This window comes from Schistocerca serialis, chromosome 5, assembly GCF_023864345.2.
Source record: "Schistocerca serialis cubense isolate TAMUIC-IGC-003099 chromosome 5, iqSchSeri2.2, whole genome shotgun sequence".
Classification (NCBI taxonomy): domain Eukaryota; kingdom Metazoa; phylum Arthropoda; class Insecta; order Orthoptera; family Acrididae; genus Schistocerca; species Schistocerca serialis.
The window spans coordinates 651060023-651204201 of NC_064642.1; the positions used below are offsets into that span (position 1 = coordinate 651060023).

The following is a 144179-nucleotide window of genomic DNA, read 5'->3' on the forward strand; positions in this document are numbered from 1 at the left end:
CCATATTTCTTTTATAATTTTTAGAAAAAAGTTCAATAATTTCCATTTTACGGAAGAATAGTATACTTTTTGAGATTTTATTAGTCTGTCTCAAAAAAAAGAGAAAAAAGTTTACGAAGGGTGATATATATTCGGTACATTCAGGTTAAAACTACTTTTATCGGAAACGCAGTGATAACAGGATGCTAATTTACACTTACATTCCTTCGTTCACATGCCTCTTCACAACGTGTCCCTCCTCCCCCTACTTCCTCACGAACTCCGCGTCTTCCAACTCACACTGTCTCCCTCTTCTACCTGCCTTTCACGTCCCCTTCCATTTTCATCTACTCTTTTCTATTCATTTACTTATCCCTTCTCTGTCCATCTTCTCTTCATCACTGTCTCTATCCATCGCCTCCTCATCCTCTCTATCAATGTCCTTCACCACCCACTCTCTGTTCATTTCCTTTAACCCATGTCATCCTCCTGTCGATCTCCTCTACTCCTTCTCTCTGTCCAAATCTTCGTTCCCCCCTTTCTGACCATCTCGTAACTTATCCCAATCTAACTCCTCCTCCCCTAACTTTGTCCAATTTCTTCTCCCTCTGTCCAAATGGTCTCACCCCTCTCTAACTCCTTCCACCCATCTCTTTCTGTCCATCTCCTCTTACTCAGTCTCAGTCTGTCCATCTCCTACTCCCCTCTCTCTGTAGATCTCATCTTCTTCCTATGTCCACCTACTCCTATGGCAGCCACGCCGAATGGGTGTTAGGTGGTTTTTATCTCCCCCCCCCCCACTTCCCCCCAGCTGTATTTCTTTCCAGACTATGCACCAAATTTGGTTGAAATGCATCCAGTGCTTTAGGAGGAGGAGTGGAGCATACATAAATACATGTGTCCTCTGGTTCTTTCGCGGCAGCATGCTGAACACACACACACACACACACACACACACACACACACACATCCATTTTACATACGTATGCAGGGTGTCCAACCAAAGAGTCGTTAGGTATCTCAGCAGATGTCTCTGATGTCTCGAAAGATATTTGTAATTTCGTGTTCGTACTGTGTAGCTGGAATGAGTGCAAAAAAATATTGCTCAGCATGTCTTTACATGCAACGCCCAGTGGGGACGGAAAGCGTCTGATTGTTTCTCATTATGAAAAAAAAAGTTTTTTCAGATCCTTTTGCCTCCCTATTCGAAAGAGCTATTCCAAATAAGTCATGTGCGTCATTCGTTTTATTTACATGTAAGGAAAGTAAAACGCGAAGAACATCCAGAACTCCAGCAACGACTGAGGAGACTGCTGCCATGCAGCAGCGCTGCTCATTAGCTTTTGGAATACTGGATATTCTTCATATTTTAATACCCCTGTTAATAAATGTCGGTAAAATGAATATCGCACTACTCTAATTTGGAACCGCTCTATCAAATAGGCAGTCATACTTCCGCTTTAAGAAAACATTTTGTTCCTAACAGGAAGGAAACCAACGCTTTCGGTCAACGTTGGGCGTCGCATGAAAGATGTGATGGGCAGTATATGTCTGTGGTGACTAAAGCTGCAAATTGCAAACACTCTTAGAAGGGATACCCCTTACAAATATAGACAAATGCTTTTATACATATCATCAAGGAAACATCATTCGTCTAATGTTAGGTCTACAATGCTAATTTAGGTGTACGATACTAAATAGGTAAATAATGTACCATGGCTACACAATTATTTATGCACATAATGATATCAGTTATTTATTGCTAGTAATATCATATATATATAAAATACTTTATTCAGCTTTTTGTTTTATCAGTTTTTTTTTAATTTCAGTTTAAATTTTTTTATCTCATATCGTGCTTTTATCGTATAATTTAAATTATCTGAGTGATCTTGTTCAACGTTGTAGGAGACATGTTCAAAGACGTATTATGTTTAATATTATTGCCTCAACTATTAAATTCAAATTTTTTCATGTTCCTTTCATGATGCAATAAGACTTTATCATGTAATAAATCCTTTTCAGGCAGACTAACAGACAAAAAAAAAAAAAAAAAAAAAAACACACCGAAATAGTACCTAAAATGCTGAAACGTGTATAGATGTAAGATAAATAAATTATTGTATCTTGATATAGGATGCTAGTCTCAACTTTTCTTTGCAGATGCAGAAGGAAGACTAAGTCCAAGAGATGATTATTAAACTCAAATGCAGTAGCTGTGGAAGGTAGCTACTACATTTATCATATACCGTGATGATGTTTGCAGGTATCTACTACAAGCTCCAGACGTCTCTGACAGCAATATGACATTCAACGCAAGTGTGGACTCGCAGTTGACGCAACACATGCTGTTCGGATGGGTGGACCACCTGTCGGTCGCACTCATGCTGGACCTTTCCGCAGCCATCGGTATTTATTTTGGCGTGTTTGGTCGCGCCAAGAATACTGCCCAAGTGGACTACCTGCACGGCGGCAAACGCATGAGAGCATTTCCTGTCGCAGTGTCACAAGTATCTAGGTGAGATACGTTACTATGTATGAGAAATTTATCCCATCCTTTCATATCCCGTCCTCCTGTTGGCAACTGCTGTCGTCACCGTTGAAGTCTTCCGCAACTTTCGCAGTATCGTCTTCGGATCCAGACCAGCAAATTATTGCAGTCAGCTGTGTGACAACGAAGAAGAGCGACAACAGAAGATGGTTCCTTATTATCTGTTTACCACTAATCCTCAGATAAGTTTCCATTGTTCATGTTAGTGGAACAAAACACAGGATGTTCAGAATATCTCGATACAAACTTCTGGGACTTGTAGAGGGAGTGAGTAGATAATATGAAACTTCCTGGCACGTTAAAACTGTGTGCCGGACCAGAACTCGAACTCGAGACCTTTTCCCGCCGCGGGCAAGTACTCTACCGAATGAGCTACCCAAGGACGATTCACGACTCCTCCTCACAGCTTTAGTTCCGCCAGTACCTCGTCTCCTATCTTCCGAACTGCACAGCAGCTCTTCTGCGAAACTTGTAGAACTTGCACTCCTGCAAGAAAGGATATTGCTGAGACATGGCTTATGCTGGATGTTGGAGGAGGGCGTAGGTTACCGTCAATCAGAAAGATTTCCAACAGTTAGTAATAAAATATTTATTACACATAAAGAAACACTCAAATGATGTTTCTTCTAGTGAAATGTCCTACATAATTAGACGTTGAAATTATCACAAGTCCTCTAAAATACTGAAGTCCTGTCGTTGTTCCTCTCAGTGATGCCTAAATAGGGTCCAGAAATGGCCTACGATGTGTAAGGAGCCTAAGTCCCTGAGGCGACCGACGAACACTGCAGCTTGGAGACTCGGGACACTGAAGAGATCTGTCCGCCGTAGTTCAGGGCTACGGTGTTTAACGGGGCATCGACCAATCGATATCCACACATGTGATGGGCATAGGTTGGCAGCTGCGTCTTCTGACGTACCTCGATATAATTCGTACTCACAATCCTTACATCTGCTGAGCTACGAGTGTTTCGGGCGCGTCTTATCGAAAAAAAAGTTCAAATGTGTGAAGTCCTAAGGGACCAAACTGCTGAGGTCATCGGTCCCTAGACTTAAACTCTACTAAAACTAATTTATGCTAAGAACAACACATATTCACCTGTGCCCGAGGGAGAACTCGAACCTCCGGCGGTAGTGGCCGTGCAATTCGTAACATGGCGCCTTTTTCGGAGCGGACACTCCGTGCGGCGGCTTATCGACTGTGGTGCGGTACTCTCTGGAGACGTCAGTACCGTCACCACTGATTAGCCATAGACTGGGGGATGTTTCCAGAATGCAGCCCGGTATATGCACATATTAAACATCCTGGTAGATTAAAACTGTGTGCTGGGCCGAGACTCGAACTCGAGTGCTTTGCCTTTCGCGGGCATATCCTCTACCGACTGAGCTACCCAAGCACGACTCAAGACAATCATCGCAGCTTTAGTTCCAGTACCTCGCCTCCTACCCTCCAAACTTCGTAGAAGCTCTCCTGCGAAACTTGCAAAACCGGTCCTCCTGGAAGAAAGGATACTGCCGAGACATTGCTTAGCAATAGCATGAGGAATGTTTCCAGAACGAAACTTCCACTCTGCAGCGGTGTGTGCGCTGATAAGAACTTATCATATCAGCACACACTCCGCTGCAGAGTGAAAATTTCATTAATGAGTAAATAATATTCTCAGCAGGCAATCATGTCCGGAAACTTACCGTTTCCCTTCTACGACGATTTCATTTTGGGTGTTTAAATCGCACACTTCTACTTGAGGAATTGAATTAGGTGTGATGCTGTATAGTTATTAGGCAACAATTCGAAAGAAAACATGGCGGGAAGTCCATTTAACACTGAAGCACATTTGTATGTGTTAACACTTAAACATTTCGTCTTTACTTTATCCCAAAACAGAAAATAATCCAGAATATTGTATGTACGTAACAGTACTGATGCATAACAACATCAGGTGACCGTCTGACGTAGTAATTGTCATTCTACCTACCCTATAGCATACCAGGACAAGCAACTCTTCCCTCAGCAGAAGTGGATGCATTACACATCTGAATTAAAACTGTCGTAATACGTAAACAGTACGTTTCCCGACATGACTTCATACTCAAAATATTATGTACTCAGTCTCCCCTAAAGGTCCTAGAAGTTTGTAACGGGAACTTCGGAACAGCATCTACTACACAGGCTAGAAAATAAAACACTTTACTGGCATTATTCGTGATTCAGTGAGTACTTCCTCTTATTTTCAGTATTTGGATTATGCGGTTTCATTCTATTTATATGAAGCCATTGCTTCAAGATGACCTATTCAATATCCACGAACAGCACCTCACTTGGGATCATCGGAAGTGGAAGTATTATATACATTTCTTTTAATATGTGTTACGTATTTTTATTTTATGACACGTTTTACATCCTTGAGTATTTCTTCACTACACATGTATGTCTCACCTAATCTTTTCACTCATTATTAGTTTATGGGCCAGTAAATTTTGAAACTAAGGTTCATATTTGTGTACATAACAGACCGATACGTTGAACATCACTCACATATTTATGATATTTTTTCTTTCATGCATGTAAACCTGCGATTCACAGTCATACCTCTGGAACCACGCTGATGGGAGTGCCTGCAGAAGTATACCTATACGGGAGCGTCTACGGATGGGTTTGCATATCAGTCATCATTTTCGCACTCATCACCAACTACGTGTTTCTTCCTGTTTTCTTCGATTTGCAGCTCACATCAACTTATGAGGTGAATTCCAAAACAACTGTAGTCGTATCAGGATTTAATTTATCATTAGACAAAATGAATATAGCTATAAATAATGCGATCATACCGTCTGTTGTCTTTACCGTCAGTAAATTACGACTATGTTGTTTTTTAAAGAAACTACCGTAAGCAACATACTTCCTCATTTCCTTTAGAATTCCATAGTACCCATACCAATCACAACGAGAACGATATAAAACTATGATGCATTTACTTTTTGACAGTGCCTTGGTAAAAATAATAGCTTTTGTACTAGTTTTCTATAGTATCCATACCACTCACAACAAGAACGATGTAAGACTATGATGCATGTACTTTTTGACAGTGCCTTGGTTAAAAATAATCGGTTTTGTACTAGTCTGTGGCGGCAAAGATTAACGTAGAGTGTTGTCTTAAGCTATTTAATTAATTCATTTATTAATGTATTTAATGATGCAATCAGGTGCATCTTTTGAAAAGAATGGGACTGTTTTACGTCAGATTCTGTTTTTATTGTCCGCTGAATATATGTATTTGGTGAAAAGATTTTTAAAGTGTTAATATTTTTATTACGATTATCACAGGTACCAGTATATAGCATTTATGAAAGCAGCTACAGGCCATTTACAGTAGAAACTGAGAAGTAAAAGATTTCTTTATGTTCTAAACATAACCTTACAAAATTTAGTAGGTTTCCCAGAAAAAGTATATTGCATTTCGATTTAAATTGCCTACATCACTAAAACTTCTCAGGACCGCTTTGCCTAGATACACTACTGGCCATTAAAATTGCTACACCAAGAAGAAATGCAGATGATAAACGGGTATTCAGTGGACAAATATATTATACTACAACTGACATGTGATTACATGCCGGCCGGAGTGGCCGAGCGGTTCTAGGCGCTACAGTCTGAAACCGCGCGACCTCTATGGTCGCAGGTTCGAATCCTGCCTCGGGCATGGATGGGTGTGATGTCCTTAGGTTACTTAGGTTTAAGTGGTTCTAAGTTCTAGGGGACTGATGACCTCAGAAGTTAAGTCCCCTAGTGCTCAGAGCCATTTTTTTGTGATTACATTTTCCCGCATGCCAATGCAGATTCAACACGATACTACAGTTCATCAAGAGTAGTGACTGGCGTATTGTGACGAGCCAGTTGCTCGCCCACCGTTGACCAGACGTTTCCAGTTGGAGAGAGATCTGGAGAATGTGCTGGCCAGGGCAAAAGTCGAACGTTTTCTGTATCCATAAAGGCCTGTACAAGACCTGCAACCAGCGGTCGTGCGTTATCCTGACGAAATGTAGGGTTTCGCAGGGATCGAATGAAGGGTAGAGCCATGGGTCGTAACACATCTGAAATGTAACGTCCACTGTTCAAAGTACCGTCAATGCGAACAAGAGGGTGACAGAGACGTGTAACCAATGGCAATCCATATCATCACGCCGGGTGATACGCCAGTATGGCGATGACGAATACACGCTTCCAATGTGTGTTCACCGCGACGTCGCCAAACACGGATGCGACCATCGTGATGCTGTAAACAGAACCTGGACCCATCCGAAAAAAAATGACGTTTTGCCATACGTGCAGCCAGGTTCGTCGTTGAGTACACCATCACGGGCGTTCCTGTCTGAGCACGTCATCTTCGTGGTGTAGCAATTTTAATGGCCAGTAGTATATACTGAATTTCGATTTAAATCGCCTATATCACTAGACCCTCTCAGGACCGCTTTGCCTAGATATGTTCTTACTCCCTTTGGACGTTCACTAAGTAATGCAACAATTAAATTTTCTCCGCTAACACCGTGGAATATTCCCGCTTCATGCCCTACATTTCCATGAAGTTGCGAAAGGTGGTGTCGCTATAAGTAGCCCTTAAAATGGCGTCTATAAAGGAGGTACGTTCCAAGGAGTGAGCTGTCATTGAGTTTCCTTTGGCGGAAAAACAGAATGTCGCAGATATTCATGGGCACTTGTTGCCAGTGACCTATAGACCTGTGAGTCTTTGGGCGAGGCGTCTGCTATCATCGCAAGGTGGCTCAAACCTGTGCGATCCCCCGCGTGCCGGCACGTCGCACACAGCTGTGAACCTTGAATTATTTTAAAGTGCGGACACTTTCATTCGAAGCGATCGACGGCTCGGAATGAAAGACGTCACTGCTGATCTGGACGTCTCCGTCGCTAGTGCTGACACTCGTCCACCACTTAGGGACACAAAAGGGTGTGTCCACTGGTCTGCTCGACGCCTAACAGAAGAACATAAAGAGCAACGAAGGGCCATCTGTGCGGAATTGCTTGTGTGGTTCGAGGCTGATAATGGAAATTTTGTGTCGAAATCTTCACAACCGACGAAACATGGGTTCATCACTTGTAACTGGAAACAAAAGGCAGTGGATGAAGTGACGCAACACCACCTCTCTTCTGAAGGACGAAAAAGCACCCTCAGCCATTAAAGTCGTGGTTATGGTCGTCTAGGACTCTGAAGGCGCTATTCTGTTTGATGTGCTCCCTCATGGTGCAACGAACGAGTCTGAAGTGTATTGTGTTATCATCAGGAAATTAAAGAAACGGCTTCAGCGTGTCCTTCGCCTCAAAAATTTAGACGAACTTCTCCTTTTCCGTGAGAACGCAAGACCTTACACAACTCCGCTCACCCGACAGGAGCTCACATAACTTATTTTGGCCTTTGTGCCTTAACCACCCTACAGCCAGGAGCTCGCAGCTTCCGTTTGTTTGGCTCAATCAAGGCTACACCCTCACGTGAAGCAGTACGTGAATGATGGGGAAGTCATGGAAGGAGCAAGAACCTAGCTGCGATGTCGACCAATGCAGAGGTGCCATTGCGAACATACCAACTCTCCCAGTATGATGACGTAGAGGCCATTACACTGAACATAGAGTACGTTAAAAAATATGGTTTTGTAGCAAAAATTGGTGTGTAGAATATATGAGTCTGGCGACATACCATCTGACTTTCGGAAAAGCATCATCCACACAATTCCGAAGACGGAAAGAGCTGACAAGTGCGAGAATTATCGCACAATCATCTTAACAGCTCATGCATCGAAGCTGCTTACAAGAATAATATACAGAAGAATGGAAAAGAAAATTGAGAATGCGCTAGGTGACGATCAGTTGGGCCTTAGGAAAAGTAAAGGGACGAGAGAGGCAATTCTGACGTTACGGCTAATAATGGAAGCAAGGCTAAAGAAAAATCAAGACACTTTCATAGGTTTTATCGACCTGGAAAAAGCGTTCGACAATATAAAATGGTGCAAGCTGTTCGAGATTCTGAAAAAAGTAGGGGGTAAGCTATAGGGAGAGACGGGTCATATACAATATGTACAACAACCAAGAGGGAATAATAAGAGTGAACGATCAAGAACGAAGTGCTCGTATTAAGAAGGGTGTAAGACAAGGCTGTAGCCTTTCGCCCCTACTCTTCAATCTGTACATCGAGGATGTACAGATTGAAATAAAAGAAAGGTTCAGGATGGAATTAAAATACAAGGTGAAAGGATATCAATGATACGATTCGCTGATGACATTGCTATACTGAGTGAAAGTGAAGAAGAATTAAATGATCTGCTGAACGGAATGAACAGTCTAATGAGTACACAGTATGGTTTGAGAGTAAATCGGAGAAAGACGAAGGTAATGAGAAGTAGTAGAAATGAGAACAGCGAGAAACTTAACATCAGGATTGATGGTCACGAAGTCAATGAAGTTAAGGAATTCTGCTACCTAGGCAGTAAAATAACCAATGACGGACGGAGCAAGGAGGACATCAAAAGCCGACTCGCTATGGCAAAAAAGGCATTTCTGGCCAAGAGAAGTCTACTAATATCAAATACCGGCCTTAATTTGAGGAAGAAATTTCTGAGGATGTACGTCTGCAATACAGCATTGTATGGTAGTGAAACATGGACTGTGGGAAAACCGGAACAGAAGAGAATCGAAGCATTTGAGATGTGGTGCTATAGACGAATGTTGAAAATTAGGTGGACTGATAAGGTAAGGAATGAGGAGGTTCTACGCAGAATCGGAGAGGAAATAAATATGTGGAAAACACTGATAAGGAGAAGGGACAGGATGATAGGACATCTGCTAAGACATGAGGGAATGACTTCCATGGTACTAGAGGGAGCTGTGGAGGGCAAATACTGTAGAGGAAGACAGAGATTGGAATACGTCGTCAAGCAAATGATTGAGGACGTAGGTTGCAAGTGCTACTCGGAGATGATGAGGTTAGCACAGGAAAGGAATTCGTGGCGGGCCGCATCAAACCAGTCAGTAGACTGATGACCCAAAAAAATGGTGCCCTCTGAGGCCTTTAATATCGCTTGTCATATGCCAGTTCCCTAAGCAGTGCCAGACTGATGTCATAACTCTAACCCAGAAATGCAACAAATAATCAGTTACACACCAGTATACGTAAAATATGTGGGTACAGTTTCCAGACACATGGCATTACTTTCCGTTTTTGGAATTGACTCTTTCCCGGAACAAACTAAAAAAAAAAAAAAAATTAGAAGGTTGCAACACGTGAATCAGCAGTAACCCCCGACACAGGTGGGACAAATGTTGAAAGAAAAGAAATTGATAGTAGAAGAATAATAACAGCAAACGTTCGCAAGAGCAAGGCCCGACTTACAGAGGAACGTGTGCTTGTGTTGCAGTACTTGGAGCGCCGCTTCAGCCGTACTATTCGCTTATTTGCATCTGGATTCTTCACACTCAATCTGGTGCTTCACATGCCTTTGTACGTGTACATGGCTGCTATCGCACTAAGCCAAGGTTGGTTTTAACACTGAAACTAACGACAACCTTTAGTAGTAAAACATCGAACTACGTTGGCAAAAACACATACAGCTACAGTTTCTTTTAGAAAATGTAGTATTTCCTCAGCATAAAGCAGGTACATAAAGCATGCTGTAACGTGTGAGATATGTTTTGTTGCTCGGCAGCCTAGATTTTTGTTGTATGAATAAAATAGCGTATTAAACGGCACAGTGAAATCCCTTGTTAGTATTGTACGCATACTAGACAGTAGTAGAACTATACGCCGCCACAACCATATTAATCGAATCTTTTTTTTTTTCACAGTGTCTGGAATCAGCGTCCACTGGATCACTCCTCTGGTTTGCACCGTCTGCGTTTTCTACACTATGCTGGTAAGTCAGCAGTAGTGCAAGGTGATCTTAAGCCGTATAGATTAGTAGAAAGACCTGATAATGCGATGGAGAAGTCGGCAGTCTTAGTGTAATTTATTAAAAAAATTAATGTACAAACTTTTTATGTATAGACCGCAATTTTTAGTAAATAATTACAGCACGTTGACAAGTTTCGGTTGTTTTTTACAACCATCTTGAGGTCGTTCAAATTGTAAAAAGCGATGCACAAGAAATGGCAAAAGTCACCAGTAACTGTAGTCAAACAGTGAAATGCATTTGCATTTTACGTGCTGAAGATTATGGCAATATGTAGTGGAAAATGTCATCATGAGCGAGTCAGTTTGTATACCGTAAACTCCCAAGATGACGGGAATAAAGAAGGAACAAAAATCGGTTTAGGTGGCCCCGAGCACTATGGGACTTAACATGTGAGGTCATCAGTCGCCTAGAACTTAGGACTACGTAAACCTGACTAACCTAAGAACATCACAAACAACCATGCCCGAGGCAGGATTCGAACCTGTGACCGTAGTGGTCACGCGGTTCCGGACTGAAGCGCCTAGAACCGCTCGGCCACAACGGCCGGCTAAAGAAGGAACATTTCCAGTTAAATTACTAAAACTTGCATCACATGCCAGCGATTTTCAAATAGTCAGCTTTTTAAAATGTGCAGAAGTCGAAGGTTAAAAGTAAAATGCCACCTGTCCAACCTGACTGACAAGTCACGGGAAAAGTCAGTTTCTTGCCTGTGTACCGCTTTTTTTACGATTTGAACAATCTGAAGATTGTTGTGGAAAGGAACCGAAACAAATCATTGTACTGTGCCCGCACACTGATAAATAAGGGTCAATAATGAATCACCAGTTATCATGTTTCAATTATTTTCAAAATGAATTTCGGGGATCGTGGAACTTCGTTGAAGAGTGTGAATTAGTAGGATCTACACTCTGATGTATATTTGTTTGCAACCTGTACAAATTTAATACCTAAACGCAGAATTTTAAAAATAATCCAGTAATGCCTGTCATTAATCTTTCGAGAACTAGAAACAAATTATTGGAAGAGCAACAAGTAATTTCTGATCTGAGCATTGCAATGCAGTACTGGATGGTAAGTACAAAACGAAAACTGGTTATGTACACCTATGACATATTAATTTTCTGCAAATGTTTTGAGAAATGAGGGCCGCAGATGAAATGGACTTCGGATTAGAAACCGTGTCGAACATCACTACAATGAATTGGAAACACTATAGAGTTACCGCTATTGGTATCTTGAGAGTCATGGATGAATAGCTCTTATAGCGTGTAAGTAATCATCTTGTTAAATTGGGGAATCTGCTTAAGAATAACCGATTGTAATTCTAGGCGCTTCAGTCCGGAACCGCGCTGCTGCTACGGTCACAGGTTCGAATCCTGCCTCTGGCATGGATATGTGTGTGATGTCCTTAGGTTAGTTAGGTTTAAGTAATTCAAAGTCTAGGGGACATACGTCCTCAGATGTGAAGTCCCATAGTGCTTAGAGCCATTTGAACCATTTGAACAACCAAACAGCTAGTGCACTACCTCAATTTCGTAAAGACAGATTCAAATGGCAACATTCTACTATCCTCAACGAATCTTGCCTTCACCGTACGACATTTTCACGCTACAGATAATATACGGCATTGTAGAACGGTTATGTTATGCACGTTACGGCTTTAGTATATTTTACATAATTTTTTACATTTCTGTCGCCAGTACTGAACTACATTCCAAGTGGAACACATTTAGTAAGAATTTAGAAGGTAAGATTAGTCCCTTAGTACTAGAAGCTTGGAATTTTATGTGCGAAACAACTCTGAAAAATGAGCTAAAAGCGTTGTTTACAAACAGCAAGTTTTATCGTGTTGTGACAACTTTGCTACAATTTTAGTATTATCACAATTTCAATTAATATATCCACCATATACGAGTAGCAATGGTTGCTGTATAGTATCTGAAAGTGTTCGAATGTCTGAGAAAGATCTGTGATTCAGAACTTAGTAACTTATTTTTCTTCCCTTGCTTACTTAGTAACTTATTTTTCTTCCCTTGCTTAAACCTTTTTTTGGGTCATCAGTCCTCTGACTGCCTTGTATCCCCCACTAATCCCTTTCTTGCCTCAAGCTCTTCATCTCGGAGTAACACTTACAACCTACGTCCTCAGTTATTTGTCAGTTGTTTTCGAATTTCTCTCTTCATCTACAATTTTGTACTCTTGTACCATGAAAGCTATTCCCTGATTTCTTAATAGATGTCGAATCATCCTGTCCCTTTTTATTGTCAGTGTTTCCCACACGTTCCTTTGCTCACCCATCCTGCGGAGAACCTCCACACTTCTTACCTTTCTTGGTCCAAATAATTTTCAACATTCTTCTCTAACACCACATTTCAATCACTTCTATTCTCTTCTCTTCCTGTTTTCCCACAGTTCACGTTTCACTACCATACAATGCTGAGCCCCAAACACACACAGCCAGAAATGCAGTCGCACAACTAAGGAATATGTTTGGTATTAGCAGACTTCTCTTGTCCAGTAATGCCCCTTTCACCAGAGTTTGCTTGTTATGTCCGCCACGCTCCTTCCATCATGTTCTGTTTTCCTACCTGGGTAGCAGAATTCCTTAATTTCGTCTATCTCGTGTTGCCCAGTTAGGATGTTAACTTTCTCACAGTTCTCAACTGTGTACTTCTCAGTAACGTAAAGTACTCTAAAAACATAAATACCAGTGAAAAGTTCAAACAATGGGAAGGTAGGAACCATTTGGCATTAGGCGTGCAGATCTTGAGAGTTGGAACGCTTGCTCGGATGGAATAAGCGTAGCGTTCGTTAACAGACTTTATAATACCACGGAAAACATAGATCTGGGTAACGAGCTGGGTACTTAATCCACTCTAGTCGCGAAAGTGAATCCAGTGCTTTAAAGATTGTGCTGTGTCGCTGGTTAATAAAACTTTAAGTGTTGGAACTATTCCGTTATTTAATCAAAGGGCATACTTATTTTGGAATGAATGAATATGTACGTATGTCAGAAAGAATATGAACACATAAAGCGTACGAAAAACTGAAAGAAACTCACTGAACTTGCCCACACCTTTTGATGTTTCGATATCAAGAATAATTAAGTAGCCATCTAGTAGGAAATTACTTTTTGATACGCGCATTGCGCTAAAAAGTTGAACAAAAGGTTCTAATTGACATTGCCAAATTATTAAATACGAAATCGTAGCCTTTCAAGGCCCAAAATTGCCATACAAAAAAGTACCTGTCCTTCAAACTGAAGATTATTTGACATATTCTATTAAAAGTATGATTTCGTATGTCACTTTACAAATACTGTGGTATACGTAGTTGGTTGTATTAATTTGCTGTTAACGTTTTGTTATAGTGGTATCTGTTTTACCCCCTGTTTTAATCTTTGCCATCATCATTTAAAATGTTTTACTACTGTTACTTTCTGGATATGTTTGACACTGTAACATTTTTAAAAAGACGGAAAAATATCCATATATAGGGCGCAGTATTATAACTTTTTTTCATAGCTTGCATCTATTTAAAGTACAACATTGACCTTTACTTTTAATACATGACACACCTATTTGGGAAGCGAGTTTGACAACTGTGCTCCAGGGATAAGGATCTGTGTGTATGTTAAGGTTGCACTTTATACGAAGCTTTTATAACATAGAGAAAAATAAATTTGTAAATGCTCAATCTGTAAATGATTCTTAAGGAATTACATTAACAATTTAGTGTGATATTTTGTTCGAAAGGGGGCCTGATGATAACACTTGGAAACAAAACCGGTATCCGGTAGGCAAAATGAAAGTGCTGCTATAGACTACGACAATTTTTTCTTTTTGAAAGTCCTTTTATCACTAAAGACTTTTCCTTGGCAACTAGAAATCACCGCTAAGTCAGAGAAGTGTTCTCACAAGTAGATCTAGTTCATGCAAAGGGAACAAAACAAAAAATATATTAAACCTGAAAACTGCGGTGCAATGAAAAATTACCAATAATTTTAGTGTCCCCGAGACAAAATAATATCGAAGTCACAGCCTCCTATATTTTTCAGGTCCGTCTTGTTCACATAAACTTTTACACTTCACTATTTGGTTTCGGCTACCGCCATCTTCAGATAATAAAATACGCTGATGTAGTATCAATGTCAGACTTATAATGTAGGTACATAGTATGTGCTCAGACTTTATGTGTTCAGTCCACAACCTTCTACACAATTATAGTTTCAGAGGATATCAATCTACTCCATGACCCTTGTGCAGCAAGGGTAATTAATCATTCCAAAAAGAAAAAAAAAATTGTTGTCAAAGGCTTTATTGCCAACGATGCGTTTCGTATGGCGGGCGCATCTTCTGATTATCTGCAAGTAATCACTATATATACTGCACTAACAGGGTGTTTCAAAAATGACTGGTATATTTGAAACGGCAATAAAATCTAAACGAGCAGCGATAGAAATACACCGTTTGTTGCAATATGCTTGGGACAACAGTATATTTTCAGGCGGACAAACTTTCTAAATTACAGTAGTTACAATTTTCAACAACAGATGGCGCTGCAAGTGATGTGAAAGATATAGAAGACAACGCAGTCTGTGGGTGCGTCATTCTGTACGTCGTCTTTCTGCTGTAAGCATGTGCTGTTCACAACGTGCAAGTGTGCTGTAGACAACATGGTTTATTCCTTAGAACAGAGGATTTTTCTGGTGTTGGAATTCCACCGCCTAGAACACAGTGTTGTTGCAACAAGACGAAGTTTTCAACGGAGGTTTAATGTAACGAAAGGACCGAAAAGCGATACAATAAAGGATCTGTTTGAAAAATTTCAACGGACTGGGAACGTGACGGATGAACATGCTGGAAAGGTAGGGCGACCACGTACGGCAACCACAGAGGGCAATGCGCAGCTAGTGCAGCAGGTGATCCAACAGCGGCCTCGGGTTTCCGTTCGCCGTGTTGCAGCTGCGGTTCAAATGACGCCAACGTCCACGTATCGTCTCATGCGCCAGAGTTTACACCTCTATCCATACAAAATTCAAACGCGGCAACCCCTCAGCGCCGCTACCATTTCTGCACGAGAGACATCCGCTAACGATATAGTGCACAGGATTGATGACGGCGATATGCATGTGGGCAGCATTTGGTTTACTGACGAAGCTTATTTTTACCTGGACGGCTTCGTCAATAAACAGAACTGGCGCATATGGGGAACCGAAAAGCGCCATGTTGCAGTCCCATCGTCCCTGCATCCTCAAAAAGTACTGGTCTGGGCCGCCATTTCTTCCAAAGGAATCATTGGCCCATTTTTCAGATCCGAAACGATTACTGCATCACGCTATCTGGACATTCTTCGTGAATTTGTGGCGGTACAAACTGCCTTAGACGACACTGCGAACACCTCGTGGTTTATGCAAGATGGTGGCCGGCCACATCGCATGGCCGACGTCTTTAATTTCCTGAATGAATATTTCGATGATCGTGTGATTGCTTTGGGCTATCCGAAACATACAGGAGGCGGCGTGGATTGGCCTCCCTATTCGCCAGACATGAACCCCTGTGACTTCTTTCTGTGGGGACACTTGAAAGACCAGGTGTACCGCCAGAATCCAGAAACAATTGAACAGCTGAAGCAGTACATCTCATCTGCATGTGAAGCCATTTCGCCAGACACGTTGTCAAAGGTTTCGGGTAATTTCATTCAGAGACTACGCCATATTATTGCTACGCATGGTGGATATGTGGAAAATATCGTACTATAGAGTTTCCCAGACCTCAGCGCCATCTGTTGTTGAAAATTGTAACTACTGTAATATCGAAAGTTTGTCTGCCTGAAAATGTACTGTTGTCCCAAGCATATTGCAACAAACGGTGTATTTCTATCGCTGCTCGTTTAGTTTTTATTGCCGTTTCAAATATGCCGGTCATTTTTGAAACACCTTGTAAATGTTTTTTCTTGGTTGACGCGCAAACTATGTTTAACGTTATCCGGAAACGAACTACAAGCGATGATGTTATACATGCCCTGTCATGTCATCCCATCTAATGGAAACTTAGTTTCTTTTCTTCCCCTCAATGAATGACGAGACCCAAATTCAGTAGAAAGTGAATTAAGTAATTTGAAACTTATCTCTGAAGACAATGGCTATAATACCAACCTAGCACAAAAACTATTTCGTCAAAAATCAGCAAATTTTGAATAATACAATGTCTTTATAGAACAGTTTCAGAATTCAACAACTTCACTCCATCATTCCTGGGTGATATATCGTATAGACTAGTTAACCTCCTCAAAGTGCATCATGTTAGAGCTTCGTGATACGATCCACTGCCTGTTCGTCCATAATGAACAACTAACTAAAAATTTCTTGTATAACTCAGATGTGTATCAGCTCACCTGGGCCCTATTGTCCCGGAACATACATCGGACAAACTGTTGGTTGAGTCTCCATCATGGACTCGGGACATCAGCTGGTCAAGTAACTATCAATGAAATTCGCTAACAGCCTTGCAATTGAAATGTTATTTTATTTTATTTTGGCTACCAGCTCCGGCATTCCACTATGATATCTTCAGGCCCCATGTGCATCTTCCAAAAATAAAAGATATTGTCATACAGTGTCATATATTTCTGGATGTTGTGAACTCAAAACCGTACCCGATGTACTTCATTCGAATACTTGATTGCATAGCAGAATGCCGGAAATGGTAGTCAAAAAAAAATAAAAAATCACCTCAGTACACGGCTTTTGGATAATTTCATTGGTAACTGGTGTTTCTGATAAAGTAAGATTGTAAGAGCAACTTCATACCAAAAAGAGCGCTATAAAAAAGAAATGATCCTTCCTAGCGGCCATTGTGAATCTAGCTTTGAAGCTTTACGCTGTGTCTCTAAAAGTAAAATACCAACTATTCTGGACAATTCTTTTGAATGAAGCTCCCACCATTTGACTGTAACAATTATTTTTTTTATTATTATGCAATCGATATTTCGGCCTTAGGCCATTATCAAGTAGAAAAATGGAATAAACGAAGTATAAATCACAAAGCAAGAGATTGGGCAACCATGAAAATGGTGGATAAATAATGTGATTCTTTACATTTATATGTTAGAGGACATCAGACTGGTATGAAATACAAGCACTTGGCAGAAAAGCATATCTGGTTGTACAGTCCAGATCTGTCATTAGCAGAACTGAGAACATCTCTAAAACACGTAAACAATTTACAGACTTTCATTTGTGCAGTCTAGAGCACAGCTGTTGTATGAAATACTAACTATTAAATAAATATGGACCACACTTATGTCTGAAGAGCAGCCGGAATGGACACATATGAAACGATCTTAGAAAGATCGCCTGAGAGATATCACAGTTTGCAGAACGTAACCTGTGTTGTGTTAGGGCGCAAGGTAGCTGAAATGTTTATTGCACGATAAATACATTATCTTTGCATACATTAGTACATATCAGTGTTCACAGTATATGACTCGGAAGCCCACTATTAAAGTTTACATGTAAATATTGTCAAACGTCTAATCGTAATATATTTGTAATGTAGTAAATTGTGTAAGGCATGGTTTCCTATATACGTGAGTAGTAATATGTGCTGTTACAAATTGCAGTAGCATTAGTGTCGCATATTTGAAAAGTGCAACACCGGATAGGCAACAGAACAGCAGCCAGAACGAATAAGTTTTCTAAAACGTACTCTGAATACAAAGGAGACGCAAGAGAAAGGGCGCTGGTTTTTGGGGATTAGCCGGAAATGTTATGTAGACATATGAGGTATGATGTGAGCTCGCGTGGACAGCCTCGAGGCGTTGCAGTGCGTTGGCGGTGACCGTATGTAGTCACACGAGACTCAGCAGAGCGGAGGCGGGAAGCGCCAATGGGGATGGGGGTCGTGGCCTACTGTACAGTGTGAAGGCGGAGGCGGTGTCGACCAAAGCTCAGGAGGGACGTCTGTGTGGGACACGCCTGCGGCCTTGTAGGATGTGCTCTGGCTTGTTCACATTCATACATAGCCAGTAACTCCCTCCATGGGATTTTGGAACCCGGATAGTGTACTTTCATTCAAATCGTTATCCATGTGTTACTTAGACGAGCAATTAAAGGCTGTGGTTATTCAAGTCTTGTCTTTGTTCGGCTATTTCTCGACCAAGTTCTATAACCCTTTCAATCTTCTAGTTAGTCATCTCCACGTTCGCTGATTGGACGGATCTTCTCCAGTCTCTACATCTACATCTACATACATACTCCGCTATCCACCATACGGTGCGTGGCGGAGGGTACCTCGTACCACAATTAGCATCTTCTCTCCGTGTTCCACTCCCAAACAGAACGAGGAAAAAATGACTGCCTATATGCCTCTGTACGAGCCCTAATCTCTCTTACGTTATCTTTGTGGTCATTCCGCGAAACGTAAGTTGGCGGCAGTAAAATTGTACTGCAGTCAGCCTCAAATGCTGGTTCTCTAAATTTCCTCAGTAGCGATTCACGAAAAGAACGCCTCCTTTCCTCTAGACTTCCACTCGAGTTCCTGAAGCATTTCCGCAACACTCGCGTGATCATCAAACCTACCAGTAACAACACTAGCAGCCGCCTCTGAATTGCTTCTATGTCCTCCCTCAATGCGACCTGATAGGGATCCCAAACGCTCGAGCAGTACTCAACAATAGGTCGTATTAGTGTTTTATAAGCGGTCTCCTTTACAGATGAACCCAAAATTCTACCAATGAACTGAAGACTACTATCCGCCTTCCCCACAGCTGCCATTACATGCTTGTCCCACTTAATATCGCTCTACAATGTTACGCCCAAATATTTAATCGACGTGACTGTGTCAAGCGCTACACTACTAATTCAAACATTACAGGATTCTTTTTCCTATTCATCTGCATTAATTTACATTTATCTATATTCAGAGTTAGCTGCCTTTCTGTACACCAATCACAAATCCTGTCCAAGTCATCTTGTATCCTCCTACAGTCACTCAACGACGACACCTTCCCGTACACTACAGCAACATCAGCAAACAGCCGCACATTGCTATCCACCCTATCCAAAAGATCATTTATGTAGATATATAACAACAGTGGACCTACCACACTTCCCTGGGGCACTCCAGCTGATACCCTCACCTCCGATGAACACTCACCATCGAGGAAAACATACTGGGTTCTATTACTTAAAAAGTCTTCGAGCCACTCACATACATGGGAACCAATCCCACATGCTCGTACCTTATTTAGGAGTCTGTAGTGGGACACCGAGTCAAACGCTTTCCGGAAGTCAAGGATCATGGCATCCCTCTGATACCCTTCATCCACGGTTCGCAAGATATGTCAAAAAAGGGCGAGTTGCGTTTCGCAGGAGCGATGCTTTCTAAATCCGTATTGATGCATGGACAGCAACTTCTCTGTCTCAAGGAAATTCATTATATTCGAACTGAGAATGTGTTCGAGAATCCTGCAACAAACCGATGTCAACGATATTGGTCTGTAATTTTGAGGATCCGTCCTTCTACCCTTCTTATATACAGGCGTCACCTGCGCCATTGTCCAGTCGCTCGGGACTTTACGTTGGGCAAGGGATCGCGATAAATGCAAGCTAAGTGCTTGTCATTGTGGTCTAGACCACTTGCTGGACGCGATATGAAGACATTTTTTCTGGTATCAGATACGGCCTTAGGTCGTAGAATCAGAATGCAGTCATCACGCCACGAGTTAGAAATAGGCCACCTCTCTTTGGAATATGGATCGTAACCAGCACGACATCACATGTAACGACAGAATGGCTTTGGGAACCCCTTTTAGATTACTTGAAAACCTGTGCACTGCAGAGCCAGAAGCCAGGACAGAAGAGAAAGAGGTCTCCCGCTTTTGAGAAAGAAGGCGCCTGAAGAAAGAAATACAGGCTGGGACTAGCCCAGTATCAAACGGCGCCTGGGGCAAGGAGGACACCCTGGAAGGCTGCCAGAGGCGGTGCAGCCTCTATAGCAGCGGACGAATGGCGCCCGGAGTCGAGGAGGACATCCCGGGAAGCGGCCAGGGTCGCCCGAGAGCAATGCGAGGACGCGGACGACGCTGAGAGGACAGCCGGCAGCCATGGCGGGCAGCGCAGGGTCGCAGATGCCACAGACTAGATGCATCAGCACCGGCAACGACAGAAAGACGTGTGGGTAACATACGGCACGAGGGCAGACAGCAGGCATGTCGGGACACGGAGATATTGTTTCCAGTGCAGGCTCTTATGTGCCTGAATAGCAACGTGGGCAGTTCGTTAGTTTACCGGGTGTGCTAATATCATTACTGCAAACATTTGAAGGCAATAAGAACACTCTAAGAGAGTTGCTTGACAATTGTGATCTTGCATTTTATAACGCCTCTTCTTCTTGATGATTTGGTTTGATTTGTACTTGGCCTCGGCTAAAACTCGGCGACAGTCGGTAGAGTGTTGAGATCGTTATCAAGTTACGAATACGACGCAACACAAAACTGCTGAGCCGAAATGTCGACGTGCGTGAGATATTTACTTCACCAAGAATCGCAATTAATCGTTCGCAATCGATGTTTAACTGATTAATGATGAAATATTAATAATAAAACCAATACAGTCACATCCACAACACATTCACTACAAGGCGGTCGTAATTTCAAGTATCTAAGAAATCGTAACAGTGGGCTTGTTATTTGAGTCAAAGATTCTACACAACAGCCGAGCGCTACAGTCAAATACTATCGTTGAGCGTATTTATTACTCGGGAGTTTCATGTCAATAATTTGATAGAATTTTAAATCACAAATGCACGACTTGGCACGAGAGGGTGTTTTATTGCACAATATCAGTCACTTCCTAACCGAGCCTTGAGAAGAAAACTTTCCCAGGTGTTGACGGGATTTAAATTATATGCTTCGGACCTATTACTGAAGTTCCATAAACCACTGGCTATTATGAATGAAAATTGTCTATCAGTGTTCGTTGCCTAAATATCTGTCTAAGTAATGTTTAGTTCAACTATCTAGATTATCTAGTTAAAAGTTCACTTTATTCTAGTAGGTAAAAGTTCTCCGTTCGAATTCTAATGCCGTGATATTTGAAGACAGAAGACCGTATCACTGCATCATAATAGATCGCAATTATTCAATATCAAAAAAACAATCTAAGCGCTCCTACGTGTACGAGCATTCAAATATATGACTTGCTCCGGCTAACTCTTGTAACGTAGTGACAATTCATTGAATTATACTTAGTCATTACTCACGATTCCCAAAGAGTACTCACACGGAGTATTCTTTGGGATCGTTGGTTCTACTTTGCGAATGTTAATTTATGCTAATTTTGCGATTTATTATGATTCTGATATTTATTTTAATGAAATTTAATCTTTCGTTCGTAGATTGCTAAATTGTCAAGTCTTAGATTAATTACTTGTTATTGTCCTAATAATAGTGATAAATGGAACTTCGTTCGCTTATTCTCTTGTCTGGGAATTTGGAACTTGGGGGGAAATCTTTGGGGTATTGGGAGCTAATTTTTTATTTTTATTTCTCGTCCGAGGAAGTGGCATTACAATTTGAACTTGCAGAACCAGAGTAGCACGATAACTTCTGAAATTGGTTAAAACTAAAATAGTGGGCTCAGCACGTCGCAAGTTTTTAATCAAAGATCTAAGCGCCACTTGGTGAGAAGTGCATGCTATATTAGGTAGTAAAATGACACTTACTTCTACACATTGTGGGGCGGCGAATAAGTTGGAACATTTACTGTTGTATCCTTGTTTGAATGTTGTAACATTCCCAGCCGATGCACCATATGTGGGGCGGCGAATAAGTTGTAAAAAATCTAATCTATTGCTGTATAAATGCTTGCATGTTGAATCAGTTTCTGGCTTTTAGAGTGTTGTTAATGCTGTCTTTCGCCGTTCTCAACACTGGCTCTCTATTTACTTTTTAGCACCCAGAAAGTGATTTAACAAAACGTGAAGCCCGTAAGTAGAGTTCCTAGTGCCCACTTCATCTGAGAATACCATTATAGCTGCAGCTTATAGCTCTGAGGAATTAGGAGATTGTCCGGGATTTCTAATCAAAAACGGTTTTCCAAAATAGTTGAGTATATTCTTAAATTCACTGATAAAAAACACAAGTATCCCTACAACCTAACTAACAGAGCAGTTTAGAGTCTAATGCGCTGATGCAACTATAAATGTCCAAATTAAATGTTAAAAAGAATGCTCGCCATAATTTGATGAAAATATTTCATCAAACGCCACGCAAAATATTTGGTAGAATGTCTGTCCCGCGACGGCACGTGGAAATACGACAATACGCAAACTGAAGCTAGATAATGAAAATCATCCCAGAATTAACACTTCACTTGAAATGTTTTCATGGTTCCGCGTATCTCTAGTAACTTAATACGGCACCCGAGGCTGTATGTAGCAGTGATACCGACGCGACGCGACTCCCGACACAGATGGCGTGTCATTCAGCGTCTGGAGAGAACTGGGGCCTTTCTTCCTCACGCAGCGTTCTTATATATAAAGCCGCGGTGCGGACGGCTAAGGGAACGCCTGATCAAATCGGCTCTCCCGACTAGCCGCTGGGCTAGTAATGCACCACTTCAAGTTACATAATAATTTATAGCTTCTTTTGCTGATGGCCGATGAAGCTCTTAATTTAAACGTGCATTCAGCACGCAGGTAAGTATTGATAATAAAATTTTGACGTGGCTAAGTTAAATATTTTGGGCGAGAGAATTAATTAAATTACACTGCACGCAGTAGATGAACTCTGAACTGGCCCTTTTGAGATCCACTACCGCTATAATTTTATCGGTATTCAAAAGAAACTTTTCACATCTTCATAGTCATAGCGGACCTCCAACCTATTTAAATCTAAACATCCTAGCCTTATTTATTAGCCTACTTAACATATCTTGCTTCCTTCAGTTTTGAGATGAAAACCAGAAAATCATGAATTTCCACTAAAATCTTAATTTGTGAAATCCAAAATACTGTTTTTATTAAATCATTATGAAAGATGAATCTAAATATAAATTTTGAAGTCTCTCGCTCTTTTTTGTTGCGCCAATGATTTTTTCAGAAAAACGTCCAAATTTCGAAAATGGCTGAAGTTATCGAACTGATATTTAACACACATTAATTTAGTATTATTCCTGACATGCTAGAAAAGTTTTAGGTCATTTGCTTGATTTTTAAGGTATCGCACAACATTTATGACGTCAGAGCTAGTTACAGCAGACTGGCTGGCACACAGTGGAAACTGATGTGAATTTTTTTGTTTATGAATGTTAATGAATGAAAAAAATTTTAATTACAAAAAGGGAAGCAAGAGTACAGTTTAACTCCCTATGAAAGATCAAAATTGAAATATTAACCTGTAGAAACATTAAAGAAAACTGATTACCTACATTAATTATTTAAATTGTAGGCAAGTTCACTGCCTTTTAAACAATGTCATTACTCAAAATTTTAAGCAAAGTCAATGAAATATTTTGGCATACATATTGCCTTAGACAAACAAACACATACAAATTGAAAAATTATTAAAATCTTAGATCCATTAAATAGATTAAATACATTTTTACATACACAAGTTCAAAGAAAACAACATGATACATAAACAGATGATTATCTCTTAGCAGTCTTTTCTAAACCTGAAAGAAAATTTCACAAATAATTTTTACACACGTGGTTGTAGCCGCTTTGGCTGGCGTCCTACACTTCCATTCACAAGGGTAGAGGAGGGGAAGTTGCTATGGTGTGCGTCCTTCACGTAGGGGAAGTTGCTATGGGGTGAGTCCTTCACGTTCTCTCTAAATTACATGGGGGAAAGGGGAGGGGTCAGTGTGAGTTGTGTCCAAGTCACTCCATGCTTTCACGCAGCTACCAGGCTGCCATTATCTGGTTTGTCCTGTAGAACAAACAAAAAGAGTGCCTCAGACTCTGTTCACTTAATATCTATGGGTGGGTCACAATGAAATGGGGATATATACATTTTATCCTTCAATATTTTGCTGGAACAAAGTTAACAGAACTTTTTCAATTTTACTCTCGTGGTTACTTAATTGTCATAAAATCGGTAAACAAATGGCTTAAAAGGCCGTTAGTGATGTACTAGAGAAAATTTATGCTCAAGGCATACAATCATAAATCATATTTAATCTGAATTTATTATTTCTGGGCCGGAACACTGAACCAATGCTCGGTACATTCCTGATACATTTGTATTTTATTCACTTAGCTAACTAATCTTCGATTACCTTATTCTTAGAGATAGTATGAGTATGATTAGTGGTTGTTTTCTCAGCTTCTTTGTACATGTGAGTAACCTTTGGTAATAGTACAGTTGTGAGTGTTCAACACACACTACGTTTAGTTGACTACTAAATCCACTTATTGGTCCTCTGCTGTTGTCAGTTCCACATCTGCAATTAGGTACTCACTTACTTTGAAGTGTATTTATGCTGAGCTAAAATAATGTTTCACGTCTGTCAGTATGTTATTTATTTATTTTGCTAGTGTATGTACTTATTCAACACTCACTCTATTAATATTTAAAGCATAGGATAGCACATTTATTTCATATTCATAGTGTACTGCAGCTGATTAGTTTGCTCACGTGGCAATCCATTTCCACTCGATCGGACGCTGAAACCTCAGGTAGTCTCTCTCAGACCTACCACTAAAGTGCATCAAGTAATTATGGACGAGCGTAATGCTAAATTCCTTAAACCTATAGGACACCATGAGCTGCTCTGTCTCATCTAACATAAGGGTACCTATGGTCGCATTCACGCCTCCAACTCATAACCTCAATACGTGTAGGTGTATCCTGTCACACACTACACTAAAATAATGGCCAGCTCCAACCTTATAAATACTTCAGGGACGTGTCCTTCACGTCTCAACCACAAACACTGCTCATTTCTATTACACTGCCTTTCCTTGCTACACAAGGTGAGTTCATCCTTACAACTTAGCTGCATATTTTTCATAACACTAAGTAATCTCTTTCTTACTATTTATTAGTTAGCTCTAATGCATACACTAGGTTTCACTACCACTTCAGATCCTGCTTGTACACGAATTCATATATCTTTATAAATTACTGTTGGTGGACCATTTCCAATAAAACAACACTTTGTAGTTACTATATTACCTGGGTTCTATACATACTTGTTACTCAAATACATTTTATATCTTAATTACGTCATACTTCTCTATTGTTTGTCACTATTAGGTTTGTCACATTAGGTATTTTTCTTCACTAATCGGTAGATAGAATGGTTCCAGAACTCATGACTTGATAGCAATGACAGAAAATTTTTATGTCTGGAAAGAAGAGGTCGAAATTTTTGAGGACAGGAAAGAGGAAGAATGAGTGAGACCTGAAAGGGAAAGAAGATCTGACACAGCTGGGACTGCACAGCTGCCACTCTGTGTAGAGGTTACAGAACAACCTCCTCCCTACAGCATTCATTAGCTTCAGACAATTTTCATATTGGAAAGAAAGGGTCAAAATTATTGTGGATAGGAAAGATGAAGAGTGAGTGAGACCTGAAAAGGAAAGAAGATCTCACACAGCTGGGACTGCACAGCTGCCACACTGTGTAGAGGTTACAGAACAACCTCCTCCCTACAGCATTCATTGGTTTAATGCTGTATTGATAGCCATACCGGAAAATTTAATGTATGAAAGAAGAGGTCGAAATTTTTGAGGACAGGAAAGAGGAAGAATGAATGAGACCTGAAAGGGAAAGAAGATCTCACACAGCTGGGACTGCACAGCTGCCACACTGTGTAGAGGTTACAGAACAACCTCCTCCCTACAGCATTCATTGGTTTAATGCTGTATTGATAGCCATACCGGAAAATTTAATGTATGAAAGAAGAGGTCGAAATTTTTGAGGACAGGAAAGAGGAAGAATGAATGAGACCTGAAAGGGAAAGAAGATCTCACACAGCTGGGACTGCACAGCTGCCACACTGTGTAGAGGTTACAGAACAACCTCCTCCCTACAGCATTCATTCATAACCTATGCCCACGCCACGTCGATCTGAAAATACTTTATGATGCCTTTTTAGAACCTGTCTCAGTTCTTCCTTCTGATTGGCGGAAATTTTATCGATTTCCTGCAATTTAGCTTCTATCTTGTCTAAAATAATTGCTTCTTCTTCTTCTGTGTTTAGCTTACTTGTACCAAGATTAACATCCTCGTCCCAATACCTCCTATTTTTCAGAACTCGTATAGGCAGCTCCCAAGTTTCATGATCAGTTACTACATGTTTATCACGAAAAGGGACTGTAATTACTCCGGTTATTGGCAAGATCATTTTTAACTGGCTTCTTTCAAAGTCAACAACACTCTGATATTTCGACAAGAAATCTATGCCAATTAAAACCTCAATACTGAGATTATTTACAATTAAACATGGATGATCAATTAAATTACCACTTATGTTAAAGGGCAGCAAAGCTTCTTGCTTTACTGTTTTTGACACCATGCCAGTAGCACCAATTATTCTTGGTCCTGATACCCTCATTACTGTAAGCTTGTCCTTACCAGGTAATGCGTCAAAGAAGGACTGAAATATTGCACTCACCTCACTTTCACTGTCTAAGAGACAACGTACATTGATACCCAACAAATTCACTATTGTTATAGGGTGGCTTATTCTAGGTTGTACAGGTGGTTCCTCAAATTCATCTAATAGTTCCTTTTGGATTTGTCTCCAACTAAAGTGATCAACATCTGTCTTCATTACATTTAGGTCACAGTGTGTAGGGGTTTCCTGAATTACATTTTCAGCTGCCTTTTCCAGTCGGTCTATTAATTTTAAATCGAAACACCGCACGACTTCATTACATTTAGTTTGCTGAACATGACCCAAATTACTGTAGTCTGAGCGATTCTGCGCCTCCAGATCGAGCATAACATTAGTTACAGCTAAACCACTTTCACCATTATCGTCGGTTTCCTTCTCAAGTGACAACTGGTCACAGCTACTGGGTTCATTGACCCCCAACAGCCTACCCTCTACATTCTCACTTATCTCCTGTCCTAAATCTATTAGTACATTATCAACATCCTGCACAGGCACTTTAGATAAGAGCACATCATCTTCATCGTAAATATAAGCATGAATTTCTTCTGCTTCTTCACCTGTCAATTCAGTATTTTGTAGCTCGTCCCTATCGTTACACTGCTGCGCCTTCTCTTTCTCTTCCCACTTAGAAAGCGTCTCTAACACGGTATCTATCAAATACTGTGAGTGATCTAATATTTCTGCTGTATTCTTAGGTGCTACCGACTCTTCATCCACATGTTCAGTTTGAGTATTCTGATCTGTCTTACCAATTCCCTTAACTACTGGCATAGGAAAAGTAACCGCCTGGTGAGCGCCAGTGTCCTCGTAGACGGGAACTAGTTTTCCTGCCTCGGCCCACTACTGTTTATTTTCATTATAGTTGACTGGCACAGCATTACTTTCCGTACTGTTGTTTACATGCATATTTCTGTTTGGAACAAAATTATTATCCCTTGGACGCCATTGTTGGTTCTGATAATTATTTCCCCAATTCCTACCTCTCTTAGGATGGCGAACACCTACTGTTCTGATGTTTACATTGCCATTTTGCTCGTTCCTAAAATTACTATTATTGTTATTGGCATTTCGGTTATTACGTGCTTGCTCCTCATTGGCAGCAACACGTTCTACACGTTCCAAATACTCAATGAAACGATCCAGATTGTCTCTAGGGGCTGATATAATTCAAGTTTGCCAATACCATGGCAGTTTGGCTTCAAGACCTAGTATAATCATTTCTGGTTTTAGCTTTTCCGCCAAATGTGACAAACGTGAGATCCATGACCTAGCAAACTCTTTAATTGATTCCTTGCCTGCATTGAAGCGTTTTCCACTACAAAATTCTCTCAACACTTCATTTTGCTTATTGCTAGACCAATACTCATTAATAAAAGCTGTTTTAAATTCCGCTAATGTTTTACACTTTAACATAACATCAGCTGACCAACGCATGGCGTCACTTGCTAAATGGCTTTTAATAAATGAGATTTTCTCTCGTTCAGACCAAGTCGGTGGAATCACATCTTCAAAATCGTTCCAGAAATCTAGCGGGTGGATATTTTTATCTGGATCGAACCGCAAGAACTACCGACACCCGATAAAAGCGGCGTTTGCAGCTACAACTTGTTGTATACTACCATTACCAGAAGTTACTGAAGCTACTTTACTCTCAATGTTAGCAATGTTAGTACTGACATTTTCTACTTTCATTTCAACATTATCTACTCTTTGTACAATATGAGTAGTATCAGTTTTGATTGCATCTACTTCTGCTTGACATATGTTTACTTTTATATTAACATCTTTAAATCTATCTGAGCACAGTTCAGATTCCGCCTCGATCTTTTCTGTTAACTTGTGCTCCAGCTTCGCATCTTCCATTTGGAAGTCTTTGCGAACTTCAGCAACTTCGGATTTTACTGTTTTATACATTTCTGAAAATTGTTGAGCAACCTTCTTCTTAATATCCTCATGATAGTAATCAATTTTATAATTCCAACTGTCTAGATCCTCTTTCAACTTATTGCAACCAGCCTTGAAGGTATCGTCCATTACCTCCAATCGTTTATTAAAACTAGTTTGACTGGCCACAATCCTGTTATTTACCTCAATTATATTAGATTTTAATTCAGCATTACTGGCTGACACTTTTGCATTACTGGCAGCTATTGCTTGTAATATAACATTTAAATCAACAGCCCCAGTATCTTTGGGTTGCTCACTAGCTGGCTTTTTATCACACTCAGGTGACGAAAAACTAGCTCCAATACCAGAATCATCAAAACTAAATGAAACTTCTGATTGATTAGTTATATCTAACTTCTCCTTCTTAAACTCTACCATCTCTGATGACTGTTTCATTATTAATTCATCAGAGAAACTATCATCCAATAAATTTACAATTTCTGCTTTCTGCTTTACTACAGGGGTCTCTATTATTGAATCATTGCCCCTTCCCACACTACTGTCAGGAGACAATACTTCATATTTCACTTTAACATTACTACTTTCATGCATATTTACACTTGAACAGTTGTCTGGATTTACAGTTCCCTCAACAGACATAGGTTCTGATCTAAGCTTAACCTCAGTTTCTTTTGGTGGTTCCATCGCCGACAGTCTTCTAGTGCACGTTAGTAAAATTTTTAACAGCTTTTCACTTAACTTAGTTCCTTCTGCACGACATATGGCGTTGCCAGCGCGGCGTACCAGGATTCCTGATGCGACGTGGTACGTTGATCTGCAGATGGCTCTCCGACGGCTGTTGTGTGTTTGCGTGGCCCTCAATTGCAGGCGCTGCGCCGGCTGCTCCAGCGGACGACTGCGGTGCGGCGAGACTGGCTTCTCGCGATGCCGGCAGCACCGCTAGACTCAGTGCCAGCTCCGTCAATCCAGATGTGTTGTTAATCCAATTGCGTCGTCCACATGCACACGTAACACTTTCACTGTTCTATTACTCAGCTGCGTGTCGCACTCCACTCGCGAATCCGAATAGTTAAAAATCACTTTCACTTAGTTGATTTCCCAGCTGATGCACCACATGTGGGGCGGCGAATAAGTTGGAACATTTACTGTTGTATCCTTGTTTGAATGTTGTAACATTTCCGGCCGATGCACCATATGTGGGGCGGCGAATAAGTTGTAAAAAATCTAATCTATTGCTGTATAAATGCTTGCATGTTGAATCAGTTTCTGGCTTTTAGAGTGTTGTTAATGCTGTCTTTCGCCATTCTCAACACTGGCCCTCTATTTACTTTTTAGCACCCAGAAAGTGATTTAACAAAACGTGAAGCCCGAAAGTAGAGTTCCTAGTGCCCACTTCATCTGAGAATACCATTATAGCTGCAGCTTATAGCTCTGAGGAATTAGGAGATTGTCCAGGATTTCTAATCAAAAACGGTTTTCCAAAATAGTTGAGTATATTCTGAAATTCACTGATAAAAAACTCAAGTATCCCTACAACCTAACTAACAGAGCAGTTCAGAGTCTAATGCGCTGATGCAACTATAAATGTCCGAATTAAATGTTAAAAAGAATGCTCGCCATAATTTGATGAAAATATTTCATCAAACGCCACGCTAAATATTTGGTAGAATGTCTGTCCCACGACGGCACGTGAAAATACGACAATACACAAACTGAAGCTAGATAATGAAAATCATCCCAGAATTAACACTTCACTTGAAATGTTTTCATGGTTCCGCGTATCTCTAGTAACTTAATACGGCACCCGAGGCTGTATGTAGCAGTGATACCGACGCGACGCGACTCCCGACACAAATGGCGTATCATTCAGCGTCTGGAGAGAACTGGGGCCTTTCTTCCTCGCGCAGCGTTCTTATATATAAAGCCGCGGTGCGGACGGCTAAGGGAACGCCTGATCAAATCGGCTCTCCCGACTAGCCGCTGGGCTAGTAACGCACCACTTCAAGTTACATAATAATTTATAGCTTCTTTTGCTGATGGCCGATGAAGCTCTTAATTTAAACGTGCATTCAGCACGCAGGTAAGTATTGATAATAAAATTTTGACGTGGCTAAGTTAAATATTTTGGGCGAGAGAATTAATTAAATTACACTGCATGCAGTAGATGAGCTCTGAACTGGCCCTTTTGAGATCCGCTATCGCTATAATTTTATAGGTATTCAAAAGAAACTTTTCACATCTTCATAGCCATAGCGGACCTCCAACCTATTTAAATCTAAACATCCTAGCCTTATTTATTAGCCTACTTAATCTATCTTGCTTCCTTCAGTTTTGAGATGGAAACCAGAAAATCATGAATTTCCACTAAAATCTTAATTTGTGAAATCCAAAATACTGTTTTTATTAAATCATTATGAAAGATGAATCTAAATATAAATTTTGAAGTCTCTAGCTCTTTTTTGTTGCGCCAATGATTTTTTTCAGAAAAACGTCCAAATTTCGAAAATGGCTGAAGTTATCGAACTGATATTTAACACACATTAATTTAGTATTATTCCTGACATGCTACAAAAGTTTTAGGTCATTTGCTTGATTTTTAAGGTATTGCGCAACATTTATGACGTCAGAGCTAGTTACAGCAGACTGGCTGGCACACAATGGAAACTGATGTGAATTTACTACAGCGTGAGTAGGCTGCTTCCCTACAACATGTCAAATGTATGCAGTTCGGCAGGGACGAGGAGAAAGTATGCATATAGCTCAGTGGGGCTCGAGGTTGGATATCATGCACCACCATTCCAGGGAAGGAATCAGAGGTACCAAGCAAGAATCGGATGTAGGAGGCAGTTTTGCTTTCATTTGGAAATCATGCAGAACAGTGTTTATCAAAGCAATTTACGATGACAGGAAGAAGAAAATAGCACATATGCGAGGTAAGCAGTTAACGTTACGAGAGGCTCTGACAGAGGAGAGCGTGATAGCCTCGACCGAGAAAAGGTGATCACCCGATGTGGTGGTGCAGTGCCATGACCGAGAAGAATGCCACCAAGGTTCTCATGTGTGGGAAGCAAGGCCATATGGCGCATAAAGGAATAAGAGACCTGGGGACAACTGTATCAAGAAAATGCAGGGAAATGGACCAATCATGAGAAGTGAGGCGCTCATAATGTCATTCATCAAGTCATAGAGGCCCATGTGTGTCGGTAACGTGTTTTGCGAGTAAACTAACTGGTCATTATGCGAGAGATGGTCAGAAAGCGTTTGTCGTGCATATAGGAGTATGACAGGCAGGTGGCCCAGACTTCTTCAAAGAACATGGAGTCATAAACAGTTATACTATCGGCAGACAGTTGATCCATGGGAGCGGATCAGAATGAAGACGGAGCAAGAGTTTGAGCTCTGAGTGGTGCAGATGATATTAGAAGTCCGAAAATTGCTAATACGGTTGTCCACATACTGAAAAGAGAAGACTCTTCAGAGAAACCTCAGACACGGAGTGAAAAGCCTAGAAGTAAATGAAGACGGAGTCACAGCGTGAGCTCTGCATAGTAAATTCGAAGCAAACAGAAGGATCTTTTGAGAGATGCTTAATCGTGAAGCAAGAAATTCGTCGGAAGGCGAGAGCGAATTTTGACAGGAACTCAACTGTCGGAACTCAACAGAGGCAGACAACAGGTAACGCCGGAGAGAATCAAAAAGAACAAACAAATTCTTTCAGCGTCAACAACAGGACCCGGTGAGGCACAGCTGTGTCGAATAAAAATATAGGCGAATGGAATGAAACAAGCTATAATTCTGAAACAGGAAATCACCAAGGGCGTGTATTTACCTGAGGCATAAGTAAGAGTAGAATCAGGACAATTCCTGACGAGTGAACTGAACACTACAGATGAGAGTGTGTTAATAGGTGGTAGCGGAAGCAGATCTGGAGCGTTCAATGTGAAATGTGTCAGTAAAAATAAGCCACAGCTGAAATCAAGAGTAAGTGCACTAAAGGAGAACATCCGCACTAGTTATTTGACTGTGGAAGAAGAGGCAGCAATCACAGAATTATGCAACATGTGTAGCAATGTTTTCCATTTGGCTGGAGACATTTTATCTTACAAAGATAATATTTGGTACGAAATTAAACTGCTACCAGAGGCAGGAGTTGGTGATACGTTCGCGACACTACAGAATACCGCAATCACAAAAGGAGGTGCCCCAGCAGCGAATCGAAAAGATGTTAGGGGAGTATCAAGTAAAAGTGGTTGGAATTTTCCCTTGGTTTTAATTCCAAAGAGGATGGATGCCAGTGGAAAGCAAAAGTGGTGAATAGTCGCGAATTATAGGTGACTTAATGAGACCTCCGTAAATTCAATGTCTTCCTTGCCAAAAGTAGCCGAAGATCTTGATGATCTAGGACAGGCAAAGTTCTTATACACCTTCGACTTAGCAAATGGCTATTATCAAGTCTTATTAGACGTACAGGATCGAGAATAGACGGGTTGCAGTACGCCGTATGGGCATTACGAGTAAAACAGATACCCAAGGATCTTAAAATATCTCCTAGCAGAATTTAGAAGTTAATAAATTCCATTTTGACAGGGCTACAAGGTGACACATTCTTTATCTATTTGAATGATGTGGTAATATTTGTCTGCTCATTAGAGGAACATAACATGTGGCTAAAGGAGGTATCCGAGAGGCTTAGACAACACAATTTAAAGCTATTGGACGAGTGTGAGTTGTTGCAAAAGCAAGTATGTTATTTGAGTCATATTTTATAGGCCCGGGCCATGAGGTCAGATTCACAGAAGGTCAGTGTAATGAAAGAGTATCCACAACCCAAAACAACGAAGCAATTAGAGGCGTATTTAGGGCTTGTGAGATCGTACTGGCGTTTTATGAGCAACCTCACCAAAATCGTGAAGTCGCTACATGAATTATTAAAGAAGTACCTTATACCTCGGGTGTCGAGCAAGGAAACGCTTTTCAGTATTTGAAATAGAAGCTGATGAGTCCACCTGTGAGACAGTACCTGGACTTCGTAATTATCACAGACGCTACCCAGTCACGTATTGGAGCAGTTTCAACCCAAGGAAAAATTGGAAGCGACTTATCTGTAGGGAGGATGCTGAACAAGGCAGAAAGAAGATACAGTACGACTCAAAGGGAGATGTTGGCCATTTGTTGGGCAATGAAATATTTTAGACAATACGTATTTGGAAGACAGTTCCTGATAGGTACTGACCACAAACCCCTAACATTGTTAGCATGTCAAATCTGCCATACAGATTGATGAAATTAAGCTTAATGTGGAGGACCACGACTATCATATCCTGTACAAGAGTGAAAAATGAAATCAAGTCACCAATGCACTCTCACGAGTGAGAGACGGCAGGGCAGTTGGTGAGTGACAAGACGGAAATGGAAACCTTAGTGCAGGCCATGGGTGCCTATTCTGTATCTTTCCGCCATTGTGCCGATCGTTTCGGTACTCAAGAGCACCGAACGGTCTAGTACTCGAATTAGAGCCCCTGCATTATTCAGTATGCATTTCGGTAGCGATACCATTCGGGTCTAGAGAACCGAAGCGCTGTTGTCGGTTCGCGTTGCGCAAGCCAGTCAAAAGCAAGCGGCCGCAGATTCGTGCATGCTCACTGCTGCGAGAACAGCGCTACGAACACAAAGTGGCTAGCAGACGACACAGGCGCGCTATTCTTACGAGTACCGAAAATTGCGTTTACGTTGCCATATCGCAAGCCGCCGCATTCAATCGAGTTGACGTGCCTGCCTACATCGCTGTTTCCTCCTCCTTAACAGTATCAGGCGCAGTATATCCATTTCCATGATTCTCAGCTGAAATTCAAAGAGGTTTTACAGTTTCCCTGACCGCATGTTTCCATACATGTATAATAACAATAGCGTATTTGACTGTATTCTGCAGATTGTCATAAAAGCCGCATTATGTCACCATAATCTCATTTACACTGACATAGTGTTTTGGATTATACGTTTTGGAAAATGAGTTAGGAATCGTGTATAGCACCACATTGTACTAATACATCTCTAAAAGCACCTGTAAAACTAATTCTGAGAGTTCCAAAGAATATGAAGAGAAACAGAATGTGGTTATAACTCGCTCCAAGAGATCCAAATGATTAAGTAGCCCACTTCCTTACATGATACGTCACCGATTTGGGTCTTACAAACGAAATTGAAAAAACGGATTTTCGAGAGCTCCTGCAGCTCGTCGAAGTTTATAACACGCATCTAATGAATGAAAACGTTTCGTATATGGTGCTACAGTCTAAAAATATTAGGGTGGAGATCTTTCATCTCTATCTACTGTTGTTGAGGATTCGATCGCACGTAAACAATTATGACAAGCGAGATTGTGAAGATGACCGCTGTTAGTTACACTCCCACTAATTTAAATTGTGCTCTTAGATTCCTGTCTAACCGCAACTCGAAAGTCGCTACATATTCGGAAAAAATGGTGAATTATTTCTGACAAGAAAAAATATAAACGTCACTGTCGGTTGTTTCACTCGCAAGCAATTTCATCTCCAGTAATTTCATATTTCGTTTTTTAAACACACAGAAATCACGAAATCATTACTGAGGAAGTGCGCTCTTACATGTAAGTAATAACGAATATTGCAGAAAAATCTTAACTTACACGAATAACAATGTCTCAGAACGTGTTGCATATAGGAAGAGGGAAAAAAATTCTTTCACCCATCTGTGAGCGAACCCATGTCCTTTGGTATGGCATTCCCGCGTGTTAACCACTTTTTTTTTTAATTCCACAAAAACAGTAACAAAAATGGCTACAATGAAATGACATAAATAAGGTGACTGATAATTGCAGTCATAAATTACAGCATTCAAAGTTTGAGGAATCATATTCAGTCTTTAGCAGTAGCACAATTTAGCACCTTCACTGTCACCTTCAACTGGTGGCAGTTCAGCATGCACATTTTTTTCTTCAGCAGACTGAGGTCCCTCATCATCATTTCCCAGACCCAAATTAATCATTCAGTAAATCCTTGATGTGTGTTCCATCCAGGGTAAATTACGTGGACAGAAGAGCAGTCCCGAACAGCGACATCTTAAAATCCTTCACTGCCTTGTTATTTTTGTCAGTTCCAGCCTTCTAAACGCATCCTTAGGGAGCTCAAGATCATCCTTTATATCAGACATCAGATGTTTGCCGTCATATTCTTGTATCTGCTGTACTACTGATTCATTTCTCATGTGTGACTTGCAGGTGAGGTTAGGTTCGGGAACGTGACCCAACCCATTGCCTCTCTACTAGGAATCCAGTTCCTAACCTATTCCCATTCTGTTCAAGACAATTCGGAGCATGGTAACATATTTGTTATTGTGATTCTGATATTTAAGTATTTTATCGAATTCATTTCCATATACATCTTGTATTCAATATGTTCATCGCTCCCAATACTGTTAAAAACGTAACTTGTATATTTGCCCTTTAACCAAATCACTGCGTTATTTTTTGCCTGAGGGTAGCAACTTTCTTCTGGTCTGAAGAAAATGTTAGTCGGTACATTGATTGCTGAAGTTGGAACACTGGTCACAAGAAACGTACATTTGCTGCCAACACAGTAGCCTAGCAGTAGGCCTTAGGTTTGTAGGGTCGCTGGGTATCGTCTTCTTGAGATGGGTTCATGTCCTGCATGTAATTCTCAAAACGCCTCGGCTCACAAGCCGTCGGTATCGTTTCTCTAGGTTACTCATGCGCCAATAGAAGCTTGCGATATCAGTAACTCACTGTAACCGCCAGTTACTTATTTTACAAGTAGCGAGCTAGGCGGTAATGGAACACAGTGTTTCAGAACCATCCATCACGACGGTTACAAATTCAGGACCGTATCAATAGTGACCACGAACTCAGTGAAGCTGCCGAAACCGCATTTCTATAATGACATTTTCACTCTGCAGCGGAGTGTTTGCTGATATGAAATTTCCTGGCAGATTAAAGCTGTGTGCCGGAACGAGACTCGAACTCGTGACGTTTGTCTTTCGCGGGCAGGTGGTCTACCAACTAAACTACCCAAGCACAACTCACACCCCGTCTTCACAGCTTTACTTCTGCCAGTACCTCGTCTCCTGCCTTCCAAACTTCACAGAAGCTCTCCTGCGAACCTTGCAGAACTAGCACTCCTGAAAGAAAGGATATTGCGGAGACATGGGTTAGCCACGGCCTGGGGGATGTTTCCAGAATGAGATTTTCACTCTGCAGCGGAGTGTGTGATGATGTGAAACTTCCTGGCAGATTAAAACTGTGTGCTGGACCGAGACTCGAACTCGGGAACTTTGCCATTCGCGGGGCAGGTGCTCTACCAACTGAGATTCGCAGGAGAGCTTCTGTAAAGTTTGGAAGGTAAGAGACGAGGCGCGGGCAGAAGTAAAGCTGTGAGGAAGGGGGGTGAATCGTGCGTGGGTAGCTCAGTTGGTAGAGCACCTGCCCGCGAAAGGCAAAGGTCCCGAGTTCGAGTATCGGTCCGGCACACAGTTTTAATCTGCCAGGAAGTTGCATTTCTATAGCTTCTTCAGTAAATTTGTTTCACCAGTCTCAATCAAGCCACACAGCTCCCATTGCAATACCCGATTTTTTGCAAAACAGTAAACGATTCTTTTACTAAATTTGTGTTTTTCCATGCACGTCGCAAAATAGATGCATGTACGCTAAATAAAAACTTTGCAGATGGCCGTAAGTGCCCTCAAACGGGATCCAGCAAGCTGTTAAAAAGCGTTTCAGGATGGGTTCTTACGGTGTGATCATATAAACCTAATGCTAAAATGGTTTAAGACCACATAAACTATCTAATTATTAATTTTAATCGTTCAGTCGCCCAAACCAGTGGAGTAAGCTGCAATGAACGACATGGAACTTCCTATGTATGCTGTCAGCAATCACGCTTTGCCTAAATTTAGGAACCTCGGCAACAACAACCTTGTATCTTCATAAAGGAAAAACGCAGCCGTTTCTTCGATATATGCAATTCAACAAGTTCTATGACACACTCGCTCTATATATATCAGACTATTGGGATGCAACTGGTTAAATGTAAAGCTAGTGACTACTTTAAATGACAGTAAAACACTGAAACTTGTTTCTGCGTCCTATCTGTTGTAAATAAATATTTACCGCTTTCGAAGATCTGGCACTCGTATGTTAGGAGTTAAAAATAATGAATGGCATGGAATTCAGCAACAAACGGCTGTGATTTCTTTTGTGTGTCTGCTCGCTGATGTGAAGTACTTGGTGAAGGAGGGTAGACTACTGAATTTATTTGCGGTGCAGGGCGGCCTGAAGACGGTGGTGTGGACGGACTTCCTGCAGAGCGGAGTCACGCTGGCAGCCTTCATCGCGGTGCTTATCCTTGGGGTGGTGAGCGCCGGCGGCTTCGCAGAGGTGTGGCGGGCCGCCGACGAGGGCGGCAGGGTCGCCTTCTTCGTGTGAGTAAGCAAAGTGCGATTCTGTACAATACCATAGCAGATAGGTGACTGGGAAATATACTTTGCAACAAGTCTATTTTTAATGGGATGACATTCTCAGAGGGTAAAATTACATCTGGCGAAACCGGAAATTTGTTTCTCACAGATCTCGAGCTGATTAGCCATAGAGTTGACGCTCGGTCCTGTGGAGAGTTGTATTAAGAAATATCTGCTACTGGCCATGCGCTCCTGACGCTTAGTCCGGTTAAATGAGAAAGAAAGAAAACATAACACACTTGTTAGTAACACGTATGGGAATTCGATTGCTACCTACCCGCCTTTTCCCTACTATCTCTATCTTATCCTCCGTCTCTCTTTGTTCGTCTCTACCTCCTTCCCCCTCTCTCTTTCTCCCTCCCACTCAATCTCCTCCTGTTCTCTCTCTCTCCCCCATCTCTCTGTCCAACACCTCCTTTCCCCTTGCTATGTCGATTTTCCCCCTCTTCCTCTCTCTTCATCTTCCCCCTTATGCCACTCTCTTTCTGTCCATTACCTCCTCCACCATTTTTATGTCCATCTTTTCCTGCTCCACTCTCTCCATCACCTCCCAGCCCTTTATCTGTCCATCTCCTCCTTTCCGATTCTTTTCTCCATTTTCTCCCCTTGCCCCCTCTCTGGCCTTATTTACTTTTCTTGCACATTCAGATTACGTGATACTATTCTAGTCATAAACTGATAAGGCATATACAGAACTTGCGTGTTTGCCAATAAAAATTTAATGTAAATCGGTAAAGAACGTTTCGAGATTTTTGGTGAAGACGTTTCCGCCTTAAACTTTTCATATTTAATTACATATTCTACATATTTAGGATATAGGTATATAAAAACACACATTTACATCAATACAACGTCGAGTCACCATTTCGAAACAAGCGGTGAAGAATTTTCGGAGACTTACGATGTTGTAAAAAAAGACAGTCAGGTTTTTATTTATATAGATGTAAATGCTGGTGTTTTTATACACTCACTGTAGTAATACATAAAAGTACAGGTGTAGTCGAATGCTATATTGTCTCAGAATTTCAAAAGAATATGTTTAAAACTTTCAGAGGTTCAAGATTTTGAACAAATGAACATGAAATGTTTGCTAACTTCTTTATTAATATATATGTATTTAGATATTACATGGCGCTCCAGTAGGTCCACAAAAAATGCACGTATTCGAATGCAACGTTGTATCAAAATTTCAAAGAAATCAGGAAAGAATTTTCTGAGGTTTACTATTTTGTACAAACGAACATCTATATTTTTATTTATATACATAGTTATCTTATTATTTTTATTATTACGGTATTAATTAATACAAGTATCAGTTAATAACTTTTTACTGTACTATTTTATGACAACTTCTCTACTTAGTGCATCCTCTTTGAGTGTACCGTCATGCTCCATTATTTCGTTGACGCGGTTATTCCAGGAGCACCTGCATGGTGGTTTAAAGTCAAAACTTTTCCTAGACCACAGATGAGTTGGCATTCTCAAGAAGTGTCTATAGCACTATAACAATTTTCTTTCAGTTCTGCCTACCAGAGTTTTTTACTACAGTTTCACTTGCCATCACTCTAGTTCTTACGTCATCATTAGCTTTTTCCTCCAGTCTTGAAAGCCTGGCACTCCTTTGTAAACGATGCGTTTCGACAACTATCAGCCTTCTTTGGACGTCAGCATCTAACATTCGTAGTTCTCATCCACAACTTAGGACCGATTCAACCACTAGCCCACCCGCTATTTTCTTATTGTTATTAGAAATATTCTTATCCTATAAAAAGGAATTCATGCACCCTATTACTTTTCTGTTTCGCTGTATTCTATAATATACCTCCGTATTACCCAATCCACTTTTGTCAATTTATGCCCATAAATATCTAATTTTCTACCATTACTGCACCGTCATTGACGTGAAATTTAAAATTTCTAATGTGTCTAGCCTCTTCAGAAAAATAACTTAATATTTTACTGTTAATTTGTTTTTATTCCCTTTTTTAGATATAACTAATAATTTATATATTCTTTTTGGGGTAAGCTTTAAAGTTATTAACCTACAATTACCAGTTATTCCGTTTTTATTAGTCCTTAGTTGTCATATTTCTGACATAAACGTATCATGAACTCAACATCGTATTCACCTCGTCATAGAATGGCTTGATCGTCAGAACAACCTTACGAAAACAACTGCACATCGTCCTAATGTTTTTCCAGTTTGCGAGGCTTCGCTTTACGTTTTCGAACCTCAGGAAGTTTTTACAGACCACCGATCCAACCCGCAAATAGGAGAACCAGGATTTGACATGAGGGTTTACTACCCTAGGACGGTTGACTACACTACGTCTAAAGAGACCACCTCCTACGATAAGACTTTGTTAAGAATTAGCAATAAACTAACCACCAGCCATTAAGGAAACACTGTAAACGCTATTGAAGGAGAATTTGGTTTAAGAGCAATTCGATTTTAGGCGGAATACTCGTGCTACCATTGCAAAAAGACTCTTGCTAATTGTGAGCGAGATGTTTGTAGAAAATGGAAGAGATCGATGTATGTGTAATTTACATACCTGCTTAAAGCATTTAATGATGTGGCTTGGGATAATCTTGCATTTAAAACTCGGGAAAAGAGAGTGGACCACTTACGAAATTATATTATTTAAATCTCGTCGATGAAAATGATTATTGCCTATACAAACCGAAACATACTTCATAGGCATTTAATTGAAACCATCTGAACAGCATTACCAGCAATTCCCCAAATTTTTATTGCACTCCCGAGGAGAAAGTGTCAGCTGCACAGAACCAGGAAAGAAGTAACACAAGGCTTCTGACTGTGTCCTACCCTTCGTCAGTCTGTACTTGGAAAATAGGATTGACCTCTGCCCTCTTGATGACAAGGGGGTAAAAGCTGAAGGTTTTTAGATGAGGTGGTAGGAGAGGAAGGAAGAAGTTTCAGAACCTTGACAATGTGCTGGAAAGCAACAGGTGCGGTAACTGGAGACGCAGGAACTGGAGGGGCAGTAAGACTTGGCATCACAGCAGATGTCAGGGAAGACAGTGGCCAACACGTGAGGTGGCTGCGTCCGCTGACACGATACACCTATCAAATACAGCGGATAGCCGCTTGTCAGTCGCTCTCGCGTTTGGTCTATGAAACCTTTCTCTACGCACCATTCTAAGTTCGACTTTACTTTTGTGCTTAATGGATTTTGCCCACACTCTGGACCGATTTATAAAGCTTGTCGACCATATTTGCCTTTGGATTCAAAAACTTCCATGAAGATATAATTCAACATGTCGCCCGTAACCAGACAAAATCGACAGATAAAGGTAATTTACACCAAGGAAGTGTGGCAGGACCGTTACTATCTACAATGTGTGTAAATGAAATAGTAGTAGCTCTTTAAGGCTGCTAGCAGATGGTGCGGTTGCATATAGGAAAGTACAGTGCTAGAAGACTGTGCCGATTTGCTGAATTTCCCGCAGAAAATTGATGAATGGTGCAGTTTCTCGCAGTTGACCCTGAATATGAATAAATGTACGACTTTCGCAAACATAGAAAATAAATCCACCGATGTGGATGTATACTTCCGTATAATGACCGACTGAGCGAATAGTGTCTACCGTAAAATATCTAGGAATACCTATTCAAATCGACCTTAAGTGGTACGACCACATAAAACAAGATGGCTATTTATACCCGAAAACCGAGCGAGATGGCGCAGTGGTTAGACACTGGACTCGCATTCGGGAGAACGACGGTTCAATCCCGCGTCCGGCCATCCTGATTTAGGTTTTCCGTGATTTCCCTAAATCGCTCCAGGCAAATACCGGGATGATTCCTTTCAAAGGGCACGGCCGACTTCCTTCCCCGTCCTTCCCTAATCCGATGAGAGCGACGACCTCGGTGTCTGGCCTCCTTCCCCAAACAACCCAACCCCAATACAAAACAAACAACAACACATACCCGAAATCTATATATGCTAGAGCAATAAAAACCAATTGGAGTGCGAGTGACTGCTGTGTGCCGCTGTTTCCTTATATTCTACGGTCGCTGTGCACAACAGTTCCTTATGGAATCAGAGTTGGTACAAAGCAGGAAAAGCAGACGCCAGACTGAGATTCATAGGAAGAATTTTCAGAAAATGAAACTTATCCACGATGAAAGTGGCTTATAAGGTGATAGTTCGACCAATTCTTGAGTGTTGTTCAACAATATGCTATCCCTGCCAGGTACGTCATGGGATCGTTTTGTCAGTGCGAGACAGTTACAGAGACATTAAACAAACTTCAGTGGCAGACGCTACAAAAGGGGTGTTGCGCATCACTAAGAAGTTTTCTAGTGAAAATCCGATAGAAAACTTTCCGGAAAAAGCCGGAACACACATTATCTCCTGCAAAATACATATCCTGAAATAACCACAACACGAGAATTCGAGATATTAGAGATAATACAGAACTTACCGACAGTCATTCTTTCCATGCGCCATTGGCAAGTGAAACAGAATATGAGGGATCAGTTAATGGAACCAGAAGCCACACACCGTTAGGTGGCTTGCGGGGCATGATGTAGATGTACACTATGTGATCAAAAGTAGTCGAACACCTGGCTGAATATTACTTACAAGTTCGTGAAGCCCTCCGTCGGCAATGCTGGAATTTAATATGGTGTTGGCCCACTCTTACCCTTGATGACAGCTTCCACTCCCACAGGCATACGTTCAATCAATTGCTCGAAGGCTTCTTGGAGAATGGCAGCCCACTCTTCACGGAGTGCTGCCCTGAGGAGAGGTATCGATGTTGATCGGTGAGCCCTTGCACGAAGTCGGCGTTTCAAAACATCCCACAGGTGTTCCATAGGGTTCAGGACAGGATTCCGTGCAGGCCAGCCCATTACAGGGATTTTATTGTAGCGTAACCACTCCGCCACAGGCCGTGCATTAAGAACTGGTGCTCGATCGTGTTGAAAGATGCAGTCGCCATCTCCGAATTGCTCTTCAACAGTGGGAAACCAGAAGGTGTTTAAAACATCAATGTAGGAATGTGCTGTGATAACGCCAAGCAAAACCACAAGGGATGCAAGACCCCTCCATGAAAAATACGACCACATCATAACAACACCACATCCGACTTTTACTGTAGGCAGATGACGTTCACCGGGCATTCGCCATGTCCACATCCTGCCATCGGATCGCCACATTGTGCACCGTGATTCGCCACTCCACACAACATTTTCCCACTGTTCAGTCGTCCAATGTTTACGATCCTTACACAAAGAGAGGCGTCATTTGGCATTTACCGGCGTGATGTGTGGATTATGAGCAGCCGCTCGACCACGAAATCCAAGTTTTCTCACCTCCCGCCTAACTGTCGTAGTACTTGGACTGGATCCTGATGCAGTTTGGAAATTCTTTGTGATGGTCTGGATAGATAGCTGCCTATTACACATTACCACCCTCATCAACTGTCGGTGACCTCTGTCAGTCAAACAGCAGAGGTCGACCTGCACGCTTTTGTGGTGTACGTGTCCCTTCACGTTTCCACTTCACTATCACATCGGAAACAGTGTACCTAGGGATGTTTAGGAGAGTGGAAATCTCGCGTACAGACGTATAACACAAGTGGCACCCAATCACCTGATCACTTTCGAAGTCCGTGAGTTCCGCAGAGCTCTCCATTTTGCTCTAAATGGTTCAAATGGCTCTGAGCACTATGGGACTCAACTGCTGAGGTCATTAGTCCCCTAGAACTTAGAACTAGTTAAACCTAACTAACCTAAGGACATCACAAACATCCATGCCCGAGGCAGGATTCGAACCTGCGACCGTAGCGGTCTTGCGGTTCCAGACTGCAGCGCCTTTAACCGCACGGCCAATTCGGCCGGCCATTTTGCTCTCCCACGATCTCTAATGACTACTGAGGTCACTGATCTGGAATACCTGGCAGTAGGTGGCAGTACAATGCACCTAATATAAAAAACGTATGTTTGTGGGGGTGTCCGATTACTTGCGTTGTTGTTGCGCCCGTTTTCAATTTTATATCACTTTACGACGGTTGGGTTACATATCCATCCACTTTTACACATCGAATGATGTTCCAAAAGGGTACAACGCGCCACTGATATAAACCATGACTGTTTTTGTTTTGAAATTATGTAGATGAACGTCGCTTCAAGTCAGTTATTCACCGTGTGAATGTTATGGCGTTAGTGTGGTACTGAGTCAACTACTTATCGGAATTCAAGAACTACTGTACCCACCCAAATTTCGAAAAATGTGAGAATTATCGCACAATCAGCTTAACAACCCATGCATCGAAGTTACTGAAAATAATAATACCGGGTGATCAAAAAGTCAGTATAAATTTGAAAACTGAATAAATCATGTAATAATGTAGATAGAGAGGTACAAATTGATAAACATGCTTGCAATGACATGGGGTTTTATTACAACCAAAAAAATACAAACGTTAAAAAAATTTCCGCCAGATGGCGCTTCATTTGATCAGAATAGCAATAATTAGTATAACAAAGTAAGACAAAGCGAAGATGGTGTCCTTTACTGGAAATGCTCGTTATGTCCACCATCACTCCTCAACAATTGCTGTAATCGAGGAATAATGTTGTGAACTGCACTGTAAAGCATGTCCGGAGTTATGGCGAGGCATTGGCGTCGGATGTTGCTTTCAGCATCCCTAGAGATGTCGATCGATCACGATACACTTGCGACTTCACGTAACCCCAAAGCCAATAATCGCACGGACTGATGTCAGGGGACCTGGGAGGCCAAGCATGACGAAAGTGGCGGCTGCGCACACAATCATCACCAAACGACGCGCGCAAGAGATCTTTCACGCGTCTAGCAATACCTTGCGTCTAGCAATACCATGTCATTCCAAGCATGTGTGACAATTTTTACTTCTCTATCTACATTAATCCGTGGTTTATTAAGTTTACAAATTTATACTGACTTTTTGATCACCCGGTATAAGAAGAATGGAAAAGAAAGCTAAATATTTGCTAGACGACGATCAGTTTGGCTTTACGAAAGACGATGTCACCAGAGAGACAGTTCTGACGGTGCGGTTGACAATGGAAGCAAGATTGAAGAAAAATCGAGGCACTTTCATAGGATTTGTCGACGTGAGAAAGGCGTTAGATAGTATCAAATGGTGCAAGGTGTTCGAACTCCTGAAAAGTTGGGGTAAGCTATACGAGAAGACGGAATGACGGAAATAAAAGACACGTTCAAGAGGGGGATTAATATTCAAGTTGAATGATATCAGTGATACGATTCGTGATGACAGTGCTATCCTCAGTAAAAATGGGGAAGAATTACAGGATGTATTGAATGGAATGAACAGCTAGTAAGTACAGAATTTGAATTGAGAGTGAATCGAAGAAAGAAGTAATGCGAAGTAGCACTAACGAGAACAGCGAGGAACTTAATATCAGAGTTTGGGATAAGAAATAGGCAAACGAGTTGTGCTATCTAGTCTGCAAAATAATTCATGACGGACGGAGCAAGGAGGACATAAGAAGCTCATTAGCACTAACAAAAAGGTCATTCTTGGCCAAGAGAAGTCTACCAGTATCAAACGTAGGTCTTAATTTGAAGAAGAAATTTCCGAGAATGTGCTTTTGGGGCACACCATTGTATAGTAGTGAGACACGAAGTGAGAAAAATAGAAGAGAATCGAAGCCTTCCTGATGTGTTGCGAGGGAGGAATGTTGAAATTTAGGTAGACTGGTAAGGTCAGGAATGAGGAAGCACTCCGCAGAATCCTCGAGGAAAGAAGCATATAGAGATCAATGAGTAGAAGAAGGGCCAGGATGGCTGAACATCTATTAGGATATTAGAAAGTTACTTTAGTGGTCCAAGAGGGAGCTAGAGAGAGAAAAAACTGCAGATGAAAACAAATTGGAACACAGAAGCGCTAAAGAAACTGGTATATGCATGCATATTCAAATACAGAATACGGCGCTGCGGTCGCCGACGCCTATGTAAGACAAGTGTCCGGCGCAGTTGTTAGAACGGTTACTGCTGCTACAATGATAGGTTACGAAGATTTAAATGAGTCTGAACGTAGAATTGTAGGCTAGTTTGTGTACCCTTCATGATTGCACGACACAAAGCTTTACGCCTCACCTGGGCCCGTCAACACTGACATCGTGCTGGTGATTACTGGGAAGTTGTTGCCTGGTTGGACGAATCTCGTTTCAGGTTGTATCGAGCGGATGGAATTGTACAGGTTTGGAGACAACCTCAAGAATCCATGGACCCTGCATGTCAGCAGGGGATTGTTCGCTGGTGGATGCTCTGTGCTGGTGTGGGGCGTTTGCAATTGGAGTGATATGGGACACCTGATACATCTAGATACGACTCTGACAGGTGACACGTACGTAAACATATTGTCTGATCAGTTGCACCCATTCATGTCTACTCTGCATTCCGACGGACTTGGGAAATTTCAGCCGCTCAATGTGACACCCCACACGTCCAGAATTGCTTCAGAGTGGCTCCAGAAACAATATTGTGAGTTTAAACACTTCTGCTGCCCACCAAACTCCCCGGACATGAACATTAATGAGCATGACTGGGATGCCTTGCAGTGTGCTATTCAGAAGAGATCTCCGGCCGCTCGTACTCTTACGGATTTATGGACAGCTCTTCAGGATTCATGGTTTCAATTTCCTCCAGTTCTACTTCAGACATTTCATATTGCGGCACTTCTGCGTGCTCGCGGGGTACCTATACGATGTTACGCAGGTGCACCAGTTTCTTTGGCTGTTCAGTGTATAACCGTCATGTAACTGAGGACGCCGTTTTCCATGTGCTACCAGTCGGAAGAACTAGAAAAAATACTTGATCAAAAAGGTGAGGAAAGCCCTAGATGGGGATTCTGACTGCATTGAGCTCACTGGACGGCATAATTCTGTACCCTGCTAAAGGACGCGCGTGATAATAGCTTTCTTTTGGACACTGGGTAGTGTTTTGTACAAGTGATCTGCGGTATGATATCATTAAAATGGAAGCTAACGCAGCTTCATGTTCTGCATAGAATGCAATAGGGACACTATCGGTCAACGTAGAAATATTTAATTTCAGTGATTTTATCTGTTTCTCACTCATTTTCTGTGCTTGTTGGAGAAGTGAAATGGGGGAGTACTTTTGTGTCTTCCATTGTAAAGGAACATTTGATAATGTACCGGGTGATCAAAAAATCAGTATAAGTTTGAAAACTGAATAAATCACGGAATAATGTAGACAGAGAGATACAAATTGACACCCATGCTTGGAATGACATTGGGTTTTATTAGAACCAAAAAAATTCACAAGTTCAAAAAAGTCCGACAGATGGCGCTTCATCTGATCAGAATAGCGATAATTAGCATAACCAAGTAGGACAAGGCAAGGATGATGTACTTTACAGGAAATGCTCAATATTTCCACCATCATTCCTCAACAATAGCTGTAGTCGAGGAAAAATGTTGTGAACAGCACTGTAAAGTATGTCTGGAGTTATGGTGAGGCATTGGCGTCGGATGTTGTCTTTGAGCATCCCTAGAGATGTCGATCGATCACGATACACTTGCGCCTTCAGGTAACCCCAAAGCCAATAATCGCACGGACTGAGGTCTGGGGACCTGGGAGGCCAAGCATGACGAAAATGGCGGCTGAGCACACGATCATCACCAAACGACGCGCGCAAGAGATCTGTCGGACAATTTGTGACTTTAGTTTTTTTGGTTCTAATAAAACCCCATTTCATTCCAGGCACGTGTCAATTTTTACCTTTCTATCTACATTATTCCGTGGTTTATTAAGTTTTCGAATTTATACTGACTTTTTGATCACCCGGTATATCAGCATTTTTGTTATTTCTTTGCACCACTCAGACGAATTCTGCTTGAAGATAACTAACGACGAATTTTTCCCCCTTAAAGATAACGACTCTAACGCTTAGCGGCGTATTATGTAAGTGATTATTTTTGTTTACTTACTAGTTTTAAACTTCAAAACGCCAGTCCTTTTTGGACGTAAGAATTAGTCGTTGCATTTTGAATACTTTTCCTGCATATTTTGGATTTGCCACGACATGACTGGATACTAAATGTCTTTTCGCACTTCCTATGCGCAAAATGACCCCAGACCCCTTCGTTCGGAGCTCCTTCTGGGCAGTGGTGATCGGCGCGACGGGGTCTTTCGTAGGAGGCTGCGCTGTCCACCAGGGCATGGTACAGAAGTTCATGTCGCTGCCGGACCTGGTGGCTTCTCGAAAGTGAGTTCTCCCAGAGGACGAGAGGTACCCACATCCGTAGCCAATATCAGTAGCGCAGTCCTGTTCATTGGCACTAGACTCAAGAGGTGGTTTGTTCATATCTCCATTGCTGAATGTACATAGAAATTTTGCCGCTAGTATCTAGCTGGGAATGGAGAGGAGACAGCAGCGTGAAGTTTCAGATCGCCAGACTTCGCACATTTGTCCTGAATCAACTCCACATCCCTCCGCTCTGTCTCATAGAGGCACCTGACACTGTTGATGGTAATCGGTCCGTCATATTGGATGTTCAGCCTGCCCATCCCTTTGAAGGTATTCTGTAGGAGTTGGATATGTGCCAGCACCAGATTTCGTTCTGTCCCTAACGTACCTAACAATATACACTTGACACTACACTTTCAACCAATAATCAAAGACTTGAGTTGGGGGAGCGCAACATCGAACTACCTTCAAAAATGTCTAGCTTAGAACGACAGTGCGGCATACTCTCGATGATAACTTCCCTAAATTTATGGGAATTTAGCAGTAAGATATATGAAAATGGGTGAAAGTTCTGTATACGAAAATGGAACACTATAGTAAAGGACATGGATTTTTCCAAAACGTTAGTTTTGTGTTAGTGAATCCCATAGGAGAAATGATCTTAGAATTCCGTGATAAGTTTCAACGACTTACACACAGTACTATGACACAAATCATTTATCACTTGGGGTAAATCAAAAAAATATCACAAATTATTTCTTAGATTTAGGAAACAGATAAAAGACATAGTGACCTAGTTCTAAAACTGTACCTGAGGAAGGGTAGATGGGAAGCAATATTGTAAAGAAGACATCCCATACTATCAAAAGGGGCTATGCTTAAGAGATCACGAGCTCGTGAGACGTTATTACTATGGTGGACATAATGGCCAAGACATTCTGCTAGAAATTGTGGGAAATAAAGATGTCTTGAATTCGTTATGAGAATTACTTCAAGTAAATTTATTCATGTAAAATTTAATTTAAGCAAAGCAGACAACATGAATTTCTAAAATATTCCAGTACACTGGAAAACAAGGAGAAATAAAGATTGACATGTTTTCGTAAGCATGGAAGGCAGGTTGCATTGCACAATATTTGTGAGATGTTAAATTATTCAAAAGGAGAGTGGCCAGTTGAAAACAGAATTAAAACGAAAAAGTAACTACCTAAAAGTAAACTTAATCACTGAAATCTTCAGTAATCTTGGAGTAACATAGCCAACACTAACAAAAATGTGCATAAAAAGTCACAGTAAACTCTACATGAAAGAGTTCACAAGTGGCATCGAAACATTAAAATGTTGCATAAAGTGGAAAAAATGAACGTTTAAATGAAGAGCGAGATATATGGCAGTGTGTGACTTTCATAGAACACTACGGTTTATGACTCAGTCAATATAGTAGAAGTCAGTGAGTCATCTTGAAACCAGGGCATAATTTGGTAGTAAAGCGTTTAATACGCAATTCAAACTCAGCATCGTATGTTCATGGAAACGTCACCAAGCTTACATTTATGAGTGAAAAATAAAAATGAAAACTGCACGATGATATTCATTTGATAAAAAGGTGTCAAAAGTAAACATAATCAAATTTTAGTTGAGGATATGGCGAAAAACGTAGAGAAAATTGTGTTATACTGCAGAAATGCACGTTCATTGAAATAAAAAGAGATCTTTGATAAGGATACATTATTTTTCAGTAAAGGCTATCTTGATAACTCTATGGGGTGATTCTTATTACCCTTCAAAAACCTCCGAAGTGACTTAGATGACAATGAGACAAGTAAGTGTTTTATTATAAGGCACGTGGGGTCGAAAGTGCTGGGAAATACCCCAAGAGTCACATGTTCAACAGCTCTCATCATTTTTGAGGTATTTCCTTACATTTGCGACCTCATGTGACTTGCCTAAGCATCATCTATGTCGCTTTGATGGTTTTGACCTTTAATAAGAATCACCCTTTAGAGTTATCAGGATAGGTTTTAGTGAACAATAGTGTATGCCTTGTCGAAGATCTCTCTTTAGTTCAGGAACGTAATATTACTACCCTACAAATTTTTCTCAGTGCCATCTACGTCGTTTAGGGGTTTTTTAAACGTTAATAACAATCACTGTGTATGCTATGTACACAGGTTGAAGAAAGGGAAGTAATACTTATCGTGTTCGGTTTCACAGCTAATGGCATACTAAGACTGTTAATTTCTCACTCTGGCTATTCAGAATAGTTTGTGGTTCCAGTGGACGCATACCCTCTGGGCGTCAGAAATGCGTTACAACCACATAAGCGTTCAATCGTCAACAGATGAGGTGTCCTCAGGTTTCGGGCACCCATCTACCAGGCCAGCACTGTGCTCTCGGGCTCTTCCAGGCTAGGACTATGCTGCCGGGCATCATTATTCATCAGATAAAATTGAGATCCATACATCTGCATCCCTGCAGGTATGCCAAAACACTGTGGCTAGCGAACAGTCACGGGAGGGCAGCTGGGCTGCAACCAAGTCGTGATCTCGATCTCTGCTACGGTGTTCATGCGGTAGAATAAACTATCCAAAAATATATAATGCAAGCCCACACTCGCAAGTAGGATCATCATCAGACGGGTATGGTGAAGGCTATTAAACTTCAAAAATGGCAGGGACCTGGTGCGACCGGAGTGGTTCTGATGTCTCTGAGCATTATGGGACAACTTCTGAGGTCTTCAGTCCGTTAGAACTTCTTAAACCTAACTAACCTATGGACATCACACACATCCATGCCCGAGGCAGGATTCGAACCTGCGACCGTAGCGGTCGCGCGGTCCCAGACTGTAGCGCCTAGAACCGCTCGGCTACTCCGGCCGGCGCGACCGGAGTGGTGCTTGGGTATTTTAAGAAGATTCTCCCCGCCCTATTTATGTACCAGGTGCGGTTCCAGCGGCCGGAACGGGTGCAGTTCGCTCGAGGTGAGATACATGGTACAGTCGCACTGTCGTGACCGCCACCTCGCATTGTTGTGGCCAACAGTTATTTTCGACGTCAACGAGCAATAACCAGTCACAGACATGAGGTGGCAGCATTAGCAGAAGAGGGTGTCAGGGGTGCGGGGTGGGAAAACATTGCAGCCGTTGTCGTAATGCGGAAACCGAGCGAATTATCTGACGTCCAAAAGCACATGATCATTGGAAAATTGGCCAAGGGTGGAAGGATTTCCGAAGCGATTAACTTTGCAATCTGTTCGCATGCCGCCGTGCACGACAAAATGGCGTTGTCCCAAACTGGCGCCATGGCTTCTGTAGTAAACTGCGGGCCGTAAACGACAGGCATGAACGACAGCTGTGGAGATGTGCACTGGCGAATAGACCTGTTGATGACGAGCACCTGACAACCCAGATGACCCATGGCGGTACCATGGTGTGTCCTCAACGACCGTTCAGTCACCGTTGCCATTTGCCTCCGTGGCAAGTGCCTGGTTCGTGCACTTATTTATACTGTTGTTCATGGGCAACGAAGGCTGGAATCTGTAAGTCTCTACCGCAGCTGGACGACCAATGTGTGGAGACAGGCTGGCCTTTTCAGATGAATGATGATTTATACTGCATCAAACAAATGACCAATAGCACATACAGCATGCAATGTCTTAAAGCAAAAACCGTGCATGCTTTATGGGATGGGGAATGTTTTCGAGGCATTCCCTGGCTAATATCTTCATTTGGAAAGGCACAATGGATCAGCACATGTATGTATCTATCCACATGTACCCCTATATGCAGTTTGTTTTTCCTAGTCACAGTAGTATCTGCTAGCAAGACAGTCTAACTTGTCATACAGCTCATAGTGTATACACGTAGTTCGAAGATAACGACCATGAATTTACCGTACAGCCATGGCAATTTAAGCCCAAACGAGACTCAATGGGACCACCTCGATCGGGATGTTCGGGCCTAGGATCCTCAACCGAGGAACCTTGCCCAGCTGGCAACAACATTGGAGTCTGCATGGCTTCACATCTCAGTCGGTCACCTCCAGAACTTCATTAGCTCTCTTCCTGTACAAACCGCAGCGGTCCGCACTGCAAAAGATTGTTACGCAGGCTTTTGACAAATGGCTGTACTAATGTGACTGGACACTGTATGTAATGATAGTCATTATCCATATTAAAATACTATAACAGGATACTATTCGTCTGCTCCACTCATGTTACAGTTGTCGCCACGAGTTTCATTTGTGAAGGGACTAGTGGGTTGCCCAGCTCACAGATCAGCGCCTCTCGAAGGCGGTGACAGGCTCCTTAAGGCAGACGTACTACCAGCTGCCGTCAGTTTTCTACTTAGAACACGTAGGATGGCTGACTGCATCCATTCTTTAATTTTCCAACGATTTGACTATGCGTAATATCATCCAAATGTTTTGCGTAATACCATCCAAATGTGTCTGAATATCTATCTTCCTTTCGTGTGACAGGGTGAACAAAATGCAAACAACTCGTGGTTAGAGTCACTGCCAAAGTTCTCTGCTTCACTATCTGTTACAGGTGAGCAAACAGTCATGTAGTACCATAAAATGCATGTAATATGTTCAGAGTTATTCTACCACTCTTTAGTTTGTACAGTGCTCTCGTGACGTAATACGTGTAGATAGATCTTGAGGATACATTAAGTAATGGATGTTAGTGTAGCTAAGTAGGAATAAAGATGAATACCTTTTTCAAAGATGAGCAAAAAGTTGGTGATCATAATTAATCTTAATATGATGTAAAAAAATTTTGTAATGTATCTCTTGGATGTGGAACAGCCGACCACTTCAGTGGAAAATATTTTCCAGAATCGTAAGAAAGCTACAGTGGACCATAAACAATTCTCACAACTTTCAACGGACATTATAACTCTCACCAGTGGTATAAGAAAGATTTTGCCAGACCAGTTAAATTCAAGTTGAGTTGCAAATACACTAGCAGAAAAAAGTCGCAACAACAAGATGGAGTTGTTCGAAGTAAACAGAAGTTAATAAACGTGTTTCTAGATCTGAAAGATTTCTCCATTCAGTTTAAGCGTCAGTCGTGTAAGAATGCGTTAGTAGCTCCACTTCCAGGATGCAAATCACGTTTGCTTTAAATACACGCTGTAAAGCTCATGAGCGTTGGTTACCTTTGTGACTAGACTTCGTAAGCTGATGGTGGTCAATAACGCCTTTAAGGCAACAAAGACGCCAGTATCAACACCTCACAGAGTTTCAAAGACGTAAAGTAATAGGGCTGCGAGAAGCTGGATGTTCCTTCTGCGATACAGAAGAAAGGCCTGGCAGAAATGTAGCCATTATATATGACTGCTGGCATCGGTGGTCACGAAAACGTATGGTCTCAAGAGGACCGAGTGTGGACGTCTACGTGGCACTACCAAGAAGGAAGAATATCGCGTTCGGCCCATGGCTCCGGCACATTTTACTGTATGTGCAGCAGTTGGCACCACAGTGACACAATGAACTGTTACAAGTCGGTTACTTCAGAACAGCTCCAAGTAAGACGCACTACGAGGGCTGTCCAGAAAGTAAGTTACGATCGGTCGCGAAATGGAAACGACTATGAAAATCCGATAAAGCTTTGCAAAGATGTGTTGGGCAGTGTCTCTAGTATGACTCTAGGTAGAATTACGTCGCTCTTTTCATTCCTGAGCTCTTAGTGAGCGCGTGAAGATATTATAGAAAATAGTGTCTCCCGCCAAGTACGAGGGCCTGGTGAGAATTTTCCCCTGAAGCTATGCAACCAACATTACATGACTGTCGTGCGGTTTCTTCTTCAAGACAATTCTCAGCCTCATTCTGCAGGGGCAATGAAGATGTTCCTGCATCGTTTCAATTGGAAATGTTTGGTTACCCACAATACAGCCCGTAATTGTCTCCCACTGAGTTTCATCTCTGCTCAAACGAACCGCTGGCTATGAAGACAACATTTTGTCACAGACAATGAGCTTTAGGCCAGCGTAGAGAATTGGCAGAAAGCACTGGTGGCTGCCTTCTAAGATGAGGGTATTGGAAAGTTGGTACAACGCTACGACGAATGTCTGAGTCAGAACGGCGACTACGTAGAGAAGTAGCTGAAAGGTGTAGGTAACTGTTACAAATGAAACATTTCTGATTTTCACTGTGATTTTCATTTCTCGATCAATCGTAACTTACTTTCTGAACAGCCCTCGTATATCGTACCTTTCGCTCAGACCAAAACACCGCTATTTGCAACTTCAATGGTATCAAGCGAGAGCTCGATGGAGGTCAGGGTGGAAGTCTGCTGTTTTTTCTGATGAAAGCTGGTTCTGCTTCGACGCCAGTGATGGCCGTGTGTCCGTTAGAAGAAGGCCAGAGGAGTGCCTGCAGCCAACTTGGTGATAGACACACTGGATCTACACCTGGCGTTATGGTCTGTGGTGCAATTTCGTATGACAGCAGGAGAACTCTCGTAGTTGTCCCAAGCACCTTGACTGCATATCTGAAAGTCAATCTGATGATTCGACATGTGCTGCCATTCACGAACAGCATTCCTGGGGGTGTTTTCCAAAAGGACAACGTTAGCCTGCATGTCGCTGTTGTGACACAACATGCTCCACACAGAGTCGATAAGTGGCCTTGGTATGTTCGATCATCATATCTGGCTCAGATCGATCACATATCGGACGTCGTCGTACGACAGCTCCAGCGTCATCCACAACCAGCATTATCAGTCCCTGTATTGAGCGACCAATTGCAAAAACATGGAACTCCCTTGCACAATCAGACATCCCGCACCTCTAAAACACAGTTATCTGCATTTAACTTTTGCAGTAACTTATCTCGCACTTACGTTAACATTCCATGGAATGTTTATCACTTAAATATGTTACCTAGACAAAAGTATTGCCGAAATTTCGTGATCCTACATTAATTAGTTTTTCGTGTTGCTATTTCTTTTCGATGTCCACGTATTTTGTATTGGTAGAGCATTTGCCCGCAAAAGGCAAAAGTCCCGAGTTCGAGTCTCGGTCCAGCACACAGTTTTAATCTGCCAGGAAGTTTCATACCAGCGGACACTCTGCTGCAGAGTGAAAATCTCATTCTGCATGTATTTTGTGTTTTGCGCAAAGGAAAGGAGCATGAAAACAAAAATCTTAGCAGGCATTACGATAATAGCCTAAATTTTATACATCTGGAAAGTAGCTGAAATGGCTTGCGAATGTGCTACCATCAAAGGCGCACAGGTTGTACAATACTGGTACAAAATTAATAGGCAAGATGCTGAAACTGAAGGTTTGTTTGCCGTACTACACAAAAGAAAAAGCTAGAGGCTTCCGAAATCTACTGCATGTGAGCATTGCTAAAAATTAACGATTCATATCGTATAAAGTGAAGCGGTATCACAAAGAAGGAGTAAAGGCATATGATAGGCATAGGAACTACAGTTGCTAGGATTCCTAGGATACGCGAACCGATGTAGTAGTTTACTAGAAAAATGGAGAGAACAACGAAGAGTGTCAAACAGAAAATCGAGGATGGGGTCAGAATTGCAAATACTTGTTTTGCTTGGATAGGAAAACTTGGGTGACCACTGCAAAGCAAACAACAAATTCAAATGTGTGTGATTTCCTAAGGGATCAAACAGCTGAGATCATCGGCTTACACACTACTTAAACTAACTTATGCTAAAAGCAACACACGCAGCCATGCCCGAGGGAGGACTCGAACTACCGACGGGGGGGGGGGGGGGGCGGGGGCACGCATTCCGTTACATGGTGCCTCAAACCGCGCAGCCACTTCGCGCTGCTACAACACTTTGACAGTAAGTTGGAAAATTCTTGGAAGGTAATAGCTCTACTGCTTAAAATTTATGACGACGCTTTCTACTTATAAATCTTCCGTTAGTGCAGCTGTAGTTTCTAAAGCCACCTCAGAAATTGATTTCATTCATCTTCCACGTAACGTGATTTACATTAGAACTACATGTATGGTATGGGAATTTCGTGCGAGATGCATTCTGTCTACTATCCCCGAAAGAGAGCGAGAGCACAGGAGTTTGAATATCTGCAGAGGAATGGGATATTGTTTCTGGGCTTCTTATTTTAAAGGTGAATACTACCTACAGTTAAAAATGGAGGGGATTTAAGCCCTAACGTCCCGTCAACATGAAAGTCTTTTCAGTCGGAGCAACCGTTCGACAAGTTAATGACAGTAAGAAAATTCGAAGTGTCGATGGGAACCACTCTTATTTTGACTAGAGAAATCACCGGAATCTTACTTGAGCATTGTTATCAAGGACGACTTGTGGGAGTCGGGAATATTAACCAGGCCCCCAACAGGTTCCGTTCTGTAGTTTGTTTCTGACTAATTGATTACACGTGTTAGTGAAGCAGTAAACACCTGCTTACTAGAATTTTTTTACAAAAGTACAGGAAACGTCGCAGTCGAGACGATATCAGTTTGTTTCCTTGGACCACTATCGATTTCCTTCTGTCCTTACCTTACAGAACGGGCAATGTTACTAGCAGTCGCATGAAGTTCATTTGTATCTAAGAGAACGGATAACTGTGCAAATAATAGCTGTAGTATTTGCTGCGTGCTGCATCCATACAAGTTTATCTTAGAGACAACTTATCACCGTTAGCAGGCGACTCGTCTACATTCGGGAAGCAATGAAAAATGTTGAACAGTATTTAATCTGTTTGTATAGAAATTAATTAATTACTAATTTAAGCTTCATTTCGCAGGACCCTGGCTGGCTTCACCTTTGGCATAATCCTCATGAAGGTCATCAGCGTCTTTACTGGGTTTCTGCTCTATGCCACCTACCGCGACTGTGATCCTGTTAAAACCCATGTAAGTGCTATGCAGTATTTAGAAATCTTCTGCCTCAAATACTTTAGTTGAATATTGTTAGCTTCGTGTGTCAGTGCATTATCTCATGATTTTAGATATATGAAATATTTGAGCTTGAATTTCTTGCGTAAGTAAATATATCTTCTGCTCCTTTCGGTAATGGATTACTGTCTGATATTCTTCTATACTGATCGGTTTACGGCATCATGACAAAAATAACAATTAAAAACTATTCATTAAGTAGCAGATGATGCTCTTACGTTACATCTACATCTACATACTTACTCCGAAATCCACCATACGGCGCGTGGCGGAGGGTACCTCGTACCACAACTAGCATCTTCTCTCCCTGTTCCACTTCCAAACAGAACGAGGGAAAAATGACTGCCTATATGCCACTGTACGAGCCCTAATCTCTCTTATGTTATCTTTGTGGTCATTCCGCGAAATGTAAGTTGGCGGCAGTAAAATTGGTATTGCAGTCAGCCTCAAATGCTGGTTCTCTAAATTTCCTCAGTGGCGATTCACGAAAAGAACGCCTCCTTTCCTCTAGAGTCTCCCACCCGATTTCCTGAAGCATTTCCTTAACACTCGCGTGATGATCATACCTACCAGTAACAAATCTAGCAGCTCGCCTCTGAATTGCTTCTATGTCCTCCCTCAATCCGACCTGATAGGGATCCCAAACGCTCTAGCAGTACTCAACAATAGGTCGTATTAGTGTTTTATAAGCGGTCTCCTTTACAGATGAACCACATATTCCCAAAATTCTACCAATGAACCGAAGACGACTATCCGCTTTCCCCACAACTGCCATTACATGCTTGTCCCACTTAATATCGCTCTACAATGTTACGCCCAAATATTTAAGCGACGTGACTGTGTCAAGCGCTACACTACTAATGTAGTATTCAAACATTACGGGATTCTTTTTTCTATTAATCTGCATTAATTTACATTTATCTATATTTAGAGTTAGCTGTCATTCTTTGCACCAATCACAAATCCTGTCCAAATCATCTTGTATCCTTCTACAGTCGCTCAACGTCGACACCTTCCCGTACACCACAGCATCATCAGCAAAGAGTCGCACATTGCTATCCACCCTATCCAAAAGATCATTTATGTAGACATAAAACAACAGCGGACCTACCACACTTCCCTGGGGCACTCCAGATGATACCCTCACCTCCGATGAACACTCAACATCGAGGAAAACGTACTGGGTTCTATTACTTAAGAAGTCCTTATAGACTAACTGAATATCCGTCGCTACTAGAGTATTACTTTGTTCCCATCTTCTGTTATTATATCTCCTCCTTCCCCATCTGCCTGTCCCTGCTTCAAAAAAAATATTCAAATGTGTGTGAAACCTTATGGGACTTAACTGCGAAGGTCATCAGTCACTAAGCTTACACGCAACTTAACCTAAATTATCCTAAGGACAAACACACACACCCATGCCCGAGGGAGGACTCGAACCTCCGCCGGGACCAGCCGCACAGGCCACGATTGCAGCGCCCAGACCGCTCGGCTAATCCCGCGCGGCGTCCCTGCTTCATTCCGTCTGTGTCGATCTCCTCCTGCCCCCTCACTGTCTCTCTCCTCCACCCTTCTTTCTGTCCATTTCCTCCTCCGACAAGCATCGATGTTTTTCTTCCCTCAAAGTTCGTCTCCTCTCACACTTCTAATTCCAACTCCTCCCCCTTCCATGTCCGGTCTTCTCATCCTGTGCCTCATCCTGTCCATTTCCTCCTCCCTCCTCTTTCCTTCATCCACCTATCACCACCTCTACTCTCTCTCTCTCTCTCTCTCTCTCTCTGTTAAACTCCTCTTTCCTCTCTGTGGCAGTTTCCTCCTCCCCCTCTCTCTTCATCCGCTCCTACATCCTCTATGTGCTTATCTCTTCCATCCGCCTTCTCCCCCTCTTTCTTTTCCTTGTCTGCCTTCTCCTCTCCCTTCTTTTTGTCCATTTCCCACTCCTATCTCTGTATCTATTCCTACCACCTGTCTATTTCCTCCTCGCCCAACCCCCCCTCGCACTAGCTGTCCATCCCCTCATACCCCCTTCTCTCTCGGCGTTATCAGGATTACCCCAGTACTAGCCTTGTAATTCTTCCTCCCACAGTAATTGATTTCAGATACCAACTAATATGTGGACGGAATTCGATGAAATCGTTCCAGGGATTTAGGTGACCTTTTTACGTGAGGAAAATGTGATGAAGACTGTGGAAGGCGACTGCCATGTCAGTACCAGACAGTTGGCCCACCAGTACAGGGTAAGCCAAATGACCGGGTGGAACATTCTCCATGACAACTGTTAAAACCATTATCACTTACAGCGTGTGCAGGGCTTACTAACGACAGATTTTGCACATCGGCAGCAGTTCTGTCACTGGTTTCTTCTCCAGGCAACCACGATTCCGAGATTTGCGTCATACGTCCTTTTGACAGACGAGGCCATCTTCAAAGAGTGACATTTCAACTTTCTTAACAGTCATCTGTGGGACAGTATGCGAAATCCCCATGGTATGGTGACAACGAATCATCAGCATCGGTGCAGCTGGAATGTGTGGGTCGGGATAGTTGGCGACCGTAATTTGAGACCAGTTTTCCTTCCACGTCGCCGGAACTATCGACGTTCCTTGCGGTTGACTTTGCCTCCCCTGCTGGAAGAGATGTCATTGATGATTCGAAGGGTTGGGTGGCTGCCACATGACGGTGCTCCAGCCGACATCGCCGTTAACGTCCGGACGCACGTCAATCGTTTCTTCCCTGGTCGATGGATCGGACGAGGGGGTCCAGTTTCATGGCCTGATCGTTCACCGGATGAATACCTGTGCGATTTCTGGTTACGGAGCCTTCTCAGGAGTATGATGTTTGCAGAATCAAATCCAGGTATGGAGACACTGGAGCAGCGTATTCATACTGCCTTTGATACTGTTCAGATGCAGCCTGGACAATGCGAAGGAATGAGGCAGAACTCGCTACGACGAGGACACTCATGCATTGAGGTACATGGACACCGTTTGCAACTCATACTGTGACTGCGGCTACCTGGTACAGCGCGTGTTAGACCGCGGTCTCTATAACGAAGTATGACTGAATAAATGGTCTCTATCTTGGAAAACCATGCATTTCTGGACATACGTTCATTAGATCTTTTTTGTTCCTTATCCTCTCATCGATCAATCCCTAGGGTTTGTACACGGTGGAAAAAATCACCCTGTATTAATCTGCTAGCCATTGTTTAACTTAACGTCGTCGTGATTGTAGAAATATATGGGTCAAAGTCTTAAAGAAAAGAACATTTGTAGCACTCACACATCATAATTTTATGTTAACATCAAGCACATCACTCAAATTTACCACATCCGATACCACCCAAACTGTTCCAACGTAATAATTGCTTAAGTTATTGGGAAATAGAGGGATATACCGTCAAAACGCACTGTATTGTTGGAGAGAGTGTGTTCTCGACGCTCACAGAGCACGGATGTCGTCATGTACGGGTCGGTAATGTGGCAGTAGTGCGCAGAACTAATTACACAGACAGTATCACGGCATCTGACTACGACGAGTTCGTGTGCAATGGACGATGTGAAAACACTGAGAATTTTCATGTTCTGGACTTTTCACTTCTCTCATCTATGAGAATCCTCCACCACCAGTGAAAACTCCGTTGATTAGGATCAACAGTGAGTCTGCGGGCTCTAACTGACCGATGGACCACATGCGTAACAAATCACTACCAGGGTCAATGTTGGACCATCCAGACCGAAGCCGAGATCACTCAGAATAATTTCCTTGTTAGTGGCTATAGGTTTCACCGTCCCAGTAATGTAATTCTGTTCACCATACGCGAGAACACCGTCATAGGACAACCAGATTACGTAACAAAAGGAAGGTGCTGGGTTTGATGAGCCATGATTAAACGTTGGTACACGAACAGTGACGAAATGCCACGGTTGGTTCTCTGAGTTTCCTCCTTGTGTGTAGCGCGTTCGTTTTGAAACTCCCGCTTCGCGCTCTGCTGTTTCCTTATCTTAGTCAGCGGGTGCTGTGGCGTTGCTGCGGCCGGCTGCCTGCCGTGTTTTCGAGAGAGTCTCGTTTTGGAGGAGGGACTGTAATTGCTAACGTCTGAAAGCGATCAAAGGGGATGAGGCCTGGTTGTCCATTGGAACTCCTATCGTACGGATATCGTTGGACTTAAAGTAGGACATTTTGACCATTATTTTGCGTTATTTTAAGCGACTGGGCATTCCGGCGTCTGCAGTAATTCGGTGAAGATTATTTGTTTCATCGGTGTGTAAATGAATGAACAAGGAGCAGTTTATTTAATGTTCACCTTATGCTCGTGTTTGCGTATGCTGGTTTCGAGTGTAAATTTGACTCTCACCTTTGTCCGTTGATTTTGGGCGCATCGTCAAATACTGAATCCAAGTAGTGACTTTCAATTAATTAGCTGGGTTCTTCCTTTTCCTCGTCACGACGCGTGTTAAATGACAATGTAGAATTGTAGACGATAACTTGCTACCTCATTTGCCTGGCTTCAGTAACAGAGCCTAACATGCTAACTAATTAAGGCTTGTGGTAAACAAAGGTATTTCAGTATGTTGTAAATATTATCTGAAATGTAACTGATTTATAGTGCGGTAGTTGATTCTGGAGTATGAACGGACGGGCTGTAACGTCTACCGTGTAAGGAAATCCTGATAGTTTTGATTACCTTCTGACCAGGGTCCTTGCTCGACGCATGCCTTTAAATACGCCGCTAACCTGGGTAGCGTATGTTGTGACTATTTTAAATTAATCACTGCTCAATAGCCCAACACAGTTTGTCGGCAGTCAGAAGCCGTGCATGTGTTATTTATTCCTTTATTCTAGTCAATCTATAACCATGCTATTCTTAATTTGTTACTCTAGGTAGCCATTAAGTTGCCTTTTTGGGGGTGTTCAGATTGAGTGCGGGTCCTTTGAGTATAGATTTGTCAATTTCCAATTCGTTTTGTAAAGAAAGGAACTTATTGGAGGTTAACTGTCGCCGTAAGGTGTTGCGGACGGTGCTCTTTCCTGATATTCATCTTCGTGTTCTAGTCAGTGTGTAAATTTGCTAATTATTTTATCTTTACATGGAGTGTGCTTGCCTTGATATAAGTGACTGTTTCTTAACCAGTTTTTTAACTCGTCTACGCTCATATTTATATTTATGGGAGAACTTAAAATTTGTTCCCCTGTTGAACGTTAACTAGAGTGCAGAAAACTGAATGAGGTGTTTATTATTGTTATAGTGCTATTATCTACAAAGTGTAACACGCGACATTTTCTTAGTCTGATATCAAGTGTTAAAATAGTGCAAATCGTAGTGAAGCGATGAGCTTTTTAAGTTGTTCTCGTGATTTACTATCTCCGTATTTGTTAATCTAAACTCATATTTGTTTAAATATTGGAAGGAGATGCATGTGTCCCAGCACACGCAGATGGTAGGGTGAGAATGCATCTAACGGCTACATGCAATACGTCAACATTTCCCCACGCAGGCAGAAAAGTAGTGGTAGATCTTCACGATTCATCAGCCAAGCACTAATGCGTCTGCCATCGTTTCTCGCCAGCGAACAATAAAAGAAAATACTTCCCGGTCATGTACAAGCTCCTGCTAGCCTTCAGCCTCCATGAAGGCCCATGTACCTGCACCATAAAGTGCACCAACATAATTTGAGGAACATTCCATGGACAAGAGAATGCTTCTACGCTCCCATCCTCCTTGTCCCCAGAACTCAGTACTACCGCTTCTGTGATGCTATCGAGTTACTCCCATGTCCGACCAAATTTGGACATAGTGTTGAGCGGTCATCAATTAGAATAGCACTCCGGTTTTATTGGTCAATAGCATGTCTCCGTATGTGGAAAATAATTAATCTGATTAAACTTAAAATGTTTGAGACCCGGTTTCCACATACTAGGAATTCGGAAATGGGTCCATACATCTTATATAAATGGATGTTTGTTTCCACATGTCTTCCGAAACCATTGGACCTATTTCCCTCAAACTTTTTACACATATTACTTGCTGCTTAGAAAGAATCTGTGGGGGTAGGACAACCTACTTACCAAAAGCTTAGGGGTGGGGGTGAAAGAACAGTGTCGCTCACGACGCTTTAATACCCACACTTTAGAGAAACAGTATTTGAGAATGAGAAGACTGATTGATTTTCAACAAATTTTACATATTCTTTCAAGCCTTCATGCACCTTTTTTCGCGACAACGTCATAGAACGATGAAAGGAAAAAGATTATCGCTTACTGCATTTTGGATGTTCGTGCAGCAAAACTGTAGGATGAAGCATAACGTCTTGATATATTGCTTCTATCCTATTAACTGTATTCTCGACACGTTTTCTGACAGTATTCGCATATTCTAATGAATGAAATTGGAAAGTTATACCATTGTTCAACACATTATTCAGGAGATGTCGTAAATACTTGAATGCGTGCAAAGCTGCAACATCAAAGTAGTAGTTTTAGTTTACTACTTCGATGCTAGTAACTCTACTCGGCACACTTTTCAGACAGTATCCACACAGACCGTTGAATATAGCGACCAAAATATCATTCTACGACACACAGTTCAGGAGACATGACATGAAACGCGGAGACGCGTGGGAAACTACCGTATCATGCGTGCCATTGTAATTTATTCCTTCTTTACTCCCAATTCTGTTCACAGCTCATTTCGCAGACAGTAGTCACATGTCACTGGATGTACCCGATCCGCAATATTCTATTATCGTACAGGACATGTCATAAATATCGGACAGTGTGAAAATGAAACTGCAGGAAGAAATTCGCTAGAGATACAGTGGGATGTGTGCAAATAGGTGTGAAATATGTTAAATATATGCGAAATATACTTGACAAGTGCATACGCAACCAAGTCCGGGGTCCGAACGTTTCTGGTACGTCTTTCATGATTTCCTTCTTCCTGAAACGACCGTGTCTCAGACAAACGTAGAAACACTGCATGCTGTGGTTGTTGTCAGCGGGCGTTAGGCGTCCTCATACTACCTCGCTGTCGGCCGCCCGCTGCAATTTGACTTTTCGTACGTAAACATCACGTCGGCAAGCTCTCGTTTTGAATACAGAACCATTGTATACAACGCTGTGTCACATCCACTACAAGGTGAGTCAGCAAGAGAAGTGAATCGCTTTCACTTTTGCCAGCATACTTAAAAAATTTAGAAAAAGTAATGTACAGGCAGCTTCTCAACCATCTGATCACAAATAACATATTATCAAGAACACAGTTTGGATTTATGAAGGGTTCTGATAACGAGAATGCTGTTTACACCTACAGTGAAAATGTACTTAATTCATTATATAAGTATTTTCTGTGATTTGTCAAAGGCATTTGATTGTGTGAACCACAACATCCTTTTAGCCCTAGAATGCATATACAGGGCCTCCGAGGCCCTTGTATGTCTTCATTTTTAAAAAAAATTCTATAATTTTTTGTTTGATTTCAAACTGCTTTCCAGTACTCTTTCACTAACACTGTGACATTCCTCCTATCAAGTCTGAACGAGATACCCTTTTAAGTTTTTTGTATAATTCAATACGTTTACCCGTACACCGTGAATGCATAAGCAGGCCTTCAGAAACCCCACACATTCATAAATGTTCTTTAGCCGATATTGTCTTCAACATTTGTTTGGGAGCAGTTATTAATTCAACAATAACTGTAGTGGTATTTCCAGCAACAGGAGTGCCAACAGCAGCAGCAGCTGTAATAGTAATAGTATAACTAAAAAATAATACACATACTTTCACTTTAATCTGTTAGAGTTAAATTAAAATCTAACACGGGGAAACTGGTTTTCGATGGAGGGTGCTGCTTTAACCGTGGAAGAGGAAGCAAGAGGCACTCTATCGAAGACTTACACCGCATTCAGAGCAAGTGGAAAAACCATCTTCCTCTAAAACACCGCGGAGTCATCGTGACAAGCGGCCATTAAAGAGTTCCTCAAAAGCCACTGCAGAATTGAATGTCGCACTCACGCCGGCCGCTGTGGACGAGCGGTTCTAGGCGCTTCAGTCTGGAACCACGCTGCTGCTACGGTCGCAGGTTCGAATCCTGCCTCGAGCATGGATGTGAGTGCTGTTCTTAGGTTAGTTAGGTGTAAGTAGTTCTAAGTCTAGGGGACTGATGACGGATGTTAAGTCCCATAGTGCTTAGAGACATTTGAACCATTTTTGTCGTACTCAAGAACCTGTCAGCGCGAAAACAACACGAAATGAACTCCATAAGCAGAGGATTGCGGGGCGAGCGGGATTAATAAAACTCACAATTGGCTCAAATGCCCGTAAAAGGAAAACATGGCGCGAAACCAGAAAACCTGTACTATGGGGCTACGGAAGAAAGCAATTTGATCGAGTGAGTCTTCATATAGTTTCCAACTTCCGGCTGAGTTTACGTCCCAAGAGTGAATGATGGCGAGGGGTTGGATGATGATTTGGGCAGCCATACCGTGGTCTTCTAAGGGCGCCATCGGTACTCTGCAAATTCGTATTTACTGCCAAGGATTATGTAACGATATTTGCTGGTCATGTTCATCCCGTGGTCCATTGTTCATTCCAGAGTGGTTATTCTGTCTTGCAAGACAACAGTCTCCTATTCACACAATTCGCATGGTCCTGTATTGTTTTTCTGGGCACGAGAGTGAATTGTCGCACCTAACCTTGCCATTAGTTACCAAATCTCACTATTATTAAACATTTGCGGTCTACTTTGGAGAGGTGGTCACGGGATTGCTATCCATCTTTTTAAGCTGAACTTGCTACAATTAACCAGCCAGTGTTTTGCGAGAAGAATGGCATACGATTCTTTTGAAAACCACCCACAAACTATATTCGTGCAATGTGAAACAACTGGAAGCTGTTTTGGATTGCCATCTGGTTTATTACACCGTATTAGGCACGGTAATCTTTTGTTTGTCCATCACCTGGATATCGTCAGCTGTGAGCGACAGGAATGAGTCTCTCTACATCAAAAAATGCGTTTTGAGTGTATATTATTGAATAAGTGTTACACTTATTACCTTGGAACTGCTTGAGTGATATAAATCGTGATCATCTTGCTACAAGTTTTTGGTTTTTTGCTTAAAATAATTTATAAAATGTTTTTTCCTTATTTTCCAAAACAGCCTGGCTATTCGCGCCATTTTCCTGACTACTTGGCCAACCTGTTCCTACAGTTAGGACGTTAAGTAAAGGAGTGAGCGCCGGCGCGGTGGCCGTGCGGTTCTAGGCACTCCAGTCAGGAGCCGCGCTGCTGCTACGGTCGCAGGTTCGAATCTTGCCTCGGGCATGGGTGTGTGTGAGGTCCTTAGGATAATTAGGTTTACGTAGTTCTAAGTTCTAGGGGACTAATGACCACAGCATTTGAGTCCTATAGTGCTCAGAGCCATTTTTAAAGGAGTGAGCAGCATATTAATACGTTCGCTGAAGCTCTAGTGTATGGATACTTATTGTTTCTTTCACCTTTTAACAGAGGAAACACTTCTACACAGACTTTTCAATATGAATCCCAACTAGAGCAGGTATTTACAATTAAGGTATGCTGAATATTATCTCACTGGTTTCTCGTTGCTACGTGATACAAAAATTTTCTGCAATTACATTGGTGTATAAAATTTGTGGCCGAATCTAACTTTCGCATGGTATGTCACTCCAGATAACATAGATCGATAAAAATTGGGCCCTACGTAGAATGAAATGCTATAATCTGTATGTATTGAACTGGAGACCTAGAAATGACGGACAGGCTTAGACCCGCCGCAGCTCTCAGTGGTTCACAACAACCCACAACCACCCACAACAGACCCCAGCAGTCCACCCACCCCACCGACGCCTCACACCGAACCTAGAGCTATTGTGTGGTTCGGCCCCCAGTGGACACCCCTCCCCCCTTCCTCACCATCGGGAACCGCATCATATGAGACGAGTGTAACCCTAAATGTTTGCGTGGTAGTATAATCATGGTGTATGGTATGTGGAAACGGTTTTTGCGCAGAAATCGCAGACACGGTGTAAATAAGGCGAAATAAGGGGAAAAAGCTCACATTCGCAAAGATAGAGGGAAAACCGCCCTAAAAATCATCCACAGGCTGACTGGCACATCGGACCTCGACAAAAACGCCGGGCGGATTCGTGCCGAGGACTGGCAAGTCTTCACGCTCGAGAGGCAGCGCGGTAGACCCACACATAGCCGGGCCGGCTGTCATAGTATATTACACGAGGTAACCGTAAGAAATAGGCAATGAGGCGAACTTTTACTCAGTCAATAATTACGCTGATGGCATCGCGATTCAAGATGTACCCAAGGACGTTACAAATGGCGCGACACGGTTCTTAATGTGTTCAATCACCGCAGATGTTGTGCAGCATGCTCCCACGCTAGGGCGTTCCACCGCTCCATCAGCGCTGCCGACAGCTGCTGGGTGGTATTTAAGTCGAGACGACGGGCAGGTCAGTCAATTCGCTTAATATCCTTTCGCTCTAAGACCTCCCTGCACACTTCGATGCGGTCGCGCATTTTCATCCGTAAAAATAGTTAGGGCCGAATGAATTCCTGAGAAGGCTTACATGGTGAAGGAGTATAGACACAAAGCTGACTAGTGAGTATACTCTGTACAATGACTTAGATCTTGATGCCCCTGGAACATTATGTATCTCCACACCACAACAGCTGGTCGGAACACACAATGCACTCCACACAATGCACTCAAATGTTGAGCTACACGTCTCGGCTCTAACTATGTTAAACTAGTCCCTTTTTGCTTACATCGTCATCCTCTCACCGATGGTAAGGAGTGAGGTCGCTTATAGGGCGACAACGGAAGTAATCGGTTCTATACAGGGTGAGCAAAATACACTCCTGGAAATTGAAATAAGAACACCGTGAATTCATTGTCCCAGGAAGGGGAAACTTTATTGACACATTCCTAGGGTCTGATACATCACATGATCACACTGACAGAACAACAGGCACATAGACACAGGCAACAGAGCATGCACAATGTCGGCACTAGTACAGTGTATATCCACCTTTCGCAGCAATGCAGTCTGCTATTCTCCCATGGAGACGATCGTAGAGATGCTGGATGTAGTCCTGTGGAACGGCTTGCCATGCCATTTCCACCTGGCGCCTCAGTTGGACCAGCGTTCGTGCTGGACGTGCAGACCGCTTGAGACGACGCTTCATCCAGTCCCAAACATGCTCAATGGGGGACAGATCCGGAGATCTTGCTGGCCAGGGTAGTTGACTTACACCTTCTAGAGCACGTTGGGTGGCACGGGATACATGCGGACGTGCATTGTCCTGTTGGAACAGCAAGTTCCCTTGCCGGTCTAGGAATGGTAGAACGATGGGTTCGATGACGGTTTGGATATACCGTGCACTATTCAGTGTCCCCTCGACGATCACCAGTGGTGTACGGCCAGTGTAGGAGATCGCTCCCCACACCATGATGACGGGTGTTGGCCCTGTGTGCCTCGGTCGTATGCAGTCCTGATTGTGGCGCTCACCTGCACGGCGCCAAACACGCATACGACCATCACTGGCACCAAGGCAGAAGCGACTCTCATCGCTGAAGACGACACGTCTCCATTCGTCCCTCCATTCACGCCTGTCGCGACACCACTGGAGGCGGGCTGCACGATGTTGGGGCGTGAGCGGAAGACGGCCTAACGGTGTGCGGGATCGTAGCCCAGCTTCATGGAGACGGTTGCGAATGGTCCTCGCCGATACCCCAGGAGCAACAGTGTCCCTAATTTGCTGGGAAGTGGCGGTGCGGTCCCCTACGACAGTGCGTAGGATCCTACGGTCTTGGCGTGCATCCGTGCGTCGCTGCGGTCCGGTGCCAGGTCGACGGGCACGTGCACCTTCCGCCGACCACTGGCGACAACATCGATGTACTGTGGAGACCTCACGCCCCCCGTGTTGAGCAATTCGGCGGTACGTCCACCCGGCCTCCCGCATGCCCACTATACGCCCTCGCCCAAAGTCCGTCAACTGCACATACGGTTCACGTCCACGCTGTCGCGGCATGCTACCAGTGTTAAAGACTGCGATGGAGCTCCGTATGCCACGGCAAACTGGCTGACACTGACGGCGGCGGTGCACAAATGCTGCGCAGCTAGAGCCATTCGACGGCCAACACCGCGGTTCCTGGTGTGTCCGCTGTGCCGTGCGTGTGATCATTGCTTGTACAGACCTCTCGCAGTGTCCGGAGCAAGTATGGTGGGTCTGACACACCGGTGTCAATGTGTTCTTTTTTCCATTTCCAGGAGTGTACATTGAAATTACAAGTCATGGGATACATCCTTATATTGTCTCGGCCCTACTTCCCCCGGACTAGTGCGGCAGCTCGATGAGGAATGGACACAACGATTCGGACATCCCCTGTAGGAATATTGACCCATTCTACAGCTATAGCCATTCATAATTGCCAGTGCAGGATTGTGTGCAGCTCTCGATTATGTCCCATAAGTGTTCGATGGGATTCATGTCTAGCGATCAGGGAGGCCAAATCGTTTCTATGTTCTTCAAGCCAATCTCGAACAACTGTGGCCGAGTGTCATGACACGTTGTCATCCATGGAAATTTCACAGTTGTTTGGGAACATGAAATCTATGTTTGGCTACAGATGGTCCAGAGTACACGTTAATAACTGTTTCCAGCCAATGATAGAGTCAGCTAGGTAAAAGGAGCCATTCTATTCCACGTAAAGAGACACCATTATTGAGCCACCACCAGCTTGCACAGTTTGTTGTTAAGTTCTCCACCACACCTAAAACCCATCATCAGCTCATGTTAACTGAAATGCGGACTGATCTCACCAGGCCACGGTTTTACAATCATCTAGGTCCAACTGGCGCCACAAGCACAAGAGAGGCGTTGCAGGTGACGTCATGCTGTTAGCAAAGGAACTTGGGTCGGTTGTCTGCTGATATAGCCCAGTAACGCCATGTTTCGCCACGCTTTGCTAAAGGATACGTTCTTCGTACGTCCCATATTGACTTCTGCGGTTATTTCACGCAGTGTTGCTTGTCTGTTAGCACTGACAATCCACGCAAACGGAGCTGCTCTGTCGTTAATGGAAGGACGTCGGTCAATGCGCTGTTCATCGTAAGAGGTAATGCCAGAAATTTAGTATAGTCGGCATACTCTTGGCACTCTGGGTCTCGGAATACTGAATTCCCTAACGATTTCCGAAACTGAATTTCCAGTTCGTCCAGTTTCAACTACCATTCCACGTTGAAAGTCTTAAATCCAGTCGTGTTGCCACAATCGCGTCGGAAACCTTTTCACGCGAGGTGCTTGTATATAAATGACGGCTACGCCAACGCACTGCTCTTTTATACCATGTGTGCACGACACTGTGATCAGCTGTACATGAGCATAACGCTGTCCCACATCTTTTGTCAGCTCACTGTGGAAGTGGCTCGGAAAAGAAATCATTCTTCTCAAGATAGGGAATCCATTGTACGTCATCGGCAAGCATAATATGCACTTGTGGCCATTAAAATTGCTACACCACGAAGATGACGTGCTACAGCCGCGAAAGCTAATGGACAGGAAGAACATGCATGATATGCGAATGATAAGCTTTTCAGAGCATTCACACAAGGTTGGCGCCGGTGTCGACCTACAATGCGGTGACATGAGGAAAGTTTCCAACCGATTTCTCATACACAAACAGCAGTTGACCTGCGTTGCCTGGTGAAACGTTGTTGTGATGCCTCGTGTAAGGAGGAGAAATGGGTACCATCAAGTTTCTGACTGATAAAGGTCGGATTGTAGCCTATCGCGATTGCGGTTTATCGTATCGCGACATTGCTGATCGCGTTGGTCGAGATCCAGTGACTGTTAGCAGAACATGGAATCGGTGGGTTCAGGAGGGTAATACGGAACGCCGTGCTGGATCCCAACGGCCTCGTATCACTAGGAGCCGAGATGACAGGCATCTTATCCGCATGGCCGTAACGGATCGTGAATCCACGTCTCGTTCCCTGAGTCAAGAAATGGGGACGTTTGCAGGAGAAATATCTGCACTAACAGTTCGACGACATTTGCAGCAGCATGGACTATCGGAGACCATGGCTGCGGTTACACTTGACGCTGCATCACAGACAGGAGCGCCTGCGATGGTGTACTCAACGATGAACCTGTGTGCACGAATGGCAAAACCTTAGTTTTTCGGATGAATCGAGGTTCTGTTTACAGCATGATGGTCGCATCCGTGTTTGGCGACATCGTGGTGAATGCACATTGGAAGCGTGTATTCGTCATCGCCATACTGGCGTATCACCCGCGCGTGATGGTAGGGGTGTCAATGGTTACACGTCTCAGTCACCTCTAGTTCGCACTGACGGCACTTTGAACAGTGGTCACAACATTTCAGATGTGTTACGACCCGTGGCTCTACCCTTCATTCGATCCCTATGAAACCCTACATTTCAGCAATATAACGCACGACCCCCCATGTTGCAGGTGCTGTACGGGCCTTTCTGGATACAGAAAATGTTCGACTGCTGCCCTGGCCAGCACATTCTCCAGATCTCTCACCAATTGAAAACGTCTGACCAATGGTGGCCGAGCAACTGGCTCGTCACAATACGCCAGTCACTACTCTTCATGAACAGTGGTATCGTGTTGAAGCTGCATGGGCAGCTGTACCTGTACACGCCATCCAAGCTCTGTTTGACTCAATGTCCAGGCGTATCAGGTCCGTTATTACGGCCAGGGGTGGTTGTACTGGGTACTGAATTGTCACGATCTATGCAGCCAAATTGCATGAAATTTTAATCACATGTCAGTTCTAGTATAATATACAGGGTGTTACAAAAAGGTACGGCCAAACTTTCAGGAAACATTCCTCACATACAAAGAAAGAAAGTATGTTATGTGGACATGTGTCCGGAAACGCTTACTTTCCATGTTAGAGCTCATTTTATTACTTCTCTTCAAATCACATTAACAGAACGTACCAGCGTGACCTCAAACACTTTGTTACAGGAAATGTTCAACATGTCCTCCGTTAGCGACATTACATGCATCCACCCTCCGTCGCATGGAATCCCTGATGCGCTGATGCAGCCCTGGAGAATGGCGTATTGTATCACAGCCGTGCACAGTACCAGCACGAAGAGTCTCTACATTTGGTACCGGGGTTGCGTACACAAGAGCTTTCAAAGTGGAGGCCATTGAATTGGTCCGCCTCTACTAATCCATCGGTCACCGAATCTGTTGTTGAGAAGCGTATGAACACTTCGACAGAAATGTGCTGGAGCTCCATCGAGCATGAACCACATGTTGTGTCGTACGTGTAAAGGCACATGTTCTAGCAGCACAGGTAGATTATCCCATATGAAATCATGGCGGTGAATCGAGGAAGTACAGTACATACTGACGAAACTAAAATGAGCCCTAACATGGAAATTAAGCGTTTCCGGACACATGTCCACATAACACCTTTTCTTTATTTGTGTGTGAGGAATGTTTCCTGAATGTTTGGCCATAGCTTTTTGCAACACCCTGTATATGTCCAATGAATACCCGTTTATCATCTGCCTTCTTCTTGGCGTAGCAATTTTAATAGTCAGTAGTGTATGTTGTTAGCTGGACTGCCCACCTAAAGGTGCATGAAGTATTTCCCGGGTCATGTCAGTTTTGTCCACACTGCACTGACAAGCTACAAAATGGATGTCCAAAATCCAACTGCTGTGAGTGAAATAAAAATATCCGTTTTTTTACTTATTCCTGATAAATGTGCCATAGATGTGTCGCAGTTTATTGCATATCTTGTTGCTGAAAGAATTTATTAATATAGTGAGCTGAAATACGTCTGCGATGTGATGTTTACAATGTCTTCGGCTGCCACGGCGGTGCAGGAGGTGTCTCGTCCCGACCAGCTGCTGCCCTTCTACGTGATGCGGGTGGCCGGCCACGTCCCCGGACTGCCGGGCCTCTTCGTCGCCGGCATATTCGGCGCTGCCCTCAGGTGCGTACAGGCTCTGCAGCAGGGGAGTCTTGGAGAACACGTACGATCGACCTCGGTGTTGCTTATGGTCGATGAATACCAGCATGCAGTACTGACGGCGCAGTTATAGTCCAGATTTCACTACAACTGAGACCTTGCCGTTCATGCTAAGAGCCAAACCGACAATGGGACAAAATAACTTCAACAAGCAATAGTACGACAGTATGACAAAGAATATCTCTTTCCAAATGATCCGCAATTAAACTATGTTTTAGGATGTGACCACCTAGATGCATAATTTCATTCTGGACTTCTTTAACCGAAGAAGGGAACTGGAACCGTTGCCAGTTTAATTCGACACATTTCATTTGACATAGATTAATCAAGTTGAGTAAAAAATTATCACTTGTGCCCGTTTATCAGCTGCGAGACTGCGTTCCATATTGAACCGGAAACAATAGTGTCACAAACTGTCGTACCTACTGGTTCTAAGATACTGTCATGATTACACATCTTTGCAATGTATTCATGGGAGTGTAAACACTTCATTTAACTGTAGGAGAAATTGGAACGTATCTTCCGAAACATGTAGTGTGAGGAATAAGTAAATTCAATAGAGTTTGTCGATTTTATTACTGTACACTTGTTACTACAGTCATCACCATTGTATCTATGGAGATGTACACGTCTCCAAGGAAAATTTAATTGCGTTGAACCACTGTGATGAAGAAGTGCTCATGTTTACTGGACTTTTTTTTCCAGGTTTGGTCTATACTCCCACCTCTGAAAGTTGCCTGCCATATAATCTTAACAGCAGCATCGATACTTGTACTCCACTGTCAGACATCAGAAAGTTTTTCGGTCATATATTTCGGATAGCTTGTTTCCGGACTAGGATCCCTACCTCAAACTGACATATTAAGCTTTGTTTCACTATTCCTGAAAGTTTGTAACATCACGAAATCATCCTGAACTTACTACATTAATATCAGTGTTCAGATGTGAAAATTTGCTTGGTGTTTGAGTATATTTATTCTGTACCACTAATAATTCGTCTTACACATCTTAGCAATGCCGGCCGCAGTGGCCGAGAGGTTCTAGGCGCTACAGTCTGGAACCGCGCGATCGCTACGGTCGCAGGTTCGAATCCTGCCTCGGGCTTGGATGTGTGTGATGTCCTTAGGTTAGTTAGGTTTAAGTAGTTCTAAGTTCTAGGGGACTAATGACCTCAGACGTTAAGTCCCATAGTGCTCAGAGCCATTTGAACTATCTTAGCAATGAGCGCTTGATTTCAGTTCCATGTCTGGAACTCTCAACGCTCTTTCTGGTACTATCTACGAGGACTTCCTGCTGCCCCTGATGCCCAAACGGAAGACATATCTGCTGGTGAACTTAATAATGCAGGCCATCGTGCTGGTTGTGCGCATCATCACCGTAGGAATGGTCTACATTGTCGAGAGGCTGGGAACAATTCTGGAGGTAAGCATCCATCTCTAAGTCAGCGTATACGCAAGAGTTCTGAAGGACTCCGGACGTTTGTTGTAGGGTACTAACGGCAACAATCGGACAATACGAGAAATGAGATTAAAATTAGTTACCAAGTTAAAACGATAATTCTGATACCAAATACCTTTCAGCAGAAAAAAATCTGAAAGGTTTATGTAATCAACTGGATCTTTAGTCTGATACAGTCTTTGAGCTTCTGTTCGTTTCATCCTCTAACAAATTTTATGTAAACAGACTAAAGTGGCAATTGAAAATTCATGTAAGTACCTACACGTGGGATTCAGGCTGGATCCGTCATTTATGTTCAATGGTGAGGAGCTATTCCAGAACATGTAGAGGTTCGGTAGTTCTGTTCGTGTGTGAAGGGGAAATTAGAGTACACTGAGGCGGCAGTGAGAATATGGATAGAGGAGGGAAGCGTGCAAGTGTAGTCTCTGCAGTTGTGCGAACCACTTTGACAACGTGGCTTAGAGGCTAGCGCCCCTGTCTAGTAAGCTGGTTCGATTCCCGGTCTTCGTACAAATTTTCACTCGCTGCTTCAGTCTGTATACGTAAAATCGTATCTTTACGAAATGAGGAGGTACCGTCGTTTCATTTTTCTAACAAATTTATTCTGGTAGTGTATGCTTTTTTAATAGAGTATACTTTTACAGTACATTCGGTACTTTTTACCTGAAAGCTACTGTACAATATTATTCTTCACACTAGCCCTCTCCATATTTTTCACCTCGGTGTGAAATATTAATCGCAGACATTTTCAAGAGTGTAGTAGACATACCTGTGATAAACAGGAAAAAAACTGGTGAACGCAGCTTTATAATGAGTTTGGCGAATTGAAGCTTGCATTAGGGAACGCAAAGCATTTTCTTTCCTGATTATGTAAGATGCCACAATCATTCAAAATGTAGAATAATTTCACTCCATACAAAAGTGTCCACATCAGTAGTTAGATTTTAAAAACATCCTTGTTTACTAAGTTTATTAGCTCAAGTAAATAATTTTTACATTTTTGTATTCTATTTGTTTTAAATCAGTTGTTTGTAAATATACTTGCTTGAAAAACTTCATACGATGAATTGATAATAATGTTGTCATATTTTTCATAACATTCAGTTGTTGTTTCAGTTCAGATAACGTATTCACTCTCCAGTGAAAGTATACATTTAAATTATTTCTAAATTTGCGTCTCTGATAGCCCTAAGAATATTCAATTATATGTGAACGATGGTGTAAGCGCAGATTCAATACAGGCTCAAATGTAGTGGTTCAATTTGTGCACTTGAAATTGTGAACGCAATGGTGCTTTCCATCTTGTCAGTAGCACATTTTATCACGAAAAATAATACAAATTATGATCACACTAAATAGGTAAATTTTCGCGTAAAGATTTCTCTCTTACAAAACATCAGAACATCTTATTAAAATTCATGGTTTCTCATCTTGAGAACTTCTCAGTTCATTTCTTCATGTATATCAGAACCGCCGGAGCAGTAACAGCCACCTAGTATTTCAGTTACGTCAGAACACGTGTTTGAAATAGAACTTCAGAAACATCTGACGCAAGAATGTAGCCACAGGACGGTTTGCATCAAGTGAAGTGCAGGACAGATTGGATGTAGTATGTGACGTGCATTTTTTTTGTAAAAAATGTAATTCTACCAATTAAATGTAGTGCAATGTTAAATTCAGAATTCCTGAAAATCAGTGAAGAGGCAGCATCTACGAAAGACTGATATATCTTCAATATGAGTACAGTTCCTGTTCTAAATGTAACGTTTAAAGTTGGGTCTTTTATTAATATTATTCATTACTGCAATTGACAGGACCTAAAGTGATGAAAATGTCTGTCATTATTGTAATTGTAAAATAAAACGTGAAAACGAACATAATTTAATATTAAAATATTGTGCAGATTTTCACTGTTGAAATCAATTGTTCATTAGGCTAGGAGCTATAGAAAATGTCAATGAATTTAACAAGATATACAAGATTAATTTGTGTTTATAGTCATTTAATTCTTTCAGTATGGGATAATCAAACATTACTTGTTCCATTTGAACATTGGTTTGAAGCCCATCCAAGGTATTTCATTGGTTGTTTCCCTGATTTTTAGCTCTGCGTTGCCAACCCGATGCAGCCGACAAACATTAGTTAAGGAAACATTTTCTTACATCTGTTCATGTATCAAAAAGTTGCTATAATACGAAATAAATAATTCGATAGATAATTTTAGTTAAATGTTCCTGGAGAACTATGTTATGATAAAATTTACGGAATGTTTGAACTGATAAAATCGAGTAAATCGTCTATACAGATAAATGACATGAAATTTCTTATAAATGTTCTGAAGTGTTAGAGATCATCCGTCCAGCAGAGCACTTTCTGAGGCAAATTCCTTACCCTCACATCTGTTTCTCTTGAAATAATCATAGCTCAGTAGCACAATTTTCCCCTGATTAAATCGTATGAAATGGGTGTGGAATGCATTGAGGTGCCATATTGCAGCATGTCCACATGCAACAAAGACCCTCCATCAGCTGTCAGCCTCGCTGGTGGAAGAATGGAAAGCCCTACCACAAGAACATACCAATCTTATGTACAGCATGGAAGCACATTTTAGAGCATACATCGCCGTCCGTAGTGGTCACACTCTTAACCAAGAAATGAAAACATATATTTGTTTCAGTTACTTCTGAGCTACGCTGCAGCAGCTCGTTCAACGTGTGATCCAAGTTTCGTTGAGTTACGTCACTCGGAAGTGACATGTCACATGTGAAAGTTACTTGCACCTGCAAATTTTGCTGATGATGGATGACTTATCCAAGAGATGATGTTTGGTTGGTCAACTGCGCGGTTATTAGCCTCCGTACAAATACCAAACCGTTGCTCAGTCCAATCTCGCCACTTGCATAGATGGTGATGAAATGATGAGGACAACAGACACCCAGGCATCTAGAGGCAGGTGAAAATCCCTGACCTCGCCGGGAATCAAACCTGGGACCCCGTGCTCGGGAACCGAGAACGCGACCGCGAGACCATGAGCTGCGGGCATTATCCGCGAGACAGAGCTTAACAAGTCAATAACGTGTTCGTCCACTTCTGGCCCTTATTCGGCTTGGCACTGACAGGGGTGTCGGATGTCCTCTTGAGGGAAATCGTGCTAAATTCTGTCCAATTGGTGCGCTAGATTGCCAAAATCCCGAGATCATTGGAGGGCGCTGTCGTTTATGCTCCAGCACGAAGCTAAGCGGTAGAAACGCTCGCCATGTGCAGGTGGGCACTGATTTGCTGAAATGCAAACCCAATATGCTTCCAGAATGAGATTTTCACCCTGCAGCGGAGTGTGCGCTGATATGAAACTTCCTGGGAGATTAAAACTGTGTGCCGGACCGAGACTCGAAATCGGGATCTTTGCCTTTCGCGGGCAAGTGCTCTACCAACTGAGCTACCCAAGCACGACTCACGCCCCGTCCTCACAGCTTTACTTCTGCCAGTACCTCGTCTCCTACCTTCCAAACTTTGCAGAAGCTCTCTTGCGAATCATGAAGAACTAGCATTCCTGAAAGAAAGGATATTGCGGAGACATGGCTTAGCCACAGCCTGGGGGATGTTTCCAGAATGAGACTTTCGCCCTGCAGCGGAGTTTCGCAGGAGAGCTTCTGCAAAGTTTGGAAGGTAGGAGACGAGGTACTGGAAGAAGTAATGCTGTGAGGACGGGGCGTGAGTCGTGCTTGTGTAGCCCAGTTGGTAGAGCACTTGCCCGCGAAAGGGAAAGATCCCGAGTTCGAGTCTCGGTCCAGCACACAGTTTTAATCTGCCAGGAAGTTCCAAGCCCAATATGGCTTGCCATGAAGGGCAACAAATCGGATCGTAAAATATTGTTGACATACCGCTGTGCTTGAAGCGTGCCGCGAATGACAACTTAAGGGGTCAATCAATGAAATGAAAAGGCACTCCAGAGCATCATTCGAGGTTCTCAGGCCACATGATGGGCGACAGTTAGCTTTGTATCCCACTGCTGTCCGGCGCATTTCCAGAAACAACTGGTCACCGGGACGTGAAATGTGTCTCATCACTCCAGTCAGTAAGGTTCCAGGCAGAATGTGCCGACACCACTGCACATGAGCTTGTCAGCGTACAGAGGTCAATGGCAGCCACCGCATGAAGCGCCGTGAGCTCAGCCCCCTTTCTGTGAGCCACCTACTTACGGTCCTTGTGGTTAACTGCAGTACCGGTAGCACGTCGTGTCGATGATAATGAGGAATCCGTGGTTCCTGAGTGCCTCTCTGATGATTGCCTGGTCCTTATGTATCGTCATTCGTCTAGATCGACCGCTTCCTCTCTTGTGCAAACTGTGTTCGGCCATGGCTCAAAAACTCCTGCCATCATCGTCGAATAGTAGCATACCTACTATTCAAATGTGGAGCGATTCGCCGATTACTCCAACCAGCTTTCTTGAGCTCAACAGCACGTCCTCTCTCGAATGATGAAATCTGCGTACATTGTCCACGCACCTGTCTCGGAGGCATAGTTACTGTCCAACTGAGTATACGAATGATATTTGCGAAGACGGTGTCCTGGTATCGACATGTCCCCTGTTAACCATTATTGCCGACTGCTTGGTGAAATTGTAGTGCAGCGTCACACATTCGTACATCGGCCACCAAAATTTGCTATTTTACATCTCCCGTCGATACCAAGAGAATTTTGAATACCCGCCAATTAAGAAAGTACATTATTAGGAACTTCTTCCACAGTGTATCTATCCTTACTCGAAAATCGGAAATTCCTGTTAGCTACTCGCCAGATGGGACTGTTGATTGTAGAGCTGTGTGACAAGAGGTAGTTAATTGCAAACACGTCTCTGTTGTTACAGTAGGCAACTATTTTCTTTGTAAAATACCGATTTATTGAAGTAAATATAAAGCTACCACGCTACCAGCAGGAGAGCAATACTCAAGTATTTGATAAAACTGACGTATAGCAGGCCTTATTTTCTTCTTTTTTTTTTTTTTCAAAATAGGGGCGCTCGAGCCAATTTACTTCGTTCCGTTCAGCAAGGGTTAGCGCAAGCAACATTAAATAATGGAATGAAAATGTATCAATACAATTTACAAATTGACAAGAAACGAGCACGATCGAAATTGCAAACATAAAGTTCTACGAGGTGTTTTTTAGCTGTTTAAAACATGCCTCCAGTGCAGGGACTCGAGACTTTAGCTTTGCCTTGTCCTGGCAGTGCTCCACTAGCTGAACTATCCCAGCTGGGCCCAGAGCCTTCAGAGTGCCAGGAGCGAACTCCCACACGGCCGTCAGTCGGCCGCGCCAGGCTACCAGTGTGTGCGCTGCCGCCGTTACTCCGCTAACTGCCTATTACAGCTAATCTTGTGACAACAGCGCGCCGTTTCTCTTTGTGTCCACAGCTGGGCTACAGCGTGGGAGGCGTGACGAACGGCGCGCTGCTCGGGATATTCACACTCGGCATGCTGGTTCCCTCGGCCAACACCAAGGTAAGCACTTATCGCAATTTAACGGTGACACGACACCATCGTTACTCATTACATTTTTGCTGTCAACAGAAAAAGTAGAAACCTTTTGTAATTTGGATTCCGTACATATATCGGTTAAAATGCAGCCCTTATAGGATCACGTTTGTTGTCCATCTGTCTGCCTGTCTCTCTGTCCGTCTGTTAAAAACAAATTTTCTTAGGAACGGGTAGACGTATGAAGTCGTAATTTGTCACTCACTGTCCCTTGGTGGTGCAAAAATTAAAATCTATAAAGCAGCTCGATCAACAGATACGGCCATTTACATCACACACTTTGATACTCGCACTCTCTCATCAAAATCTATAGGGTGCATGTCGTAGACCTAGAATCATGCAGCTGATAGTAACTAGGTTTAACAGTACAATTACAGGAAAAAATCTGAAACATATTGATCTGTAATTATATCACACACAAAAAATTTTTGTCATTTATTGTCCGTCAGTTAAGATCCCATTCTCTCAGGAACGGTAAGACAAATGAAGTTTCAATTTATATCTTTTACTACAGTCTGTGGTTGCTTTGTGCTGTATGAAAGCTGAAAGATACAACCGTTTGTCACACATTTTGGAATGTTATATACAATTTTCTCCGCTCAAGGACTGGGTGTTGTGTTGTCTTAATTATCATTTCATTCCCATCGACGCGCAAGTCACCGAAGTGGCGTCAAATCGAAGAGCTTGCACCCAGCGAACGGTCTACCCGACGGGAGACCCTAGTCACACTATATATATATATATATATATATATATATATATATATATATATATATATGTGTGTGTGTGTGTGTGTGTGTGTATATATATATATATACACTCCTGGAAATTGAAATAAGAACACCGCGAATTCATTGTCCCAGGAAGGGGAAACTTTATTGACACATTCCTGGGGTCAGATACATCACATGATCACACTGACAGAACCACAGGCACATAGACACAGGCAACAGAGCATGCACAATGTCGGCACTAGTACAGTGTATATCCACCTTTCGCAGCAATGCAGGCTGCTATTCTCCCATGGAGACGATCGTAGAGATGCTGGATGTAGTCCTGTGGAACGGCTTGCCATGCCATTTCCACCTGGCGCCTCAGTTGGACCAGCGTTCGTGCTGGACGTGCAGACCGCGTGAGACGACGCTTCATCCAGTCCAAAACATGCTCAATGGGGGACAGATCCGGAGATCTTGCTGGCCAGGGTAGTTGACTTACACCTTCTAGAGCACGTTGGGTGGCACGGGATACATGCGGACGTGCATTGTCCTGTTGGAACAGCAAGTTCCCTTGCCGGTCTAGGAATGGTAGAACGATGGGTTCGATGACGGTTTGGATGTACCGTGCACTATTCAGTGTCCCCTCGACGATCACCAGTGGCGTACGGCCAGTGTAGGAGATCGCTCCCCACACCATGATGCCGGGTGTTGGCCCTGTGTGCCTCGGTCGTATGCAGTCCTGATTGTGGCGCTCACCTGCACGGCGCCAAACACGCATACGACCATCATTGGGCACCAAGGCAGAAGCGACTCTCATCGCTGAAGACGACACGTCTCCATTCGTCCCTCCATTCACGCCTGTCGCGACACCACTGGAGGCGGGCTGCACGATGTTGGGGCGTGAGCGGAAGACGGCCTAACGGTGTGCGGGACCGTAGCCCAGCTTCATGGAGACGGTTGCGAATGGTCCTCGCCGATACCCCAGGAGCAACAGTGTCCCTAATTTGCTGGGAAGTGGCGGTGCGGTCCCCTACGGCACTGCGTAGGATCCTACGGTCGTGGCGTGCATCCGTGCGTCGCTGCGGTCCGGTCCCAGGTCGACGGGCACGTGCACCTTCCGCCGACCACTGGCGACAACATCGATGTACTGTGGAGACCTCACGCCCCACGTGTTGAGCAATTCGGCGGTACGTCCACCCGGCCTCCCGCATGCCCACTATACGCCCTCGCTCAAAGTCCGTCAACTGCACATACGGTTTACGTCCACGCTGTCGCGGCATGCTACCAGTGTTAAAGACTGCGATGGAGCTCCGTATGCCACGGCAAACTGGCTGACACTGACGGCGGCGGTGCACAAATGCTGCGCAGCTAGCGCCATTCGACGGCCAACACCACGGTTCCTGGTGTGTCCGCTGTGCCGTGCGTGTGATCATTGCTTGTACAGCCCTCTCGCAGTGTCCGGAGCAAGTATGGTGGGTCTGACACACCGGTGTCAATGTGTTCTTTTTTCCATTTCCAGGAGTGTATATGGAAATTTAAAAAGGGAAGTGGATAGGTTAAATTTAGATACAGTGGAAATTAGTGAAGTTCGGTCGCAGGGGAACAAGACGTCTCGTCAGGAGTATACAGGGTTATAAATACAAAATCAAACAGGCGTAATGCAGGAGTAGGTTTAGTAATGAATAAAAAAGCAGGAGCGCGGGTAGGCTACTACGAACAGCATAGTGAGCACATTATTGTAGATAGAAACAAAGCCCACGCCTACCACAGTAGTACAAGTTTATGTGCCAATTGGCTTCGCAGACAACGAACAGACTGAAGAAATGTATGATAAGACATTGAAACAGTGAAGAGAGACAAAAATTAGTCATTGGGGACTGAAATTAGATAGTAGGAAAAGAAATAGAAGGAAAAGTTGCAGGTAAATATGGGATGGGGGTAAGGAATGAAAGAGGAAGCCGTCTGGTAGAAATTTGCGCAGAGTAATTAAAGCGTGGATTGAAAATCATGAAAGGTTATACACGTAGAAGAGGCCTGGAGACACTGGAAGGTTTCAGATAAATTATATAATGGTAATACAGAGATTTAGGAACTAGGTTTTAAATTGTAAGACATTTCCAAGGCCACATGTGGACACTGACCATAATCTATTATGAACTGTAGATTAAAACTGAAGAAACTGCGAAAAGATGGGAATTTAAGGAGATGGGATGTGGTTAAATTGAAAGAACCAGAGGTTGTTTGGATTCCGTAGAAATGTCTGAACACGTGAGGCAATACTGACCCTACGACTTATCTTAGAAGCTAGATTAAGGAAAGGCAAACCTACGTTTCTAGTATTTGTAGACTTAGATAAAGCTTTTGACAATGTTGGCTGGAATACTTTCTGAAGGTGACTGGGGGTCAAAAACAGGGACCGAAAGGCTATTTACAATTTGTACAGAAACCAGATGGCAGTTACTAGAGTCGAGGGGCGTGAAAGAGAAGCAGTGGTTGGGAAGGGAGTGAGACAGGGCTGTAGCCTATCCCCGATGTTATTCAATCTGTATATTGAGCAAGCAGTAAAGGAAACAAAAGAAAAAAATTGGAGTAGGAATTAAAATGTATGAAGAAATAAAAACCTTGTGGTTTGCTGATGACATTGTAATCCTGTCACGCAGCAAATGGCCTGGAAATGCAGTTGAAGGGAATAGACAGTGTCTTGAAAGGAAGATATAAGATGAAAGACAACGAAAGCAGAACGAGAATAATGGAATATAGTCATATTAAATCGGGTAATTCTGAGGGAATAAGATTAGGAAATGACACTTAAAATAGTAGATGAGTTTTGCTATTTGGGGAGCAAAATAACTTATGATGGTCGAAGCAGAGAGGATATTAAATGTAGACTGGCAATGGACGGTGTTTCTGAAGAAGAGAAATTTGTTAACATCGAGTACAGATTTGTCAAAGACGTTCCTGAAAGCATTTTTAAGGAGTGTAGCCATGTACGGAAGTGAATAATGGACGATAACTAGTTTAGACAAGAAGAGAATAGAAGTTTCCGAAATGTGGTTTACTGAAGAAAGCTGAAGATTAGATGGGTAGATCACGTAACTAGTGAGGAGGTACTGAATAGAACCGAGAAGAGGAATTTGTGGCACGACTTGACTAAAATAAGGGATCAGATGGTTGGAAATATTCTGTGTCACCAATGGATTACCAGTTTAGTATTGGAAGGCAGCGTTTAGGATAAAAATCGAACAGGGAGCCCAAGAGATGAGTACTTAAGCAGATTCAGAAGGATGTAGGTTGTAGTAGTTACTTGGAGATGAAGCAGCTTGTGCAGGGTATAGTAGCATAGAGGGCTGCATCAAACCTGTCTCTGGACTGAGGACCACAACAGCAACGCATTTTGATACTCGCAAACTCAGTTACCAGAAGCTATAGGTTGGTCTAGAATCATGACAACAAGCAAGAAGAAAGGCTTCACTGTACAAGTAAATGGATAAATACGAAAATTTTAATTTTTGGCCTCATCACAATATTCATTTTTATCTGAATGCCTTTCTGTCCTTCTGTTAAGACGCCTTTTTCTCATGAACAGGTTGTATCAAGTTGAAATTTAGACCACTTACTTGGTCTATGGCCCCTCGATAGTGTACAGAAGTTAAGCTTATGAGACAATGCAGCCATAAGATACTGTCATTTACGTAACATATTTTTGTCGTTTCGTCTAGAGATCGCCTTGCCACACCGAAGTCGGTGACGCGAATCGGTACTACAAACATTCGCAAGGGCTTGCTGCAAGCTGCAGCGCCGTATGGGAGTGCTCCAGAAGACCACACCTCAGTCTCAGCAATAAGCAGCGCCCTCACACGGAGTTTTGCATAAGGTCAAGTACGCAAGAGTTCAGCCTTATTTCGCTACAGCAGTCAGCATCCTAATATAGGACTAACTAGTCGGTAAAGTTTCACGTGATCTTTTGGTGTTACTAATGTTGAACATTATACCTCAAAAGAATAGCGGCAAAGAAGTCTGTCAAATGTAGTAAATCTTTTATTCATTTATGTAATAATGTAACTAAAATTTCATGTGTTCTAGTCTCATGAGCCTCCTCTCAGAGCAATCAAAGAATCGACAGAACAATATAAACAGTGTTCATACTTCCAGGCTGACTCATCAAAACATGGCACCTTATTGAACTGGATTCATGAAATTCGGCAAGAAACAAGATTTCACAGTACAAGTAAAGGAAAAACTAGAAAAATTTTAATTTATAATTCACATGAGAAACGTAAATTTCTATCATTTTCTATCCGATTTGCAACTTAAAATTAAAACATTCTCTAAAGTGCCCGAATTTCTGTGACTATCTTACCAGTATCAATGTCCATATTTTATTTTTTTGGTCGTCAGTCTCCTGAACGGTTTGATGTGGCCCGCCACGAATTCCTCTCCTATGCTAACCTCTTCAGCTCAGAATAGCACTCGCAACCTACGTCCTCAATTATCTGCTGGATGTATTCCAATCTCTATCTCCCTCTACTGTTTTTGCCCTCTACAGCTCCCTCTAATACCATGTAAATCATTCTCACATGTCTTAACAGATGTCCTATCATTCTTTCCCTTCTCCTTATCAGTGTTTTCCACATTTTCCTTTGCTCTCTGATTCTGCGCAGAGCCTTCTCATTCCTTGCCTTATCAGTCCACCAAATTTTCAACATTTGTCTGTACCACCACATCTCAAATGCATCGATTTTCTTCTGTTCCGCCTTTCCCACAGTCTGTTTCACTACCATACAATTCTGTACTCCAGACGTACATTCTCACAAATTTCCTACTCAAATTAAGGCCGATATTTGATGTTAGTAGACTTCGCTTAGCTATGAATGCCCTTTTTGCCATTGCTAGTCTGCTTTTGATGTACTTCTTGCTCCGTTCATCGTTGGTTATTTTACTGCCTAGGAATCTAAATTCTTTAACTTAATCTACTTCGTGACCATCAGACCTGATGTTAATTTTCTCGCTGTTCTCATTTCTACTTCTCATTACCTTCGTCCTTCTTCGATTTACTCTCAATCCAGTCTGTACTCACTACACTGTTCATTCCGTTCAGCAGATCATGTAATTCTTCTTCACTTTCACTCAGGATAGTAATGTCATCAGCGAATCGTATCACTCGTGTGCTTTCAACTTGAATTTTTATTCCACTCCTCAACCTTTCTTTTATTTCCATCATTGTTTCGCCGATGTACAGATTGAACAGTAGGGGTGAAAGTCCTTGTCTTACACTCTTTTTAATACGAGCATCTCGTTCTTGGTCGCCCATTCTTATTATTCCCTCTTGGCTCTTGTACATACTGTAGATGGCCCGTCTCTCCCTATATCTCACTCCTACTTTTCTCAGAATTTCGAACATCTTGCACCGTTTTACATTGTCGAACTCTTATTCCAGGTCGAAAAATCTTACGAACGTGTCTTGATTTTTCTTTAGTCTTGCTTCCATTATTATCCGCAATGTCAGAATTGCCTTCCTCGTGCCTTTACCTTTCCTAAAGCCAAACTGATCGTCATCTAGCGCATCCTCAATTTTCTTTCCATTCTTCTGTATATTTTTCTTGTAAACAACTAGGATGCATGAACTGTTACGCCGATTGTGTGGTAATTCTCGCACTTGTCAGCTCTTGCCGTCTTCGTAATTGTGTGGATGATGCTTTTCCTCAAGTATGGCGCCAGACTCATATATTCTACACATCAACGTGAATAGTAGTTTTGTTGCCACTTCCCCCAATGATTTTAGAAATTCTGATGGAATTTTACATCTCTCTTCAGCTCTTCTAAATTCTGATTCTAATATTGGATCCCCTGTCTCTTGTAAATCGACTCCTGTTTCTTCTTCTATCACATCAAATTTCCACTCAGAGGCTTTCAATATATTCTTTCCATCTGCCCGCTTTCTCCTTTGCATTTAACAGAGGAATTTCCGTTGCTTTTAATGTCACCGATAGTCGTTCTGGCTTTCCTGTACGCTGATTGTGGTCTTCCGACAATAATTTCTTTTTCGATGTCTTGATTTTTCTCCTGCAGCCATTGCGTCTTAGCTTCCCTATTTATTTCATTCCTCAGCGACTTTTATTTCTCTATTCCTGAGTTCCCCGGATCATTTTTGTACTTCCTCCTGTCATCGATCAGTTGAAGTGTTCCTTCTGTTATACATGGTTTCTTCGCAGCTACCTTCTTTGTACCTATGTTTTCCTTCCCAACTTCTGTGATGGCCCTTTTTAGAGATGTCCATTCCTCTTCAACTGTACTGCCTACTGAGCTGTTCCTTATTGCTGTATCTATAGCCTTAGAGAACTTCAAAAGTATCTCGTCATTCCTTAGTACTTCCGTATCCCACTTCTTTGCGTATTGATTCTTCCTGACTAATGTCTTGAACTTCAGCCTACTCTTCATCACTACTATATTGTGATCTGAGTGTGTGCTCCTTTGTACGCCTTACAATCCAGTATCTGATTTCGGAATCTGTCTGATCGTGATGTAATCTAACTGAAATCTTCCCGTATCACCCGGCCTTTTCCAAGTATAACTCCTCCTCTTGTGATTCTTGAACAGAGTTTTCGCTTACTAGCTGAAATTTATTACAGAACTCAATTAGTCTTTCTCCTCTCTCATTCCTTCTCCCAAGTCCGTATTCTCCAGTAACCTCTTCTTCTTCTCGTTCCCCTGCAACTGCATTCCAGTCCCCCATGACTATTAGGTTTCCATATCCCTTTACATACTGTATTACTCTTTCAATAACCTCACACATTTCCTCTATCTCCACCTTCAACTTGCGACGTCGACATGTAGACTTGAACTATCGTTGTCTGTGTTGGTTTGCTGTCGATTCTGATAATAACAACACTATCACTGCCTTAGCTTCCTATTCATTCGAATCCTTTCTCCGTAATACCATTTTCAGCTGCTATTGATATTAAAATGGTTCAAATGGCTCTAAGTACTATGGGACGTAACATCTGATAACATCTGAGGGCATTAGTCCCATAGACTTAGAACTACTTAAACCTAATTAACCTAAGGACATCGCAAACATCCATGTCCGACGCAGGATTTCAACCTGCGACCGTAGCAGCAGCGCGGTTCCAAACTGAAGCGCCTAGAACCGCTCGGCCACGGCGGCAAGCTATTGATATTACCCTATACTTATCTGATCAGAAGTCCTTGTCTTCTTTAAACTTCACTAACTCCTACTATATCTAGATTGAGCCTTTGCATTTCCCTCTCCAGATTTTCTACTTTCCTTACCGCGTTCAAGCTTCTGACTTTCCACGCCCCGACTCGTAGAACGTTATCCTTCCGTTGATTATTCAATCCTTTTCTCATGGTAACCTCCCCCTTTGCAGTCTTCTCTCGGAGATTCGAATGGGGGACTATTCCGACATCTTTTGATCTTTTGCCAATGGAGAGATCACCATGACACTTCAATTACGGGCCACATGTCCTGTGGGTACACGTAACGTGTCTTTCATGCAGTGGTCTCCATAGCTTTCTGCATCCTCATGCCGTTGATCATAGCTGCTTCTTCCGCATTTAGGGGTAGTTTCCCACCCATAGGACAAGAGTTCGCTGAACCTCTGTCCGCTCCTCCGCCCTCTTTGACAAGGCCGTTGGCAGATTGAGGGTCGACTTCTTATGTCTAAAGTCTTCGGCCGCCAATGCTGATTATTAATCAAAATTTAAGCAGCGATGGCTTTCGGGACTGAAGACGTTTTGATTATGAATCAAAGACGCTACCCCCACACCACAACAGACAAAAATCGTAGAGATTCTCGATTCCCGAGACGCACGAAGTGTCTATATACATAATTAAGTTCGTGCAGAATCGTCTGAGCTTACGCCCTACTCATACCTGGCCATTCTCTTTTTTTGATTCCTCAGTATATTCAATTTAGAACGTAGTGCAGATTTCAAAATTGCAAGTACTTTTTCTTTTTAGACCATAAATATTAATACAATAGCTCATTTTGAGTGAACGAACTACTAAATTCAGCGTTTAACAAGTCATATTTAATTATCTTATTTTGTGTCAAAACGATAAACAAGTCACAGAAAGGAAGGTTTTGATCCGTAAGGGAATAGTATAGGACCAGAATTTGATACTATATTGCGAAATAAATTTTATGCTCTCCGATTGAGGAAATCTTTAGCGACATTTGGGATATCACTTTTCTAATTACTCAAGGGTTATCACTATTAATTTTTTTCATCACACTTGCTGACTCCTATTAATTAACTGTTTGAATCTGTGAACATTGTCACACTAACGATATCGTAACGGCAATCAGTTTATCTTCTCTAATAATATCGAAAAGATGGACAAGTCCATTTGTAAGCAAGACGTGCAAAAAACCTTAGTCCTCTGTATGATTTCGAGATGTTGTGGGACAATGTTTTCTCTTATTTATGTGACACTGTCTCCGGGGTTCGTGTATTATCAGAATAATGCTTTTCTCCTTAAAGCGACATTCTGTTAACATTTTTTATTATGGTGATCAGTGTAAACCTCCAGCTAATCGTTACGCTAGTGGTCTACCACACACCTCCGAAAAAATTTGCAAGGGCATTCTATTTTAAGCTATGTAAACGGAACATTTTTGCTTTCGGGTGAGGATCATCTCCAGTCGTATGTAGTCAAACGCAGATTGTTCTCCTTTCTCGAACGTTGAATGTTTCTCAACTTCCCACCCTAGCCTTTCACCCGTCAGCCACTGACTGCTAGACGCCTTGCACGCAGGTAACAGATCTGAGCATCGAAAACATAGTTAACACACACTCCGCAGATGATTTTCATGCAGACACTAACGCCTTTCACCGAGAAGCTAACGCCATGATGTGGCACCTAAACTATTATAAAAGTTCCTGGATGGAATCTGTGGGACATTCTGAAGAATTTCATCCACCCGAACAGAAAGCCAGCAGAGGAAGATAAATACGACTACAACACAAACGGGTAAACATCTCCTTCGATTCAGACAATACTAATATATCGGAATAAAGAAAACTACGTTGAGGTTCTACTGGTTGCCTATCAGTTCGGCTATTTTCTTTCTACTACAGTGATTTGTTCTTTGCTATGTTCTGTACTGTTTATACCATGTTTCAGCTCTTTCGCATCCGGTATATTCCTTAGGCCGAACAGCACAGTGACGTATTCCAGTCTCTCCACAGTTGTATTCGGTTTAGATGCTTGCAAGAAAATGGTTCATACTACACTTGAAGTGACAATGCACCTATATTCTTCGGTGTGTAAAAGCTTTTGTGCGACGTGTACTTAATGTTGCGCAATCAATAGAAACAAGGGAACAATTCGGAAGAACAATGTGTAACGAATGAATAGAGGTAGTTACACACTGACAGTTACCGCACATGGATTCGCTCAAGTTGAACAACGATCGAAATACAAAAATAATAATAAATTGATTCACTGTAGATAGCAATAACTGTGAATAATTAAGTGGTTGAATAAATTTAGAATGCAGAATAATTACGGTCGCCAGATCAAAAATGGGCAAAATTTAATCTGGTTAATGACTGACGTAGCGTTGAAATCGTGTAATAATCAGGAGCGAATAACAATGAAGCAACTGAACAAAATACACTCGCGTGAGCTTAGATATTAAAGACCCGCCTAACTCGAACAAAATGATAATTTGGAATACACTGATACTATTTATAGCTACTAACATCAACAATAGGTAGTAACTAGAACCACTTCATGGAAACTGTTCTTAATTACGTAACTCACTGTAATGCTGCAGCAGCGCGGGATTAGCCGAGCGGTCTAGGGCGCTGCAGTCATGGACTGTGCGGCTGGTCCCGGCGGAGGTTCGAGTCCTCCCTCGGGCATGGGTGTGTGTCCTTGTCCTTCGGATAATTTAGGTTAAGTAGTGTGTAAGCTTAGGGACTGATGACCTTAGCAGTTAAGTCACATAAGATTTCACACACATTTGAACATTTTGTAATGCTACTTGTTAAAAATTTTGAGGAGCATGACCAAAGCTAATTCCTGTTCTTCAGTGTTTACTTCTCAGATTCAGGTCGGAAACGGTTTAACTCATAGCAACGACCATTTGCCAACGCCAATGTTACGAGGTCTTAAGGGCATGAAAGTATTTGTAAAACACGACAAAATACCATAAAATTGCTTTCTCTACTATAGCGTCAATATACTCTATTTATTAAAATATAAATTGCTTTATGACAACATTTGGTATCATTAATGGCCTGCAGTAGTAGTACAATACTATAATTGACCCGGTTTTTGATTACAATAACTATTCGAATGACAGTTGACTTTAAAATTGCGTTTAGCTTCTTCCAATCATTTATTTCACTTTCGAATTTCTAAGTTTTAGTGTAAGGTTGGCACCCTGTTGATGTTTAATGACTTGAATCAATTAGCATCACTGATTAAATTTGTTAATTGATTAAAAAAGATTATAATGTTGAAAAAGTCAAGTATCTCACTGAAAAGCCTTGTACGCAATTACAAAATAATTGGCTTCACATACTTTGCGACAAGTTGCTTGTGGAGGGAAGTAATGCTTTTTATGGCATCTATTATCGGCAATAAGCTCTTCTTGGTTAGAGAGCAGCTTGAAGAGCTTAGCGGCGTACAGTAATCTTCCTTAACTCCCAGATCTTCTTACAGACATGTGGTCACTCACTTATATATTTTGCCTTGCCATATATTACAAAACCGACTGCAGAACCACCTCCATCTGGCATTAGCGCTCCCTCACTTCACGTCCGTATACCACCACACATCATTAGCAACTTCCTTAGTTTCTACCATTACTACGACTGCTCGCACTCATATCCACGACGTTATGTCTAGCGGACCCAATGGTGCGCGTTCACTGAGCCACGCCCCCAGAGGCTCTGGACTACGAGCGTCATCTGCCGCTGCAATACAGGATGGCCGGTGGCAGCCACTCATTCCACTCGTAGCTGGAGCCTCTTCGCAATTATACCATCGTCCGTGCTTAGTACAGAGACTCTGCCACGTGTGCACATTGCGATAGCTGCACTGTTTCTTGCCGAATTATTTGTAACGAATCTTCATACACTTGGAAAAATACAAGTAAATTTTCTGTTTACTGTGTTAATATGTTCGCTAATCATTTCTGCTCCTGTCCAGCTCTCCTATGATGACAATTAATGCCCCACTCTGTAGCCCACCTCTCCTTGCGGTTGTGTATGAAGCTGTACACAAAAGAATTTTACTACAATTGCCATCATGTTTGCTACAAAAATTTCGTATAATTATTTCTTACTTGTTGTTCTGTCCGTCTCTGGTAGCTGAGTGGTCAGGGCGATGGAATGTCCTACCTAACGGACCGGGTTCGATTCCCGGCTGGGTCGGAGATTTTCTCCGCTCAGGGACAGGGTGTTGTGTAGGCCTTACCATTTCATCCCCATCGACAGGCAAGTCACCAAAGTGGCGTCAACTCTAAAGACTTGCACCAGGCGAACAGTCTACCCGACGGGAGGCCCTAGCCACACGGCATTTACTTGTTCTTCTAGCGTCATATTACGTTTTCATGAATGCAGTATCCTGCCCACTCGTCTAATATAGGGTGCCTAGGAAGCTGTTATCTCGGATCGCTGGACAACTCAAACAAATCATGTTGATGGAGTTTATTATAGTAAGTTAAAATGACAAAAACAAAACAGTTCATATCCCACTGCTATAGCGTTTGTATGACGGCTCGTATTCCATTTCCCCTCGCGGCCCTTTTTTTAGGTTGAAATAAAGCTTCACCGGTGGCTCTCGGTCTTCTGTCTTGCTGGATAGTAAAACCGTTCCGTTCGACATTGATGTCATTCCAAAGACATCACTGGAGTGCACATTGAAGGTGAGACGGTGGGACTTGAAGTCCCGTCCCATCCTCTGACGGTGGAAGTTCAGGTCGCAGGGAAATACTAACTACGAACTACACTAGGTATCAACAGTGGTGGTTTACGATGGTCGATACCCATTGAGTGCCCAAGTCAACCCCGCGGGTAGGCGGCGCGGTGCTTCTATTCTCTTCGTGTAGATGCCGCTGCTGTGGTGGTGTCGTCCTAGTACTACTGGCTGACGTAGTCTCAGGGCCCTCTCTGCTGTAACGTTCCATGCCGAAGAGCCTGCGCGTGATGTAACGCCGGAACAATAAACACTAATTATTGACGAAACTTGTAAGTGCATATAATTACAAACAATTGTTTAAAACTCTTCGAATCAGGCGACTGTAAAATGTGAGGCCTTGTGTTGTAGTGTTAAAAAGTATTTCCTTCGCTCTGGGGAGGAGCTCATAGATAACTGTATATTAGTTCTCCTGCAATTCATTCGTTACACACGAAGTGATTCCTCCCCTTAACTTCGTATATCGGTAGAAAACAACTATTTTTCGAAATAGATGAAGTGGGAAGAAAGGGAAAGGAGTGGATGGGAAACCACACAGGCCACTGTTGTATTACAGTTGCGAAAGTTGCAAAAGGGTCGGAGCTGGACTCGAACCTCCTTTAGAACGATTGCCTTAATAATCTGGGCCACCGAGACATAAATTCTCCTGCTTCGGGCATGGATGTGTCTGATGTCCTTAGGTTAGTTAGGTTTAAGTAGTTCTAAGTTCTAGGGGACTGATTACCTCAGATGTTAAGTCCCATAGTGCTCAGAGCCCTTTGAACCATTTGAACACAAATTCTCACCATTTTCGCACCTTCCAGCGAATATTACACCTCTTACTGACAAATTCCTGATTCCTGCAGGTATTCTAGCGCTACTTGTGCATCCGCACCGACACACATGTAATGGAGGCGCCGCGGTCGTTCATATCAATTGTTGTCGGACATGTCGTAGAGACACATAACACTCTGTTAAATGAAAGGAAAACAAACTCGGAGATAGCCGTACCATCCTCATTGAGTGGAGTGCAGAGTACCTGTCGACGTGGATTCGCGTTTAGCAGTGACGGCGGTGTTTGTCCGCAGGGAGCCATCGCGGGCAGCCTTTGCGGCATGACCGCCGTGGCGATCCTCATAACCGGCGCGCAACACGCCACAGCCACCGGAAGAGTACGATACCTGCCGCTGCCGACGTCCGTGGAGGGGTGTCCCGGTAACGTCACAAACAGCGTGCACGCCGCCGCAGCAGCCGCCGCGACCAGGTGAGCTGTCAAAGTTGCTACTGTTTCAGACAGTTCATACTGTTATTTTTCGTACTTTTTGTAAGATGCTGTGGTTGTGTATGTTTCCGCGTAGTATATGCAAGCGCACAACTTCTACTAAGAACAGGATCACAGGACTCGCAAAATGCTAATCATTGTTAATCATTTTTGGCCGGAGTCTCCAAATATAACTATTATCGCTGTTTTTGTTATGGTAAGAGATATGAAATAAAAGCTTAGTATTATTTCTTTTTAACTATCTCATCCATAGCTGTAATTTTCAGCAACTGTACTATGTATTTTAACAATAAAACTGTCATCAGTTGCAAATAAATTTTCATTATCTAGTACCGGGTGATCAAAAAGTCAGTATGAATTTGAAAACTTAATAAACCACGGAATAATGTAGATAGAGAGGTAAAAGTTGACACATGCTTGGAATGACATGGGGTTTTATTAGAACAAAAAAAAAGGTCACAAAATGTCCGACAGGTGGCGCTGGACAGCATAACTGCTACTGTGACGGGTGAGAGGTATGCCGATATGTTACAGAATCGCATCATCCCCAGTCTGGCTGATAAACTGCTGTTGGAACGCACGATGTTTATGCAGTATGGCGCTCCACCCTATAATGCTAGATGCGTCAAAGATCTCTTGCGCGCGTCGTTTGGTGATGATCGTGTGCTCAGCCGCCACTTTCGTCATGCTTGGCCTCCCAGGCCCCCAGAGCTCAGTCCGTGTGATTATTGGCTTTGGGGTTACCTGAAGTCACAAGTGTATAGTGATCGACCGACATCTCTAGGGATGCTGAAAGACAAAATCCGACGCCAATGCCTCACCAGAACTCCGGACATGCTTTACAGTGCTGTTCACAACATTATTCCTCGACTACAGCTATTGTTGAGGAATAATGGTGGACATATTGAGCATTTCCTGTAAAGAACATCATCTTTTCTTTGTCTTACTTTGTTATGCTAATTATTGCTATTCTGATCAGATGAAGCGCCATCTGTCGGACATTTTTTGAACTTTTATACATTTTTGGTTCTAATAAAAGCCCATGTCATTCGAAGCATGTGTGTCAATTTGTACTTTTCTATCTACATTATTTCGTGATTTATTCAGTTTTCAAATTTATATTGACTTTTTGATCACCCGGTATTTTGGACACGGTTGCACTGCAGCAACTGTTACACAACAGCAGGTGTAAAAGGCAGCCAACCAGTTTCAAGCGGTATAACAGACAGCCAACAAGTTCCAATAAGTGGTTCTTTTCAGATAAACTTTACCATGTCTTCGATGGATTTAAAACCGTCTTACTTAGGACAATAAACTTGACATTAGCAATCAGTCAGTAAAGCTATCACCATATTTGTCGGAAACGGTCTGTATGTCCGTATCTGAAAGTTAAGGGCCCCGGAATCAAGGGCTTGTCACATTAGTAAAACAAATGTCCTAAAAACAGTTATTACAACTGATTGACAGTCTGTTACATCAGCTGCATTTTTATTATGCTTTGCTGGTCTCGATAAATTAATTTATCTTGATTTAACACATGTCTACATGAACTTCGTACATGCCCTAGAGTAATGATGGGAAAATGAAAGTAATGGGTGTAACTTTCGTCTGTCACGGCCATTATGCATGCAATATCCACAGTTTTGGGATGATTTAAATCATTCGGAAGATGACCCTGATCTTTCGGTGTGCATCGATTAATTCCCTATACTACGGTTCGATTAGAGAGATACGTAGTGCACATCATATAAGCACCCAATACGCGTAAAACCTGATTAGATGCTTCTACCACTCGGAATAGACTTGATTTCTTTGTATGTATGGGCTACAACAACAGCGCGTGGGACTACAAGACGAAAAGAAACATTTGAAAAGCACTTTTGATTAAGACATGATTTACTGCAAAGATCAATAACACCCATGAAAAAGTACATCAAAGTAGGGAATACATGTAAGGAGGCGAATCGTCCGGTATTAATGTCAGAATATACGAACGCAACATAGTAACAAATGAAGGAATATTCCTTTCTCCACATGAGAGTAAGAGGCTATAGCATAGATTGACTTAAGTCGATGGACTTCTTCACCACTGTGAAACCTTATCTCTGTTTTTGCCGGAGTAGCTCTCTTATTTATTCAATAATTGACAAGTTCATGCGCAATGTAAAATAGTTTACTGTCTCTTATCAGCTATCTGTGTTTCACAATCGTACTAATTCACGACCGTTATCCCTCTGAGGCACCACAATTTATTTGACGGACACCTGTTTAAACGTATCTCGTTAGTTCAAAACAATTCGTCATAGATCGAGAATTTTTTTGTGGGAAAAACGACATAACATACGGCGTTGAAATCGACAGCGTCAGTAATCGCTAAGAAACGCCAGCATATCATTTCGCTAAGCTGTTATACTTCTGAAGGTTTAAATTCTACGAGCTGTATCACAACCAGTACTCTCCGGCGTTACAGGGAAAAGCCATATGACAAATACGTCACGCTGAGCTCACATGCCCATACGAAGATGACGGTGTGCACCTATAGCAGCTGCCAATAGATCACTAATAGCAGCAAGGAAAACCAGAGACTTAGTACCAAATATCTGCATAGAGTTCGGTGACGCGAAATGCAGCATACTGATGGCTTGCGTCAATTACTTCCTGCTGGCTACGTGTAAATTCTACAAACGCTAGTGTACTCTGCATGACATATTGTGACCAATCGTTTAGATATTATCTAACGGACGCAGAGATAACACAGATATAAATTTAGAAAGATAGATAGCGAGGAAAAAGATTATAAGATTTAATTAAACTTGGCGTCGTGATGTAAGTCAGGAAAGCAGTCGTATGATAAGTTGAGAGTACGAATGAATTTGCCTCTGACTCCAAAAATGATTATCAGTTTCATTTTGTTGTCTATTGTGACACAATAGAAAGGAATTAATGATATTTTTTTTTACAGTGAGACATTAATCTATTCCTAATCTCGACTAGACTATACGAATTTGAGAAGTGGAAGTTATACTAGATTGAATTAAGCAACAAGTTCAGCATTTTGGAGAGTGGAGATAATTTTGTTTTTTGGTTATGCTCAGTAGCACATCTGACACTAATGTTAATGATTATTTCTTGTCTGCCTGATCAGGAAAAATGAGCAGCGCTTGCAGTTCAACTGACAAGACTAACCTGGAGAGGTCCCATGAACGAAACCGGTCGTAACGCAATAAATGTGTAACAATACAGCTGCAATGATAAATTAAAATCATTAAAATGAAGATTAATCGGATATGGGCACCGCCAAATTGTCGTAGGTACGGAGGTGCGTCATTAAATGAATCGGTAACGCCAGAATAGCTCATCGTTTCAAATTTCGCGTCTACGCACGTCTTGAAGGTGGCAGCACATGTCACGCGGAAGGTAGCCGATACACAGTATTCCGCAGCCAGAGGTCAATCAGCAGTCAGACGAAGAAAGCACGTGTGCTATGAGTTTGTATCCTACTACATTATTGGCCATTAACATTGCTAAAGAAAGCACGTGTGCTATGAGTTTGTATCCTACTACATTATTGGCCATTAACATTGCTACACCAAGAAGAAAGGCAGATGATAAACGGGTATTCATTGAACAAATATATTATACTAGAACTGACATGTGATTACATTTTCACGAAATTTGGGTTCATAGATCCTGAGGAATCAGTACCCAGAACAACGACCTCTGGCCGTAACAACGGCCTTGATACGCCTGGGCATTGAGTCAAACAGAGCTTGGATAGCTTGTACAGGTACAGCTGCCCATGCAGCTTCAACACGATACCACAGTTCATCTAGAGTAGTGACTGGCATACTGTGACGAGCCAGTTGCTCGGCCCATTGACCAGACGTTTCCAGTTGGTGAGAGATCTGAAGAATGTGCTAGCCAGGGCAGCAGTCGAACATTTTCTGTATCCAGAACGGCCTGTACAGCACCTGAAACGCGAGCAGCAATGTCGCGATACGATAAACCGCAATCGCGATAGGCTACAATCCGACCTTTATCAAAGTCGGAAGCGTGATGGTACGCATTTCTCCTCCTTACACGAGGAATCACAACAACGTTTCACCAGGCAACGCCGGTCACCTGCTGTTTGTGTACGAGAAATCGGTTGGAAACTTTCGTCATGTCAGCACGTTGTAGGTGTCACCACTGGCGGCATCCTTGTGTGAATATTCTGAAAAGCTAATCATTTGCATATCACAGAATCTTCTTGCTGTCGGTTAAATTTCGCGTCTGTAGAATGTCATCTTCGTGGTGTAGCAATTTAAATGGCCAGTAGTGTAGAACGCGATTTTTTTGGCCGAGGGACTGTCCACAAAAATGTCCAGAGCAAAATTTGTCCCGTATATGGTTAAAACTGTATTTCGTGGAAATCTGTTTTCAGTTGGATAGAGAAATTTAGCGAAGGAAAAGACCAGTTCAAACAAGGACCGATCTGGCCGCCCTGTTTATCCAGTGATGGTACATCGTTTCCACGTCTAGGGGTGTGTTATTTCCCCCAGGACACGGGTTGCTGCAACTAGACGAACCAAATAAACCTATTATATACCTAGAGGCCACTCTTTAGATTCAAGGCAGCCACTATAATTTTACGCTGCAGCCTTCTGACGCCTAGTCGAACGATCGGATAAAGTGTCTGACGTTACAAGGGATGTATGTTAAAAAAGAATCAATTCAGGTTAGTACACGTGGCAATAATGTCCGCCGTACATCGCGACATGTATATTGACTGTGCCTCGTAGAAAGAGAGCGGAAAGAAACTCAACGTCGCTATTATAGTTAAAGAGTTTTAAAAATAAAGGAAAAATGACGAAGAGGAAACCAGAAAAGTGGTTTCAGATAATATTTACAGTCCTGTTTTTTAGTACCCAAGGCAGTCGTGTTGGTATGGCATCCATGTTACATTTTTCATTGACTGACAAAGTGTACGAAATTCGCAAACAGCCGTGTGACTGAGATGTTATTTTATTTTTACTACCAGTTTCGGCATTCCACTAACCCATCACCCGGCCCCATATGCATCTCTAAAAATAAACGATATTTTCATTCGTTGCCATCTATCCCTAGATGTCGTGAATTCAAATGGTTTCACAAGTGCTTCATTCGAAGACTTGATGGAGCAGCTATCAAGTCTGCCTGAGGGTGCTGCTTTGAACGTGTTCTTCGGAGCAGAGGTGGATGGCGCCATTCCATGGACTGCCGTTTTTGTTTCCGTTTGGAAGGGCTGAATCCATGTGCAATCGCCTGCGAGGATGTTCAACAAAAAATTGTCACGATAAACCTCGTAACACGAGAGCAATTTTACACTGGTGGTTCTTCGTTATTCTTTATGCTCTTCTGTTAGGCGGCGGGGAGAACAGCGGGCACACACCATTCAGTACTCCAACCCGTGGATGAGAGTGTCAGCGCTACCAACATGGACGTCCAGTTGAACATATTTTTTGGGGGCCGGGCATCGGCACACAAAATTGCACATGCTGATGAAATATTCCGCACCCATTGTTAAAACACTTTGATTATAACGTCACGACAGGTCTTGCGTCAGTGGAGATGCATTTTCAGGTAAAAGGTTTTTTAATATTCATGGCGCTGCAAAGTAAACAACCGCCTTTAGCGAGCTATTGATTAATCTTGAAAATGCACGATGGGACTTTGCTCCTAGCATTTACTTTGCCGCATCGTGACTGTTTGAAGAGTGAAGAAACTTATCACCAGACAATTCATATCCACTGACGCGAAACTGGACATGACTTTTTAATAAGAGTATTTTAACAGCCAGTGCGGAATATTCGAGCTTCATCCCATACAGTTTCATGCAGTTCCGAAAGATGCAGCGCTATAGTAGCCTTCAATATGGCATCTGTTCCGGAGGTCTGCTCCAAGCGGAGACCTGTCATTCAGTTTCTTTTGACGGAAAACCAGAACATCGCAGATATTCATAGGCCATTGCTATGAGCCTAGAATTGAACAAATGCACGGAGAGTCGTTGAGCGAGACGTGCCCTCCGCCACACACTGTTGTGTGGCTTGCGGAGTATAAATGTAGATGTAGATGTAGATGAAGATTTTATTCACTACATCGACTTCAGCAGCGAGTTGCTTGACTGCAATCCAACGATCACCTCGAAAGTGTATCCGCACGTTCCAGCATTTTAAGAGTCACAGCTGTGTGCGGACGGCCGACACGCGGGGTATCAGACAGGTTTGCACGACGTTGTTGCGATGATGGCAGACGCCTCGTTCAACGACTCTCCATGCTTTTGTTCAATTCTAGGCTCATAGCAATGGCCTATGAATATCTGCGATGTTCTGGTTTTCCGTCAAAAGAAACTGAATGACAGGTCTCCGCTTGGAGCAGACCTCCGGAACAAATGCCATATTGAAGGCTACTATAGCGCTGCATCTTTCGGAACTGCATGAAACTGTATGGGATGAAGCTCGAATATTCCACGATGTCCGGACTTTCTCCACCGAAACTGATAGAGAAGAAAGATGAATTGTATTACTTACTGAACTCCCCTCGTATTAGGAATCAGGACACATATGTTAACTGAAACGCCAGCTAAACCCGCTGGACAGAAAAGGTGATTAGGATTGTGGACAGGGCCAAATAAGGTGTCGGTCAGGTTCACACAAAATTGTAATTTATTGTAATTTAATAACACCTTTAAACCGAAACGGTACATAGCCGAACCTTCAGGATTTTCAAAAAGGCAATTATCTCAGGGCTCAAGGTCTCCAAACAGGGAGGCTGAGAGCATCGAGGCAAGGGTGAATAGACAAACATAAAAAGATGCAATAATAATGGCTGAAAGCCCATAGTAAAATTTTCAAAATTTTAAAATAATTTACCATAGCCTTTCAAAGGCAGAAGGCCGCAATGCTTTTTTTAGAATAAGGATTTAATGGCCACACAACATGGATTGATGTGGCTTGGGTAGTTGAAACCACTACTCAAATTTGACGTCCTGGATCGGTGAACTACGAAGCTCGTAGCGATCAGACAGCTCCATACACGCTCCGACATAGCTTCCATGGTCCGCAGCAACTGACCGACTCACTCCTCTCAGAATGCCGACAGCATCTAGAATAGTCGTCAGTGGAAATAACGCCAACTACACACACAACCTGACAAACACTTGCACAAAGACCTGAACGATACCCAACAGTAACTAAGCACGCAGGAAGACAAATCGGGAGTCGATGCGCGAGCGCGCGTGCACACACACATACACACATACACACACAACGATCGGATAGCCAAAAGCGCGTCGTCCGGTAGGACGTCCGACCGACGATCCACCAAGACCGTGGCCCGGCTCAAGTGATGCTTGTCGGCAATGGTCGGGCGAGCCGTATCGACACAGACCTGACTGCTGCTCCCACCCGACTGCACTAAAGTGCGCGTCATTTATGATGGCGGCCGAGCTTAGGTTCGTTCTGCGAATCTGGCGTCACAAAACACAGTTAGCCAATGAACAGAGAATGACGTTGCCAGAGCTCGACTGCAGTGCAGAGCACGGACGAGTGTCTTCAGTTTTAGAACCGTTCAGTCATAAATAAAGTAATTGAACAAAAGCAATGTCTTGATAGCAGACTTTCTTTTATAGAAAGTTTGGAAAAAGCATTCTTTATACCAATTGCTTCATATTCTATTAATTAATTAAACCAAACTACCAATAAGCCTCCTAATTCAGGCGATAGCAAGGAAAGGTGTTTGCATCATTCTCACTAACCGCTTCTTCGCAATAAATAACAGCGGTATTAATTATTTCCTATTGTATTGCGACAAAACGTGAGTAATTCATAATCATACCAACAGTGTTTGTCGGTATTTTGCGCGATATTTTAAAGTCCTCCGGGAGATACATATTGAATGACGAGCTGCGTTAGCATTGTGGTTAAAGTGTGTGACCGCTAAGCGAAAGGTTCTGAGTTCAAACCTTGATTGGTGCTTAATGTTTTCTTTATTTAAAAACAATATTGAAGTCTTACTTCACGAATTTTATTCGTTTGAATGTAATTTTTTGAAATTTCTAGTGGCAACTAAAATCGACCATACGGAAAGTATACGCTATGGACTTTTACCTCTGCAAACTCTTCAAAATTTCGTGCAACGGTTTACTGCATCTAATGCTGCACAATAACTGCGTTGAACACCGAAACAAAATTAAGTCATTTATGGGGGGAAGGTATCCGTCAAGAAGATGTGTAAAAATCAAATTTTTGGGCCAAATAGTTTTTTGAAATCGAATGATAAAGTGTGTCAAAGCAGTCGAAACAGCATGTGTCTGCACAGGCGAGCAGTGCAGTGGTGACAAAATGCGGGGAGCACATCTCTGTAGCAGCGAAAGGGTTAATGCGGCCGTGGTGGCTTTACTTCATAAACTGCGCGCTCCCCCCTGAACGTAAGTTTGCGAACTATACTATGGCGCTGCTTCTCTTGGCGCGAACAACTGGCAACGCAGCAATCTCCCGCGTCTGGGCGGGCATGCGCGAACCGCCAAGATATAAGAATTGAACTATAGTGCTGCATTGCAACACCCCGACTGGCAGGTCAGGACTGCGCTCCACACGCGTTCCAACTGACTGGCAGACCCGAACTACCTATCACAGACAACAACCGGGAAGTAATAGCAGTCCAGTAAAGATACTACGAGAGGGGATATATCGATACGTGCTGCTAGCGCCGGTCACGGTCAGCCAAAGTAGCAACTCAGTGACACTAGTAATTTAAATTAACGTAGTGAGGTGGAAGTACATTAAAAACAGGGTGTAAAATACATGATGGCGGGAACACGAGCCACGCACAGCTCATTAACTTTGGTATCTGCGGTTAGCGAACATTATTTGTCTAGATATCTGAGCGTATCTGACTGAGGTCTGTGGTTCATGTGATCTCGATGCCCACAGTACATCGGCGGACGACGTGCCGCTGGTGTTCCGGCTGTCGTACATGTACTACACTGTGGTGGGCGCCCTGATCGTGGTCACCGTCGGCTGGGTCGTGAGCCGTCTGACGGGTCCTCTGAAGCTCGGCGAGATCGACCCCAGGCTGCTGGCGCCGCAGGTGCGGCCCGACGACCACAGAAGAGCGGCCCAGCACGACCCCGCTGCCGCAGTGGAGCTGCTGCCAAGCGGGACTCAGCACAACCCGCTACCGACGCCAAGATCTAGCGAATGGGTACCAAGGGAAAAGCGTCTGCCCCAAACACTACGACAGTGTATTTAGTTGGCGTGGAAGTTCGTAGCGTTTTTCCATAAGTTTAATAAACATGACAGATCTAAGTAAGAGATTTAGTCATCAATAGTATAGTGTCCTCCGGACCCGCCAGGGTAGCCGAGAGCGCTGACGCGCTGCTTCCTAGACTCGGGTAGGCCCGCTGGCCCCGCATCCAATACGCCCAGCGGCGTAACGACGAGGGCCGATGTGCGGCCATCATGGATGTGGCTTTTAGGAGGTTTTCCACATCCCGCTAGGTGAATACCGGGCTGGTCCCCATGTTCCGCCTCAGTTACACGGCTCGTAGACATCTGAACACTTTCGCACTATTCCATGGATTACACCCGACGCAGACAGTTGGGATACACTAATTCCGTCCCGGGGGTTATGGTGTGGCAACAGGAAGGGCATCTGGCCACCCTTTAACCATTAACATGCCAAATCCTATTAACGATGGCTGACCCTGCGTAACTGCGAGACAAGGCTCAAGCAATAGATAGTATATTGTCCTCCACTATTTTCAGCAGTTTTCCAACGATGGGGTAACTTTGCGATTCCGCTACTGTGGAAATCACGTGGTTTTGAGACTAAGAACTTGTCGAGCCATGTTAGGGCGTTCTTTCACACGGAAAGGAAGTCCTTGAAGATTGTTCGACAGAGAGCGGAAAAGGTGAAAATCTGAGGGTGCAAGATCATTGAATAAGATTAGTGCGGAATCATTTCCCAACCAAGGCCTGTAGGGTGTTTTCTTTGTCAATCCAGCAGAATGCGGCCGGGCGTTGGAGTAGGATCGCTTCAAGCAGTCTTCCTGGTCGCTGTTGTTGGCTAGCGACTGCAAGACATTACACTTCGGAAGCAATGAGTCAGTCGTACACCACACCGTCGTTGCTCCACCAGTTGCATTGCATTATCTTTTGTCGACGCGCGCAGACCTTTGCACAGAGAGTTGCTGCTTAGTTTGGGATCAACCGTACGTTTGTTAGCGTATGCACACTATTTTTAGTCACCAGGAATGAGGGAAGATAGAAATAATCGGTGTTATTCACGAGTTAATTTATGGCGAGGAACCAGAGATGCATGAATGGCCACACGCTGATGTTTGTGATTTTGGCTTAGATCATGCAGTACTTATACACCCGATCTTTGATCCTTCCTCATTGCATAAAAATGTCGTACGATGATGGACTCATTACCGTTCATCAGTTATCAGATCTCGAGTACACTGACGTGGATGAATGTTGGAGTAACGCGTTTAAACGATCTTTGTCAAATCCAGAAGGTCTTCCTGGACGTTAGAGTTCACTAATTTGAAAACTATCCTCTTTAAAACGAGAAAACCATTCTCTGTCCAATGATATTATCCCCATACACGGCGCAAATTTTTCTCCGCTATCACCCACCTACTGAACTAAAACAGAATTATATGTCGGAAATGTTCAGATTACTTCACTTGGCATTCGATTTTACAACGTCCTCCCCTCCGCTCACTTTCTCCAAATCAGAAATTGACAATATGTTAAAAATAGCAACAGTGAACTGCAAATAAAAGTGACAATCTACAAATAAACCCATGGAAACAGGAATACCAATATGAATAACAGAAACGCTACGAACTTACGCACCAACGTAATATTTTTACTTGTGATTGAAGGATAACAGTGATTCACTTTGACTGTTCCTGTGATTCTCGTACAAAGAGCTCACAAGTCAGACATTATTTTGTACTGAAGATTGTGAAACAAATGAAATGTGAAATCTGTAAAACTTTCTTCATATCTATTTCTTTAGAACACGTTACTTATCAGAGACGATTATTACTTACATCTTAAGCTTTTATATTAAAAGATGCCGATTCATGTTTTTATTAGCTGATTACATAGATTTGTTCATAATTCTGAACTTTAGCGTTACTATAAATGTGGGAAACACGTTTCGTCTTATCAAATGTACTTGTTGGAGCTATTGTTTCCTATCAAGAGCGTTTAGTGCTTCTGTGTCGGAAATTACACTGAGTGCAGTATCATCTGAATTTGGCAAGACAACAGAATGGTATCTAACCTTACAATCTATCTAAAACCCTGAATCTGTCTAAATCAGAATCTGAAAATTGACGTATTGCGACTGATCTAGGAACAAATTTCATTGATGATTTAAAATAGCATTGCACAATCAAGGACATCTATTGTAATTAAATAGGAGCGGTGAGATGTAGTACGTAAGCGAAAAGGCTAACGAGTCCTATTCCAGGAAATGTTTACTAAAACAAGGTACTCTCTGCTCGAAGTTTAGCTATCATTTAACAAGCAATATTCACCTTAACAGTACGGTTCCTTACCGCCTTTGATTTCTTAATCAATGCTAGGGACATCATTCTATCAGCAGTGGATTGTGCCATCGGGGAAATTGGACACGGTTGATCTTGTGAACATAATAAAAATTCAAGGACACACTAGAGTGGTGGAGCGAATTGCTACGAATTGAATATAGTTGCCGTCAGACCTGGCATGTGACCATTTACTTCGCTCAAGAATTTCTGTACACCACAGCCAAGAAGTCCCAACAGGGCTGGATAGCGAAAGAACCAATGCGCCCTTCTGAAACTAAAATTGAAAAGAATAAAAAAATCTATACCAGCAGAACTAAGCTATGTAACTATCAGGATAATTGAATTTAATTACTGAACGGGTTATTTGCGTTGAGTAACGAAGGCGACTAAGTGAATTCCCAGCCAAAACTGTTTATCCTAAGTTCACTCGGGAACAGCACGTGTTAGTTACCACGTCATCAGATCTTAGCTCATTGTTACGAACTCTTTCCTAAAACACCCCAGACCCTATGCTCTGGTGCATCCCCCTACGGTGACAGTGGCCGATACCCAATCGCACTAAGACTCAGTGATCACCTGCAACAATAAGCCAAGAAAGCTGTACGGCATCTTCGATTCCACATGCTCTCCCAATTAAGCACACATTCATACATCACAGAGCTATTTCTGCTTTGGTTACGGGTAGACGGCTACGTTGGATACTGATAGGAGATACAAGAAGCAAAATCATAAAAATTCTTTGTTCACGCAGTCCTTCTCTCAGGCATGGTTAGATGACAAGCAAACAGCAGAACAGCAATTTTCTGCATTTGGTGAACCGAGTTAATGATTACAAATAATTTCACGAAAGCTGGCTGAGAGAATCCTTTCATCATCACTGGAGGTGCTGCAACACCTGTGGTCTCAGAATTCATCCTACCTTGTCTACTGCAGTAGTTTGACTTCGTCATATTTAACTGGATCGTCCAGTCGATTGCAGAACAAAGTCTACACAGCAAGTTTTTGCAGTTTTCCCATATCCCACGACTAAAGATATTAAACATTCATTTCAGACGCTAATACCACAAAACTAATTTCCCGTATTGGTTATTAAGTGTTGAAGAACGATGTTTTCTACAAGAAAATGTCACTTAACGATACTGAGCAAAATTAACACGCTGTAAAATTATTTCGAAGTACTTGCGCCTGACAAATGTGAACAAAGAACATTTGAAGAAACACGTGTAAAAGTAGCTACATGGATCCCTTATTTAGTACTGTTTCCTAACCTTATCCTCCAACTCCGTGTCCTTCAAGAAACTATTACGTACCAGCAAAAACGGCCGATCCATTTGCCGAGAGTGACTCGATAAAGCAATAGAAATCAAAAATATAGACTACCTGATAAACAATATACGATCTCCACAATGAGTTCTCTTCTTTTCAGTAGATTAACGTGTCTGACAGTTACTATAGCACGATAAAGATGACTATGCCAAGTTCTGCACGAAGAAATCAAAGTGCGCCCGATACAAGAAGAGGAAAAAGAACTCGGCTCGGCTTTGCACTGTGACACGACGGCGTGGGAAGCATCAGTGGACAAGGTTAACCTGGTGACGTCAGACGATGGTTCTTCTTTGCCAGGGCAGCGTAGGACACGAAGGCGCTGCGATACTAGTGTCGAATGACGGGAAGGTTACAGAAAAGCTACATTAGCGTATGCAAGTTGGTAGGGGGACGGGGGGGTCAGAAACACTATAAAAAGCTAGTAATGGTATTGCAAGGTACGTTGTGCTGAGAAATAATATTGTTAAGACAAAATTTAGGTACGTCGCGCAGTTCTCAAGTTAATTAGTGCAATTAGCTAATCAGGTAGATTGTGCAGGAAATTGCAAGCGGCCGGTCAGAGACAGTGTCGCCAAATGTGTTCTTGGTTTGACGTCCTAAAAAAGAACAGTGCGATAAAAATAATTAGACATGTGGTGATGGAAAGGATCGAATCCGATCCAAAAGCTGAGCAGTGAGCTATCTATGCTCTGAGTACAAGTGACACTATTTGTATGTAGTGGCCCGATGACATAACTTCAATTCTAATGGACTGGAAACCACGCAACGGACCGAATTTCTTCTTAGCAATTACGTCAGCACAACCGCCTCTCAACACACTTACAAGCATTTCAGATCTCTTCTGGTCACTCTTTTTATGCAACACAGAAACGCTCCAAGTCCTTTACCCTACACTTTAAAAAGAAGTATAAAAACCGCTTACGTTACAATCGGGCGATAATTTGGAGGAACACAATAAGTTTTCCAATGAAAAACCTGTACCAATGTAAGATATTAGTTTACTTATTAATCTTCTCACAACTTCTGAATGATATATGCTATGCTTACAAACAAAGTGTAGTTTGAAGGGAAAGATAAAATGCAGCTGAGTCGTGCTGCTAACACCAAGTTGAAGGAGAGTCTTAAAACCGTATTACAGCAATAAACAAGGAACAGTAGTGCAATACACATAGCACACAAATACTACTAGAGCACCAGACAATGTTTGTTAAAATTCATCAGCAGAATCATTGGATTCATCATAATATGATGTGATAAGTAAATGTTAGGCACTTTTTGGTAATGATCTTAACAACTCCTGAGTGCTAAAATCCTGTTGTAAAAGCAAAGAAAATATTGGTGAAACAATAAAACCGAATATATTGTAATATGTAAGTATCATATGTTCGTAAATTTTTTGTCAATCGATTATTTAATAATTTCACCTGGTTCAAACATAAATCTGAATTAGGAATATTATGAGTAGTAAATATGATACAGATGAAAAAGAGATGTCTTATCAATTAGCTTGTAAGCGCATTGAGACTGGCTTACAAATCTTGTAAAACAATCAAAGATACGAGTCATCCCATGTACTCACTAATGCAATACGGAGCTTTCTTTCCAGTCGTTTAGGAGGCATAGCCACACCTCCGGTAAGAGGCCGCAATTCCGCGTCAGTCAGTTAGCTTTCGGAATAGTTAAGAGTCAGGACCTGTGGCGGTCCAGTAACATGCATCTGAGATTTATAAATTGTGTGTGTAGTTCTAACAGGGAAGGCAGAGAACATGTGAGCACCTTAGCTCGGAACATAAATTTGCAAAGTGCACAAAATTTTTGAGATGCCGATAAATGTTTGTAAGTGCTAAACTTATAATAAATGTGATGTTAAGGGTTCATGCATGTTACCTAATTTTATTTCACAGCCATCCAAAGCACGAAAGTCTGTGTAGCTGTTACAACAGTAATAATGTGATAATTTTTTATTTTTTGGAAAGATTGAGAGGCATTTGAAGTCGTGGAGACAATGAGAAAGACGATCCTTCATTTATCGGAAGTAGCTTAGTTTTCAACTCTTTCAAGTTTTATTTAAGGTAATAACCTGCCTTTACAGACAACAACCAGTTTTGTTTCCATCACTACTGGAATTTGAAGGATACATCTCGTGCAGTTACAGTTGTGGTCCCAGTGAAAATTATTTTAAGTTACCGTTATTCTATCCCAATTTATGTTGGCTTGAAATATTTGTATTAGTAGTTTAGATTTTCGCGATTGTAAATGGCCACAAATCACTTCCAGATAGCTTTACTACAACATAATTCCCTCTGAGAATAATGGTGCAGAGGTCAGGCGAGAGGTGAGTATTGTAATTAAAAATATTTGTTAGCTCTCAATAAATAAGTTAACTTCAGGCGAAATAGATATTTATAAGGAAAAGTCACACAGAAGACAAGGCGTTAGGTTTTAACTTATACAAAAGAAAGTATCCTGTGATCGCCATCTATTGTGATTCCCAAGGAAGGACATAGCAACAGACAGCCACACCCATTACCAGTGGATTACGTCAGCCGTTGACCTAATGGACTGACCGTATTGTTTGAAGGGATAACGCTAGGTACGCCGCGGGCAGCTGTCAGCTTCGCGACCACTTCGCCATGCCTGGAGCTGGAACGCCCACTGTCGCAGCTTACCAGCTACTGGAGACTCGTGTGCAGTACACGGATTTACTATGGCCTAATAACCTCAGGAAACTAAAACTATTTCTCCCATTTACTTGATTTCTCGCACACAATCAAAAGTAAGAAATTTCAGGTCTTGTATCACGAAGGAGATGTAATCAGTGGAAGGCACTGAAGATATTCTTTTATGGTGAAGAACAGAGACGAAAGCGGAGGCCGACTTTTAATGCATATAAAAGCTTCCTTAGTAGATCGAAATATTATTTGTTGCACTAAGTGAAAGCCTTCACTTCTCATTCCATAGAAGAATTATATCTTTGTTTGAGAGCATAAGAACTTCTAAGGATGGCGACTGGGAAGTTTAAATTTGAAACAGAAAGTAAGACGACAACATACAAGAAATTGAGTTTTCTAAAAACCCATTTAATATTGTACGAATATTATACTGAAATTCCGAAAGAATTTCGATTTCACTATTTCTTTTTAATTCGATTAAAACAGGCGACTGGTCTACCTGACGGAAGGCCATAGCCACACGACATTTCATATCTTTATCGGTTTTATTTCTTTGACTCAGACAACTGGCTCTGGGCTTTCTTAATTGCACCAACTGTTAACCTTCCCTGTATGCCATCTATTAACTGAGTTTGAAGAATTCAGGGATTTTATGTGACAAACACTTCGAATTTTCTGTGGTGCCCATGAATGACATCTCTTAACATGAAGAGCTGGTACGCAATGGTCTGTGGAGCAACTGTGAATGGCAATACAAGGGACAGAAAAAATTCAAACTCCGTAACATATGATACAATTAAAAGGAGTAAACAGAATAAATTTAGAAGCTGTAAATATGGCTGAAAAATAAAAAGAACGATTTGAATACATTGAAATCTAGAATCGATAATGTGCAGTGGAAGAAATTCAGATTTAACTTACCAAATATAGACTTCTTACGTAGTGATTTATAGGATATTCCATATCGACAGCACTGTATCCAACTAACCTGCAACAAAGCAAAATGTTCGCATCAACAAACGATTCAAACAGTATCACGGTGAAAGAATTCAGTTCTAATCCACTGAATCCATTAGGTATTGACAGTCTTCAATGTAAAAAGGCTCAGTATCTCGAAAGTAATGACATAAACCGATCGTTCCCAGTATGGTCAAGAAATATTGTGAAATAGTGCTCCAGTTCTATGTCGTCGAGAGACCTGGTCGTGGAGGGTGCCACAGGGGCCCTCTAAGCAGGGTTGTCTGACCACGTGGAACAGCTGTACCATTCAGCTCTTTTGTACTGTTCAGATCAATGCGACATAGCGCCTACAGATACCGTGCGAACGAAAACAACCAATGCTAATAACAGGATTCATTTGGATCCTTCTTGGCAAGTGTGTATCATCCCTCAGAGTGGGGAAAATGCGACGTTACTTAATAACTACGGAAGTTATTAAATAACTCCACTGTATGAATAAAGAGTCCAAACTCGCAAGTCTTGTGTAGCAACATCTGAGTCAACATGACTACTCCGATGTTCAAATTTTTGTGCCTAGCAGAGGGTTCTTCGAAATACCTTCAGACTATTTCTCTACCGTTCCACTTTCTACCAGCGAGCGAATAAAATAAACATTTACACCTTTCTGTAAGAGTGGCCATCAAAAAGTTCCTGTTCATAGACCACACATACTCCTTGGCTTCATTCGGTGCTCATATACCAGCGACAGAGTCGCAATGGGCTGCATATACTCTGTAACAACGAATCCAAAAAGAAAACTTTTTATCGCTCCATGTTTCACAATGATCACTTATCCCTGTACAGGTTGGCTACAATAAAAAACTTTCGCATTCAGAGGATGGTTGAAATTTCGTGAAAAGAGGTCACCACAACAAAGAACGCCTTTGTATTAATGAGTACCATCCCAACTCATCATAACTGCGATTGTTTTACGCCTATTTCGCGATAATATAAAACGGCTGCCCTTCTTTAGACTTTTCCGATGTCCATGATCAATACTATCTGGTTATTATCCCATACTGCACAGCAATATTCTAGTAGAGAAGGGAAAAGTTTAACGTAGACAGTATCTTTAGTATACCTGTTGCAACTTCTAAGCGGTCTTCCAATAAAACGTAATCTTTGGTTTGTCTTCACCACAGCATTATTTATGTGATCGATCAAATTTGTGTTCATAATTCTAATTCCTTATCATATGACAGCCTTTAAAGCTGTGTAATTTATAGCTAACCGAAATTTAACGTATTTATTTTCATACTCACGTGGATGATCTTACAGATTTCCTTATTCAGGGACAATTGCCACTTCTCGCACTGTACAGATGTCGTGCCGAAATCATTTTGCAGTTGGTTTGGATCTTTTGTTTTACTATAGGGTAAATAACAGCATTATTGCAAACAATCTTAAAAGGCTTCTCAGATAGTGTCTTACATCATTTATATAGATTAGGAACAGCAGAGGACCTATAGCACTTGCTTGGGGAACACCAGATATTATTTGTGTTTTCCCCTACGATTTTCCGTCGATTTCTACGTACTGTAATATTGCTGACACGAAATCGCGAATTCAGTCTCGCAAAGAGAGATAGTGACAAAAACTTTCTGAAAATCTAGAAATATGGAATGAATTTGAAATCCTCTGCCGATAGCACTCATTACTTAGCGTGAATAAAGAAGTAGTTTTGTGCTGATTGCGTGTCAACAGATCGTTTTCTTCGACGTAATTCAAAATGTTCGAACACTGCATATGTTCCAAAATCTTACTGCAAAATAACGTCAGTGATATATGTCTGTAATTAATCGGATTACTCCTATTTCCTTTCTGAGTATGGTGTGACCCGTGCAACTTGCCAGTTTTTTGGTACGGATCTTTCGTCGAGTAAGCGGTTGTATGTGACTGCTAAGTATGTTGTTAGAGTATCATCATACTCTGAAAGGAACCTTACTGGTATGCTATCAGGACCACAGGATTTGCCTTTATTAAAGATTTTTAAGCTGCTTCACTATACCGAGGATATCTACTTTCATGTTGGGATTTAGTCTCGATTCGAATTCTTTAATATTTACTTCGTCTGGTGAAGAGATTTCAAAAACTGTGTGTAATGACTCCGCTTTAGTAGTGTTGTCTTCAATAATATTACCATTAGTATCGCGTAGTGAGGGTACTGATTGTGCCCTGCCGCTACAGTACTTTACATATGACCAGAATCTCTTTGGATTTTGAAACTGATTTTAGTTCTGTATCTCGCGTTAAGTCTGTGCTGAGTTTCGAGCTTCCATCAAACATCGCCAGTGCTGGAGATTTTGTGTCAGGCGTGCTTTTTTGTTGTTTCTGCAACAGTGTTCTGTTCTGTTTGTGTATCTCGGGGAATCAATACCGTCTTTTATTGATTTATTCAGTATGAATCCCTCAATTGCTTCAGCTACTTCATTTAAGCCAAATGTGGTGTGCCCTTGCATAATTATTTCCGAAGCAGTGGAGTGTGTCTCTTAGGAAGGCACCAAGCGAATTTTCATCCGCTTTTTAAAATCGATATATCTCGCCATCATAAACAGGATAGACAGAAGTCACCACCAACTATAATTCTATGAATGCGGTACCTGTTTGAGACAACACTCGCGTTATTTATGGACTGTTCAGCAACTGAATGATTTGAGACGGGGGGCGGCAGGGCCGGATAGGGAACTAATTATTAATTCATTCCGTTCGTTAAGTATAACTTCTACCCTTTGTAACTCACAGGAACTACCTACTTTAATTTCGCTGCAATATAAACTATTTCTATTAATAACAATCACGCCGACACCAACTTAATTTGATCTATCCTCTCTAAATACCTTTGCATCCTTTGCAAACCTTCGGCTGAACGTACCTCCGGCTTTACCCAGCTTTCGGTACAAATAACGATTTGAGCTTCAGTGTTCTCTGATTGATCTTGAAGCTCTGGTTCTTTTCCAACACAACTACGACAGTTTAAGAGAATAATACTGACTACTGAATTGTCTGCTTTCTCCCCGTGTTCGTCCTACAACCTTTGACAGTGAAGCAACTTAGGTGCCTTCTCGAGACTCCTTACTCCTACAAAACGGCACAGTCCACAGCACATAGTCCCCGCTACTCGTGCAGCGGCCTCCTGCGTGTACTGGACCACTGACGTGTTAAGTGGATACCGGAAACCCACCACACTATGGCGCAAGTCGAGAAATCTGCAACGTAAACGACCGCAGAACCGTCTGAGCCTTTGACTTAGTCCTTCCACTGGGCTCTGTACCAAAGGTCGGTAGTCCGTCCTGGTCATGATAACACAGATGATGAACTCTGCCTTAATTTCGCAAGCAGGACTGGCAATACATACAGCTTCAGCTGCAACTGACCAACAAAAGAATAACAAAAGAAGTTACAGAATGCCAGGAGAGAGAGAGCCCTCTACTCCTGAAGATGCATCGTTAGTGATATTTCACTGTTATTCTTCATAAACAAACTTTTACGTTTGCTGTATTTCAGTCACTACGGAAATATATAAAAGTATTTAGTTTCGAGCTTGCAAAGAAGCTCGTACAGACACTCATACCCCCCGATACTTGACTGTGGTCGTACCAATTTCCAACAACTTTTGTAACAAAGCTCACATAGGCTGGACTTGTCGGTGAATGCTTGTGTACGACAGATTTGAGACTTCCACTTTCCAGACCATATCACCCCAGCCTAAGAGCAGATATCATGGCTAAGAACAGATGAGCGTAGACGCTGCCATGCTCATTGCTTGTTCTATCGTATTTTCATTCACTCATTTCCTCTTACTTGTTCTGAACTCTTACTCCACTGTTTGAACAGCACAGCAGAAATACTTGTTCTCAGCGAAATAAAACCCTCTCATTACCATCAAATAAAACGGTCATGTTCTCTGAATCATTTTCTGTACCAGCAATCCGACTCTGGAACAAGCTTCATCAAAATATCAGAGTAACACTTAGCGTGCAGGCGACGTAATATTACGTCTTCAGAAGGAAACAGAACTGTGCGGCCGACGTAATATTACTTCTCGGCAGTTAAAATGTTTCTCTGTGGCGTCAAACGTAAATTTACGTCTCCCGCGAAGTCGGAGTGGTCTGCAGGCTTTGTAGTTTCAACCGCGAGCGCTAGACTGCAGCAGCGAACTCGGTGGAATACTTTGTGTTTATGAAAGACTTTGTTATTGTAGCTTACTTCACCGACAATGCCTGGCGTTGGCATCATCTAGGTTGCATTCGTTTTGAGTGTTTTATTCTTTTTGCTTTTCGATATGTGCAGTGAACAATATAAACGTTTGGAACAAATGATTTATGAAGTCCTTGACGAGTTTCCAGATGGTGAAACAGTGCTGTCTGATGACGATTCGAAATATATGTCGTCTGAAAATAGCGGTAAGTCAAGATTTGTTTCATATTTTATTGCTGCAAATGGTTTTTTCTGTTCTCTTCCCGGAATTTCATATTATGAATTAATCTCCTGCAATTACTTCGGGAAATGAATCAGATCGTGTTTCGCCTTCTACATCTACGAATACTCGAAGTATAAAAAGAAAGAGAGTGAGTTTGGTGGTGACTGGACAGATGTTGACGAAATTCATGACGTAGCTGTATACACAGGACCTCACGGATTGGTACAGAATGTAGCTATTCATGAATCAAGTGATCCCTTAGATATATGCTTCTGTCTCTTCGATAGTACTCTCATAACAACAATGAAGAAACAAATTGTTATGCCAGGCATAAACTTGCCAAGCTGCGGTCTGACAACTATCTTCTAATTCTAGATTCAAACAGTGGAAAACTGCAACAATTGTAGATATGAAGCCGGCCGAAGTGGCCGTGCGGTTAAAGGCGCTGCAGTCTGGAACCGCAAGACCGCTACGGTCGCAGGTTCGAATCCTGCCTCGGGCATGGATGTTTGTGTTGTCCTTAGGTTTAACTAGTTCTAAGTTCTAGGGGACTAATGACCTCAGCAGTTGAGTCCCATAGTGCTCAGAGCCATTTTTGTAGATATGAAAAAATTCCTCGCTGTTTTGCTGCATATGGCAATAAGTGAGAGGCCAAACATGAAGAGCCACTGGAATACTGACCCGGTTGTCAGCTGTAACGTTTGTCCCAGTGTTTCGATTAGAGAGAGGTTTATAAACATTTTGTCTATTTTTCACCTCAATGATAACAAAATGGCAAAAAGAAAGGTGAACCAGGCTTTGATGCACTTTATAAAGTTCGACCTCTCCTCAATTCATTGAGAGAGAAATTCCAAAATATTTATTATCCAGAGGAAACAGTAACAGTCGATGAAGGAATTTGTCCCTACAGAGGAAGAGTAGGCTTCAAGGTTTATATGGCCAATAAACCGAACAAATATGGTATGACGCTGTACATTTTGGCTGAATCCAGAACAGGATATATCAGGAATTTTGAGGTATACCATGGAAGCGATGAGACAGTCGACAACATTTCTTCTAGTGTCGTGAAGCGTTTGACCAATAAGATTGTGGGTAAAGGGCACATTGTATATATTGATCGTTTCTACATAAGTTTTCAATTAGCTGAAGAATTAGCTGATGATAATACTCGTCTTGTTGGGACAGTGACAGTGAGGATCATCGCAACTCACACAGCTACAATCCAGAGTGTCAGAAGAAGAAGAGCAATGGAGAAACTGAAACCTGCAGCAGTTGTTGACTATAATAAAAACAAAGCTGGGGTGGGCCTATTTGACCAACGACTACCTTATGGGGCTCTAGATCACAAGACTGTGAAGTGGTGGAGGAAACTAGCTGTACATTGCATAATAATGGCAGTATCAAGTGCCTGCATACTGCATAAAAAGAAAAAGAAAAATCTTGCCAACTCTCAATTTATTCAAGAAGTATAAGCAGGATTGGTGTTGTCTGCTGGGGATTCGACAGATAGCTTTCCACGTGGATCATCAAAATTAGCACGACTCTTAGAAAAACACTTCCCTAAACGTGTCAACATTCCAGAAGGGAAGAAAAAAGGACAAAGGAGGCATGTGGTGTGTAGCGAAAAGGAAAAATGTTCAACAGGAAAGGCTGGAAGAAAGGACACTTCACATGAGTACACCGAATGTAATGTTGGGTTGTGTATCTCCCCACTGCTTCAAAGTTTATCACACCTTTGTCCACTATGAACGCTAAATTGTGAACTGAACTTATTGTTATTTTTCTTTATTTCAAGTGCTTTGTTAATATTTTTAGAGGATAATATGTTTCATTGTATATAACAGTACTGTAATTCTTTTTTATTTATTTATTTATTTATTTTTCTTGCAATAAATATCACTGACTTGAAATTTCATTGGTGTCTTCAAATTTTAAATTATTGACGCCAAAATTTTAGTACTTAATGTAAAAAGTCCAATGAACATATAATTGTTGTGGAATTCCAATAACAATGAGCTGTACAGCAGTAAGAAATTACAGAAGAACACTGATTTTAATCAATCCGCAGGTGACAGCAGCTACAAACTACATCGGCATTGTAAGTGGCAATTAAATTCCTTCCAAATTTCAAAAGATATCCAATGGTCCACCTTCTATACAATGGCCATCCCTCCCACATTTCGTGCAGCTTACTCTCGTTAGACGCCCTCTCCCACAATTTTTTCCTACCCGTTTTCGGCGGAGTTCTCTGTTTATATTCTGTTTCTAACTAAAAGCCAAGCGCCTCCTTATCAGACTACGTTCTTAGAGACCATCGTCTCAGTTATGCGACTGGATTCGTGACTTCCTGCCAGAGTGGTCACAGTCCGTAGTAGCTGACGGAAAGTCGTCGAGTAAAACAGAAGTGCCTTCCAGCGTTCTCCAAGGTAGTGCTATAGGCGCTCTGCTGTTCCTTATCTGTATAAGCGATTTAGGAGACAATCTGAGCAGCCGTCTTAGATATTTTGCAGACGATGCTCTCGCCGTGTAGTGAAGTCATCACAAGATCAAAATCAATTGGAATACGATTTAGATAAGATATATGTATGGTGCAAAAATTGCCAACCGTCCACAAATAAGGAAAGGTATAAGGTCATCCACATTAGTGCTAAAGGCGTAAATACTACTAAAAATTTAAGAATTACAATTATGAGCGACACAAATTAGAAAGGACACACAGAAAATGTTCTGGGGAAGGCGAGCCAAAGACTGCGATTTATTGACAGAACAATCAGAGGACGCAACAGACCTACTAAAGAAACTGCCTACACTACACTTGGCTGTCCTATTTGGAGTACTGCTGTGCGGTGTGGAATTCTTAACAGATAGGATTAACGGAGTAGATCGAAAATGTTCAAGGAAGAGCAACACGTTTTGCATTATCGGGAAATATTGGAGAGTGTCACTGACATGATGCAGTATTTAGCGTGGACATAATTAAAACGGCGGCGTTTGTCTTCTCTATGAAACTTCATTTACCAACTTTCTAATCCGAATGCGAAAACATTTTCTTGTCGCCGACCTACATAGGAAGAAACCATCATCAGAATAAAATAAGCGAAACCAGAGGTCTCAAAGAAGGATATAGGTGGTTTTCTTTTATTTTTTTATTTTTTCGCCCGTTGTTCGAGAGTGGAAAAATAGCGAACTATTGTGAAAGTGGTTCCATGAATCCTCTGCCAGGCACTTAAGTGTGATATGCAGAGTATCCATATAGATGTGGATGTAGATGTCACTGTCATTTAAATCCACTCCTCTTCCTTTACCCATTTTGTCTTTGATAAAATTAAACGTGGCTGAAAAGTGTTAAGCTAATCCATATCCTTCTAAATGCTCTTTACTGCTATTATTATTATTATTATTATTGTTCTTGGGAATTCTCTGTAACAACTTTGGGATGTTTTGTTGCAGGTCAGATGAAACAGAGGCCCTTAAGGCCCTAATATGTTCAAGCTAAATAAGCAATAAACAAATAAATAAATAAAATGTTTCAGTACAGAAAGTTTTATCAGATTTGTTGTGAACGTGTACGTGGGTTTGTGCGTACTACTTAAGGTGCGACGGGAAACAGCAACCAATAAGCAAAACATGTGTATGTTTCCGATTCTCATTTCGTTGCAACGCAGAAAATAATCCAGTTAGAAAAGTCTTCTGATTTCCAGTCCAAGAAAGGTTCAAAATGGTTCAAATGGCTCTGTGCACTATGGGACATAACATCTGAGGTCATCAGTCCCCTAGAACTTAGAACTACTAAAACCTAACTAACCTAAGGACATCACACACATCCATGCCCTAAGCAGGATTTGAACCTGCGACCGTAGCGGTCGCGCGGTTCCACACTGAAGCGCTAAAAACCGCTCGGCCACAACGGCCGTTTTCCAGGTCAGGGATGCTGCATATTAATACGGCTACTGTCATTAATGGCAACCAGTGTACGATACAAAAGTAAAAGCAACTATTACGTTAAACACAAGCTAACACCCAACTCTTAGTTCACACCATATATAAGTGTTTATCTAATACGACTGTCACACTGCCCGTGGTAGTTCGGCAGAAATTCTTTAAAGTGGTAACACAAGTCACGTGTAAACGTTGAAACCCTAGTTCGATGCTCCGTCGAAACCCTACCACTAAAATCGTGCTTTGATCTCATAATCGGTTCATACTACAGCGTAATTATACATGAATGATATACTTATGATAATGAACGCTTATAACATAGAGGCCATTGACATTTTAGAACGGTCGTCTCTCTCGAAAAATATTACGTACATTACAGTCGTTTAAAGAATATTGAATCTTAAGCCTATAAACATACTTCGCTCAAAACACGTTTGTAGATGAGTAAACACACAGCTTCACAAAATGAACTATAATAATCCCATCGATGGCAGCTACAGAAGATGCATAGGCGGAAATATAAAACGTAACCTACACTACTGCGATTCTAACGTCGATGTGAAGTGAAAGGATTCAGAAAGGTGCGAGTATGAATCGTGCGTTGAGCGTTCTGTAAAAACTTAATTATGAAACTTACTAGAAGATTGAAACTGTTTGTCGGATCAAGGCTCGAACTCCGGGCCTATACCTTTCGCAGTCAGTTATTCTATAAACTGACCTACCCAAACGAAACTAACGACCCGTCGTGCTTGGAAAGCCCAGTTGCTATACCGCTTACCAGCGGCAGGCAATAGCCCCGAATTCGATTCTCGGTCTGGCACACAGTGAGATTCATGCAAGCAAACATGCCTTTACAGAGTGAAAAACAATCATTTTGTCAACTTAATTGTATTTATAGATAGTTCATCTATAGGTTTTGATGACTGAGTTTGTGACTATCAAGTTATGAGACAAAAATGGGCGTATCATTTGACTGCACTGACTCAGAAGCTTCAATTCTTTACAAATGCTAGGGATCAAGTGCTTTAAAAGCTGATAAAAATTTCAACTTGATACCACTACCCGAGTCTGAGAAAAATGGCTCCTAACAGATGGACACGCATACGTTTTCACCGACTGAGGAACGTAACTCTAAAAAGGAGAAAAAGATATCATTCTCGAATTGCGGTAGTATCTGCACAGTCTTCGAATAGCGTAAGGTAGCAAGCGAGTGTTCGCGTGAAGCTAATTAAATAAAATGAAAATAATAAAAAAATGCTTTTGTGATTACTGTAATAATGGTTAATCTATGCTCTTAAAGTAATGTGTAAGTTGCCACGCAATGACGTCTGTGAGAAGTGCTAGACGGATGTTTGATAGAGGTGTCAGATGGAATCAATTAACTCTCTCTATGGAACCAATATTAATGAGAATGAACACTGACAGGTTTCTTTTGTTTGATAAGTAAATACAGTGAAACTGTCGATATTGCACGATCGGTGCAGCTATATTACTGATTGTACTACAACATATGATGAAAGTACAGGGTGATTCAAAAAGAATACCACAACTTTAAAAATGTGTATTTAATGAAAGAAACATAATATAACCTTCTGTTATACATCATTACAAAGAGTATTTAAAAACGTTTTTTTTCACTCAAAAACAAGTTCAGAGATGTTCAATATGGTCCCCTCCAGACACACGAGCAATATCAACCCGATACTCCAACTCGTTCCACACTCTCTGTAGCACATCAGGCGTAACAGTTTGGATAGCTGCTGTTATTTCTCGTTTCAAATCATCAATGGTGGCTGGGAGAGGTGGCCGAAACACCATATCCTTAACATACCCCCATAAGAAAAAATCGCAGGGGGTAAGATCAGGGCTTCTTGGAGGCCAGTGATGAAGTGCTCTGTCACGGGCTGCCTGGCGGCCGATCCATCGCCTCGGGTAGTTGACGTTCAGGTAGTTACGGACAGATAAGTGCCAATGTGGTGGCGCTCCATCCTGCTGAAATATGAATTGTTGTGCTTCTTGTTCGAGCTGAGGGAACAGCCAATTCTCTAACATCTCCAGATACTGTAGTCCAGTTACAGTAGCACCTTCGAAGAGAAAGGGACCAAAAACTTTATTGGCTGAAATGGCACAGAAAACGTTCACCTTAAGCGAACAAATGTACAACTAAATGAAACTTTATAGCTCCCTTAATTCGCCGACAGATAGTGCTTAGCTCTGCCTTTTGTCGTTGCAGAGTTTTAAATTCCTAAAGTTGTGGTATTCTTTTTGAATCACCCTGTATTTTTAATGCTATCGTAGGAATAGTTGATAACCTTTAGCAACGTGTGGTAATATGCGTACAGAGGCAGTTGATTTCTGAAATGAGCTGCAATGAGATGTGTGATTGCTCATTGTGATTCTAGATGAGTTGGTATTTCAGGGAATCCTGCTATTGATATCAGGTGTGCAGAAATATTCCTCGATGTAAGGATACACTCCAGGGAGATGCCGCAGTTTAGGTAGGTTATACCAGTTTCACTTGTGCATGAAATTTTCGAAAAGAGACTACGGAGACCAGCCGTCGTGGTACTGTGTGTGGCATTTCTCATTGTGATGAGTAGAACTGCACCCACCACGTCAGAGATGTGTCTATTACTACTCCGACAGTAAAAGAAAACGACCCAAAGCAGGGAAGAAACTTATCGCAAACTGACCTTCGAAGCCGTGAAAAGGCGCTCGCATCATTTATTATCGGTGGTTACAATGGCGGCATTACGGTGGCATCTGTCACCATGTCTGGAACGCCGTGAGCAGTTGGCACCACACGCTCCACATTCCAGACGCTGCCGACATTCCTCGAACACTGCACCCTCAAGGCGATCGTATCTCTGTGTTGTAACAAGTTCTGCGACTGGTTCATAAATATGTTCTTTTACAAACGTGTTACTAATCTGTTAAAAACATGTTACAAATATTAAAATTTCCAAATATGCAGCAACCAGTCGCAAATTCTCGATGTATCACTTTGTTTGACCTCTGCTTAAGACAGTATTACTACTCACGTCACATATTGGTTGAAAGCACCAATGATGGCGGTTAATCAGTTGAAATTGTTTTGCAAAAGTGAATCAATAAAACATGATTTTGCGACTGGTTGTTGCCTATTTGGTAATTGTATGGTTTACGGTCGCTGCACGACATGGGAACCACATAGAACCCATCATTAATATGTTACAAATATGTTCTTTTACAAACATTTACCATAGGATGAAGCCTTTCTAGAACATGTCATGTAGTGACACTCTGGAGATATAGCTCTGAACAGACTATATAAGTATTTTATTCCTTTTATTATTTTATTTTGTTCTTGAGTTTTATTAATGATTTTATTCAAATATTGCCAATGCGCCTCGCTAAACACAAATCTTTCAATGTATCTTTATATATCTTTGTAGTAGAACCTGTTTCGACAATCGAAGTGTACGATCGCCCGCATCTCGTGGTCGTGCGGTAGCGTTCTCGCTTCCCACGCCCGGGTTCCCGGGTTCGATTCCCGGCGGGGTCAGGGATTTTCTCTGCCGCGTGATGGCTGGGTGTTGTGTGCTGTCCTTAAGTTAGTTAGGTTTAAGTAGTTCTAAGTTCTAGGGGACTGATGACCATAGATGTTAAGTCCCATAGTGCTCAGAGCCCGAAGTGTACGATCTGTGACAGGAGATGAGGACTGTTAAATTGACGGCATAACTGGGGGGTTAGCTTTCGTCTGTGAGGACACGGATAAAATATTTAAATTGAAATGTGCACCGTATCAGTAGAACTGTAGAAATACAGTGATTACTATTCACTAAAATGTGAACTGTGAGGTGTGCTTTCATCTCTGAATGACTTAAGGCAGTGTCTCGCACGTCAATTTTTCTTACGACTATATTTGGGCCGCTATTGAAACGAAGCGTGTGTGCGGTAGCAGATTTAAACATTACGAGAAGGGTGCACGCAATGAACTGAAACTGTTTCGCGGGTGGCACGGAGTAGAAAACTGTATGGGCAAATACACTCCGTTAATATGTCAGTGTCGCATGTTTCCAATCGTACATTCTCTGGAACTGAAATTGCTCAATATCAAGCCCCCGACGACAGCTGCGTCACTGGTATGACGCACGGAATGGCTATGAGCCCTCCGTTATCTCCACCAGTGGCCAACGTTTTTACGAAAAATTTTGAGGAGCGCATGTGATTAACAAGCGCAAGATCCAAAGAACATCAATTCGACTGTGTAATAGTTTAACTCAGAGGGAATGGAAGTGTCTAGGGCATGCGTATGGCTAGGCAAGACTTGTCTGTGACCACCACATAAAGAGAAGCACAGTGCACAGAAATCTGTAGCCTAAACGAATTTTCCGCGTATATAGGTAAGCATTGTCAAACACTACTTGCGTTGGGCTGTAGGGATGGGGGGAGGGCTAATCAGGTTGATGGCATATGGTCAGCTGTGGGCCAAAATTCAAGTACTGCGAAATAAACAGAAGTTCAGATTGTATGTCAGAGTCCGTTAAAACGAGGGATTGGAGTTCTATTGTTTACGAAAGACCTTTGACCAAGCATCTCTCAGTGAAGGCTAAATGATCTTCAGACGCCATGATATAGGCCATCTCCAATAAATTCAGGAACCACGAAGTGAACAGAAATTCGATGTGCGAATCAGTATTCATTTAACGCAGGACTTTGAGGGGTCTTGTTTAAATCAAGACCGTGACGAAGAATCTCTAATCAGCTGAAGACCAGGATCCAGTCAATCCGTCATAAAGAACACCCCACAAACATCTGATAAAATACACTACCTAGCTTTCTGCATGCAAAAAAATAAAAAGACGGCCACAAAATGCAAAAAGAGCTGTTAATAATACTTTTCCAATACACTTGCAAGAGATCACGTTTAACGCATTCTCTAATGATAGAATGTATATAACACAAAACTTCATTCACCACACGAAATTATGCACGAAAATAACGTATAACCTGATGTCTCAAAATATTTACTTAACATCTGCAAAGAAATGAATGGGTAACAGTAACCTCAGTGTCAACTAAACCAACCGATTACCTTTGTTTATGATACCGGAGGAGCACTCCAAAGAAAGTGTTCTTATCAGTGTAAGCGCTTGTCCGAGAACGCCCATCCCAAGTGAGGGGAGGGGGAGGTTTCTGTTAGAAACTATCCGACTGACCCCAGCAAATGCAGACTTCCGCTCCGGGTCACCGTCCAAGCTCTCTGGTTTCAACATTGTCCACCTTCAAGTTAAGTTGACACTAACATTTAACCGCTCCGTGACAACTCTGGCCAAACTGGAGCGAACTTAAAAATGCGTTCTTGCATTTACTCCCTCACACAGAATAAATTGGGAAACAGACTGTGTAAGCTGTTACCGAGTGATGTGGCGCAGGGGTTAGCACACTGGACTCGCATTCGAGAGGGCGACGGTTGAAACACGCGTGCGGCCATCCTGATTTAGCTTTTCCGTGATTTCCCTAAATCACTTCAGGAAAATGCCGGGATGGTTCATTCGAAAGGACCGACTTCCTTCCCTAATCGTATGGGGCCGATGACATCGCTGTTTCATTCCCCCCCCCCCCCCCCCCCCCAAAAAAAAAAAAATCAACCAACCAACAAATGCTGTTGCTTCATTCGGAGGCTGCTTGTTGTTGCGGCAGCGTAAGCAGCAGAAAGACAATACACTGCCAGCAGGTAAGGCTCCAGGCGCACTTAACACTTATGAAATTGATACCACTGCTCAGTTTCAAAGTGTCAGTCCTTTCTTTCGTGGATGAATTGCATTTCGTTAACACTCTTCCAATGAATGCTTTCAGTATGTTTACTCTTAAGCATTTTACGGTAGTTACTATGTCCAGTGACTTTTCGTCATCTCTTTTAGACAGTAACGGATATCATTGCCTATGTATCTACATTACGTTACTGGCTTCTATCACTAAGATCAATCGTCGCTGTCTACACCAGTAACCGATCCTCCACGTATCTTCCTGAATTTTTACAGCTTTCTCACACTGCTTCATTCCCGTTGACAATAGAATCATCAGGAAAGGGCCTCGAGGGGTTTCCTGCGGTGTCTGATAGACGATTATGCAAACTGGAAGCAGCAATATGTCCTATAACATTTCACTGGAGAACACCTGAAATTATCTGTGCATCCGTTAGTGTCGCCTCGTTAGACACAGGTGAAGTTGCTAAACCTTCAGTGTCATCATGAGTGCGTGTCTGTAGGGACATAAGAAAGTAAATTACACATATCGTCCCACGCTAAGAGCACTGCGCCATAAGAGTGAACCGTTGGATGAAGAGAGTTCATGTTCCATCCTTCACGCAGATACACATAATAGGTGCGTCATGGTGTGGCAGTGAAATGGAGTGGCAACTGGAAACGTGTTCTGAAGTTGAAGTATGCAAAACGTCTAAAATGTACACACTCTGAGTGTGAAATTCTGTCAGTGTGTGGGTCAAACATATTGTCGCGTCCATCCGTAGCGAAATGGTGCCAACAATTTGACCAAATTGGAATGATTGTGTGACCCAGGAGCGCATTTCTGACGCCGAGGAATTCAACGATTGTCAGAACACTCCGACTGTTGCGTACAGAGACTGGTCGATTGATTCTGGGGAGGAGCCCTAAAGCGAGGTCATCGGTCCCGTCGCATTAGGGAAGGATGGGGAAGGAAGTCAGTTGTGCGCTTTCAAAAGAACCATCCCGGCATTTGCCTGAAGTGAATTAGGGAAATCACAGGAATCCTAAATCAAGATGGCCGGACGCCGGTTTGAACCGTCCTTCGGGTGCGAGTCCAGCGTGCTAACCACTGCGTCCCTTCACTCGGTTTGCTTGCAGAGACTTGGCGACAATGCTGAAAAGGAGTGTGATGTATCTGTGACACTTTGAAGTGTAGAGGGGCATTCAATAAAAGTTACTTGGCCTGCGATAGTAATGTTTAACTTCCTTTTTGAAGTACTCTCGTAGCAGAAGCCCCTAAAGCACTACTTAGGACGCTGCAGCAGCTACGTGACACTCGAACGCCATTTCGTAGAAACAGTTTGACGTACACCATTCAGAACATGCTGCATGGCACCGTGGGCGCACGCTGGTAGGACAAGCGGCACAAACCGTGGCAGAGAGCGGCCGGTGATGAACGGAGTGCGTGTTGTTATTGACTGACGAGACGGGGCTGTTTGTCAGTGCGACGCGGCCGGCACTCACAGCGACAGGGTACTGTGTCCCGCGTCCTGCTGAAGCTACGAGGCGGTGTACGCATTAAAGCAATGGGCGCGTCTCCGGAGGTAGCAGCCATTCCCTGGCGTTACTCCAGAGCAGCGTCAAATTCCACGAAATACACGCACACCCTAGAGAAAGCCACAACGTGCAGTACCTACATTTACTTAACGTCGAGAGGCTTAATGCAGTACATTAACAGCTACGTTGGTCGCAAGTTACACTGCTAAATCTTTATACTCTGTTTAGTAACTTTCATAGCAATTCTAGGCATTTCTTAAGGGAAGTTCTTTCCCTCCGTAGCTTTTTCTTTACTTCAAAATGAAACACTTCCTATCATTGTTTAACAGTTACATAATTTCGTCTCCTTGAGCATTATTAACGCAAGATGACAAGAGAGGCGGGATTGGAAATCCGTGGTAAGGTTCAAAATGGTTCAAATGGCTCTGAGCACTATGGGACTTAACATCTATGGTCATCAGTCTCCTAGAACTTAGAACTGCTTAAACCTAACTAACCTAAGAACAGCACACAACACCCAGCCATCACGAGGCAGAGAAAATACCTGACCCCGCCGAGAATCGAACCCGGGAACCCGGGCGTGGGAAGCGAGAACGCTACCGCACGACCACGAGCTGCGGACATCGTGGTAAGGACTTATGGGACCAAACTGTTGGGGTCATCGGTCGCTAAGCCTGTACACTACTTAATCAAACTTAAACTGACTTATGCAATGGACAACACACACACCCATGCCCGAAGGGAGGACACGAACCTCCGACGGTGGGAGTTGCGAAAGGGGAGGGGGGGGGGAGGATATTACCTTATTTCATAGGTAATACACTAGTATTACACCTCCAACGGTATGCATGCAAAATAAATACAAAAGTCTTCTTTTACATCCTACAACAAAAATTTTATTGCTCAAAGCCGGCCGTTGTTACCGAGCGGTTCTAGGCGCTTCAGTCTGGAAGCGCGTGACCGCTACGGTCGCAGGTTCGAATCCTGCCTCGGGCATGGATGTGTGTTCTGTCCTTAGGTTAGTTAGGTTTAGGTAGTTCTAAGTTCTAGGGGACTGATGACCTCTGATGTTAAGTCCCATAGTGCTCAGAGCCATTTGAACCATTTTTTTACTGCTCAAAATGTTATTGGAAACTATGTCATAATTAATGTTAGACGCTCAGTAATCTCCAACAGTACGGTACTGCACACACACACACACACACACACACACACGCACACACACACACAAAACAAGTAAATTCTTCTGTTTTAGACGCTGGTATTACAAGACCCAGTTCAATCTTCTACACAAATTGCTCTTGAGCAGTGGTTACACATTGGCGGCATTCTTCATTAATTGTTCGGGGGAAAAAATGAGCATACTTTTATCCCTTGATGTGGTTGTAGGTTCAGCTGCTGTTACTGCGCAAGTGACTTTCGGTAAGAAAATCACCCGGACGCAGCACTAGCCTATCCATGTTGTGTTAATTCCAGCAGCCAAGACGAGACTAGCACTAGAGAGTGTCTATGTGGTAGGAACTAACGTTCTTCTAGCGCTGACTGCTTAATATTGCAGCTAAGATGAAACACTAAGATAAATTCTAGACAAAAAAACGAAAATGCCTACTATTAGAAATCAGGCGGTCCACTACTAAACATTTGTAATATAATTTTATAATTTGTTTTGTAAAGAAAGGCTACCTTTTCTTCCTGCACTCTATTTTATTTCTACCGGACACATTTCGCCTTTTTCAGTTTAAGGCATCATCAGTGGAATATAGAATCATACAGTTTTGTTTTGATGTGCGTTAATTATAGATTATAAAACAGTTCGCGTATCGTTTTTTTGTGTAAATAACTGATTAGCTTTATTTCTCCGCGTTTTGAGTGGCTCATATCTGTGATTCTGCTCATCTGGCCACGTGCTGGAGGTTGCACTAAAGCTCTATTTTCGAAACATAAGAATGTCTTGGAACTTTTTTCTTCCAACTTTTCATCTTTGTGGAGCAGTATCATTCTAACGAAGTACACTCTGAAAATAACGTCTATTAATTTCTCTTACGTGTCTCTCTCTCTCTCTGTCTATGTGTGTGTACGAGCGAGACACACGCACACACACACACACACACACACACACATACATACACACACACACACACACACACACACACACACACACACACACACACACAGAGAGAGAGAGAGAGAGAGAGAGAGAGAGAGAGAGAGAGAGTATATACATTACTGACCATAAAAATTTTCTACACCACAAAGATGACGTGTTACAGACGCGAAATTTAACCGACAGGAAGAAGATACTGTGATATGCAAATGATTGGCTTTTCAGAGCATTCACACAAGGTTGGCGCCGGTGGCGACACCTACAACGTTTTGACATGAGGAAAGTTTCCAACCGATTCCGCAGACATAAACAGCAGTTTACCGGCGTTGCCTGGTGAAACGTTGTTGTGATGCCACGTGTAAGGAGGAGAAATGCATACCATCACGTTTCCGACTTCGTTAAAGTCGGATTGTAGCCTATCGCGATTGCAGTTCATCGTATCGCGACATTACTACTCGCGTTGATCGAGATACAATGACTGTTAGCAGAATATGGAATCGGTGGGTTCAGGAGGGTAAAACGGAACGCGGTGCTGGATCCCAACGGCCTCGTATCACTAGCAGTCGAGATGACAGGCATCTTATCCGCATGGCTGTAACGGATCATGCAGCCACGTCTCGATCCCTGAGTCAACAGATTGGGACGTTTGCAAGACAACAACTATCTGCACGTACAGTTCGACGACGTTTGCAGCAGCATGCACTATCAGCTCGGAGACCATGGCTGCTGTTACCCTTGACGCTGCATCACAGACAGGAGCGCCTGCAATGGTGTACTCAAGGACGAACCTGGGTGCACGAATGGCAAAACGTCATTTTTTTGGATGAATCCAGGCTCTGTTTACAGCATCATGATGGTCGCATCCGTGTTTGGCGGCATCGCGGTGAACGCACATTGGAAGCGTGTATTCGTCATCGCCATACTGGCGTATCACCCGGCGTGATGGTATGGAGTGCCATTGGTTACAGTTCTCGGTCACCTCTTGTTCGCATGAACGGCACTTTGAACAGTGGACGTTACATTTCAGATGTGTTATGACCCGTGGCTCTACCCTTCATTCGTTCCCTGCGAAACCTCACATTTCAGTAGGATAATACACGACCGTATGTTGCAGGTCCTGTACGGGCCTTTCTGGATACAAAAAATGTTCGACTGCTGCCCTGGCCAGTACATTCTCCAGATCTCTCACCAATTGAAAACGTATGGTCAATGGTGGGCGAGCAACTGGCTCGTCACTATACGCCAGTCACTACTCTGATGAACTGTGGTATCGTGTTGAAGCTGCATGGGCAGCTGTACGTTTACACGCCATCCAAGCTCTGTTTGACTCAATGCCCAGGCGAATCAAGGCCGTTATTATAGCTAGAGGTGTTTGTTCTGGGTACTGATTTCTTAGGATCTATGCAACCAAATTGCGTGACAAGGTAATCACATGTCAGTTCTAGTATAATATATTTGTCCAATGAATACCCGTTTATCATCTGCATTTCTTCTTGGTGTAGCAATTTTAATGGCCAGTAGTGTATATATATGCATGCTTTCTTTTGTGGGGCGAGGGTTTTGGCGGTTTTTCAGTGCAATTTGTAAAATGTTGAATATGAATGTAATAGCAAAATGGTTGAAAGTTTTGGTGTTCCCCTGATTTGATGTTTTGTGGAGAGGTTCATGGACAACTGAGTATAAAGGGTTATGTGGTACTATTAGTATTACTACAATTATTATTGTGATAAAAGTCCTCTGTTCTAGTGTTACTCTATCATTTTATCTATTATTGTAAACAATGACTTTTTGGCATGTGTATTTGATCATTCAAGAAGGTTTTCTTTTCTTCTTTTTTTGTGTGGTAATTTTCTTGCAGGGTTAGGAGGTGTTTCTTATTGTTGATTCTAATTATTTTAATATGTTCTTCTCTAGCGGTTAGTTCGTGATTGTATTCTCTTAGGCGCTCTTAAAATGGGACAAGCCATGCAATGCAATTTGCATGTGCTTGTTCCTAATCAGATGGGTTCGTCATTTCATACAAAGGTAGTTAAGGGGGTATCTTATTCTCCCAGGGAAATATATGACGTTGTTACCTGAGAATGTGGAGGACTCCCGTTAGTTAAATTGGAATTGAGATCCTTGTTTGTTTCACTGTTGTAGTAGCTCCTGTTAAATGATATAAATGATACCATGTCATATCTTTTTACTTCAATTATCTGTGTAAAGCATTCTCTCAAGGTATCTGTGACTATTTTTCGCGAGCTCTTTGAATTCCGTTTTTCTCTTAATGTGTTGTCTGCTGTTGGCTTTTATCGTCAGGTTGCATTCTTGCTTCTTTGATAACTAACTATACCCGAAATTGTGACAGTGCTAATTCCGTAGAGATGCACATTGCTGCGCACTTCATAGATTACAGTGTGACATTTTTAAGTGTGACATTTTACCTTATATGAGGATAAGTCCTGATATATACTAAGGGTTTTCTTATCTATAAGGATTCTATAGGATTTTTTTGAAAATAAACTGATAAGCTTTGTTTGTCGGAGCTTCTAATTGTATAGTGACTAGTTCTTTTTAATGTTTGGCATGTTCTCATATAAATCCCTGATGTTAAATAGTTTCATGACTAACAAGTATGCACACATTTTATTCTGTAGTGCTGGATGAACAAATAGATTTATTTTAACTGTGCTATTTTCATTTTGTAGTGTGACGTCTGAGGAGATAGTAAGTTCTTAGTGGTCTGTTTTTTACTTTTTTCTATAGAAATAGTAGGTGTTACCATACTCTGATGACCGTTTATTTCTGATGATTCGGTTTTTGTAACGGTGGAGCACTTTTGTGTTTCTTTTATTGCACTACTGGACCGGTACATTTTGATTTGATAGAAATATTGGACTTTCTGTGCTGAAGTGTTCCTGACGTGAGGTTTAAAGTTCTGATGCGTGGCGTTTTACGTATATTAGTCAACATATGACGACCCTTCTTTCAGTACGAAATGGCTTGTCCTCCACATGATGGTCTGGGCAGTGGTTGTTCCTATTATTAGCGAAGCGGGACTATGGTTTATATAAGTGTTTGCCATGTAAGATAATTGAGAGATGACTTGAACTTTGATAGGGAGCGTCAGTCTTACGGCTTTAGTCGTATATGCCTTGCTCGCTGTCACTAGTAAGGCTTCCGTCATTTCTTTGACAATTTAAATTTGCCGATAAGAGGCTTTATAACTGATTTATCATACTATAGTAGGTTCTGTGGGCGAGGTAGCATTTTTCTAGCTGCTATCATATGATGTCTTCCTCTGGGGTGTTCTCTGTCTTCATAACTATATTGAGTTGAAATCTGTTTTCGCAGGATAGAGCGGATCAGGTTATGGTTGTGGAGGGGGCCGTAGTCAGTTACTGTCAGCTGAACAAAACACACCAATTTATATTTTCCTGAGAACCACTTAATTACACATTGCCTTAAAAGGATCAAAATAAAACAATATGGCTGACGGCCTAGTTAAGAAAACTTGAGATATCCCCTGGGCTGAAGGCTCAAAACCACACCATAAACAAGAACGGCTGAAAGGCCTGGACACAGGTTATAAAAAATTGCTTTAAAGAATACATGCAGCTAAAAGCCTTACTTAAAAAATATTTCACGTAAATACTCGGCTGAAGGCCACAAACAAACATTGAACAACTCAGGGCTTAAGGCCTGAATAACAAGAATTTCAGGTAGAACAAACTTTCAAAATTTAGTTTTTAAACAAATCAATCTTCAAATTTTAATTTATGTTGGCTGAAGACATTATTTTAAAATTAAAACAAACTAAATTAATAGACGGCTGAAGGCCGTGCACAGTACATCGGACTAAAATGAAAATCACAATCTAAAATCAACAGAACAGTGGTGCTCAGAAATGTTTCAAGGCTCGACCTGAGGAGGTAGCTCTAACGTAAGGTGAGGTGAAACAGCCAGCCAAGAATAAGGTTAAATAATTGGATGGAAACCCGACCCAGGGACGGCTAAAGGACCGACCAACAACCTAATCATTTCCCTTCCGCCTAACCAACAGCACGACACTGGAAAGTGTCAGCCGAGGACGAGAATACCAGCAGCATTACGTCTTCAAAATTGGCGTCTAAAAACAGCCAAGGCACAGTAACCACTCTAAGAAAAAAGCATGAACAAACAACTAAAAGGCTGTCGAACTACACGCCGTGCCGGACTGCATCAACACGGCGCGGAAAAACACACTGTCGGAAAATTACGCTAATGAGCAGGGCAGGTAACTAGGGCGTTAACAGCCACAAGGCAGAAAATACAGCTGGTGCACTTCAGTGATGAGTAACAACCATTTTAATAGTTAAAGACCATACAGGAAGACGGCTGCAAAATTTCGCCGACTCCAACACACCATACGTTGCTGCTAGCCAGAAAGGCCCAGGAAGTAACAAACGGCAATGAACGAAGAGATGTCGCAGCAGTTGAGGTTTCATAACAGCTTAACTGATCACTCAACTTCAGCGTCCAGGTTCGGTGGGCAACGAACTTTTGTAGCTCTCACATCTAGTGCCTCACAATCCAACCGCGCGTGCACGCTGCCAGCGCTCCCGGCTTGACATCGCGCTGCGGAGACTTTCTCGTTTTTCTCTCCCAACCGATTGACTGCCACACACACCACCACACGTAAATGTAGCGGTCAGACCAAAGATGTTACAGCAGTACTAGTATCGATAAGCGCTGCTGCTGCCACTGACGGAGGCAAGACAGTAACTCGTTATGGCAGTAACTCAGGGAGAAATAAGATACCACTCGACTGTGAAAAAATGCCAAAGAATGAACGGCATCAATGTGAGCCGGCCATGGCTCATGCGGATTTCATTTAGCTAGACTAACACATGAAGAATTTGGCAGATTAGTGTCTATACATTGAATGATCTCTGGGTTTTATTTTACTAATTTCACATGGTTTACTTTACTGATTTTTTTTCTTTTTTTTTGTCTAATAATTGTTACCTTCGTTCACATATATTGACGTGCCCCAATATTAATTCAATTTTTTATGTGTTTGACCGTTATGTTTCCGACAATCTGGACTTTTCTTCATCTATGATCTTATGTCTACGATTCTTAGTATGCACGTACCTTTTTACTTTTAGAGTAACATACTGATTTGTCTGGCTGTGGCATGTGGTTAAGCCCCTTACTGTGAGCATTGGTTTAGCTCATAGACCTTGGTTGTTTCCGCATATCCTTGTACCTCCCTTTGTTACACTCTAATATGTAAGTATGCAGCACGTTTTTATAACTAACAATGCTATTTTTGTTGGTTGTTAGCTTGTACGCTACTATTATTCGCAGGGCGGTGAAGTTTTTACCAGTTCCTTATAGTGTAACTTGGTGCAATAATCAGAGACAGTGAAACATAGAGTAACATTCTCAGTTCTCGCTGTTTTTTTCCGACAATTCCTGGTAGACACGTATGCGAAAAATAGAAGCGGAATGGATGCTTTACGTAAGACTGAATAAGAAGAAACTACACACGTAACAATACATCCACTTTCGAGACACACTCATAAATATTGGAAACATTGACAACATTGGAACAATGGTTATCTTACCCTCATTATGTATAGGAAGTCTTAGACACATGCAAGAATGGACTCTAGGTACCGTGGCCTCCATAAGAAAATATGGACGACTTGACCTCTTCTTAACATTCACATGTAGCTCGTCGTGGCCAGAAATCAAAGAACAACTAAGACGCGGACAAGTCCTCGTGCATTGACACGACATAATAGCCCGAGTTTTCCGACAAAAACAAGTGAGATTTATCGAAGCCATCGCAAAACACCACATCTTTGAAACCGTTGGATGCTGGACGTACACAATCGAGTAGCAAGAACAGGGACTGCCTACTCACACAATCTCATACGGCTACAAGGCAGCAAACGACAGAATTAATCCCACAGTTATCGACAAAATCATCGAAGCTGAATCCCAATCCACAAGAGGAATCGTAACTATAGGGCATAGTAGTGAAAAACATGATTCACGGACCATGCGGACCATTACACCCAAATTCGCCACGTATGAGTGATGTAAAATGTACAAAAAAGTACCATAAACAAGGCTCGGACGACACACATCCCAAATACAGAAGACTATAAAACATAAACGCTGGTTTCATAGCAAAAATATGACTACGACGCAGTGACGAACTGGAAATAGATAATCAGTGGGTAGTTGCAACAATAACAGTTTCCATAATGTTCCAAGCACACATAAGCGTAAAATACCACAACTCAATGAAATTTCTCAAATATGTCTGTAAGTGTGTGAACAAAGGCAGTGACAGGGCAGTATTTCAAATAGCCAAAGACAGCCAACAACAAGACAGAAACGACGAGATCCTCATGTATCAAATGGGAAGATGCATCAACAGTAACGAAGTACAATGTCCAATATTCGGTTTTCCTATACACTAACGCGAACCATCTGAGCAGCATCTAGCACTAAATTTGGAGGACTGGCAGGGAGTTTACTTCGCAGAAGACACTGCGCGTAAAACTGCCAGCATATCACCTCAGAAGACAACTTTAACAGCTTTTTACCAGCTGTGCCAAACGGATCCATTCGCGAAAATATTACTATATGTCGACTTCCCTACCTATTATACGGGAAACACAAGAAATATATTTCAACGACGAACGCAAGGAGTTCTAGTAGAAGATCATCCAGGAATCATGAATACTAGCATAGTAGGCCGAGTACACACCATACATCCGAACAACGCCGAATGTTTCTATCTTCAGATATTGCTACACGAAATACGGAGACCAACAAGTTTCACAGACATCAAGATTGTTGACGATCACACACGCCAGATGGGCAGACAATCATGCCAACGCTTAGGACTACTGTAAAAGGACAACCACTCGGATTTAACACTACAAAAAGCCATACCCACAGCCTCAGGTGAACAAATAAAAAACTTATTCGCCATGATTCTAGCAACATGTAACCCATCGAATCCAAAACAAATACGGTACTCCTTCATAGAGAGTTGAGTGACGACATACTGTACCAAATCCGACAAGCTCATCCTGAACCGACCATCGTGTTCAACTTCGACATCTTCAATGAAACACTCATTCGCCTAGAAGGTAAATGTTTAGCAATAAACAACCAGACCTTAGTACAACGTGGGATACAAGCACAACAAAAAGATACTATCAGTGTGCTAAACACAGGAAAAACGCTACAACATCAACGAACTACTTCAAAATATTGCTTACGACAAACCACTCCTCAGTGACAAACAAAAGGAAATTTACAAATTTATCATGGATCGGATCGACAACAGCATTGGCGGAATTACTTACCTGGACCCAGCAAGTGGTACCGTGAAAACGTTTCTAGTAAATCTATTGGCTGGCGGAAATAACGCGCTAAACAACACATCGCACTTGCACTGGCAACCTCCAGCATTGCAGCCACACTTAGGAAAGGAGGACAAACTATCCATTCCGCCCGACAACTGCCACTGAATATAGTCTAAGAACAATTGCCACTGTGTAAAATCTCAAGAGTATCTGGACTGGACTTCTAAGGCGAGCTAAACTTATCTTCTGGGACAAATGGAAAATGGAACATAAAAAAATCTCTCGAAGCTATAGACAGAACGTTATAGGACTTGCGAGAAAACTGAAGTGATGGGAGGAGCTCTACTCGTACTCTCAGGAGATTTTCGACAAACAGTTCCAGTTATCTCCAAGTCAACACCAGAAGACGAGATCAGTGAATGTATAAAAAAATCACGTCCCTAGTCACACATACAATCGGGTTGAACAATAGAAATACGATACAACAGCGCATTTTACACGACAACTTCTACAAATAGGCGAAGGTACGTATCCTACTGAACAGACCACCAGCCTCATTAAACTCAACAGTAATTTCTGCAACATAGCAACTGCTGAAAACGAACTCATCGAACAAATTTACCCAAACGTTGTTCGCAGCTATACCTGTCAGGACTAGCTATTTGAAAGTGCAGTTTTGGCAACTAAAAGTAATATTATCAGCGATATCAACTTTAGTATTCAAAAGCAAATGCGCGATGACGAGAGAATATACAAATTTATTTACAAGATTGCAAAGGTTGGGAGCTTTCAAATAATTACGCACCCTCCGACTCAGAGTTGCATTATTAAGTTTTGGCTGGTTTCGTTGTCTAGGGGCTGGGATACGTAGTTGCCGCATTACAAGCCAAATAGTGCTGAGTCTACATTATACAATAAGAATAGAGTCATGAATCGAATGGTCGAAGGTTCCTATCACTCGGCACATGCGAATTTTGAACGTAATATAGACATTTATAAATGAAAGATTGCAATTAAATAAAATCTGCAGGTTCTATCTTAACGACTTTAAATGATGAGTACAATAGTAGAAGTGCTCTTGAGAATGCGGTATATTTCTGCAAAACACTTATTGGTGTCGATATTCCAGCAATTACATAAAATATAAGGTAAATAACAGCGAAATAATAGATTCCTACTGCACGTAATTAGTTCTGAACGACAACAAAGCTCGCGAGATATTCACTTCTAACAAGGGAACCTCCCCATCGCACCCTCCTCAGATTTGGTTATAACTTGGCACAGTGGATAGGCCTTGATAAACTGAACACAGATCAATTGAGAAAACAGGAAGAAGTTGTGTGGAACTGTGAAAAAATAAGCAAAATATACAAACTGAGTAGTCCATGGGGCGTGTAGGCAACATCAAGGAGTACGTGAGTTCAGGAGCGCCGTGGTCTCGTGGTAGCGTGAGCAGTGGCAGATGAAGAGGTCCTTGGTTCAAGTCTTCCCACAAGTGAAAATTTTACTTTCTTTATTTTTGCATAGTTATTATCTGTCCGTTTGTTCATTGACGTCTCTATTCACTGTAATAAGTTTAGTGTCTGTGTTTTGCGACCGCATCGCAAAACCGTGCGATTAGTAGACGAAAGGACGTGCCTCTCCAATGGGAACGGAAAACATTTGATCGCAAGGTCATAGGTCAACCGATTCCTCCACAGGAAAACACATCTGATATATTCTATACGACACTGGTGACGGCATGTTCGTCACATGACAGGAATATGTTGTAGACCGACCTAACTTGTACACTTGGCGAATGGGTAAAAAGACTCTTCTACCTTGCCCGATTTAGGTTTCCTTGTGGATGTGATAATTACTCCCAAAAAAGTGATGAAAACATAAGAGTTTGTCACATAAACTGAAAATAAAAAATTAAAGCTTTCACTCGATCGAAGATTTGAAACAAGGACCTTTCGTTCCGCAGCTGCTCACGTTACCACAAGACCACGGAGCTCCTGCGGTCGTAGTGTCCTTGATGTTACCTATCTTCCCATGAACTACTCAGTTTGTATATTTTGCTTATTTTTTCTCAGTTCCACACAACTTCTTCCTGTTTTCTCAATTGATCTGTGTCCAGTTTTTCAAGGCCTATCCACTGTGCCAACTTATAACTAAATCTGAGGGGGGTGCGATGGGGAGGTTCCCTTGTAAGCGCACACGGCGTCTTCACTGTAGAAGCCACGGAAATCTCACAAGTGCACAAGTCAGCACTACGAAATACTTCTATCTGCCGCGACCACGCCCAAACCGCTCCACTCTCTCTTAAGTTCCTCTCGCGACCTGTGCGTCCGTCGCGCCGTCGCACCCAGCACCCCCTTGTCCTGTCCGTACCATCCGGGTCCTGTGCCGTCGTGCACAGAACTCCCGTAGTCGCCTCCCTTAGTGACGAGCGCTCCCTCCATATCTCGAAGCTAACGTACACTCACAAACGTAAAACACTTTCTAAATACTGGATTTACATTTAAATACTTGAAATTAAAGAAATAATCCTACGGCTGGACCATAAACACACATTATTAAATACATAAACAAATTAAATAAACATATATCAAAGGAACAGCAACAAAAGGTAGGCCAGTAGCCTAATGTCTCTGTACTTTCTAAAACACAGTAAATATTTAACCAATTTCTTCTTGACTAGTATATATCGGATATAAACAAAGACATAGATGAATAAATGTATCTACAGGGTGCTACAAAAAGGTACGGCCAAACTTTGAGGAAATATTCCTCACGCACAAAGAAAGAAAATATGTTATGTGGACATGTGTCCGGAAACGCTTACTTTCCATGTTGGAGCTCATTTTATTACTTCTCTTCAAATCACATTAATAATGGAATGGAAACACACAGCAACAGAACGTAACAGCGTGACTTCAAACACTTTGTTACAGGAAATGTTCCAAATGTCCTCCGTTAGCGAGGATACATGTATCCACCCTCCGTCGCATGGAATCCCTGATGCGCTGATGCAGCCGTGGAGAATGGGGTATTGTATCACAGCCGTCCACAATACGAGCACGAAGAGTCTCCACATTTGATACTGGGGTTGCGTAGACAAGAGCTTTCAAATGCCCCCATAAATGAAAGTCAAGAGGGCTGAGGTCAGGAGAGCGTGGAGGCCATGGAATTGCTCCGCCTCTACCAATCCATCGGTCACCGAATCTGTTGTTGAGAAGCGTACGAACACTTCGACTGAAATGTGCAGGAGCTCCATCGTGCATGAACCAGATGCTGTGTCGTACTTGTAAAGGCACATGTTCTAGCAGCACAGGTAGAGTATCCCCTATGAAATCATGATAACGTGCTCCATTGAGTGTAGGTGGAAGAACATGGGGCCCAATCAAGTGATCAACAATGCCTGTCCAAACGTTCACAGAAAATGATGACGTGATTGCACAACTGAGTGCGGATTCTCGTCAGCCCATACATGTTGATTGTGAAAATTTACAATTTGATCACGTTGGAATGAAGGCTCATCCGTAAAGAGAACATTTGCACTGAAATGAGGATAGACACATTGTTGGATGAACCATTCGCAGAAGTGTACCCGCGGAGGCCAATCTGCTGCTGATAGTGCCTGCACACGCTGTACATGGTACGGAAACAACTGGTTCTCCCGTATCATTCTCCATACAGTGACGTGGTCAACGTTACCTTGTACAGCAGCAACTTCTTTGACGCTGACATTAGGGTTATCGTCAACTGCACGAAGAATTGCCTCGTCCATTGCAGGTGTCCTCGTCGTTCTAGGTCTTCCCCAGTCGCGAGTCATAGGCTGGAATGTTCCGTGCTCCCTAAGACGCCGATCAATTGCTTCGAACGTCTTCCTGTCGGGACACCTTCGTTCCGGAAATCTGTCTCGATACAAAGGTACCGCGCCACGGCTGTTGCCTCTCGCTAATCCATACATCAAATGGGCATCTGCCAACTGCGCATTTGTAAACATTGCACTGACTGCAAAACCACGTTCGTGATGAACACTAACCTGTTGATCCTACGTACTGATGTGCTTGATGCTAGTACTGCAGAGCAATGAGTCGCATGTCAACACAAGCACCGAAGTCAACATTACCTTCCTTCAATTGGGCCAACTGGCGGTGAATCGAGGAAATACGGTACATCCTGACGAAACTAAAATTAGCTCTAACATGGAAATTAAGCGTTTCCGGACACATGTCCACATAACATCTTTTCTTTATTTGTGTGTGAGGAATGTTCCCTGAAAGTTTGGCCGTACCTTTTTGTAACACCCTGTATAAGCATGCTGCTACCGTTTTTTCCCTGTAACTATAGAGTACTTATAGCCTGACGCGATCGATAGTAATCGGCCACTTTGCTCTCCAATAACTCATATATTATTCGAGTTACATGCCTGTAACTCATATCAATTTAGGTTTACACTAATAACTTTCTAAAGACACGACGATCGACCAAATCTGATGAAACGTTTCTATTTTGGAAATTAGTTGCTGGGTGTTACTTGTATAATTTACCATCAGATACTAAACTTTAAACTAATAAAGATATTGAAAATCTGATTACACCATCAGAATCGTCGTGCAAATAATAGTAATGTACATGTTTCTTTTTGAGGTCTCATGATTCATCTGGCTACTATTGATTTCTATACGAACTGTGAATTGTCTGCCATTAAGGTTTCACACAGTCCGCCATCTTTGGCACTCCCGGCGTGTCTCCTTCATCAACATATCGTCACCATGGAATTTCTAGCCACGCGGCTGGACCCCTCTTGCTTCGGCAGCATCTGCCACCACTTGGTCGGCCTGCCGAGCGGCCCTCGCCCGCCAAGCGGCCCGTGCGGCCACTGCTTCCTCAAAAATATTTTCAGGGCGCGACGACTCGCCCGTTACCTCACAAGATTGAGGAAAGTGCGAACTTCTCTACAGAATTTCTAAACTTCTTGCAGGTACCAGGAATGCCATTACCGTGCCTTCGACTTAAAACTGGATCCCCGATCGTACTTCTCAGAAATCTCAATTTACCAAAACTGTGTAACGGAACAAGAATGATCGTCAAACAGCTATCGAATAACGTAATCGAAGCCGAACTTATTCCAGAGGACACACACTATTGATCCCCAGGATATCACTTATCTCTACTGAACTGCCATTCCAATATAAAAGACTGCAATTTCCAATCAAATTAGTCTGTAGTTATACAATTAACAAAGCGCAAGGACAAACTTTATAACACTGCGGCATCAATCTCAATGACGCCTGCTTCTTTCATGGTCAACTGTACAGGTACGTTGCTTGCCGTCGAGCAGGAAATTCGAAAAATTTGTACATATACACCCCAGATAACAAAATGATAAATGTTGTTGTAGAGAAACATTGTAAATTCTTAGATTATGTTTTCATTATTTTTTTACCTCTTATACTTTAACAAGTATTGTAAATAGTTAGCAAATGTTCTTGAGAAATTTTTTTACCCCTTCTCCTTAAAATTTATCGTTTTATTTCAACTACCTACCAATTTCATATTAGCTCTCTGAGCGAAGCCGCGTAAAGCAGCTACTACTACTATTACTAGTTCTACCAATAATAAAAATAATAATAATACCACCCACCACTTTCTACTCGTTACAGTGCAGCAAGAAAAGACAGTTTTTGTTTACAAAACAAATATTTCTGTGCCGGCTGCGGAGGATGGCCACGCAAAGGAACTCGTTATTCGTAATATTAACTACAAGAGCACCAGTCTGAGCAAACCTCTGGTGTCAGACGATAAATAATTCAGACCTTGTTGATGGCAAATTTTGCCTTGAAAGTACTCACGGCAGGTGTCACTCGTGTGACGAGACGCGGGATCCGCGAAGAGATACAAACTGCAATCGAAAATTTTACAGGGTTTACTAATTTTGGATTAAGTTAATGTTTGTAAGCGTATTGGGCATGGGAGCGATCGCAATCAACAGTAATAAAATATCGTACAGAACAGCCCTGAGCGCATCAAAAACACTTTTGTTCATAAGTGCTGACAGGTTTCAACGCGATGTAGATCATATTCGGACCCTACTCTGTAATTTAGAATACAACAGAGTAGTAGAGAAACACGTAATATAATGCCGGAAACCACAGAGGAACCACATGGAGGATAATGAAGGAATAAAGAATACTTTCGAAACAGGTCACGCTGTCCAGAATTTGTATGGAGAAAATTAATTGTGATGTGGGGACTGCAGGTATGGAATCTTAATGTTTTACAGTGGAGTCAGAAGTCAGACAGGGGGACTACATCTTTTACAGCCTTACTTGGTACTGGAAAAGACGGTAGAACGAATAACATCGATTGGAAGAGATGAAAATGTAGGTGGTCCAGTGAAACTTGGCATTTGCTAATGACATCGTCGTTAAAGCGGAGGAGGAGAACAACTAAAATACTGGTACAGGAGGCATAAAAACGGGTCTGAGGATCCGTGAAGAAACGGTAGAGATTATGAGCGTAGCAAGAAACACCTAAAGAGGAAGTGCAGGGCAATAGAAGATATGGGGAGCGCCAGATGATTTGTAATTTAAGAACACTAGGTCCTTCAGATGCCTATGAGAATTTGGAGCAGGAGAGAATGAATCAGATAAAATTCGCAAAGAGGTGTCTGTTCTCAATGGGCAAACTATAAAACAGCAAACGATTAACACCAACAGCAAAACTCCACATGTACAAGGCAATTGAGAGACCGGTGTTAACGTACGGGGCTGTAATATGGACAGTGAGCAAGAAGTCAGAGCGGAAAATTATGACCTTAAGAAACAAAGAGTTAAAAAAAAAGTCTTTGAACCTGTGTCAGAAATGGAATTCTTTTAAGACTAAAAAAAACCACAGAAATTCATCGACTGTTTAATGAACCAGTTGTGACGGCTGTAATAAAGAGCAGAAGAATTGAATATCTGTGTCATGCACTGTGTACAGAAAAACGGATGTGGAGGTACTGATAAAAAGCAAGCCACAAGGTAGGAGATCCATTGACAGGAGGATGGATGGAGTCAAAAGAGACTTTGAGACCTTAGCAGCCCACGACAACACGGCCAGGAACAGATACCAATGGAAGAGAATACGGAGTGAAGCAATGAACGGACTTCAGCTCGTACGACCAACGAAGTCTTCCTGTAAGAAATTTACGGCGACTGTGAACCCATACACAACACAGACTATTAATTATAGGAATCCCCTGGGTTGGCATCACAACTACCATTAATTTGAAGAACGTCATTATTGCCACCAGGCTGTTACGTGAAATGCTTCAGAAAGCGCTACCATCTAGTTTCGAGGGAGTACTCATTCAAAGTGCAAAAAATGGTTCAGATGGCTCTGAGCACTATGGGACTTAACTGCTGTGGTCATCAGTCCCCTAGAACTTAGAACTACTTAAACCTAACAAACCTAAGGACATCACACACATCCATGCCCGAGGCAGGATTCGAACCTGCGACCGTAGCGGTCGCGCGGTTCCAGCCTGAAGCGCCTAGAACCGCTCGTCCACTCCGGCCGGCTTCAAAGGGCACAGATGTTTTACCACAAGCAGTTGTGTATGTGTGATCTGTGAATACTTATTCAGAGATCATTTACATTGAGGACCGTCTATGCGTACCTGTACAAGGATGTGAGAATTTTTATACACTTATTAGGATGAAGTGTTCACGCACACAGCCATTTCTGCATAAGTGAATAAGCATACACTCAAAACAAGCACATAGTGCGTAATAAAGTACTCATTTGAACGCCTTCAAGGTGGAAATGATGTTATTTATTATTAGTAGGTAACAGGTAAGCTACTTTCTAGACTGAGCTGTGT

General features: G+C 42.3%; 1 protein-coding gene across 1 annotated transcript; it reads left to right on the forward strand.

The window, feature by feature from the left end:
• The first annotated feature begins 2282 nt into the window (after positions 1-2282).
• On the forward strand, positions 2283-103918 carry LOC126482158 (sodium-coupled monocarboxylate transporter 1-like). The gene is made up of 13 exons (XM_050106134.1): positions 2283-2497; positions 5112-5271; positions 9947-10064; positions 10374-10441; positions 38336-38490; positions 48682-48795; positions 57521-57629; positions 73581-73690; positions 74965-75148; positions 80380-80511; positions 80599-80685; positions 94455-94630; positions 103600-103918. Exons 1-13 carry the CDS (start codon positions 2283-2285, stop codon positions 103916-103918), a joined length of 1947 nt encoding a protein of 648 aa, XP_049962091.1.
• Positions 103919-144179: the final 40261 nt, after the last annotated feature.

Bases quoted from the DNA above. Each gene is read 5' to 3' on its own strand.
- LOC126482158 (XM_050106134.1), top strand. From the start codon at position 2,283: ATGACATTCAACGCAAGTGTGGACTCGCAGTTGACGCAACACATGCTG. The intron at 48,796-57,520 runs GTGAGTTCTCCC...TTCATTTCGCAG, and splicing joins GACCTGGTGGCTTCTCGAAA to GACCCTGGCTGGCTTCACCT. The intron at 80,512-80,598 runs GTGTGTGCGCTG...TTGTGTCCACAG, and splicing joins TCGGCCGCGCCAGGCTACCA to CTGGGCTACAGCGTGGGAGG.